The 109,066-nt window shown below is 45.2% G+C and overlaps 6 protein-coding genes across 9 annotated transcripts; 4 read left to right on the top strand and 2 right to left on the bottom strand.

The window, feature by feature from the left end:
• Positions 1-14,389: 14,389 nt before the first annotated feature.
• On the top strand, positions 14,390-16,973 carry smim36 (small integral membrane protein 36). Its single transcript, XM_028970073.1, has 2 exons — positions 14,390-14,898; positions 16,282-16,973. Exon 1 carries the CDS (start codon positions 14,512-14,514, stop codon positions 14,812-14,814), a length of 303 nt encoding a protein of 100 aa, XP_028825906.1. The 5' UTR covers positions 14,390-14,511; the 3' UTR covers positions 14,815-14,898; positions 16,282-16,973.
• Positions 16,974-18,076: 1,103 nt separating this feature from the next.
• hlfb (HLF transcription factor, PAR bZIP family member b) lies at positions 18,077-23,020 on the bottom strand. Of its 2 annotated transcripts, none has more exons than XM_028967174.1 (4): positions 22,775-23,020; positions 22,184-22,513; positions 21,001-21,215; positions 18,077-20,026 (listed from the first exon to the last, which is right to left on the bottom strand). In XM_028967174.1, the coding sequence occupies exons 1-4, from the start codon at positions 22,875-22,877 to the stop codon at positions 19,808-19,810; spliced, it is 867 nt and encodes a 288-aa protein (XP_028823007.1). In that variant the 5' UTR covers positions 22,878-23,020; the 3' UTR covers positions 18,077-19,807. The 2 variants fall into 2 exon arrangements, with proteins under 2 accessions (XP_028823007.1, XP_028823008.1); XM_028967175.1 differs by having other exon boundaries at positions 18,077-20,023; positions 22,775-23,018.
• Positions 23,021-25,957: 2,937 nt separating this feature from the next.
• On the bottom strand, positions 25,958-45,359 carry stxbp4 (syntaxin binding protein 4). 2 transcript variants are annotated; one of them, XM_028970648.1, is made up of 22 exons: positions 45,089-45,359; positions 43,143-43,216; positions 42,922-43,017; positions 42,760-42,829; positions 42,611-42,685; positions 41,560-41,645; positions 41,271-41,400; positions 40,132-40,264; positions 39,392-39,498; positions 38,469-38,694; positions 38,308-38,386; positions 37,015-37,112; positions 36,493-36,589; positions 36,302-36,420; positions 36,099-36,188; positions 35,960-36,025; positions 33,958-34,134; positions 33,055-33,171; positions 32,818-32,867; positions 32,192-32,334; positions 26,823-26,880; positions 25,958-26,140 (listed from the first exon to the last, which is right to left on the bottom strand). In XM_028970648.1, exons 1-22 carry the CDS (start codon positions 45,148-45,150, stop codon positions 26,032-26,034), a joined length of 2,262 nt encoding a protein of 753 aa, XP_028826481.1. In that variant the 5' UTR covers positions 45,151-45,359; the 3' UTR covers positions 25,958-26,031. The 2 variants fall into 2 exon arrangements, with proteins under 2 accessions (XP_028826481.1, XP_028826482.1); XM_028970649.1 differs by lacking the exons at positions 25,958-26,140; positions 26,823-26,880; positions 32,192-32,334; positions 32,818-32,867 and having other exon boundaries at positions 33,152-33,243.
• Positions 45,360-45,866: 507 nt separating this feature from the next.
• On the top strand, positions 45,867-48,644 carry cox11 (cytochrome c oxidase assembly homolog 11 (yeast)). Its single transcript, XM_028970070.1, has 5 exons — positions 45,867-45,942; positions 46,899-47,164; positions 47,551-47,706; positions 47,788-47,913; positions 48,283-48,644. Exons 2-5 carry the CDS (start codon positions 46,910-46,912, stop codon positions 48,463-48,465), a joined length of 720 nt encoding a protein of 239 aa, XP_028825903.1. The 5' UTR covers positions 45,867-45,942; positions 46,899-46,909; the 3' UTR covers positions 48,466-48,644.
• A 661-nt stretch (positions 48,645-49,305) lies between these two features.
• rab40b (RAB40B, member RAS oncogene family) lies at positions 49,306-58,233 on the top strand. The gene is made up of 6 exons (XM_028970718.1): positions 49,306-49,894; positions 54,037-54,097; positions 55,203-55,263; positions 56,593-56,670; positions 56,847-57,069; positions 57,386-58,233. The coding sequence occupies exons 1-6, from the start codon at positions 49,375-49,377 to the stop codon at positions 57,655-57,657; spliced, it is 1,215 nt and encodes a 404-aa protein (XP_028826551.1). The 5' UTR covers positions 49,306-49,374; the 3' UTR covers positions 57,658-58,233.
• An 11,583-nt stretch (positions 58,234-69,816) lies between these two features.
• Positions 69,817-99,914, top strand: grin2cb (glutamate receptor, ionotropic, N-methyl D-aspartate 2Cb). 2 transcript variants are annotated; one of them, XM_028967421.1, is made up of 13 exons: positions 69,817-69,861; positions 76,185-76,617; positions 83,078-83,673; positions 85,908-86,022; positions 90,210-90,421; positions 92,774-92,942; positions 94,406-94,559; positions 94,719-94,844; positions 95,021-95,250; positions 96,968-97,128; positions 97,232-97,419; positions 97,841-98,073; positions 98,544-99,914. In XM_028967421.1, exons 2-13 carry the CDS (start codon positions 76,201-76,203, stop codon positions 99,879-99,881), a joined length of 3,939 nt encoding a protein of 1,312 aa, XP_028823254.1. In that variant the 5' UTR covers positions 69,817-69,861; positions 76,185-76,200; the 3' UTR covers positions 99,882-99,914. The 2 variants fall into 2 exon arrangements, with proteins under 2 accessions (XP_028823254.1, XP_028823245.1); XM_028967412.1 differs by lacking the exon at positions 69,817-69,861 and adding an exon at positions 70,043-70,160.
• The last annotated feature ends 9,152 nt before the right edge of the window (positions 99,915-109,066 follow it).

Below are 109,066 nucleotides of genomic sequence, written 5' to 3'. Positions count from 1 at the left end.
GAGAGAGGGACTTTATTCAGTGTGGAGCTTGGTGGCTTATTTTTCCATTCGGTTTGTGTCCCACACAGCCCAGCACCGTGGCAACTCCGCCCCCCACCCAGGCAAACCCTGGGTTTGGCAGTTGAGGCTGGGAGCTCGGAGCCCCGGCTGAGCCCGGGTGCTGAGTGTTTATCGGGGGTTCCAGGTTATTGTAAAAACCTTCTGCTACCATGCAAACTGTACTTTGGTGACCTCCCCATCCTCACTGATAAACAGAAGGGGGTTCAAGCTGGAGATAGCCCGTCGCCTGTCAAAGTCAGTAAATCGCCTGTAAAATTCTGACAGGATGTTCGCCCTGATGCTGAAGGTCTGTCTGCCCGTGAGGAAAATTCCGCAGGTCACAGCGTTGTAGCCTACTACCAGACAGCAGTTGTAGTTGCTTTCATGACCATGCTGATTGAATAAGCTTATCTTTAACCTGCAGCTCCAATTTAGGCTCAGTGAGAAGTTTAGTGAGATCCATCAGGAAAGCTAAATACAAAAAGTTGTTCTCTAGCAGCGCATATTCAAATTGGAAAGTTTCAGGAACTTTTATTTCAGGCAGAATCCCATCAAACCATTGCTGCAGCACCATCAGTTCTGATGGAAATTAGCTTATAATGGTACAACTGGCTCTTAGTAATAAATTCCATGAAATTGTGGAAAATATCTTCATATAATGGTTTCATAGTTTTATGCATTTATTCCCCTTAGAGGGGAGGACAAGACCCCCAAAAAACAAAAAAGCATAACTCCTATTAGGAGAAAGATATAAATTGCATAGTATCTTTGCTGGGCACATCGCAGTCCTAAGACAGCCAAAAATGCTGAATTTTTTTTACCAAAATATCCAACATCACATTAAATTGTAGTCTGTTGTAAAAAGCTTAAGTGTATTGTTGATGTTGACTGAAATATTACCTGGGGCAGTGGTGGCCTAGCGGTTAAGGAAGCACCCCCCGTAATCAGAAGGTTGCTGGTTCGAATCCCGATCTGCCAAGGTGCCACTGAGGTGCCACTGAGCAAAGCACCGTCCCCACACACTGCTCCCCGGGCGCCTGTCATGGTGCCCACTGCTCACTCAGGGTGATGGGTTAAATGCAGAGGACAAATTTCACTGTGTGCTGTGTGCTGTGCTGCTGTGTATCACATGTGACAATCACTTCACACTTCACTTCACACACTTCTAATCATCATTATGGTAAATAAATTACCAATGCATATGTATTTTTTAACATGCTTTCTTTGCAGAACGCAACTCAGATGACTTAACAAAAAAATAAATCAATAATGATAAACATTTAATTTATTACTAATACAAAAACAAGGGTTAGAACATAAGGAAGCATACACCCCTTATCCAGAGCGACTTACAATCAGTAGTTAAAGGGACAGTTCCCCCCTGGAGACACTCAGGGTAAAGTGTCTTTCTCAGGGACACGATGGTAGTATATATAATATAAAACATTTAGTATATATAAGTATATATAATATAAAACATTTAGACAGTGTAAATGACTCAGAGGGAGAAAGCACACTTGAACAGATGGGTTTTAAAATTGGCATATTATCTAAACCCATAATTCCTCATGGAAGCACCTTCTGGTTTCCAGGAAGGCTTGATTTCCCGCCAGATGACGAAAGTATTGTATGCAGACACGTCAAACAGATGGATAAACAAGAACAGCAAGGGACCAGCGTGAAGTTTGTCTCTGGCCGCTCAAGGTGGCACTTACCTTGTCCAGGTTGTCAACCCCGCCTTGTAGTCAGGGATGATGGCAGTCAGACCCTCTGTGGTGTGTGCTTCTTTGGAATATATGATACCACAGTGGTATCTGGGGTGAAGGCAAACTTGGATGACAGGACTGCCCTGTCGTTTGCAGCTCTGGATTGTTCTTCCGGATTTAATCTGTTGAAATCGTCACAGGTGACTGTGTGACCAGTGAGTCCCTGTGTCATATCCAGGACGACGCACAGCCCCTTTTCCCACCTCTGGAGCTCCTCCTGTTGGCTTTAAAGTGTACACCTGCATGTTGAAGGCATAGCTGGTACGGGAATCACAGGATGAACACATGTGGAGTTCTGTACTTAACAAAAAAAGGTGAAATAAGTGAAAACATGTTTTATATTCTAGTTTCTTTGCTCTGATTACTGCTTTACACACTCTTGTCATTCTCTCGATGAGGTTCAAGAGGTCGTCACCTGAAATGCTTCTCCAACAGTCTTGAAGGAGTTCCCAGAGGTGTTTAACACTTGTTGGTCCAGCTCACCCCAAACCATCTGGATTGGGTTCAGGTCCGGTGACTGTGGAGACCAGGTCTCCACTTTTTCTACCAACGTAAATGGTCATGAAGATAAAGAAAACACGTTGAATGAGAAGGTGCGTCCAGATTTTTGGCCTGTACTGTATATTACGGTACATTTTAAATATATATAATGCAGGAGCTGGACATTGAAATTTGAGTTTAATGTCTTCACATCCTCCAGCTGTGTATGTCCATATTCAGTGTGTAGCGATTCAGTGCAAAATATGAAATAGTGTGCTTCACCAGCATCGTATCAAACATGTTTTCACTGGGCCTGGCAACTACAAACCTGAGTGTTGGCTGCATGTTGGTGGTCTCACAGATGCATTCTACAGTGAAAGGCTAAGGGTGGAGTTTTGAATTGTCGAGGACAGGATGGTACACAAACCAGTGCGAAGCAAAGCCAACAATCACTGATCACTGGTTCTATCAAACCAAAAAGATTTGATAATAGGCAACTGCTAATGAATAATTAAGTTTAATGCATAAGATAAAAAGCATTCATGCAAAATAAATATTACCAGTTTCTGTTCATCTTTCCTGCTGAAAGATGAACTGTTGGAGCAGGTTTTCGCGCTGGAGCAGGTTTTCATCCAGGATGTCTCTGAACATTGCTGCATCTGACTAGTCTACCAGTTCCTGCAGCTGAAAAACATCCCCACAGCACGATGCTGTCACCGCCATGCTTCACTGCAGGGATGGTATTGGTCGGGTGATGAGTGGGGCCGGGTTTCCTCAAAACGTAACGCCTGGCATTCATACCAAAGATGTGCAATTTATGAAAGAGTGACTTCTGTCTGGCCACTCTATCATACAGGCCTGATTGGCTGATTGTTGTCCTTCTAGAAGGTTCTCCTCTGTCCTTAGAGCTATGGTAGAGTGACCACGTCCCTGACTAAGGCCCTTCTTCTTCAATTGCTTCAATTGCTCCGTTTAGATAACCAGCTCTAGGTAGAGTCCTGGTGGGTTTGAACTTCTTCCACTTATGGATGATGGAGGCCACTGTTCACATTGGAACCTTCAAAGCAGCAGAACATTTTATGTAACCTTCCCCAGAGTTGTGGCTCGATACAATCGTTGTCATTGGGGTGTTATGGGTAGAATTCTGAGGAGAAAATTTGATTTAATACACTTTATAATATGGCTGTAAAATAAAAAAATGTGGAAAAAGTGAATATTCCAGATGCACTGTATATTCATCCAAGCTTTGAAATTGGACAGGGACCTAAGTTACTGTCGGAAACATAAAGTATTAGAAAACTAACTTTAGTTATATGACACCAACTTTATGGTGTTATATTTGTGCCTCAAACGTGAGAACAAAATGCAATATTTTGAGCACAGAAAATGATTCATACACATTTTGAATCGATATTGTTGTCACGCAAAGAAGAATTCAATCCAAGCAATCAAAGATTCATTACGAGCACAAAAAGATTACATGGTTTTTACTTTACAAAAAGTGCACATGATCCGTTCATAAAATCCGTTCAAAATAGAATTGTTGTCTGTACAAAGATTAATATTCTATGCTCAGAATACCACGTTTCGTTCTCATCATTGGGTAACAAACATAACGACATAGACTTTTGGATAAAAAAAATTGTAAATAACAAAGAATGAAACAAAGAACTTTTTAAAACCCTTCTTCTGTAGCAGCGAAATTCCACCTCTCCTGTCATGTGGGCACAGAGCCAACGTCTCACGCTCAACTATTTAATCAGTAACAGTTAATATACGATTCTCTGAAAAGTATGAACAGCAATAAACCCATAGAAACAAAGAAAATCAAAAAGCCCTCCACAGGAAAAGACTGTGATCAGTCCGTAATGCCGCCACCAGCCAAGGTTGAGAACAGGGACGCGTCAGCCAATACACCCCCAGAGGTTGAGCCTTCGGGCGTCGCCCCAGGTCTCAGACAGCCAGGCGAACCAGACCCCGTGGTCTCATTCGCTGCAGGGGAAACTGACCACGATCTGCATGACGATCAAGCAGGAGGAACGATAGTGGATCCGCAACAGTCTGGGGTGCCCAGTGTTGATCCTTCATCTGGTAGTCCAGACGTTGAACCCCCGGATGCTGCTGTCCCACCAATAGGAGGAGAGTACGTACCCCTCTCAGATGATGATTATGAGAAGCTCCCGCCTCTACCTGATGATGACATGGAATGAAAAGGAAATTCTCTCAGCATGTAATTGCATCAATCACCATGTCACAGTACCTGATCACAAGATGCCAAATGTTAAAGAACTAAATTAAAGAACTAAATAGTGGTGGTGAATATAAGAGGGCCTCTAATAGGCAAACCACACAGACAGAGAACATGGGCTCCACATTGGCTAGTGAGGTCCATTTGGTCCGAGTCTTTTAAAACATGGTGGGTAAATCAAATTTTTATTGGTTCAAATTAAGGTGGGGCTGATGTGACAAAATTATAATTATATTTTTATCTGGTCAGGTCCAGATACCACAGCACAATATCAGGAGGTCATAAAAATTCTTTATTAAACAAAATAAAATATATAAAATAACTTTATTAAACAATCAAAATGGACTTTCAAAATGAGTCGGCCTCCTTTTCACAGGTAAACTCATAGGTGAGCACACTTCAAATTCAGGACACACGGACATCAACACAATCACAGATCAGCACTTTGCAAACTTACATTTACGTTTTCAGCATTGATTAGACGCCCTTATCCAGAGCGACTTACAGTCAGTAGTTACAGAGACTGTCCCCCTGGAGACACTCAGGGTTAAGTGTCCTGCTCAGGGACACAATGGTAATAAGTGGGATTTGAACCTGGGTCTTCTGGTTCATATGCGTGTGTGTTACCCACTAGGCTATATAGCTTAGGGTAGTAAACCACCCTAAGCTAAATACAAACATTTGCATGTGATCGTAGATAAGCATATATGCAGTTTTTTGTGTGTGTATTGTGTGTGTGTCCGTCCATTAGTCACCAGCACAGCTTTGCTGTTGTGTTTTTTTTTATTAGAAAAGTTCTGTCCTGAGATGTACCACTACCACACACATGCCCAGTTGTTGATTGTATGTGTTTTGGATGAATGTGCAGAATCTGTGAGAATAGAGATGTGTCATGGCCAACACGGGGGTGCGGGGGGGGGTGCTCGAGCTCATGGTCAGGTTCTGTCAGATGATGGGCTCACGAAGGGAGTTTTTCAGCTGTGTAGTCCTAATCAAGGCGAAAACTTGCTACTAAGGCAATTCAAATGAGTTCCGTCAAAGAGCTAGTAAAGGGGGCCATGGAAGGGTTGGCCATCGAAGGGCGAGAAAAGGGGACCAAGGAAGAGGTAGGTCGGCTTTCTTGCATCAGTCGACCATACAAACTCCTACATGCTTTGAAGATTTAGAGCAATTCCAAGATAGTGACCAGATCTTTATAAGGCACGACGATTTGGCGGCGGGGTACACTTCCAGCTGGCTGTCTAAGTGGGCGCTCGTGACTTACTGTGGAGGGACGTATGAGTGGACGCACGTTCGCCCCCTCTGGGCAGGGTGAAGTGCCTCGAAGCAGGCCATTTATCGCATCGTCTCTGGTTTGACAAACCATCTGCAGTGTCATCTTCAGGAAGGGCGGTTTCTCGTGTTGTTGACGGATTTTCTTGTACAGGTAGTAAGCAGCCAATCCGGTAACAGCTGTGGCACCAACACCAATCAGCCCTGTCTGCTTCATTGTTTCTGTGATAAATGATTTTGTGTTATTCAATAGATTTTCTGACATCTTTAAATTAGATTGAAGAACTACAGCAATGCATATAAATTACTTCTCTTTCCCCGTCACAAAAACTTTCTTCAGTATGATGATGAATATTAAAATTCTTGCCTGTTCTTTACTTTACTTTACTTTACTTTACTTTACTTTACTTTATTTTGCAGACGCTTTTATCCAAAGCGACTTACAGGAGGAAGACACCAGCAAATCTCGTTCGATTTCTATAGTTTTTGAGTTTACAAAAATTAAGAGCCCTGATAAGGCCTAACTTGTCAGCAAAGAACATGCTCGGAGATTGTTAAGCGCTAGACGAAAAAAAAAAAAAAAAAAAATAAAATATATATATATATATGCATTGCTGCAGTGTGTGTGCATGTGAGTGTGTAAGTGTTAGATTTGTCTGAAATACTTTTTGAATAAGTGGGTTTTCAGCTGCTTCTTAAAGGTGGTGGTAGTCACGGCTTGTCGAAAGGAGCCGGGCAAGTTGTCCCACCTGCCAGGGACAACGAAGGAGAACAGAGTCGGACCGGAGACCCCGTCAAGAGGGACTTTTCAGTCTCATCTGAGAGAGCGTGCAGGAGTGTATCTAGCTAGTAGTGTATTGATATAGGAGGGTGCAGTTCCATTTACAGCCCTGTAGGCAGCATCAAGGACTTGAACTCAATGCGAGCAGCTACCGGACCCGTGGAGAGAAGTGAGAAGATGCGGCACGTGGGTGTGTTTTGCCTGGTTGAAGATGATTGGCTGGACCATCTGGATTTATGGTGACTGCAGAGTCTCCAGCCAGGAGAGAGTTACAATAGTCGGGTTTCGAGATGACCATTGCCTGTTCAAATCTGTTTCCATGCTAGCTCTCTGGCCAGCCAGAATTTGGTGAAATGTGAGCTTTATTTATACAATTTAAGAACAGAGAGCGTCGTCCAGACCTGCACATGCATCTGCCATGCCGATTCAGCCTTCTTCATTTTCCATACTTCAGAACAGAAAGCACTTTTGGTGTTATTTGTATGAAATTCTGCTGTATTGTGTAATACAAGGACAATAATGATGAACTTTCCCAAAAACAGTACTCTTGGTTAAACATAGCCCAAATTGGCCATGCCCTGGATGAGTCAATATGTTGTGGGCCTGTGTCTATACCCCTCACAAGTGAAGCGATTGTGCTGAGGAATGATGAGCTGAGCAGCATTCGTTGCTATGTGTCCTTATTGTCCAGGTGGGTTCACATAAGTCATCCTGTATGTCAGCAGGAGGACGAAGCTGGAAGAGTTTTTTACGATTGTAGACATGGACATCGTTTTCCAAAAGAAACAAAGAATACAAAAAACCCCACCATTGTGGAACCGGAGAGGCCGCTGCGAGCTTCTGTCGCGCCGCCATCTTACCGGAAGTCAACACTACAGTTCCCAGCAGACTACAAGCCCTTCAACATCAGTGGAAGTCAAGTACCTGGGAGTCCACATCTCAGAAGACCTGATGTGGTCTGAACACATCCAGGCTCAGACCAAAAGGGCAAAACAGCGCCCACCTGAGGCAGCTGGGGAAGTTCAAGGTGTCCCCAGACATCCTAAACACTACACAGGCGTTGTGGAGAGCATTCTGACACAAAACCTGCCATCGTGGTTTGCGAACAGCTTTGTCCAGGGTCTCAAAGCCCTGATCCGTGCGGCAAAATGCTGCTGCAGGTCACCTCTTCCATCTCTGCAGGTTTTTTACATGCAGGACTTGGGCCATCAAAGTTATCAAGGACAAAGCACACCCCAACAACAGCCTTTTCCAGCACATAAAAACTGGCAAAAGACAGAATCATGGCCAGGACTGAGGGACTCAAGGCCATAAGGACGCTGAACCAGGACATGCCACCGCACCTCCCACCTCCCATCCCGACCTTCACTCTGTTACTGTTACTGTTACTGTTACTGTTACTGTTACTGTTACTGTTACTGTTACAATGGTCATCTATGCACAATGCATAGGGTTAGGGTTAAGTGTCTTGCACAGGGACACAATGGAAGTAAGTAGGATTTGAACCTTGGTCTTCTGGTTCATAGGCGAGTGTGTTACCCACTAGGCTACTACCACTTGTGTTATAGCTTGCCTACTTATAAAATGTTTACTAGCCTTCTTCCCCTTTTATTCTATTTTATTTTCTCCTTTATACTATTTTACTTAATTCTATAACTATTACTTAACTATGCACAGTCAAAACAAAGCGGCCCAGTCTTGTGCTGCCCTAACTATGCATGTGACCAATAAAGATTTGGAATCTTTTGAATCTTGAATCTTGTTGCAACATACCATCACAGGCTCCAAGTTTGGGATTTAGAGCACATAAATATGAAAATAAATCTCAGCTGCCTTCTCCCGGGCACAGCATGTAAATGAAAAATAATCCATTAGACTTTATATATACACATGAAATCGCTTGATTGCTGCACATACGTACATTTTCTAAAAGAATTTAACACTGAATACACTTCATTTTATCATATACATAATGTTGAGAGTTTATTAAAATAAGATTCCATTTCCAACATTAATAGTACATTTAAACATTCCTTAAACTGATCCACGAAATGAATGGAAAGCAGTGGCCAAATGGGGGCGCCCTAGTACAGCACACGCCATGAATTATCGAGGGCTACGAGTGGCAAAAATAAATAAATAAATAAATACATTCGAACTGATACATTTATTCAACATGACATTAATTACATAATTGTTACACTACTTATTTCATTTCGGCACATTGTCATTAATTACTTCTGTCTGTCACGATCTGTCACTGTTTCCTTCAGATCAATAGTTTTTAAAATGACCATCAGTATCATCCTTGCTTATAAAAATGTCAAAAAAAAATCCAAATGCGAGGAGCTCCGAGCAAGCTGAATAGATGGCCTCCTGTTTCCACGGGACCGGGACAGGGACGAAAGGGACGTGGTGGGGACACGTTCCCAGTGTGTGTCCTTACAGCTGTGAGCTGTGGGTACAGAGCTTACTGTGACTCTCTCTCTCTTGCTTCACCTTGGTAAAAAAAAACATGTGACATTTGACCTTCGCTTTAAACAGCACGGTGAAAGTCGTTAGAAGAGGATTACATATTTATTGAAAGTCCATTTGAAGCTAAATTAATTCATTATGATAATCAGATGATGTTGATGATGCACAGCTTGAGAAAAGACGAGCAAATGTGAACATGCAAAGAGGTTTAAACCTACTTGAGTGGACATGTAATAAATATGATACATCTGATAATTAAAAGGTTTTGAACCTATGACATAATCTATGACCAGAGGGTTTCATGCGACCTTTCTAGGACTTTCATGGGATGTGAAGTACCCGGTGTTGCTTTTGCCGTCACCCCATTCACAGAACTGAACTCGTTCACAGAAAACAGGAGTTCACCCTTTCGTTACAGATGCTCACTCTTTCATTCTTCATCCCATCATGCAGCACATCTGGTCTCCGAATGATGAGCAGAATTTTGACGTGATCAACATAAAGCTTCATTTTATAATAAAGTGTTTAAATGAATGCAACTGAAATGCTATTATGAGTATACGCAATAAAACATCTTATGAAATATGGCAAAATGCTTTCCTCGTGGGAGTTCTAAGGAGAAGCAATGTCACGTCCATGCGGGCATGACGCGGCGGGTGAACGGAGAGGAGGATGTGGAGTGACGAGGAATGGAGGACGCTTTCACCTAACATCACGGAACAGGGGTTTAATTAGTGAATCACAGGACAGGGGAGACATCCGAGACGAAGACACTGGTGAACACGGAACATAACTTCAAAGACCTGACAGCGGACAGAAACGAACAGGGCAGCTTTATACAATTAACACAGGTGAAAACGATTAGGGAACATTACACAGGACAACAATGAAACTCCGGTCCGGATCCTGATCCTGACCCGGACCGGAGAAACCCCCATTTCGGACCGGATCCTGACAAGCAACAGCATTGCGTGACACTTTTAAACTTCCATTCAGTGTTTATGGGGTTGAAAGTTATCTGACCCTCTCTTGAAGGTTCTCGGTACTGGGATGATGGGTCTAAAAATTACACGCTTAGGAATTACTGGATAAACAGAATAAATGACTGGAAGCAAAGCATCGTGTCGGACGGGGTTGGACTTTTAGGCCACATTATTACTGCAATCTGTCACTAGCGGGATTTTTCTCATTCAAGAACAGATTATAACGACAGCATGCATTATACTTTCACAGCGTCTCCATTTTCTGAACTTGATGTTGGACGATGTGCAAACACTGGATTAAGAGGGACAGTGAGGGATCTAATGATAAATGTCAACCGTCTACAAAAGCGTATGGAATGTGGTTTGATAAAATGACTGCAAGTGTGCCAGCTGACAAAAAAATAATACAAGCAATGAAATTAAAATAAAAAAAAAAAAAACAGAACAACATGAACATGTCCTCCTTCTGCTGTTGTCACGCAGCCGTGCCGTTTCACTCGGTGGGAGGGAGGCGGAACAACAGCCTGTGACCTCATCACCAGCGGCCCATCGCACTCCGGCGGGTAAATCTGGCAACGAGAGCGCCGTGGGCCCGTCGGGGACACGCAGCCTCAGCCATTCGTGGTAGTGTGGAATCATTTGGAATAGATTCTCACATACAGATGCAAATACGCACTTACAGGCAGGCAGATATTTCGAAACACCTGCTGTGCTACTCAAAATGTCAATCAATGTGTTGCAGTGACATGTAACCATATTGGTAGAGCAAGGAGGGTCAAAGCAGACGATTCAGAAAATATGATGCTTATGGATAGGTATGAAAAAGGTTTTGTTTCTATACTTTGTTTCTTTATGATCAATAGCATAATGTTTTCTTAATAGTAAATAGTTTCTTATTAGAAACAAGGTCAGTTCCCACAACTGCAATGATGCTCACAACATCAGTGGTGCTCAGAATTGGGGTGCCACCGCCCCATTTCTGAGCACTTTACTTTACTTTCCTTTACTTAGCAGACGCATTTATCCAAAGCGACTTACAAGAGGAAGACACCAGGAAGAGCTCCAGTCTTGCTTGGTGGAGGATTCGCCGGTGCTCCTTTATCAATATTTGATATGCTGCACTTTAGACTTTTCCAGCACTACAACTGTAGGACTTTTTCTTTTCTTGGACAAATTGACACCAATTGCAGGCTCACTCTACCCTGGAAGGGAGTCCCTTTCTGTATCACTCCTTCCCAAGGTTTCTTCCTTTCTTTTTTTCTCTCTACTAGAGTTCATTTGTGGAGTTTTCGTTATGTCATGATCCGGACCGGCAGGGGTTACTGTATGCGGTTATGGGCTATACAATAAATAAATATCGTTGTCGTTGCAGTTGTATTTCTTTCTGACGGCTTGCAGTGAGGTCAACCAAGTTGAAACTAAATGTCCAAGGCTTTGATTTGGATTATTAGGCCATCTCTCCTGTCAGTTGTCTGCGGATTGACCCAGAACAGGTGCTACCGTCTACCGATTGAGCAGCACAGATGGACACTGTGCCGCGTGAATGACTCTAAATGACTGAATGGTGACACACATTGAACTACTTTTGACTACTTTAAACTAACCTTTACTTTTGTTTTTCTCTCTTTTGTTTCCTAAAAATATTTAATTACAGTGTTATAACTTTTATTAGTAATGAATTTATAAATCCTATTCTTGAAATTATTAACTCGTCGCTTAGCACCGGCCACATACCAAGTTCGTTCAAGGTAGCTGTCATTAGACCCCTGATTAAAAAGCCTGATCTCAGCTTTCAAATTATAGACCGATATCCAACCTTCCGTTTCTATGAAAAATTTTAGTAAAAGTCGTAGCCCAGCAGCTGGGCACGTACCTAGAAAGCAACAACATTCATGAAGACTACCAATCGGGATTTAGACCTCACCATAGCACTGAGACAGCGCTGGTTAAGATGGTTAATGACCTGCTGTTGGCCTCTGATCAGGGACGCATCTCACTGCTTGTCCTGCTTGACCTGACTGCACCGTTTGACACTATTGATCACGCTATTCTCCTTGACAGGTTAGAGACTGTTGTTGGGATTATGGGAATAGACCTTGTATGGTTAAGATCATATCTGACTGATTGGTATCAGTTTGTGGACATCAATGATGATTTGTCTTCACATAGTAAAGTAGAGTTTGGTGTTCCACAAGGTTCTGTCCTAGGTCCGTTGCTATTTTCTTTATACATATAACCTTTAGGTGACATCACTCGCAAACATGGTATTAGCTTTCATTGCTAAGCTGACGACACACAGTTGTATTGATCAGCAATGGCAGATGAGAGGCAGCAGCTGAACAGAATAAAGAATTGTCTGAAGGACATAAGACAAGGACTAGACACAATGAGCATACATCTATACACTTAACAACAGGCACCCACACATTCAAGGCATCAGGAACACACACAGTCAATACAAAAATTCAATGAAATCAATATAAAATGTAACTAATTAATCACACATTCTTAATCATACAACGAGAGCGAGGATGATGTGAGTCATCAGCGAGGAGGAAGACTGCGATGTGGGGGGGAGCTGGTGGAAGAGGGCGACGGGAAGTCGCCAGTCAGCAACTGCGCCGCTGAGACCTTGCATGGAATCCGCCTGCCATAGAGGACGTCTACCACCCTCCATGCCACACACCACCATCTCCAGCAACGCGCCCAGCCCCCGGTGGGAAATACCCACGGTGCCTGGACCCTTCTCAGGAGCAGCAGGTACATGCCAACCCTTCCTAACATGCTGTGGTGTACTTAGCTGCTCTTCCCTCACTCTCAGACGCGGACCATCATGGCCCCACCCACCACACCCAGCACCAGCCAGGATCCTGTGCAGGAAGACTCAGCAGTGGTGGGCGGTAAGAGGGTCGCGACCCAGCAGTGGAGCAGAACCCCAAAATACCCCTTTGTACAGTCAGGGGGGGCTCCTTCTGAGGGGAGGGTGGATGGGGAAGCGACGGAGTCCTCCAGTAGCCTCTATGTGGGACGACATCTGAGAGCCAGCCAGAGGGTCAGAGGACACAGCAGGGCAGGAGTCCTGTGGTTGCCGCAGTCTGCTCCGCCTCTTCCACAGGATGTAGCTCGTGGAGGGGGGGCTCTGTCAGGATTGGGTGCACCTGGGGACGCACCTGGCCCCAATAAAGATTGCGCTTATAAGGCGCTATTGAGCTGCCCATCGGCGGCTGTGACATTCTTTGTGAACCGATTTTCTTTACGTGTGTAGTTTTTCAGTTCTGGCAGTCGCCACACGCCTGCGGGTCTGTTTATGTCGTTTCCTTTTTGCTTTCACTGTTTTCGGCCCTCGTGCCTTTTTTTTTTTGTTTCCCTTTATTGTTAATGAACGTTTCCCAGTATGTCCCGCCTCTGTGCCTCCTTCCCCCGTCAGCTCACGGTCGTCACATCCCATTTACTCTTGCTGAAAAGGATGATGTCGTGCGGCACCAAAATGAATTGTAGGCTCATCACTCAGCGTTGAAGTGAATTGAATTAAGCAAGCACAGAGGCCATTTGTACATTATTCTCAGTGTTGACCAGTCAGGTACATTTATGCAAATTGCCTAGCTGCAAGGGTCCAACTCATAAGCTCCTTTGTTTCTGTTCTTCGTCAGGACATTGTACAAGAACAAGTTTAAAAGGTGAAATGCAAGCAGTGTTTTTGTCATGCACATTCATTTGATGTAGATCTTCTTTTGGGTGAAGTGGGGTTATATAGCATTTCTGGGGATGTTTGGGGAGGGGGGAATGATACAGGCAAGGTCACCAGTGCCCATCAGAGGATAATCTCAGATGGGCCGGGAACAGTTGTACACTGCAGTTGTACATGCACGCTCATGCACATGCATACAGAAATCTGAACATTTCATAAAGTGAGGGGGGAAAGTTAATTCTGAAAACAACTTTGATACTGAGTTTGACTAAAAAAAAAGGGGGGGGGGGAAACCCTGAATGTATATGGGTTTTATTTTACCAACAACAATAACAATTACACTTCTTCATAACTTTTACAAATTTTTACAAAATTGTTGATTAACATAAATCATGAAACAGAAGCTGCTGTTATATCACCATTAATCAAAGATGACATAATTAATATTGAAATTATTACACAACATTTTCATAAATCCCAGAGTAGAGTGACATGTCCCTGACTCAAGCAAAAAAAAAGGGGGAAAAAATCCACCCTGCAATGTGCAGTTGGCAAAATTAAAATGGCAGCTTAAGTTATTAAACTGAGCAGCTTTAATCATTGGCTGCAGGAATTCAAGGTTGGAGGAATAGCGGAGGGGGGTGGATTAAAACGCTGGAGCCACAAAGCCAGAGATCCACTCTGATCTGATGAGGAGAGGGCCCTGCTGTCGCCCTCCGGCCTGCTCGCACATCAGTTCGGACGTGCCCTGGCTGCAGGTCGCGGCATGAGGCGTCGCCATGGGTTTCATGGAGTTCTACCTGGAGATCGACCCGGTCACGCTGAACCTCATCATCCTCATCGCCAGCTACGTGATCTTGCTCGTGGTCTTCCTCATCTCGTGCGTCCTCTACGACTGCCGCGGCAAGGACCCCACCAAGGAGTACGCGCCGGAGCCCCAGGCCCAGCCGCCGCAGTCGCCCATTCGGCTGGTGGTGATGCAGAACTCCCCGGCCTCGTCCCGCTTCGAGCAGAACAACACCACGGCCAACTTCACGCCCCCGACCCCCGACCTGCGAGAGAAGAGAAGCACCCTGGTGTGAGCGGGCCTGGTGCTGCACACTGACTCGCTACCGTTTCCTGGGACAATATTCCTGCGCCACTGACAGGAGGATCAAACTGAACCGGTACGATGCAAATATACAAATGTATCCATAATACAGGTTGACGGATCGAATTTTTGTAGAATTTTTGAAGTGAAACAATGTTTTGACCATTACGTGACACGGTCTAGTCATTTAAAATACTACATAACATGGTTTTATTCTTGGTAATGTAGAATATGACAGAAAGCTAACTAACACAGAGGAGCGTAAAGGCCTACGGCCTTTTTGAGTCTCGTGCTGGTGTAACTAGCAGCTGGTGCTATTGTGTGTATATTCATTCACTCCTCCAAATGCTGTTTAGTATTGTGGCTCTTCGAACACACGTTTGTTGCTTTGATTTCATACGTCTGTTCAAGTATTTGCAATTTTGAGGATTAAATGGTATACGTAACCACACATAACTGGTATGCACTTTTAAAATAGCTGTAATATTTTATGTTGAATAAACAAAGTTCATAAGTGCCCGGCATGTCCAAATTTACATCATCAAAATGTTGTGTCCTATTTGTGGGAAAAGAAAATCACATAAAATACAGGGAATTGAATACTTTCCGGTTTGCATACGAACAAAACCATGCATATTGGAATATTAATAACTTTGAATGTGAGACCAGCGTTGTCCTCACAATAATCACAGGGGAAATTACTGACGTAGTCATGGACATGTGATGACGCAAGGGACAACACTCTTGCAGACAGTCCTCCATGACGCAACTGTTCGAATTCCGCTTCTTATTAGAAGCCAAATGAATACATTTTAGAATACTTATTAGAAGCCAAATGAATACGTTTTGATACGTTTTTCATCGGACCACCTCTAGGACAGCACATGGTGTTTGTTTTGTGGCGTGCGGCACATGGCATTAAACTGATGGGCCAGTACCTCTTTTTGGCTTAATGAATTAGGGATTAGGGATCGTGTTATGTAATGCCTTTTTGAGCCACTCCCGGCATTTTGTCATCAAAATCCACATCAACATTGGCTTCTCTAGGCATTTAGGGGGGTAACTGTGTGGGTTTTAATGCTAAGTCGGGAATGCACCAAGTAGCTCTCAGCACCAAAACAACTGGACAGTGCTATCCTTCAAAAGTGCAAGGACAGTGCTATCCTTCCTTTGTTGAAGAAAAATGAAGTTGAGGGCTATTGTATATGCGCATTTGAAGAGGTAAAGCCAAATATTTAGCAGTTCACCTAGACTAAATACCAAGACCGGAATGTTGAGCAAAGAAATCAATGTCACTGATTGATATAGCAGATATAGCATCATTAAAAAGCTGCCATTCACTTTCATACATTTTGAAAGAAAGTCCAGTAGCACTGTAAATTTCCAACTCAAGTGCTGTGAAGTGAGAATCTAAATAGAATAGAATTTTTTACATTTTGTGTTTGCTTCCCCCCCTCAGGTTTGCATCGATATACAGTCGTGGCAACACACATCAAAGGAACCTTGATGTGACAGCAGAGAAAATGGCTGTATCTGGGCCAAGGACATAATGGTGCCCAACAAGAAGTCAGCAGATCTCCCATGAATATGGATTAAAGTCAAATGGACTAAGCAGAGTTGCATTGTAAATCCACTCAAATGCTTTTATTATTTTTTTTTTCATCGCGTGCTTCCAACAATAGGAATATGAGCACAAAGAGTACATTAAGAGGTTTATTGCGTCGCATTATCATCCCATACATTCCAGTCATGGATGTTACACTGCGTAAGGAGACCACAAAATGAAGCTCAACTCGCGATCCAATCGTCTAACTGAAGTAACGGACGATCAAGATGAAATTTACATGATACTTACTTCTAACATAGTGTAATACCACATGATGTATGACCTGGAGTTTTGGTGTCATGCAACAATAAAGAGAGCAACAGGAATTTTTCCCAATTTCCAAATGTGTTGAGCGGGTGTGAATAGGTCTTCACGATGTACACGAATACACAGATAAAACAAGAAAGAAAGACAATTGTGCATGGGACACATTGACAGAAGCATGTTTAAATCCTCCCGAATGAGGAAGTAGCGTGCGTGATAGCTGTCAATCATTGGGCTCCTCCGCTTGTAGAAACATCAATAAAGATCATCTTTTGTGTGAATTCTTCGGCTTTAGTGGCTAATGCAAATGACTGGTTTAAAATCTGCGTGGTAGGCTTAACAAATCATATTAGCCCAACACAATATGAAACAGAACAATGTAAAGACAACACACTGTACTTCCAAAAGTGGGGAGTGATCGTATCACCGCTGGTGCATCAAGACTTGAATGGCATGGCCTGAGAGAAATGGCCCTTTGCACTTCGATTCATGCATCTGTCAGAGCCAGTCAGCAGAGCCGACCAGGATTAAGCGCAGATCCCAATCTGCTCCCTCTGCATTTACAAATGGCTTTATATAACCCGGCCCCTGGTCCATTTGATAGATGCCGCACAAATCCAGAGCGGTAGATATTTTGCGTCGTCTTCGGTAAGAGCTCGGTTAGGGCCACGCCCGCACACTCAAGCACATAACTGGCAGGTGCATGTGCTGAACGCACAAGAGCAGAAAATGGTGATTAAACCGCAGCGTGAGGAGACATGTTCTTCAGCATGATATGGACTTCTGCAACGTATTTGTCTCCCATATAATGCCACAGATGCACAAAAGATGTCAAAATCTGGTTTTAAAAATCATTTTTAAAACCAGATTTTGACATCTTTTGTGCATCTGTGGCGTGCCAGCATTATGGTTTTCAAGATTTTTGTTCGTAAAATCAGTATAGAAATGTTGAACTTCATCAGAAAATTAACATCTGTAAACAATATATGAAATATAAAATATGCAAAGGCAACGATACCTGGTAAAGCATTGAAGTGTACAAGCACTGCTCAGTGTGTAGCTGTGGGACATCAGATTATTAATAATGAGGTGGTGAGATATTGCTCTCTAGTGGACATGATGTTGCAGTGAAGCACTGTTTCTGGTTTTTGACCATAATCTACCAAAGATTTGCAGAATGAGTTCATTAGAATACTGAACTTTCATTCAAGTTGCAATTAGTGGTCTCAGCCTGACTATGCACTTAAGTTTGAATTTTTATTGAATTGGGCACTTGATATGGTATGTTCATGAAAATTTTTGATATGTGTCTTTGGATGTAATTATATAATTGTGTAATACAGAATTCAGTTTATGAGCATTGCAGATAAAGGCATCACACATATAAGGTTCACCTTTTTATTTTGGTCAAGAGCAATAATATACATGTGTATAGATTTTCAAGGGAAAATATAGATATATATTCCAACCACAGATTACACAGAAACAGCAGAAAATAATAATCTGTTCATTTTCATGCCTTTTTTCAGTGAAAGACTTCGTTACATTCTTTATTTTTCGTTTTGGCAAAACATGGAAAAAAAGGCATTTTATGTGAAAGTACATTTTTGAATGAGCTTTTGCACCGAACACCAGAAACGTTCGTGGACTTTTAAAAACCTGAAAGCTCTGAACCACCTTTCCAGCCACAAGTCCGCAGGTCTTCGCTTCAGCCTTGTGGACTTTAGCTCTTTAGTGACATCATGTGTCTGCAGTGGACAAAGCAAACAGGGCTCCATTCAATCTAAAAATAAAAAAAAAGGTTCCGCTTCTTCTTTTGAAACACATTTTCAAAATTGACAAATTCATATAAAATATATAAGTTTAAAACATGAGCTGGTCAAAACAGCTAGGATATGGATCATATTGACCTCATATTTTGGATCAAGGAGCATGACGGAGAAGTTGGCAGTCTTGGATCAGCATGGGAAGTTACACATAATGCCCAGGAGGTACTACACACTTATAGTTATACACACTTATAGAAGTGCTTGGAAAATACTGTATAGCATTTGCTATATGAAAAACTCTGAATATAACAAACATATCTGTAAAGATTTATACCTTTTGGTCTGTAGTAAAGAGTAATAAAATGATTGGGTTGAATTGGACACCATCACCATGTCACTCACAGTAAATACAGCTTTTACATTCATCTCACTGTCCAACAGGAGCCAAATACAAGTGTTACATAAAAAAAAAGAGAGAGAACTACTAAAAGAGAAGAAAAACCATGCCAGACTATAGAAGTAAATATGATGAAAATAGTATTTGCAATAATTATAATAATTAATACAATGAATCTGGCAAAAAGAGAGAAATGAAATATTGCACCAGTCTGACGTGTACGGCGGAAACTAAATGTCTGATCCCACATACGTCTACGGAACATGATTCGGCTCATGCTAAAGACAACGCTGAGAACACACAGTGTCACGTAGGAGGTAGCCAACAAGGGACGACAAGGGACGTTATTAAAGCATTTTGTGGCTCTGTACATACCAGCTTTTCCTGTAAAATAATCTAGATGCAGTCTATATTCTATAACATCACATCATCTATATAATACACATATATCATGTATTGTAGAGCTACTTCAACTAGTTTGGGGTCATTTATGAAGTTCGTTAAGTCCCAGAACTACAACACACTACAACAATTGCGTTCACGCCGAGGACTGCTTTGAGGGAAAGTTGAATATTTTATCATCAATATTGCAAAATGCCTGGGCTTTTTTGCTCATAGTCACAGAGGATTGATATTCTCACGTATTCACAGGACATGTATGTACAACTTGAAAAAGAAATTTGAAAATAGAAAAAAGGAAATCCTACAGCATTTTTAAAATGAAAATATGTACAAAAGAAATATTGGGGACAAAAAAAAAATTAAAATCCCATGCACAAAAAAAATAATTCTCTGCCTCGTAAAGTGCCAATAATTAAGAGGTTGGCGTATTAGGCGGGTGCAGGGGGGCGGGAGTGGGCATGAACTAACAGGGACGAACATTAGTCCATCAATCCCGTCAACGGGAGACGAGTAAGGTGACAAGATGGGACAAAGCCTCCCATTCCCCTCACAGGGGGCTGTGTTGGCCTTCATATTTGGCTATGATGTTCTTGCAGCGGCCAAGTTCCTTCCTCAGATCTGCCACTTCCTGCCTCAAAGCAGAGTTCTCCTTCTCCAGGAACCCGGCGCGGATGGCGATCTGGTTCTCCTTCAGGCGCCGTGCGTCCCGCGACCTCTTGGCGGCCATGTTGTTCTTCCGGCGTCGGGCCCAGTATTTTTCATCCTGCTCAGGTGGCAAAACGTCACATGAAGGGGAGGGTAAAACAAATTGGACCAAGTTACAATTACAAGAACCAGCAGATAGAGGCCAGTATTGTCCCAACGTTAAATCAAACGTCACGTCTACATTTCTTAGTTAGATTTAGTTAGCTTGGCATCATCAGACCACACATGCACATTATTGGCATGAGCATCATCAATACAGCCCCTGTATTTTTATATTGTGAATTCTTGATGGCTGGTAATCCGTTTGAATGAAATGACAAAAAAAAAAAAAAAAGCACCTTTTATTTTTCACCGTATTCTGACTTTTTGAAATAGTAGTAAACTAGTACTAGTGATGAAAGCAGCAATGGCCAACATGCACTCTGCAACTCTTACTTTGCAGTCCTGAGTCAAAGCTGTTTCAGAGGTTATGGTTGTTACGACATAAAAAGCGTCATTTATTCTGAGTGGGTTTCGGGTTTTTGACTGTGGAAAAAGTGAATTTCCTGGCCTTCTGGCCACTAGCTTTCCTCATGCCCCATTTTTTTTCTGGCGGCAAAATCAGCTTTGGAGCAATTTATTACTCGGAAAAGCCGAGCATGGATCCACTTTTATTTGAACAAATTAAAATGGCAAATCCCTTAATCCCGACCCCAGCAGAAGCGGAGAGATACCAGGAAATGGGAGGGTCACATGCGCCAGCCTGACACTGTGGATGAATGGGCTGGGTTGGCTTTAAGCCTCTTAACCAGATCCTGCGTGCCCTGCCCCGGGCCAGTATGAGGGGTGCAGACAGGGTCGTGAAAATGGCCGGTTCTGGGGAGGGTGGTTCATATCAGCTGCATACATTTGGAAACGACTGGGAGTCGGAAGGAAGAGATTTTCTTTCTTGACCCAGCATCCATAATCTGAGATTATCCAACAAACGCTGAACTTTAAGACAGTGCGTTGCAATGATGTGGCCAACTAAACGTGAGATAACTAGTTCCAAATTACCTTCAGGTCTTCTGGAATGAAAACCTTGCGGGCTTTCTTGATCATGGGTTGGGGCTTGAGCTCCTCCTCGGAGAACTTGCGCTTGCGGGGGTCAAAGACCTCCTGTCCAGGGACGCTGGACAGGGCAAGGTCTGCGGGGTCTGGCTCGTAACCCACTGGAACCTGGATCGTTTCCGGGTCTATCGGACTTGGGGTGTTGCGTGACGACGGTAGACCTGCAAGCCAAAAAAATAAAAATCATAAAATGTTCTATAATCTGCCCAAGGTTATTAATAAAGCAGACGGAGTTGATGGGAGTCTGTAGTAACGTTTGTTATCCACTGGAGGGGGTCAGAGTGAGTAAAGACTGTTATGATGGAATGATATTTATCACCATTTATCACAACTGTCTTTTACACAACTTTGCTTAAGTAAATTAAAGCGAGATGGGTATAAATCTCCATTGCTATTAATTAGTCATTTTTCTTCTAGTTACCAGAGTAACGTAATTGTCGTTCATGAATATTTTTCTATTTTATTGAAGAGAACAGAGTTTGGGTGGTCTTCACGTCACATGGTCACACACAGGCCTAACGAGGGTGTGGCCACCTCACGTTACAGAGCCAGCGGCAGCTGACGTAGCCCGATATGGCCAGGTAGGCAGATCCCACGCCGCCGTCAATGTGACCCTGTCCCTCGCGTGAAACGCCCTCACCAGGTCTCCGCCGCGCGTCGGTCACGTTTCGCTGCATGCTGCGACCGGTAACAGTAAACCACGCCGAGCGGCCCGCTCAGATTACCAGGGTCTGTCTGCATGTTACACACCAAAAGCGTGGGATTCTACAGTGTGTGACCCATTTCGCTGCCCCATTCTTGACTGTGTTACTGAGGGGAGTGAAAAGAACGGTACATGGGACGTCTAGGTCAAGCCAAGCTGGATTTAGACGTTACTTATAAAATCTAACATGACCAACACACGAAGACGGAGAGAAACGTATTAAAATCTCGGGTGACTTCTTCCCGGAGGTTTCTGTGACATTCCTGGGAACGCAGATCTTTCATCTGATCCGGATCCTATCAGTGTAATGCCTCACAGTATTCATTTCGGGAGGACAGCGGCGCACGTGCCTGTCCACACGTCTGACGTGAGGCGCTTCTGCCCTGGGACACGCCCGTTTTCGACAGCGTGTGAAAGGGACAGTACCTGGCCTGCGGGGACTGTGGTGACAACCCTGGGGGACCATGGCAGTGTGGAGAGAGGTGGTGGTCTGGCTGCTGAGGTCCACCACCGAGGGAGGGGCCTGCTGAACGGCTGGCTGCTGCTGCTGATGCTGATGCTGGCTCTGGACGTGTTGCGACGGACTGGAGGCGATGCCGTTTTCGTACAGGAACTCTTCAAGGTCCATGTATTCCAACTGAAAGCTGTCCCCATCGTACGGCAACGTCTTGTCCCACAGCGTGGGACCCAGGAAAGCCGACTGTGGAACATTCCCATCTTCCTCAAGCTTCTTTCCCTTCTCCTCCTTGCCAAAACCTATTAATTCAATATGCACAGCAGGTTAGACACACTGCATTACAATGCATTAAAATAATCATAATCATGTTGCTGCTCTTTCTTGGAAATCCACCCTCCCAAATAAAACACATCTTTATTTACCTCTTTAAAAAATATATTAATTTTAATACATTTAAAAACGTGACTTTTAAAAAAATATATAAAAAGAACAGTGAGCTTTGCAAGGCCTCTGAAATCTCCTAAATGTCCAGCCGGTAGGAAGTTTTATTCATTCTTTACCTTCATGGTGGAACGGCAGTTTCATCGGATTCTCCAGCAGCGACTTCAGGACTCCGTGCGTCGCGCGTTGAAAAGTTGGGTTTACTGCTAGTGGTCTGGACATTTTCCCTCTTGCAGCCCAACAACAAAAGTGAAATTAAATATTTGAGAAGTTTAAAAAAAAGATATATAAAGAAGAAGAAGACGACGAAGCACGTCCGACACCTGCGGGGACACGCAGTAGCGCTGCAAAGAAACGATTATCGGTTCCATGTGTAGAGACTGAGGTGGGTGACGTCAGAGCCGAGGGGGCGGGCCCAGCGGCTGTCTCTATTGCGTGGGCGTGGCTTAAGCAAACAGCGGGCGCGGCGCTGATCCCGGTTCGTCAACAGACGCACGCCCTCTGCTTAAAGCTCAATAAAGGCAATTTTACGATTAAAAAGCACTAATTAAATGTTGAACGAGTTCAGGGGACGGGGGCTAGAACGCACGCCCGGTGCCCACACATGGACGCAGTGACCCGCCTTCGGTGGACCCTAGCCGGGCAAAGGGAACAGTTTGCCGGTTTGTTTAATTCCCGCTGAATTTTTACAACTATTTTTATTAGGGTTCTAAGACAATTCACTACACAGCCTGGAGGAAATGTGGAATATTTCAGGTAATGTCGCATCAAAACGAGTCTGTAAAAAAAACCACACTTTTAATCGTTTAATACGTTTTTTGTCAATGTTGTTATATGATAAATACACCCAATATGAGAACAGAGGTGTGGGCAAAATCATGCCCGCTGTCACGCCGAACGTGGGCGGAGACGCTGGCCGGTCACGTGAAGCCGTCGTGTTGACCCACTTCTGACCAATCGCGGCGAGGGGAGCCGCTCGGCGGCCCCGCCCACTCGGCGTCTGTCACGCACCGCCTCATGTGCTCGCCTCACATGGGCGTGTGCGTCGTCGCTGTCCGCTTGGTTTCGTTGATCTCGGGCTCCGGATGTGAATTGTGCAAAACTCTCAGAATATGAATATATGTGATACTGGGAATCCATCTTATCATTTCTGCCAGTTGCTGAAACCGATGAAGAAACATGGAATCTCAGTGGCATGCATTATTGGCATTATTGGCATTATTGGATGCATAATTCCATAAGGCGTGAAGTTCCAGGTTCAAACCCCAGTTCCTACCATCGTGTCCCTGAGTGTCTCCAGGTGGACTGTCCCTGTCACTGCTGATTGTAAATGCGCCGTGGATGAGGGCGTCTGACAAAAGCCGCGCTGTACAGTGATTTTTCCTGGAAGAGGGGGAGGCTGCACTGCAGGAACAATACAAGGCGCAGGAGGTCCGGCGGGGCTTAAGTTCAGGCAGTTTAACATTAGTGATGATTCAGGAAGCACAAGGCCTCAGTGTCTGTTTAAAGCTGGAACAGTAGTATTCCAGAGGGCAGATTTATATTTAACCAGGCTTGCCAGAAAAGGAGAAAATCAATAACTAATGCCTGAGGCACACACACACATGAACACACACACACACATCCTTGATTAATGAATGTATGTTGCTTCATGCATTACATCTTGTGCAAATAATAATAATGAGCCAAAAGAACTTAAGATTGGCTTTATTGTGACTTATGAGAGCAGAACATTACCTCAAAATCCCTCTTAAAAGTGCAATTTTCTGACATGAAAAATGAAACAATCTCCATAAGGCTAAAAGAAGCACGATCAAAACAATTGATTTCCATAATTGAACAGTGCTGCAACTGTCCTGACCCGAACCCGTAATCAGAAGGTTGCCGGTTTATTTCCCGAACCGCCGAGGTGCCACTGAGGTCCCCTTGACGAAGGTACCGTCCCCACACACTGCTCCTCCGGCCGCCTGTTATGGCTGCCCAGAGGTGATGGTTAAAAACAGAGGACACGTTTCACCGTGTCACCGTGTGCTGTGCTGCAGTGTTTCGCAATGACAATCACTTTCACTTCACTTATCATAATTCTAATTCAGAGCGGTATCAGAAAAGTGGTAAAAAATTGACAATTCTAATAGACAGAAAATATTTCTTTTTATTTGTCACACTTACTTCACACCAAGAGGAACAGTGACATCATTTTCATTATGCAATATGACGCCTTTAATGAATGGCTTTTAATATATTGCCTTTGCCCCAAGGCAGACTTTGGACATTCACCTTATCAAAATCATGTTGAGTTGAAATACTAATGAATACTTATTAGATGGTTTCTTTAATAAACTGTGCATCCCATTCAACCATTTTCCTTTGGGCTTGTTGTCATTTCCACCATATAGCATAAACAGCATTCTAGGTTCTAGGTATGTGGCGCAACTGGGCAATGCATAGCTGAAGAGAAGAGTGGCCTCCACATGGGGGCAATAGAAAGGGGTAAAATCAAGGTAAACATGGCTAAAACCGAGTCAGTTTCATGGTCTATTGTGTATTTTCTGATTATTTTATGCTGCCTTTAAAACTTGCTGGGCTGGGCAATCTAACATTAGATTTGCCGTACAACATCATTTCCACAACAACATTCAATTAAACTTACGCATAATTCTCCAAAAAATGATCTCAGCCACTAGCAAGATGTGTTTCTAGATAGAATGTATACATAACCCACAATAATCAATACTAAGAAGTGATCCTAATATACCCTGGATTTTATGCTTGTGGTACACCGTGCAGGACTGCATATTTCCATATTTGGATCATAAAAATAAATATTGTTTCAGTGACAATGAGGGATCACCGGCAGCGAGTTCACCAGTGACAGTCCCTCCGACTGTCCCGAGTCGCTGGCTTGGCGCTCAGAATGAAAGGCAAATTGTTGGCCTTTCACATTGTCCATCAAAGGTGTGCTTCACAAAGGACGGGTTCATGTGAAATCACTTTACTTCCTTCTCGGACGCACTCGTTTGGCTTTGGAGAAGGAAACCATCTCATTTCTTGACACAGTTTTACCGGTACAGTCAGAGGGGAAAGAGAGAGGTCTAGGGAAGCATTGTTCTCGTAAATACACAGAGCATGAAAAGACACCCAATATGCAATATCAAGAGAGAGAGAGGGGAAAAAGAAAGAAGGAAAGAGGATACACAGCAAGTGCATGAGAAATGTCAAAAGTAATCAAATTCTTATTGACACTCAGATTGTCATCAAACGTAAGTGCAAAGTGCATTTCAAAGACGATGTTAGCAAGTTAATAAGATAATATTTAGCCACAAGATATTTATTCATTTATTTTATGTATTTTATTACATACAGAGGGCAAACTGGTTTAACTCTTGCAGTCGGGTACTGGGCCAACCAGGTCCTCCAGTTCATTCTCGGCAAGACCTAGAGAACAGGTTAAAGGATGGGTCCAGGAAGTCATCTGGGTCACATGGCTGAAAAGAAATTCCCCATTGCATCAACAAGTTCAAATATATATATTTTTATTATCATTTCTTCAGCAAAAACGTATTAATTGTTATTAAAATTTTAACATTTGCATGTATCATCACTATATATCTATATTAGCATATTATATACATATGGAGTATGTTTCACTCAAATATAGAGTTTTAAAAAAAATGTTTTAAGTCATCATCATTTGAGTGTCATGCTAAAACCATAAAATAATACATTTTTCAGTGCAGAGAAATTACGATAGTATAGTAATAGTATGCTAGTATAGTATAGTAGTATAGTAATACTACTATACTAAAATTTGGCATTGGCCCAAATATGAATATAATCGCCTTAAAATGTTTAATATAAAATATCGTAACATGTCGCCATCTATTGGTATTAATTTTATTATGTAGAATGTCAACATAAAACGTTCAGAGTGTTCATAGTCTGATAATAGTACGATAGCATATAGTTATGTTTTAGGAAAAGAAGCAGCAAAGTATAAGACGTTGCCTCTGTTCCTCCAGAGAATATTACATAATGCATGAAAACACAACTATGCATATTCATTACTGATACATGTTTTAAAAACACTACTGAAAAATCCAATAATTGCATAACTGTGAAGATTATGCAGGCCGACAGGCCAACGGCGCCCTGGACAAATGTGCTTACTTGATGTAGTACTTCATGCCATCGGCGGTGTAGGCCTCCTCCCAGCCATAAGGTAAGGCTGTGGAAAAGAGTCGATAGAAGCGATTAGAATCATTGGACACACACTCACACACACAATTTTCACACAAGCATACTTCTAAAAGAAATTCAAGTGCACGTAAGTGCGGAAAAGTGTCAAGGAAACACGACCAAGGGAGGGTTAGGGTGGAAATAAGAAGGCCCATCAGCGTGAAATAAGTCCTGATTCCGTCCTTGGGGAAACTAAGTGAACCCGTGGCTTTCTGCGAAACTAATGAAATGAAAACAGAGGGCAGCTTGGGAGCTTGTAATTGAGCATGCTTCCTCTGGGGCTGTGGACTCCTTAGAGAGCGCGCTCTTTAGCCTCCATTTCCACAGCAGGGAAGTAGCGCACGCACTCAGCCTGCGCAGATCGTGCACCGACCCGGCTCCGAGGCGGTTCCGTTTTAATGCGAGGACACCCAATATCACGGCGAAAGGATTTTTCACACCCAATTAACTCGTTGACGGAGAAGCGGAGGAGGGCGGGTCAGGTTACCCACGTTGACACAGACAGGAAGCGGGGATTTCCAAAGCTTTCTGGCATTCTTGTAAAATTATCTCGCAGCAGATTTAAAAAAAAAAAAAAAAACAAGATCACAGTCTCAGATTGTCCCTATAGAACCCTATTTTTTTTGGTAAATGTGGTTCCCCGAGAGCGGACTGTAGGCAGCGGCTGACCCCCCTCTGACGTCACCGAGGATCACAGGGGCCAGTTAAAGATGCGGGCCTCAGGCCACAGTACAGAGGAGCCCCGTCCGAGACATTCATCACATGACAGGCGCGGCTCAATTGGCCCTTTGTTCAGCGAGGCACTCATTCAGCCGGCCGTTTCTGGGAAAAAGAGAATTAAGTCGCTCCCTCTGACCCCAAATTACGGTGCATGAGACAGGAAGCAAGTGAGCTGGAAAGGGAAGATTCACTTAAAAACCTGAAAAATTCAAAACTATTCAAATCTTATTATTCAAAGCTTGCAATTAGCAATTGTCTTATAAATTAATGCACATAAATGCCCATCTGAAAAAAAGAACCAGTCTTCGCATCACAATAGTTGGGTTTGTGTTATTTGCACTTTAGTTAATAAGCAAATGCTGTATTTTGTTGCATGTTATGGGTGTGTGTGTTCTGCTATTTTAAGGCATTTCAGTGTGCAGTTGTTGTGTTTGCGTGGTCACATAATTTTATTGATTTATTACTTACGTGGGTCTTTACGGGGGTTTTTATTCATAATCTGTATTATAATCTATATATTGCTGTGTGTTATGCTATTTTTCTGTGCATATACCCTGTATGTTCATGAGCATGTTATGCTATTTAAAATGCATTTCAGCATGCAACTGGCTGCACGGTTTATAAATACGATCAATAAATTCAACTGGAGCTACAAATTGATATTTATGTAATTATGTGCATTCATACGATTATACTAACAACACTTAGCTCTTATAGTCTCTGGGGTGAATGACCCTGCAAGTAATGATTGCAAGTTGATCTGGACAAGATCATTCTCTCAATGCAGTGAGATGCATGTGAGTCTGACAAGGGGCAGAGGTGGCTTAGCGGGTAAGGAAGTGGCCCCGTAATCGGAAGGTTGCCGGTTCAAATCCCGAACCTCCAAGGTGCCACTGAGCAAAGCACCGTCCCCACACACTGCTCCCCGGGCGCCTGTCATGGTGATGGGTCAACCAAGGTGATGGTTAAATGTTGAAGACACATTTCGTAGTTGCACCGTGTGCTGTGCTGCAGTGTATCGCAGTGACAACCACTACACTTTCAGAGAATCATTAAAAAAAATGACTTATAAATACCTGCACGCCAGCAATCATTAGCAAAATCTCTGCCCCTCTGCAGCTTATTTAACCAAGACTGGCCGTAGCCTCTTGTGGTTGATCCTGAATCACGATAGGTGGTAACTCCTCACATGGCCGACTCTACAGGTCGTCACGTGGAGAAGCACGCATCCTCGTCCTCAACATTAGAGTTGGGGGACTCGCCAAGAAAAGTCTTCATCATCGCTGCAGGAGGCACCAGCAGCCCAGGGACGTCACGTGCGCCATGGCCTGGGAGATCCTTCATTCAAACATCATTCCATCCCTTCCAAGAGTTTCTTTCCCCTCCTCCTTGTTCATCTGCATTTGTTCTTGATCATACAAAGTCCATATGGCTTTGAGAAGATTTCACTTCTACCTCAGTGCACCTTAAAAAACGGCAGAGACCCCAAACTCTGTCCAAGTAAATCATTGTCCTGCTATTATCCTCCACCAGATAGAATCTTCTCATCAAAAAAAGACTCACTTATTAGACTCACATGCCAGCAATAAAGTCAGCAGAGTTCATTTTGCTTGGAAAATGTTATAACTTTCTCTCGATTAAAGTCCTTCCTATGTTACGAAAGCTGAACCCAGGTTCCAAAACGGTTCCGAAAGTGTGTTTCGCTTTAATCAGCGAAACGATTTCACACCCTCTTGGCCGTGGACGAGTGTCCTCAGGGCACCCGTCCTCCAGGAGGTTTACTCAGATATGCATGAAATGAATTACGGATTAATCACATTTACAGGCCACGTTCACAAAAGCCGATACAAAGTGTGGGATTATGAACAGAGGGAGGAGTTTTTACTTCTTGGAATAGATTTTTCATAATTAATTTGAATATTAGACACGGTAGATATAAATAGTGCGCACGCTTCTGTTAAAAGGGAGCACACGAGTGCCACAGTAAATCATTTAAAAACGTATCCCACCTTTAATGTGACCTATAACCTGTAGAATTAAAGTGCAACACAAGGTGATCTGTTGGGGGCAAAAACGAAAAACTGTACAATAAGCTGGTTGCATAAGTGCACACACCCTTAAACTAAGACTCTCTTGACGCACCTTTTGATTAATTAGCGCAGTCAGTCTTCAATTAACAATCAACCCCAAATTAAGTTCAGCAGTTTCCTCAGTTGCTGCTGCTCCTGACTCCTGTGTTTTTTGACTCTGGACTAAAGATGAGGACATTTGACGAATCGGATTTCTCTGAGTTGCCTTCACGATGGCTCTGCACACGACTGTCATCACCGTAAGCAGCTTCATGAGATGAGCGTGAGATGAGATGATTAACGTGAGTGCAAGAATCAGTTCTCCGCTGTTGGGGGACCATCTCCGGTGGCAGAGCGAAGACAAGAGAGTGAAATGCTGCAGTCACAGCAAACGTTCTACGCTTCGAAAAGCCTCAAATATGAGAGTATTTCAGTTTTTAGTCCTCACTTTTGTTTTGCCAACGAGTAGTCAAAATGCATCATCATGGATAATTTTTTATGTGCAGGAGGACTGTTATGGTTTTATATAATCTTATAAGATTCCGGGAAGGACCACGCGATAGCCCCATAGATCCCTGGTATGAGTTAAGAGTCTGACCCCATCGTGATTCTCATCTCTCAGGTCGATTGCAGAGCGTGTATTTTGATGAGAGGGGGGGGATTAGCGTTATTTAGGCCAAGAGGCTAGTTAGCGCTCATTCATTAAGTTACCTGGGCACTAAATTGGGTCAGGATACATGTAGCATAATCACATAATCTTATTGGGGAAAGGCTTGGGGTACCGAGGGTAGGAATATTGACCAAAAGCACAATTAAACATTACTGACTGTGCAATATGACACACGAGTGTGCAATGATTGTTTAATTATTGCAATCTCCAGCTAGTTATTTTTATGTACCTTCAACGTTTTAAATATATCTTTGTAATTCGCTTTCCCTTCCTATACTCTAATGCTGGAAACTAAATGAATAAACTAAATGAATAAATCTACCTACCTACCAACCTACCAAAAATTCACCTCACTGATGTGAAAAAACATGCGTTTTTTTATTTTATTTTTTTTTGTGTGTGTGTCCTAGCGTCACAATTTTTTATGACTTCTTTTTGAAGACAGACGGCTTCTAAGCATCTTGTATCCAGGCAACGGCTGCACCATTAACACGAGCGAAACTCAAAAGGCTCAGATTATCTCCAAATGCACCTTAGACTGTGTGCCCTCAATGGATTGACCCAATTTTTCCCTTTCACACACACAATACGCGGAGGCAAGGTTAGATTTCCTGATTGGAGAAGCTGATTTTCTGAGAAGGTGAAAAAGGTGGAGATGACACAGATGCAGACCCACGTCTCCAATATCAGAAATGCATGTAAGCGCTGGCGGTGAAGGTAGAATGTTACGTCAGATGTTATTTTCCACTTATGGGCTAGACAACGTCGTACGTTCCGACCTGTTCCAATCAGAGGGTAAAGGTCAAGGTTAGTGGGTCAAAAGTCTGACGTTTCAGTCAGGCATGTGCTCCAAAGCTCACAATCTCACATTTCTGCTTGTCATTATGCAACCAACAAATTATGGTCTCTGTAATTCAGTGTAATTTTTTTTTTTTTTGCATTGAAATCTGTAAATGTCAAATGCACAGGACAACAAGTGAGGTTTTTTCAGTCCCAGTCTTAACGTCCTGCATTGTGTACAAATGATTTTGACCCACAAATGGCTGACAAATGGCTCCATCACAATTTAAAATGTCTCAGGTAGAAGAATTGAAGGTTAGAACAGAACCATCTTGACGGTTTGAAAGGCTCTCGTGATATTTTCTGGAAAGTACGCGGTTGCCTGCGATCATTTTGCTAATCTGTATGCTGCAGATGAGTAGACCGGATCTTAGGACAGGAGCTCTGAATGTAGAAGGGTTTGTACAGTTTATTTCTGATCGTTCATTGTGTTAGATGTCTGTCTGTCTGACCAAAGTTACCGGCCGTTTTTGGGTTGCTGATTGTATTTAAAGTCGTCCTCTTGTGTCTAGTCCTTGCATTGTATGTTTGTAGATGTGCTTGCTTGTTGTCTTGTATATAACAGTCATGTTAAGAGTCAAAATCCACTGTCTATGTGACGTCGTGTGAATGCACCCTGCTTCCTTTCCCTGCCACGCCCATCGCCGCCTGACAAAAGGTCCAGAATCGTCCAAGAATGTTGCAAATCGCACAAAAAATACCCTGGACTCAGGGACACAATGGTAGTAAGTTGGGTTTGAACCTGGAACTTTGTGCTCTTCTGGTTCATAGGCGAATGTGTTACTTGTTACTACCAGCCTTCCATAAAGGCAGTTAAAAGTGTTACGAGCCGTGTTGAGACACTCACTATTGTAGAAGGACAATATGGTTACTGCATGTTTAACCGCGGCATCACACTACGGTATTACCACTAATCCGCTAAGCGGATTGTTAAAGTATTTTCATGATCAGCGCGTGACTGCTATGCTAATTTAGCTTCGTGGACAAATCGAGGCACTTACAGTCCATCTCGAGAACTCCTCTGATGGAGCGAGTGAGCTCTTTAGCCTCCTTGACGATGGACGAGGCTGACCATTGGTGCTTCTTCCCACCTCTGGTCCCAAGTGTCTGAGACATGGCAACAAATTTTGGCTCGCCCGGTGAACTACAAGTTAAAAAAAAAAAAAAAAAAAATGTATTAATATTTAGCAACACATGCATGAGCAGATATAATTCTGTCTCTCTCTCTCTCTCTCTCTGCTTTTATGCCAGGGATGAAGAACAGTGGACAGGAGACTGAAAAGCTTTTAGTGCAGCAGGAATAATTGACATACATGTCGAAGGCAGGGCGTTAAAAGCGGCGTGTAATCTTAACGCGCTCTTCGGCCGAGTTGTTATAGAAGTGCTCTGACCCAAAACCAACAAAAGGTAGCGCGGGTGGGGGGCGTCCACACCTCGCCGTCAGTGCGCAGCACGACTCCTATTAAGACCCTCCATCCATGTGTTCAAACCCGACATGGATGTGGATGGCGTGGGAGGGGGAATTACACAACCAGCACACTTTGGGGTCCTTCGGGGTCGGATTCCTCAAAGAACGTGAATGACGTTAACATGAGAAAAAAAAAACCCCAAAAAAACATTGTTTTACCTGCAATTTCTTTGAGGACTTGGATCTTCAACCAGGAAACTGTGGACCACCTGAGCGCAACAGATCGTACATGTTAACAAGGTGTTTAGCAAAGCATTTTGTAACCAGATTCCAGGTTATCAATAAGCAAATACATACAAATAAGACTTATTTATGGTAAAAAAAACAACTTTTTATTGTTCACAAGCAGGCCATTGTGCTGCAGATCATTACAGGTCACGATGATGCATCACACACCTCCACGAAATCGAGAAGTTTGCCTGTGGACACCTCGAGAACTTTCTTCGACTTCTCCGTCTTCCGAAATTGGCATTCTAGCACGGCAATTCTCTTCCTCAGGCCTTGTGACTCCCCCTGTCAGCCACAAACATGGAGAAACCAGGGGCGTCAGATCCTCAGGACTGCTTTGAAACATTTCGGGTTAATCTGAAGACGGAAGAAATCTTTCTTTCAATGAATTGCAGTCAGAAGTTATGATGCATTATTGTTGCAACAACCATTTTTTTTGGAATGTTGGAAATAAATAAGTGACAAACATCATGTTTGCTGCAGTCTTATAATCTTGTATCGTATGGTCTTCGGTAATGATGTAATCAGCATTACCTACCAAGAATCTATTCTACATGATTTTGTACATCTCATGTTGCCCATTTCAGTGTCTGTACTCTTAAACTGGAACTGAAGAGTAATATTAGAAGTCCATGGTAATTGTTGTCGTCTTATGGGTTCTTGGTGTCTCACGAACCCGGTTACACTTGTGGGGTTCCACTCAACAATTTACCCCAAGGGTGACATTTTTGTGGTAGCATGCTTTTAGGAAATGAAAGTATGCAAATCACATCAGATTTTTTTAAAAACAGAAATCATATTGATTTCCATAAAGAGTAACTCATTAGATGAGAGTTAACGAGACCGTGGAGGGAGGTGCCAGTATGGGACTCATTTTATGCAAATTCCAGAAGTTTGCAAGCTATTTTTTTTTTTAATTAAAAAATATTTTTTAAAAGGTGGCAACGTCACAGAGATCCCGGTAAGCCCTTCGCCGCACATCAGCCCAGTTACTTAATAATACACAGGAAATGGTGACCTACTATGTAAGGAACGCGAGGGAGGCGGAGCTGGGGACTCTGGGTGCTCTACCTTGGCCTGGACGGGCCTCTCGACCAGCTGTGACTTCATGTCGGCTATCTCGGCCTCCAGGAGGCGGATGACCTCCTCGTAGTCCATCTCCATGCCCCTGGCCTGCTTCTGCGCGGCCTCGGCCAGGTGGACCCGGGTGCGCAGGGCTCGGGCCTCCTCTGCCGCGCTTTTGGCCTCCTGCCGGGAGAGTGGTGGTTAAAGTCTCTGGCAAGCAGTCCCACTGTGACAGAGCCGTCGCGGGAGCATGCGTGTGTCAACACATCGGCGCATTGCGCAGTCTTAGAGCCAACAGAGGCTTAGTGAGGGAGTGCACTTGCGTGTTCTTCTCTCATAAATTATTATTACATGTTTTTAAATCTCCCATAGTTACCACCAAACCCAGAACAAACACAGTCTGGAGTCACCAGGAAGCATCAACATTGACGCATCTGTTAACAGGTAATATTTACTGCTAAACCAGATCATGGCATAATAATAAGTACATAATAATAAGTTATTAATAACACTATAATAATAAGTTCTCGACTCTTAACTTTTAACTCTTACATAATGTGCAATGCTGCTTGAGCCATCGCTGCATACTTACATTTATAAATGTATGTCTGTCTCTCTGTGCAGTTTTCTGATTCTGATTTTGATTGTATTAATAAAGTGTACTGAAAAACTGCTTCATGGGTTCTTGTTAAGGAAAACAATTTAACAAAAGAGTTTTAGAATCTTCTCATCATATCTGAAATGTGACTTTATTGCACGAATTCATTATGTCTAATATACATCTTCCAACCCACCGCAGTAAAAGCATGAGTGTTCTTTCGAACATGTCAAAGCGAGCTGGACTGTAACCCGTCGCGCCCTGCAGGGGTCACCACTCGGCCCTCCAGGCGTTTTTTTTTTTCCCCAGCTCGGCCCCGGCCCGGCCTCGGGTGCGTGTGCGACTGGAATAATCGCTGATGCACTCAGCACCTTTCAGGCTGCTTAAAAGCTGCTTCCTCTTAGGCCGTCGAGCTTATCTGCCCGTTACTGTAATGGAAAATATAGCATGGCGAGCGTAGGCGGGGGTGCGCAGAGTGCACGAGAGATGCAGGAAAAAATATTATTATAAGTGAAGTAACTTTTCTCCAGCTTTTTGCATTACTTAATATTTGGACTTTGTCCGAGGTTTGTCTGAGGGTTTTAATCTTACCTGGAATACGTCCCCTGACCAGCTTGCATTATTCCCATACTAATGTTATCCTAAGGCATCTGGCCCTCATCCTCCTGATAGGACCTAACCAATCATCTCGGGAACCCAACTGTAAACCATGAAAAACCATGAATCCATCACACCTGCTTTCCAATGCTTGCTCTGATTGTTTCCTGGTTATATTTCCGACTTTGCGGTGTTGGTGTTCGCACCACTAAAAACAGGACGAGCGCTTGGTCTATGACTCACGTAAAAAGGGCAGATATTTTGATGCGCGGCGCCACGGTTCCACTTTGCCCCAAACACTTATACTCCCACGAGCAGTGGGCGGCACATCCCTTGACTCAATTCCCTTCCTGCGTGGAAATTATAGCGCACAGAAATTCATCCAAGCCGCTCAGGTCTGTAAATGCGATGGAGCTACAAAAAAAACAAGGGTTTTGACTGATTAAGATTAAACATTAAACTTTAATGTGAGTGTAGTTTTTATTTTTACGTGTGCACCCTTGAAGATAGGTACAAATTCTTCATTGAAAATGTATTTAATAAAAATGGGAATTTCATGGCAGAACACGCAAGTACGTTTTCCTGAATCATTGTGCTTCAATGGCGCCCTCTAGAGACCAAAATGGCCAAAGTGCTGCAGAGCAGGAAGCAACTTCTGGAATGTTCTTTCATTATTTGCCCTTAGGCCGCCATTATTATGTCTCCGATGCGTATGGCGGGTGCAAAAAAGTTCTTTACGTTCCAACAGAAACGCGACCACGTGGCCCCGCCCAGGCTTGCAGGACTGAAAATTTCGGCCAGGAGTTTTCTTACCTGCTTCACGCTCACCAGCTCTTCCTGCAGCTGCCCATGAAGGATTTCAGACTCCGCCAGCCTCTCCTGTTCAATAAGAACAACCTAGTTATCTACGCCACATTAGACAAAATGAAATGCGAGTCAGTTAACCTCGTACCTGCAGTTTCTTAATCTCTCTCAAGGCTTTAATGTGCTCTTTTCTAAGTCTCTTCATTTCATCCAGGTCCTCAGAGTCTGACGTGGAGCCCTGGGAACCCCCGTATGAAGGAGAATACATTTATAATTACAGTCTATTTCTAAAAACTACTTCCAGAAAATTGCAATGTCAACGGTGGCGGGATAGAGAGGAGTGTCACGTACCGGCTGATACGAGGAAGCTTCAGACATGAGGTCATCAGACTCGAACCTTGCGACCTCCTTGCCGAAGCCCGACTCGTCGATTTGCAACTTGAGCAGCTCCTTCGTGACCCTCTCGAAATCTGGGCAGAACACGCGGAGTTACGAGTGAAATGGTTGTATCAGCCTCACATTCATATTAAGCGGCGTCTTACCTCCATACACCACTGTCCCACCAGGGTCAGCGCGCAGATGTTCCCTCAGCGTCTGCCTCTGGGTCTCTGTGGGCTTCAATCCAACGACCTCCAGAGCCTGTTGCAAACAATGCAAGGGTCAATGGGAGATTTGCTGCATAAAATGGGCTTGCACACACACACAAAAGAATCCCCACTGTACAGCTGCACAAATCAATATAACTACAATTAATAACATTGGTACAAATCTTTAATAACACTGTAATAATCCAAAATTTCATATAAACTGTGCGAATCAGTGTAACACTGTAACTGACTGCTATTGATTTTCCGTACGTGTGGCTATAGGATCCGGAAGAGCCCAAAACGTGTCAGCCCTCTAGCTGGGAAGGTTTGACTAAAAAGCCCACATAGCCCATTGACTGGTGTTGGTGACGAGAGGAAGCCACATGACCCCAAATCAATCGCCGCTTGTGGGCAAGGCCACCATCCTTTGACCTTGGCCCTCATATGCCATTGGCTGATGTTGTTTGAGGACCTGACCTTCTCCAGGGTTTCCAGTTTGAAGCGGCTGGTTGGGTTGAGGACGTGCTTCTTCTCCGGGTTTAAGCGGTTGTCTGGTTTACTGGCGGGCGAGGCATCTGGAAACAAGAAGAACAGTAGTTCCCCTTTCGATTTTGTAAGTTTGCCCACTTACAAAAGAAATGACGAGCCTCTAATTTCAATGGCAGGTACATTTGAACAGTGACAGACAGGACAATAACCCAAAAAATAATCCAAAGTAATGCATGTCAAAAAAGGTTATGAATGAATTAATTAGCATTTTCATGAATTAAATAAGTATTTGATCCCCTACCAGATTTCAGCAAGATTGTTGGATTTTCTATTTTTGACATTGGGAGCTTCTAAACTCGTTACCAGTATAAAAGACATTGGTCCATAGAAGCAATCAATCTACCCAAATTCCAAAATCTGCACCATGGCCAAGACCGAGGGTGTTAGGGACAAGATTGTGGACCTACACAGGACTGAAATGGGCTAAGAGCAGAGAAGGTGACTAAATTGGTGCGGTTATTCGCAAATGGAAGGACCATAACTGCCAATTTCCCTTGGTCTGAGGCTCACCTAATGCAAGATCTCACCTCATGGAATTTGCAGGAACGGTGAGGAACTAGCCCAGAACTACTCAGGAGGAACTTGTCAATGATCTCAAGGCAGCTTGGACCATAGTCATCAAGAAAACTACTACGGCGTGAAGGTCCCCCAGCTCAAGAAAGCACATCTAAATGATTCAGAGGAGGACTGGGTGAAAGTTTTGTGGTCCGGTGAGTCCAAGAACACCGTCCCCACCGTCAAACCCGGAGGTAGAGACATTACATATTTTTCTGCCAAGGGGACAGGATTACTGCACCGGTGCCATCACGAACCTCCTTCCCTTAGCCAAGGTATTTAAAATGGCTTGTGTGTGTGTGTGTGTGTTTGTTCCAAATGGCATCTTCCTACCCTGCAGTCTACCAGTGTCACTGTTACGGCCACCAGACACTGTCACATCGAGAACACACACAAGATCTGACACACAGGACATTTCTGCCAGACTGTCAAACTCCGTCACATCGAAATACCGTGACCCACATGAAGCCAGGCAGGACCATGTCAGATGAGACCTGCCAAGCCACAATGGCAGAATTGTATCTCACACAATCCCAAAAGGACCGAATCCTCACCAGCACCTAAATAATAAAATCAAATAAAATAAAAACGCTACAAGTGCTTCATGGGTCGGCTGTATTTCAGGCCGTATTCCATCCGTATTCGCGGACTTTGTTCGAACGTTACCGGATTTGGTCACTGTGGTGCAGGCACTCTCAGGGCAAGTCAGGCTCGTTCCTTCGGCTTTCACAGGCATCTCTTGAACCTGCAATGAAGAGGACTCAGTCGGGTTTGTTCTACTTGGAGCTCACGGCAACAAACCTCGCAAAGCAGATCCTGAGCCTTACTCGAGTCTGCTTGACTGAAGGCAACGTCGCATTCGCAGCGCTCGGCGCCGGGGGCGCCTTCGGGATCAGGCTTCCGGGGAGCGGCACCGGTCCCGTCCCGGTGGGTCTGGGCTGGGGGCCGCTTGCGGGGCTCGTGGGAAACAGAGAGATGGGGCTGTGCGACCCGCTGCTGCTCGATCCGGAAGACCGCCGGCGAATGAACGCGATCTCCACCGTGGGGTCCGGCCTGCAGCAGTCGGGAGCAGGTTTATGGCGGCCGCGCGACAAGGCCACGCGTGCATCTAGTCGTCAGTTTCAGCCACCGTGCGGGGACAGAGGTTCTACTGAGGAGCCACTGAGCAACTGCTCCCCGGGCACCTGTCATGGATGCCCACTGCCCACCAATGGGTGACGGTTAAATACAGAGGACACATTTCACCGCGTCACAGTGTGCTGTTCTGCAGTGCATCACAAATGTACAGGGTGGGCCATTTATATGAATAAATCTTAATAAAATGGGAATGGTTGGTGATATTAACGTCCTGTTTGTGGCACATTAGTATATGTGAGGGGGCAAACTTTTCAAGATGGGTGGTGACCATAGTGGCCATTTTGAAGTCGGTCATCTTGGATCCAACTTTTGTTTTTTCAATAGGAAGAGGGTCATGTGACACATCAAATTTATTGGTAATTGGTAATGGTGTGCTTGGTTTTAATGTAACTTTATTCTTTCATGAGTTATTTTCAAGTTTCTGACAACTTATAAAATGTGTTCAATGTCACCAACCATTCCCATTTTGTTAAGGCGTATCCATATAAATGGCCCACCCTGTATAACAATCACCTGAAGAAGATCCATTTAAAAATGGACTGGGAGAAAAAAAATCCTATTTGTAGCAATCAGGATCTAGAAGAGCGTAAAAGACGATGCCGGCGGCACAAACCTGACTTTTGTCCGTGTGATTATAGCTCTCGCCTCCTCATACGTCACACCGATCAGAGACTCCTTATTGATGCACACGAGCTGATCTCCTGCCTTCAGCCTCCCGTCCTGGAGAAGGAACACATCTTTTCAAACTGTTACTCTGATCTGCAGGGGTAGGGCCATGAAAAATGGCCACTGACAAGATAAATGTGTTCAGCAACTTCTACATTTACAGCTTTGGGCGATTTTCAAGAAGATGTGATAAATTTGTATGGCTCATATTTTCCAAAATATAAATATATGAATACAAATAATTTATTAGTAAATTATTATTCATTCATATATTTTTTAATAATTTAAAGGGCTCTGCAGGGATGAATATTTTATCCTTTTAGCATGATTTTAGTGAATTTAGTGATATTATTATCCATTATTCAATAATTAGCACATAAATTGTTTCATTTTTCTCTCACATCATTATGTAAGGAAGGTGATAATACGAATTATTATTAAAATAAGAATTATTCATTCTTATGCACAATGCACTTTGCAGTTCATTTAACTGCTATTGGCCAGTGTTTGTAATATCTTGGTTATATCAGTAATGAGAATAATTTTGGCTCACTGGAATTAAAGTGTATTAAATTGTATTAAACATCAGTTTGACAGACTTGGAGATGGATCCATGACATATAAACATTACAATTATGATTATTTTTGCTGTTAATGTTGTTATTCATTTCAGTGAATGAAATTCACCTTCTGGCAGTCCCCTCCTGGTAATATTTCCTGGATGTACACCATTGGCCCGTCCATTCGGTTTGCCCCGCCCTTGATGATCAGGCCTAATCCCGTTGCCTTGGCAACACAAATCAACTGTATCATGCTGTCACTGGGGATATAAAAAAAAAACACGAATTTAAATAAATAAGTGGTGACGGTGGCAGACAATGGCCAGGTGATTAAATGTGGGTTCCTTTTTTTCTGAATGGTGTTGATCTAATCTGTTGTGGGATTATTTTTTTTCCCCATCCCCGTGCAAACAAACCTTCTGTGACAGTGGATAAATGCGTCACAGAGTCTCTTTTTTTTATCAAAAGATCGTCCATAAAGCAGCTCGCGTTCTGAATTTTATTTGATTTGTATTTTTAAAAAGTCTGATTATAATGGCATGCCCAGACACGTGCAAGCATGTTTCCAGAGGAGATGCTGCAGCTCTGGCAGGTGGTCCAGACAGTCTCGGCCCTGGATGGAGATGATCCAGCACAGGAGTCACCTTGTTGGTGCAGGAAGCCGTGAAATGCGGGGTAGTGTGGTGTTATCCGTGTTACTGCCTCAAATCCCTTTAACCATCATAAAACCGCTGCCCTGAATGCTTCTAAAGTCGTGGCCAGAAGCTTTGAGAATGACACAAATACTGTTTTTCACAAAGTTGGCTGCCTCCGTTTTTATTACAGCAATTTGCATACGCTCCAGGAATTCATGAAGAATGATCATGATGGAGCACTGTGCCATAAGGCCAAAGTGATAACTACGTGGTTCGGGGCACAAAATATCGACATTTTGGGTCCAAACTTCCTGGACCTTAATCAAAGGATTTGGCCCAGAATTTGACTGATAACATGACAGAGCGAATTGCAGAGGTCTTGAAAAAACATGCAAAAATTGTGCATGAACTTGATGTAATTGTCAATAAAAGCCTTAGAAAGTCTTATAAAATGCTTGTAATTAAGCACAAAAGGATCTGATGTGGGTCAGTGGTGGCATAGCGGGTAAGGAAGCGGTACCGTCCCCACACACTGCTCCCCGGGCGCCTGTCATGGCTGCCCACTGCTCACCAAGGGTGACGTTTCGTTTCAGCAAGGTCCGGAGTGACATGAAGAAAGAAAAAGCCTGACCTGAACACCTGAGGGGTGCTGGGGATGGTGCAGGAGGCCGTGTAGGCAACGCCCCCCTCCTTTGAGCTCGGTAGCGGGGGGCTTGTGGATCTGGAGGATGATGAAGATGATGCTGTGTCTGTCAGTTTTCCTGGAGACAGAGAGACACTTATTCAGAATATTCCAGATTTTATTATTGTCCTTATTATCATTTTACATGTATTATTTATGTGATGGATACATGAGCTGAGCTTCAGGTCTTCGATGTTTCTGACCATTTTAATAAAAAAAAATAATAAATGGAACTGACCTGTGGAGACGGAGGTGGGAGAAGAGACGTCCGTTCCACTGTTATTACTGGAGCCGTATTTTCTCATGAGTTCGGTAAATTCTCTCCTGGAGATCAGACACCCACAAACAAAGTCACTATTTTATCCAGTGGAGACGTCCCGATGTACACTTTTTAGGGGACAAGGATTGGTTCTGGGTTGTTTCCATTTTCAAAGGTCCAGACCCAACACATTTGCGACACAAAAAATTTATTTATCAGACCAAACCTGGGCCAAACTTCACTTGATTTCATTTTATTGCATTTTTAAGGACATGTTTTTTCTGTAGATTCTATGGACCAAGATTTGGATTATATTGCAATGAAACGATAACAGTACTGTAATGGCAGTGACATCTGACATCGGTGTGCCCATTAAACGCAACTTCATTAGTCCCTGAGAAGAAGCTTAATGGGGCTTGATTAGATTAGGCAAGAGATGATGGGTAATTCTCATGGCAGAACCTCGAGTCCGAGGGAGCAGCGTTATGCCTGAGAATAGGATTTAAACGCTCGGCCAAATCCCGACTCGGCCCGACGAAGGAAGGGAACAGCTCGCCCGAAGAGATCCGGAGGACTCAGTGAAGAACTTGGACGGATTTGTTAGCTCGCGTTTTAAACTCGCGTCCCGGAAATGTCAACACTCATTCGTCCACGGGCGGAGACACACTTCCCAAAATCGCAAGGGTCAGCAGGGTGTCACGGCGACTTAGGCCAGTCGCTGCTGGACTGACAAGGCAGTTCGGGCCCAAAACACAACGAGTCTCCTGCGGGGTAAAGACTATTATGGTCTTAATGTATTAGGACTATTTTTAGATTTATCAAAAACAATAAAGGGCTGATCAGCGCTCATCCTGTTACAGGATTATGGCTTTTCCAGGATAATAACAACCCTGAATGAACACCGTTTACTATTCCACACTCTCACGTGATTAATATTTTGCTCTATTTTGAATCTGTATTGTAAGGAATTAACATTTGTCCCGGGTAACCCAGATCACGTTTTCACAGCAGTGAAAATGTCCAAAAGTACCTGGTTTCTTCGTCCCGTGCGATCAGAAGGGACATGTGGTTGGACGCAGACGCCATGCGTAGGATTTCCACAGCCCTGGGGACACACCGGGGTAAAAACATGAATCCTGTGGCATGTGGAGGGAACTACAAATAACAAAATCAACCGACCTTTCGTTTGTGACTCCGCCTAAATTGATATTATTGACATCCAGCAGGAGGTCGCCCGTCCGCAATCTCCCTGGGAAAGCAAACGGGGGGGGGGGGTTGGGTAATGATTCTTATTTCAAATTATTCTCTGGTCCTGTAGCTAGTTGTTTTTGTTATGTTCACCATCCAGAGCGGCCACGCCCCCGGGCAACACCCGTTTGATGAAGATCCCGAAATCTTCGCCACTGAGTTCCCTGTAGCCTCCTATGATTTTGACACCTACAGTGGAAGAAGGTAACGAATCTGCTTAGAATCTGATTAAACATGTGCCATGTTGACTTTTTGTCATACTGTGGTAGGTTATGTGCTCGTGACGGAACGTCACACTGTCCCCGAGTCCTTACCGAGTCCATTTTTGCAGTCGGTGAACTCCAACCTCTGCACCGCGCGATTGATCCCATGAGGTCCCATAATTGTCCTAAAAAGCGAAGGTCCCATATTTTACTTTAGTGTGAAATGTGTATCTGTCATACTTGTAGGAAAGTTGTAGGAAAACATTTGGAGCGTCTGCTCTTAATGTGGCCCTCGTGCCACCAAAAACGCCCCTGGATTCCGCTTGACCTCCGAACGACCTGCGTATTCTGTGGCGTCTGGCGTCTGGCTGTCAGCAGCAGATCCTTTAAGTCCGGTAGGTTGCGAGGTGGCGCCTCCGTGGCTCAGTCTTGTCCCCCTAGTGCATGATGGGATTGAGAGCTGGAGGATTTGGGGGGGACATTTCGAACATTCCGGAAGCGTTTTTCCACACTGTGGCAAGGCGCAGGGTGACGTCCGCATGATGTGACAGGAACATCTACCTTCACTCCCTGGTCCAGTTCGGAAGGTGGTGGTCAACTGAGTGTTCAGACACCTTGCAACCAAAACCCGCATGAAGTTCTTCATCAATTTCGACTCTCCATGTGCAACCGGTTTTCCTTCCTTGGACCACTTTTGGTAGGTCCTGACGACTGCAGACCAGGAACATCTCAATTTATCACTCACCAATGTCTTGTGACATGGCGTCCTGGTGATCCATGTTTGTCTATAGTACAATTTTACACGTGCCGCAGTGGAATGCATAGAGAAGCGTAGGAGCGCCGCTGCAACATTTCAGCATGTTTTCAGCCGCTGCAGAGAGTTGCTGAGGCCACAAGTCTGTATCTGGCGAAGCTTCACGTCTGCAGTGGGACTATTTTGAGAGCCACGCCTCGCAGCATATTTATTGACAATGCCTGCAGCAAAAATCCGTGGAGCCAGGTAGGAATTTTGATCTCTGCGTACTTTTAATCCCCACGGTAGACGGATAAAAATAAAATGCTAAAGCTTTTTTTTTTCATTTAACCAGGACGTTGAGCGCAGCTCCACAAAAAAAACGAGCCACTGAGCAAAAGAGTTCTGCATCGGACATCAAGTTCTCTAAAAAATGGCGCACAGAACAGACTTCATTCCAACAGTAATTAACGAAACATCGATCATTTTTCAAACCCAACTTTCTGAGATCAAGCATAAAATGAAAAAAAAAATCAACAACAAAGATTTTTTTTCCCATATATATACACACACACACACACTGTACCCAATCAGATATTTCTATTTACGATTAAATAATGCAGTATTCCACTTAAAACCTTAAAAACTATTTGAATTTAGCTTTTTAGTTAGGATTTAAGGAGTCACACTAAACTGCGTGTCACCCTAAAAGGCTGTGCTAGTGGGGAGGTGACAGCCACTCGCCTACGAACCAGAAGACCACAAAGTCCCAGGCTCGAACTCCACTTTCTACCATCGTGTCCCTGAGCAGGACACTTAACCCTGAGGGTCTGGATAAGGGCGTCTGGTAAATGCCGTAAACGTGCAGAAAACACAGAGCACTTGCACGGTGGGGCATTAAACCTATCGCACCTAATGCCGTCTAATCTGCCTTACCGTCTACATGTCACGTAAGGACACACACCGAACCGGCGCCGACCCGGGCCAGGCACCACGCCGCTTTTTGGACGTTAGGAAATGACCTGACGTGCCCCCGCCTGATAAATCTCGGCCACATCAAGCACAACATACAGATTTTAAAGGGAAGATGCAAAACCATGACGAGCAAGACACCGTGAGCTCCACACAGGTGCCAATTTTTTTTAAAGATTCGGTAGATTATTACACATTTTTAGACTCACGGTGCTCGTTGTGAGCGAAAAAAGGGAAAAGAGTGAGCTGTACACGACCTTTTTTTTTTTTCTGTGAATACATAATCAAGCTGATGAGACTGACACATACATTCATGCAAAGACACAGAGAATAGGAGGAAAATACGACGTACCAGTAGAGTAAAGATAACCCATCAAAGCGCTCTGCCTCCATTGACTGTGGGAGCAGTGACATTGCAGATCATGTGGCAACAAATAAATAAATATAGAAATAATGAGAACAATAATAAAAAAAATAACAAAACAGCTGAAGTATTAAAAAAGCGCCCAGGTCATTGGACTGCTGGATGTGACGGTTCAAATCAGGGCGGTCTCTGCGGCCGAGGGACGGAAATCTGCCCAGACAGCGGCAAACACACTCCTGCCGCTCCTCTTAATCTCCCCTGATACCCGTCGGTCACATGGTGTGGCTCACCTCCTCTCTGGGATCCCGCCGTGAGATCCTGCCGCCCCGTTCAGGCACAGAAGCAGCGCAGCTCCTGCTCAGGTGTTCACCACTGGCACATCTTCTGAAGCGCGTTCTTCTCATGCTTTTGTGCTGTTGTTTTTTTACTGAGCAAATTGAAGTCAGCAGTTTGCATCAGCTGTGATCACACACACGATTTATTTTTTGTACAAAGTGAACATTCGTAGCCATATGTGTCAGTTTGACCTTTGGATATAGAAATGACCTCTAATGGGAATGCAAAAGTCCATCTCTCCAAGTTGGTGACACAAAACGACAACTAGTGGACACTTTCCGAACTGCACAAACATGAAGTAACCTGAAATATGTACACTATTTTAAATTGATATTTTTTAATTGTCTGTCGCCCATTCGTCCCGCTTATCTTGTAACTACTGAAAAAACTGGTGCCGGAACCATTAATCGCGCAGCCGGTTTCCAGGGGGGCTCTTTAACGGTCGGAACCGTGCACCGGTCAATGTAACCGGTTATAGAAATTGAGGTTCCTCGGGCGATTCAAAGGTATTAAAGTGTTTTTGTACGCGGAAAATACCGCTTTATGAAGTATAAAAAGATAATATTGCGTATGTTCAGGTGGTCTGGTGGCGATGTAACACACGCCAGCTCTGTTATGTTGAGTAACATTATCTGTATTTGCGCTGCATTTTTGCTTCATTTTGATCGTTCGGCGCTGTCTGTATTGCTGTTGTGTTGTCCTTGCGCTCCGTGTCAGTGTGGAACGTTGTTTAAACGTGACGTGTAGCACCAGGCGTCGCTATGCGCCGAGTAACATGCACGTAGCTGGTGCTTTCTTATTTACTCCAACTTCAGCCCAAATCCTACCATGTTGCTTAATGCATTTACACGTGTAGAGTAATTACCAGACCAGGGACAGTCCCCCCTGGAGACTCTGCTCAGGGACACGATGGCAGTGAGTGGGGTTCGAACCCGGGACTGGGCAACAAGAAACCATAAGAACAGGACGTTAATAATAGTGCAAAGTAATAAGTAGCTGTGACATGAATCGGATCAAGTGACGTGATAGTAGCCTAGTCGGTAACACACTCGCCTATGAACCAGAAGACCCAGGTTCAAATCCCGCTTACTACCATCGTGTCCCTGAGCAGGACACTTAACCCTGAGTGTCTCCAGGGGGGACTGTCCCTGTAACTACTCTGATTGTAAGATGCTCTGGATAAGTAAATGTAATAAAAGGCGTTATTGTAGGCCGGTTGCACTGGGCTCCTACATGTATTATTATTATTAATTCAAGTTAAATTGACTGATGCTTTAGTATACAGCAGCCAAAATTTTAAGTAAAAGAAAGATTTTTCACTTTTTACGTATGTGTAATATTTGTCAGCTGTAAAGGATGAACAATTTCTTTGATTTTGGTTGGGACAGAGGGACGGATCTATGAATCCCAGGAAAGTTCTTCTGAATTGTACTGAACAGGAGTTTTTTTTTTTTTTTTTAAGGGTCGGTGGCCATGCTACTTCCCCGTCTCCTTCGCGGCTGCTGCTTGAGCAGCAGCCCGGCGGGCGAGTTCGTCTTCAGGAGGTCGCCTCGGTGTCTCCGCGCGCAGGTCCGGGAAGCCAAGACGCACAAACGCAGCCACCGGCAGAGCCAGCAGGATGAGTGGAGGGAGAAGAATAAAACCGTCCTCACGTACATCGCGGCGGCCGGGGTCGGCATGATTGGCATGTCGTACGCTGCGGTGCCGCTCTACAGGTTGTACTGCCAGGTCAGCGTTCGTAGGAAAGGCCGATGCTCCTGCGTTAAAGGTCCCCTTTCATGAATACGAGTTCCCCCCGCCTGTCTACGGTCCTGCGGTGGCTAGAAATGCCGATAGGTCTAAAGAGTGCTTCCGCCGTTCAGATACATTTACGGCATTTACCAGACACCCTTATCCAGAGCGACTTACAGTCAATAGTTACAGGGACAGTCCCCCCTGGAGACACTCAGGGTTAAGTGTCTTGCTCAGGGACACGATGGTAGTAAGTGGGGTTTGAACTTGGGTCTTCATAGGCGAGTGTGTTACCCACTAGGCTACTACCACCCTTACGGATACGGTATTAATGGGCCACTAAGACCGATATGAGGCTAATTTCATTCTTGTGACCCCCCCAGGCATCAGGACTTGGTGGCACAGCGGTGGCGGGACATGATGCGGATCAGGTTGAGACCATGAAGCCGGTCCGAGACAGGGTCATCAAAGTGACCTTCAACGCCGACGTCCACGCCAGTATACAGTGGAACTTCCGTCCTCAGCAGTCAGAGATATATGTAAGCGTTTCGGAACTGCTGTCTTAATTACACGTTTGTTTCTGTCTAGTTCCTTATTGCCTCATCATTGCGGTTGTGCAGGTGGTGCCTGGAGAAACTGCCCTGGCGTTTTACAAGGCTCGGAATCCAACCGACAAGCCGGTAATAGGGATCTCTACGTACAACGTAGTGCCGTTCGAAGCCGGCCAGTACTTCAATAAAATTCAGGTATGCCGCCAATTACTGAGTGCAAATTAAACTCTTCACACCTATCACCATTTTTAACCACTGCAGGAATGTAGACAGGATAGGGGAACTCGTATTATTGTTTACTCATTTCCCAAAGTCACGTTTTCAGAACAGGGGACCTTTAATGGCAAAGGTCTGTAGTTTGTAATTGCGGTTCAGTGCAGTGCCATCAGTCGCCCTCTAGCGGTGACAATAGTACATTACCGGAGTGAAAACAAGCCAGTGACGCCGCACCAAAGCAGTTTTACCTTTATCAAAAGAAATGTCTTATAACTTCGTTAAGGTGTCCATTCCATCTGTTCAAAAGATGTTTCTGGTTCAGCGTTGTCCCTTTTCCCTCCTTTGCAGTGTTTCTGCTTCGAGGAGCAGAGGTTAAATCCTCAGGAGGAGGTGGACATGCCCGTCTTCTTTTACATTGACCCCGAGTTTGATGAAGACCCCAGGATGGCTCGGGTTGACACAATCACGCTGTCCTACACCTTTTTTGAGGCCAAAGAGGGACAAAAATTGCCTCTTCCTGGTTATACCTAAATCTGCTAAAGAATCTTATCTTTCTTTTCTTTTTTAATTTAAGAAAGCATAAAATGTTTTTTTGTAATTATAACATTATCAATAATATCGTATCAATATAGCGCAACACAAGCATTTTCACAACCTCACAAATGTCATCGTTATATGCATCCAGCAATAATAAATGTGTTTCTAATTTTTCTTTTGTAACTTACATTTAAATTTTTTTTGTAACTGTTTAATCGTTCAAATGTTACAGGTGTTAGAAAGTTGAGTCGTGGCAACTGGACTTTCTTTCTTTAAGGTAGAGACGTTTCATTCTGCATCCACAGAACTTTGTCAATCTGAGGGATGACAGAGGTCTATGGATGCAGAATGAAACGTCTCTACCTTAAAGAAAGAAAGTCCAGTTGCCACGACTCAACTTTCAGACAAATTCACCTGGAAGACTGAGAATCTTCACGGACATGTTACAGGTAGCACCAGGAACGCTCTTTCCTTGCAATATGTCTCACCCAACTTCAAGAACCACACTCAGAAAACGTTATTAATCCCAGAGAAATGAGTTTAATGAAGTAACGCTGAAAGGCGCCCAGGGAGCTGCGTGTGGGGACGGTACCTTGGCTGACCGGGATTCGAACCGGCAACCTTCTGACCCCCAGCACACACTTGCCCATGAGGTGTAACCCGGTCGTCAATCTGTGGCAGTAATTACATTAAGGGTAATAAAAGTACCCTTGTGTGCCCGCCAGGGGGCAGAGCTGCCTCGTAATTCACCGCTCGGCGCCGCGGCTTCGGCCGACCGTTGACGCCGAGGTCCGATTACGCAACGCGGCTTACGCAAGAGCCGCCCAACCGGCCCCGTCGCCGGTCGTCGTGAGAGGGACGTTCTCGCCGTTACTGCGGCGGAATGTTGTCGCGCCGCGAACAATGCGGCCCCTGACGTCACCCCCCCGACCCGAAAACAACAACAAACCGGACCACGTTGTCCTCGGCCGGGTGACGTCACGCTGGCTCCAGGCCACGCCCCCACGCCCCGCCCCTGACGGACGGGCCCAGCGGCGAGTGCGGAGCGAGAGCCGCCCTAGCAACCCTGCGCCCGGGCCAATCGCGGCGAGGGCGGCGTCGTCGCCGGAGCTCCGCGGAGCAGGGACCAGCGTGGCTCCGCGCCGCCGGGAAGCTCTCCAGGGCGCGTCATGTCGGCGCACGGCTCCCGACGTCTCCGCGGGCCCGGCCTCCTCCCGGCAGGCGTCGGGCGGCCCGCGTAAGCCGCCCAGGATGGGGCATCGCAGCGACGCGTCCCTGATCATGACGCACCGCGCCAGTCCGGCCAAGGCGTACGACTTCCTGCTCAAATTCCTGCTGGTGGGCGACAGCGACGTGGGGAAGGGCGAGATCCTGGCCAGCCTTCAGGACGGCGCGACCGAGTCTCCCTACGGACACAACATGGGTGAGCCGTCACGCCGTACGCGTAGGCCCGGGGGAACTTTCACCCAACTGGGGCAACAAGTGCCCAGTGTCACGCTGCGTGATATTCCACGACCTTGTCCTTTAATGTGACCGAAACAACGATCGGAGCTGATCGTGCGTCCTCCTGCTGGGTCCCTGCGGTTCACGGCGCATGCGCAGTAGCCATGTCCACCTTCTCACCCCCCCACACGTGTAACGTACAGTATTGAAATATCCCTATTAGAAGGCAGCATTTAGAACACAGTTTTTTGGTTTTACAGGACGTTTTCTGTGTGGTGACGGGCATGGATCTGTAATCATTTTAGGGGGACATGCAAATCCCACCATAAATAAAGGGGTTATTTTACAATTTAAGGCCTATAGCATCAGATAGTGCAGTTTATATCTCATGGTATCTCATTCTTCAACATTTCTTACATACAGCCAGTATGAAGAGAGATTTAGTGGTAAATCCCCCAATGGGATGTTCCATAGTCCACAATACAGAATAAATTAAACAATTTACAGATTGAGATGTGATATTTACTGCAAATCATTAGACTCAGAATTCATAAATGTCTGTGCGATGGCGAATTTATAGATGGCTAAATGGAAGTTCTCTTGCTTGGTGGCAATTTAAGTGACATGTAGGGCCTTGTAGGGACAGACGAAGAAGTGGAAGACAGGAATTGAACTCCCAATGCAGAGTATGATGATGTTGCCTGGAGCATTAAATGTGCTAAAAACATTTTCATAAAAAGTCTTATTAATTAAAGTAATTAACTAATAAAAACTAAAGAAGATTTTTTCTTCGTTCTGACATTAAAGGGTTAAGCGTCTAAACCACACACCTACTTGATGATGTAATGTCATCTTTTGAAGGAACACACTAGTTCTTGTTGTGGTTTGATTTGTCTTGGTTTTAAATGCCTCTATTAATAAAGGTGAGGAATTAGCTCTAATTATTTTGAGATTGGAACAGGAAGGACGTTATGGGGACGTTATTGGGACGTCTGCGCCAAGTGTAAAATCCAGTGCTGTGATGCCTACCGGGGAGGTTATTGCTCTTGTCATAAAACCCCTTACATAATGCAGCAGCGCGGCGTTCCCGGGCACTGAGGGAAATGCTGCCGAGGTGGAATGTTCAGGTTCATTCTGTTCACACATTCATGCTAATAATAGTCTAATAATAACAATCCTCCATATTATCTTCCGGCCTTGGCTGGACACCAGGGCGCAGGAAATATTTTCAGACGTTCTAAAATGTTATCACGTTCCTGGTAATAATTATAAACCATTCTGAGTGTAAACAGTGCATCCATACTTGGGATGTCATCGAGTATTGATTGGCACGCCATTTCGTCATGTTACTTTTGTGGCACAATTTATTGTTGACGGGTTACGAACAACAGCTGCGAAAAAAACGATGCCAGCAGGCGAACCCGTGTGCAAAATGCAGATGTGGGGCGCAGTGAAATTAGTAGCTGCCGGATCCACCAGTCATCCCGGTCGCTGACTTGTTCTCACGGTGACGGCGGTTGGCAGGTTGTAAGATTTAAAAAAAAGTTGCTTAGCGGGAGTGAGATGTGAGGAGTGAGTCTTGGTTTCTGGCGAAATTAATGAATGCACGAAGAATCTGCTGATCCCAAGCCCAGTAACAGCTGGTGAGAATGAAAGGTTTGCTTTATATGAGCCCGTGCATCTGAACATTTTTGCTGTAGGGGGGGAAATGAAATACTGGTAGTGACAAAAATTATCTTTTTTTTTTACATTTTTTTATCAAGTGTTTGAGCGGCCGCCAGTGTTGCCAGATTGGTGGATTTGACGCAATGTATCTTATTTATTTGCCACTTGAATGGAGCGGTGTGTGACAGTTTAATCGGAGCGGTGGATGGAATTGATGCACACCAATTCATTTTTAAAAATGTTAAAAAGACAAAAAAGCCTACCTTATAAAATATAAATAGTCATGAAAAAGAAAGGTGGTCTCGTAATTGAGTCAACCCGATATTTTTCATACTCACTTCCATCACACGAGCCCCCCACAATATAAGGCGCTCAAAAGAGAACCTTTAGAACCATATTCAGTAGAACCGTACTCCTACCTCTCATAACGGAACGTTTTTTCATGTCCTGAGAACACTTCTTTTAATGGTGTTATGTGCCCGGCACCCAGTATGGTTCCATGCTACGTCAGATGACAACATGGCGAAAAAAGAAACGGAAATGTTCTTTTTCCGGTGGAACAGAAATAGTCGGTGCTAAATGAGCCCTTTTCATCGGTTCGGGAATCTCATTGAAGGCCTGGGTCTCATGACTGTGGCCTAATTAGCACCCAAATGTGATTTGTCTGCATGGACAGAGGTGAGAAAAGCCCTTTTTAAGGGGTGTTGCTGCTCCCTGAAACGTGTATGGAAGTCATTATCGGCCTTACGCCGAGCACGTTTTTACCCCGAAGCCACCCGCGAACGTCCAATGTCCCAGTACGGTGTCCTATCCGGTCCGAAACGCACTCACCGCGCCGTAATGGCCGATAATTGCTCCTGCTCAGTGGGACTGAGCAACGTGGACGGGTGTGTGGGTGGGTGGGGTGGGGGTTCTGTCAGAATGAATCAGAGACTTGCCCACGTAAACAGGAGGACAGCGTCCTACAGGCGAACGCTTTAAAAGAACAGAGCATTAGTCATGAAGCCCTGACATAACCGTGGACGTGTGCCCGGCAGAGTGAAAACCGAGGCGACCACAGTAGCGTTCAGTACAGTAATGCTCCTGTGCGGCCAGTCACTCGTGGTACAACGTAACGTATTCCTTGACGCCATGTCGCCCCGAGGAGCTCCGGACAGGTCCCTCTTCGCCCTTGGACGTCCGTGCGCCTCGCCGTACGGGGAATTTGGCAGGGTGGCGTCTGTTCAGCGTCGGCTTTGACTGATTCACGGCCCCTCTGGGCAATTTCCAGACCCCGGACGCATCGGGTGTCTCGTTCCCAGCTCCGGGTGCCATGAACGGTAGACACGCAGCACTGGGCGCAACATAAATATGCAAAGCGAGAGATTTAGACACAATGGGGTCACGCTTCAAGCTCCAATCGGATGGAGTTTCCCTTCATTTTTTTAAGAAACGAAACACATTTTTAAAACATCTGCTGTGACCAGTTCAGACCAGACGTCGACCTGTCCTGCTTGTGTGGGTTTTTTCCTCCCACAGCCCACAGACACGGAGGTTAGGTGGATCTGAAGGCACTACATTGGTCGTGCTGTGCTGCTGAATACGGCCGGGATCGAGTCCAGCTTCTCCCTTTTTTGGAAGAGCCGACGACGGATGGTCGATTCTCATTAGCTACAGTCTTAAAATAAACGCAAAACACACGGGCGTTCGATGCCAGGCCATAAACGCACCACATACTGAGGTCAGATGTGTAAAAACAATGAAGACCATGTGGTGTGGGAGAAGAGAATAGAGTGTGTAGAAAAAACTCTTTCTCCCTCCACACAAAGCACTGTATTCAACCACTCCAATTTGATGTTACCTGGCAGAAAGAGGCATGGCACAATAGAGGTTAAAAATGTACAGGTTCTAATTTATTAACACCGGTAGATAATTATTGTAGTTACATGTGAATATTGAATGTAAAAAGGTACCAAGGTTGCAGAGAAAATAAACATGGGAAGAAAGAGTAAAGAGGGAGAAGAGAAAGAGAGGGGGAGATGAAGTCTCAGAAGCCTTCCGGCTTCCGAGGGAAACCCCCCTGAGCAAGATAGCTCAGAGGTCTCCTTTTTCCACATGTGAGCAGACTTTTATACCCCTGGCCTACAGGAAGTTGTCACTGGCCTACAGGAAGTTGTCACTGACCAATCAGAACCTGTTGTTTCTGATGTCACGCCCCCGGTGCCTCCCATTTGGGGAAGACAAAGAGGGTGGGCGGTCCTGACGGCTGATACTTCACACGTTGACGTCGGACAAAAGGCATGTAAAAACCGGGGTGTCGAATCTTCACCCACAACCGTCGACACAGGAACGTCACACCTCCCCCTGCAGACATCTGCAAAAAAGCAGGCTCCCGTGATGTCCATTCTTACAGATGGAACAGATAATCTGTCCCAAGATTCACTTGAGATTCACTCGTCCGATCTGCTCTGTTCACAGGAATCGATTACAAAACAACCACCATTTTACTGGATGGACGCAGAGTGAAGCTACAGCTCTGGTAAGATCTTGAACTTGTGTGACGGTGTACGTGACACATACAAATCTGAATTTGATTTGAATTTCAATGGGTTCCAGTAACTTCAAAGCAAAACTAGTGGGGCACATGAATACTTGAATCCCCTGTGATATGCAAATTAGCCAAAGGAACCACTAGAAGTGCACCAAGAACAGGACCTTTTTGGTAGAGGAAATAATGACCAAACTATCTGCTGCTCCATAGAACAGAAAAAAAAAGAGATTTTATTATTAACCATATCGTGTTTAGAGGCGTCTCATAAGGAAGTACCAGTAGATGGGGCCGTCTGGTTTTGAATATGCAAATAAGGGGCGTGTCTCAATTATGGATCTTTCGAACACTGCAACCTGTGCACATCGTTAAATCAGACTGTCCAGTCTGTAGATAATTACAATGTTCATTCATCATGAACCAATTGTCATCATGAATGAAATTGTCCCATGAACACTTTGCAAAAAGGCGCACGAAACAATACAAGTCTAAGAGCCATGTTCTGAAAAGAAATCCATGCAATGAATGATGGGATAGAATACATTTATCAGTCAAACTACTCGTAATACAATACCTATAGATTTGATATCGCCCCCTTGTGGTCTCCCAAAGCTATTATTCCTGGCAGCATTAAATGGAAGACTGAATGATAACAGCATGTGCTTATTCACCAAGTACCAGGCAAGCAGAGATGCTACAAAGAATGTGTTCTTTCAGACACATAGGTCCTTTTGTGCGTCCTCTCTTTGTGTACGAGGTGGAACATCTTTAACATCAATTCAAGCAATTCAAGCTCTGTGATTTTTCTTTCCCCATTTAAAATTCAATTCTGAAACGTTTTTTGAAAGGCACACTCAGCCAAATAAATTATGAATTATTCATTCGGACGCAACAGGTGAGGCACTTCGCTGGACAGGTTGTTGTGTTCAGTCCAGCCAGAACACGATAAGCCCATAGCAGAGCCCGGTCAGACCCCGCCGGTCGCTACTGACTTCAGAGCAGCCCCATCATCACCCGCAAAACTGCATAGCATGCAGCATAGCATTCAATGTGTGTCTACTGAAACAAGTCACATGTCTGTCGTTTTTTTTTTCAGGGACACCTCAGGACAAGGACGATTCTGCACCATTTTCCGCTCCTACTCCCGAGGCGCACAGGTATGTTCCTAACTGCAGCTTAATCATGAAGTAGATCGTGCCTCACTTTATTATGACTGAAGAACCTACACGAGGATGGGTGTCTTAACTGAAACTGAGCCCGCAGGTAGGTTCTAGAGTGCCTTTATACAGTAGATTACGATTGGAACCAATTGCAGTCTTACACAAGCAAATCTGTTATGAATCAAAAAGCATCATTGTTCGTGCCATGGAGTTAGGACTTTCAAATAAAACCAGCAACTATGCACATTTTTTGGTGTTATAAAACCCAAACAAATTAAGAACTTTTAATAATGTTATCATTTTTTAATATTTCATCATCCTGTCAATGTGTTTTGCATGCAAAAGTCCATGGAGTTAGGACTTTCAAATAAAACCAGCAACTATGCACATTTTTTGGTGTTATAAAACCCATCAAATTAAGAACTTTTAATAATGTTATCATTTTTTAATATTTCATCATTCTGTCAATGTGTTATGCATGCAAAGCTGTGTTGCCAGATGTGTGATTGTTTCTGCTCAAAATCGTGTAAAAAGCCACCAAAACCACAAACAAATATTATCAGCTACTTCACATACTTCATTGTGTTCTTAAAATGCCTACAGGCAATATTTTGCCACGAAACTGGACACACACTGAGTCTTTTCGTTTGTGCAAGTAAAGGAAATTGATCCCAGCATCTGCATCAATGCACGCGTACCAAGGACCATGTGGTCCTCTTTTTTTTCCCCAGTTTTCTTCCCGGCGTGCTGTAGTATATGCAGGTTTCACACCGTTCCTGACACCCCACCAGTGGCAGGTTCACCTCAGTAATACGCGGAGGAGCATCCATGCTCAAGCCAGTCCCTTCACACTCCATGTGCCTCAACACCGCCAGACCCCGATAAGCAGCGAAATATAAAGATGTGTGAAAAACACACCTGCATTCAGCTTCGGGTGGAAATGTACAAAATAAAACAAAGATCCAGAAACGAGAGATATGAAGAGACGCCTGCTTTAGTACAGCCTTCGCAGGAATTTGTGATTGATAAGAAGCCGCATTACTGCACTCAGCCTAATGAACCGGGTGGCACTATATGCTGGGGTGTGGGATTTTTTGTTTTTATTATTCCGTCGTTGGTCTCATGTACAGAGTTCATGACGGACTTGTGCTCATGTGATTTATTCCCAGATTAAATATTATTGTGACATCCTATACAAGGAAAGGAGTTAACATGGTTGACCTTCTGCTTTCTCCGCAGTGGAGACGGGGTCAGGGGTCGTGGCTGCTTTATGTACACAGCTCCAGTATTTCTTTCAGTGACAGACATTTCCGTGTTTCCTTGCAGGGCGTGATCCTCGTTTATGACATCACAAATCGCTGGTCCTTCGATGGCATCGACAGATGGATTAAAGAGATCAACGAGGTAAAATCAGTTTTTTTTTATGTGTATAATCAGAAATTACGTTTCAGAGGTCTTTAAGGAACAAAATAGACAAAAAAGACTTTATTGCTATCAGTGTCCCCCTCTCTAGAAATGTGGTTTCTTCACTGGCCCTCCACTCACCTGTAACTCAGTGTGACCGTTTGGCGTTTACCCAGCATGCCCCAGGTGTCCCCAAGATCCTGGTCGGGAACCGCCTGCACCTGGCCTACAAGCGGCAGGTGACCACCGAGCACGCCCAAGTCTACGCCGAGCGCCTGGGGGTGACGTTCTTCGAGGTCAGCCCGCTGTGCGACTTCAACATCACCGAGTCGTTCACGGAGCTGGCGCGCATCGTGCTGATGCGCCACGGCATGGAGCGTCTCTGGAGGCCCAGCAAAGGTATTTTATGGCTCATTATTACTCGTTTCATTTATTAAACAACACCTACGACTGTAGATAATGGAAGGTTCAAAGTAAAAAAATACTTTCAATCGCGGTATTAGAAGTAAAATTAGGCATCGTTTTTACCAGAACATCTGCCAAATGTAAAAATTCTGGGCTGCTGGCTAATTCTCACTTCTGTCACATTGAGATTCTCTTATAAAACATTTGTCATTCAACACTTTTATTTGCAAAAAATGAGACCTCAAAGAGGAAAAAAGTGCAAGTGTGGGGTGGCGTCTTTATTCTGGTGCTCTGTTTCGTTCTCGCGCAGTGCTGAGTCTGCAGGACCTGTGCTGTCGTTCCATCGTGTCCTGCACCCCCGTTCACCTGGTGGACAAGCTTCCTCTCCCCGTTGCCTTAAAGAGCCACCTCAAGTCCTTCTCCATGGCCAACGGCCTGAACGCCAGGATGATGCACGGCCGCTCCTACTCGGTCACGACCAGCGCCGCCAAGCAGCGGAGCAGGCCGAAGAAGAGCAAACTCATCCACCCGCCCCTCAGCCCGTCCCAGAGCTGCGCCAGGACCACCTGTAAGATCTCGTAGCCCCCGGACCTCTTGTCCCACAATGCACCAGCTTCCCGGGGCGAGATGTGGATGAACGCGCTCCGTTCGGCCGAGGCGGTTCTCGTGACTGGGACGGGGACCGGTGCAAGGACCCGGAAATCTTCTCTGAGCCGCTCTGTGTCCGTATACGTTGTATTTATGTGTACATAATGCATAGTTGTAATGTAAATGTATGGATGCTGGATGCCTCCTCCCAGCGGCACTCTTACGTCAGAATCGTAACTGAAATAGTTTTTTCGACAGGTCGGTTTTGTGGCACTTTCTTTCTTTTTGGACACCTTGGAATAACTCAGTTCCTCTTACGTCTTTAGTGAAAAAGAAATTTCTTTTCCTAGGAACAAGCGAGGAATTCAGTATTGGCATTCACTTTGTGAAGCGTGTTTTAATACGTCTCTTGTTTGATACGATGTTGTACTTATTTACTTGCACAGTGATTAATAGTGTCATGTTTTATAATGGAAAGACACCAAAGAGTCGGACGCTCGTGAAGCTGTGTATCTAACACGGAATTTTGGTAACGATGAACTTGGCAAATAAACCTTACAAACAAATGAATCATGCGTCTTGCCATATAAAATGGCATAATTCATAATTCCTGCACAAATGCATTAACAAAAATGATTTACAGAGTTTTAGCAAAAGTCTTCAGGTTTTAAATATGATATGAGATATCATATATTCATTTTATTGACAAAGTATTGAAAATAATGACGGTTCAAACAGCTATAGACTGAAATTCCTGTTCTGATTTAGAAATCGTTAAAGCCAGGATAAGTTAATTAAATATCGAGTGTGTGATTGTTTAAGAAAGTGACCACTAGAGGGCAGCTTTGTCTTCGTTTTATTTTTTATTTTTATTTCGTGCCTTGTTATCAGCACCAGCACCAGCACCAGCTTGTGTCAGTATGAGGTGACAGAGACCGCCGCGTGACTCCTGTCACCCCCGTATGGACGTGGCTCAGGTGCTTCCTGGCGACGCCACGACTGAGAACCCGATTCCCAGCGGACGCATCCTGGCCGTCCAATTACACAGAACTTGCCGTTCACTGCTGTCCTCCGTGAGGGACACGATTCTGAGATCTTTAAATCAAGCTCTGTGTATTCAGTGTCACAAGGACATCCTGGGCTCTCTAATGGTGTCACCGTTTTGCAGGAGGGGCATAATTTAAAAAAAAAAATGGTAACACTTTATGGGAGGTAAAACAAAAGTCCATAATCAGGAGACAAAAATCGTCCTTCTGTCCTGCACGTTTTTATTCATGTGAAGTTGAACTGCACATCCAGCTGTAATGTGACTTAAAAAAAGACAAGTTGAAGTTAATTTTGGCTATCACCATCAGCCAGGGCAAAGGTCAAAAGCAGACATCCAGCCTGGATGATGTGACCTCTGTGAACATAAACAGCCATGAGGTCAAAAAAAGACAACAGGACAGGGTCACATGGGCAGGGCCTGATGCACAGGAACTGGACAGGGACCAGACCACTCTGGTCACGGCCATCTGTAGAACAAATAACTGGCATGAATGAACAGTGCTGGCATGTCCTGATGGTTTTTAAGGTGTTCTAAGAGTAAATAAGGACAAGAACCTGTAATCGGAAGGTTGCCGGTTCGAGTCACGGCTGCCCACGGCTCACCAAGGGTGACGGTTAAATACAGAGGACGCGTTTCACAGTGTCACAGTGTGCCGTGTTTCACAACGACAATCACTGGGAGAAAAATGTGGATCTCAGTGGTCCATAATCTTCGCATAATCTCTAATATCCACTGGCGGAAGGTCTGAAACACAATAAAATGAGCAGACAGACCTCACCCGTAATCCAATGGACCTTTGCCTGTTTGCCCCCGCGGCTGGGCGCGGTCACATGCTGGCTAAGCATGTTTTCCCAGGCCCATGCCTTTGAGGGCGCCGAGATTGCGCCAAAAGCATCTCACCTTGGGGTGGGAACCATTAGGCTTTGCCTGAAAATCATGTGTATGGGACGACTGTGACATTTTGGTTCCTGTTAGTAATATTAGTAACTTTATTATTCCAAAATATGTGTAATATTATTATATTAATGTAACAGGAAGGTCAAGAGTTTCATGTAGGCGTAATGTCACTAATGAACTGAAGGCGGCAACGTTTCCTCATATTCGTAAAGAACCGCAACTACAAACCCGAATTGTTGAAACTCCGGTGTTTTCTGGGGCGTTTTTTATTTTTTTATTTTATTCGAATATTTAGACGTGAGGAATTAATAGCCCTCTGGTTCAATCAAGGCTCCCCCCCTCTTATTGTCAATCAGCTAATTAACATTTTATATTCATAACGAGCCGCACTGACAGTGCAATTTGTCACTGAACATTTCTATTACTCACACACACACACACTCATACAGTCATTAAATATCGTCCTACAGTTGAGGGGTGTTAATGTGAGTTAAAGGCTCTTCCTGTGATTTGCGTAAAAAGAGATGGTGGCTTTATTATTATTATTATTATTATTATTATTATTATTATTGGTATTATTATCCAAGGGAAATCCGCGTCTGTGAGGATGAGATGGAAGACTTATTGGCAAGACGTCTTCCTTGACAGGAGACTGATAAGGCCAGAATTGCCTCTTTTCAGAAGTGCCCTGTCAGCCCCCTACCCTCATATATGGCCTTGCCAACAGCAGACAAATGGCAGACCTGCCGAGGGGACCGTGACATAGAGCCGTGTCACCCAGGTGAGTTGTCAGCTGATCCGGGGTCAGACTGCCAAGGACAAGGATTTCTGACCATGGGGACCACAACGCATGGAGCTTCACCTACGGAAAATAATATTAAATATACCGGTGTGTTCAAGTAAGTCCTGCATAAACTGAAGGACATTTCAGTGTTTGTCAGGTGTAGGTTTCACACCAAGAGGACAACAGTTTTTATTTTATATTAATGGGTGCTAGTAGCCTAGCGGGTAACACACTCATCTGTGAACCAGAAGACCCAGGTTCAAACCCCACTTACTACCATCGTGTCCCTGAGCAGGACACTTAACCCTGAGTGTCTCCGGGGGGGGGCTGTCCCTGTAACTACTGATTGTAAGTTGCTCTGGAGAAGGACGTCTGATAAATGCTCTAAATGTAAATGTAAGATGGTGGCAGTGGTGGTCTAGTGTTGGCCTAAGGAAGCGGACCGGTTAACAAAAGATTCTGGGTTCAAATCCCGAACTGCCAAGGTGCCAGTGACCTATAATTCAAAAGCAACACGTTTCCTCCACAAGGGAACGCCGTACCCACGGTAAAGCACGGTCTTGGCAGTATCAGGTTTTGGGGGCTTTCTTCTCATGGAACTGGGGCTTTAGTCAAAGCCAGTAGCTTTTGGCCCAAAACCTTCAGGCGTCTGCTAGAAAGCCGAAGATGAAGAGGAACTTCACCTGTCAGCGGGACAACAACCCCAAGCGGGCATCCGACTCAACACAAGAAGAGGCTTCAGCAGAAGAGCCCGGACCTAAATCCAACATGGCGTCTGTGGGGTGACCCGAAGAGACCTGCGTGCAATCGGAATCATTTGGGACGTCTTCTCAACGAAGAGTGTGCAAATATTGGCAAGTCAAGGTTTGCCATGCTGATGCAACAGACTTCTTGGGTTTTCCCCCAACATCCTACTTTGGTTTTCGATTAAATAACAGCTACAGGTTTAAGGTCACAATAAAAGTGGGAAAAGTTTGTCTGGAATATTAACAACTTTTTTATATCCACTCTGAGATTAATCACAAATTTGTCGACCAATTAAGATTAAAACAATAGTGAGTTTAAATTCAAAATAGTTTCATGATCTAATTAAACGGGGGGAAAATCAGTTCAGTTTTAGAAGAAAAGCCACAAAATGTCCTTTCCACAACACTGCTGCCAAATGAACAATTTCTTTTTTTGTTTTTTTATAATCACATTCACTTTCAAAATCTATTGTTATTAAGCAATGTGGAGTTTATGAATAGGAATGGCCACGCTGTCACCAGCTGCACCCAGTAGCAGCTTGGTGTTAAGTGAAAAGGGCGGCAGGTTGTTACTAGCGGGACGTGGCCTTTTGGTGCTCGTCCCGGCGTTCCTCAAATTTGAACCGGGACCCCTCCATCTCCCACAGGCGTGGACCCCGCCACCCAGGACAGGCAGGAATCCATCCAAAGTGGCCTCGACATCAGTCGCCGCCTTGATCCAGCAAGGTGACACGTTCTGCACCCATTTTTTATCCGCGGGTCATCGCGCCGCAACTCTCTGACGGTCCCTTCGCTCTCTCGGAGTCGCGCCCTGCAGGGGAGGGAGGAGTGAACGAGCTGCAGACGGCCAGACAGGACGTCCCTGCAGGTGTGTCTGGGCATATGGAGTCTGCATTCATCAGGCTTGCAGGAAACCATCTGGCCTGCAAAGCGCCGCGCAGGAGGGCCCGCTTCCTCGTGAATGTTCATTATGCGCGTCCACTTGTCAGGTCGTCCTTTGTCCTGACTTTTTATTTACTTATTTTTTTATATTACATTCGTGTCAGTGGTCACTGCGCTCTAAATATGTAAATATATGGATCCGTATCAATCACGGCAAATTAGGACCCTCACATCGAGCTCTTCGATGCAGATTCATTTTCCGAGGCCGGCCGTATTTCATATCTGACACTTCTTAATGCCACTCAAGGGACGGGGTGCGAAATTGCATGTCGCTTCCAGGAATCCTTCAGTGCACTTCCCTTGGAGGACTTTTTATCCTTTGTGTCTGTGTGTTGCACGACCTTTTAATTTCTCCATAACCCCATAGGCTCAGAGGTTTGCTGAGCACACGGCGGCTCTAAGCTGTTGCATCGCTGCTTTACGTTGCAAAAGAAAGGATTAGCGAAATGACATTCACTCCATCTGGGTTGGGGGTTTGGGACACTTGGTGGTTCGTGTACTTCAACACGACTGAGTCAGATAAAACACAGTCTCAGAAAGCAGTCAATCAATCCATCAGACGTTAGTTATAAAGCGCTATTTACGCAACAATGCAATGCAAAATCATAAAAAAAGATTTCAAAGAATGATGCAGGTAATGTACAAATAAATCAACTGGTCATGCAAACTGGGGAATTAATATTGTTATTAATGTAACAAGGGGAATAGCATATATAGAATTTCTAATAACGATAACAACTGTAGATGACTAGATGAAGAAGTCCAGTCTTCCAGATCTACTCTGCGGCCATTGAGTCCATCCTGTGCTCCTCCATCACAGTCTGGTATGAAGCAGCCACCAGACAGGACAGGAACAGACGGCAGAAAAGATCACTGCTGTCACCCTGCCCTCCATCCAGGACCTGTTCCTCTCAAGGACCAGGAAACGGGCAGGGAAGATCATCACAGACGATACAGGACCAGCCGACAGAAGAACCGTTTCTTTCTGCTCGCCGTCACCCCCTAAACAACTGAACTGTCACACTGCTACACACCTACAGCATGGCAACTGCACCAGTGTAAAGTGACGAAAACGGAACGAGACGCAACGTAAATGCTGGTCATGTGACAATAACTATAACAAAATGTGTCATGTAATGTAGTTACTAATAACAACGAGACTAAATATGGTCTACAAAATAAAATCTCTACTAAAATGCCATTTCATTTCTGTGGATGAAAAAGTTATTTCCATTTGTTTAATCTTGACATTATTACGATTTCAGAGTGCTTGTGGTGGGTTATAGATATATGGTGGTGGGTTTGCAGAAAAAGACGTGGGAATGTGGCCAGTTGAATGGATGTCGGCTATTCTTGAGTCTATAAGGTAACACTAACTTTTAATCGACTGACATTAGTATGGAAGTGACTAAGACTAATAAAAACTAAAATGACAGCTTGACTCAAAAAACTACTAAAACTAAGACAGGCCTTTTTTATTTTCTGTATATAAGACATTCGACTATATTTTATATTGTTTTTGTTCTACTCCGTCGACCGGAAATAAAATTCTTTCTATGCGTTCCCTCGCAAACTTGGCCAGTAACCGCGATTCTGATTCGGATTCGGATGACTCTACTGCATGTGAACCTGCCGCATGTTGCACTGGCTGTGTGACAGATGGTGTAACTCTGGTGCAATTTTTTCCCACAGCACTGTGCAGTCTTGAGGTTTAGAAGCCACCACATGCTATTAGGGTCTGTGTGTGACCCTAATAGCCTGTAGATGCAATATGAGCCATGTGACTGAGCTCACATGGCTTTTTAATTATTCTGGACCTCGTCATTTTCACAATGTTCACATCAGTGACTTGAAACTCAAAGCAGCATGGTGGAATTATACAATGCCGTTCATTGCATCTCTTCCCCTTAATTAGGAGCCGTAGCCTAGTGGATATTAAATTGAGTGGTGAGAACCAGACGGTTAATTTAATTTCGGGTACAAACGAAACCTGCCCAGAGTCGACTGGCTGACTCACTTGCCGCTCAATATAGTTACCCCCTTGGCAGGTGCCACCTCAACCAGATTACTGGTGCTACTCTATATCAGATGTACGCAGATGACTGAAGTTGCAAGTGCTGGATCTCCAGACCATTCAGAAAGAGAAAAAAAAATGCTGCTACGCTCCATCTGTAGTCTGTTCTACAGCATTAGTTTGTGAAATAAAGATTCAATATAATCTCTGTCATTGGAATTATATATATATATATATATAATTCCTTTTTTTTTTTTTTTAAACATTAGATCATGTTTTGTTCATGCATTATTGCAACCAGCCAGTAGATGGCTCTCTCTTAGACTGTTCTTCAAGTGAAAGTGTTTTTGTTGTCATGACACACTGCAGCACAGCACACGGTGACACGGTGAAATGTGTCCTCTGCATTGAACCCGTCACCCTTAGTGAGCAGTAGGCGCCCGGGGAGTAGGTGCGTGGGGCCGCGGTTTTCGGTTCATTTACTCCGTGGCGCATTTTCTTGTGTCACTGTAGGTCTGTTCAAAAGCGTACGGCGGAGCTATCAGCCTGCACTTGTGTGATTTACTTTAGTTAGGACCGAAAAATATTTGCTGTAAGTTAAAAATGCGCCTATAAACAATCACTGCCCCTATAAAATTCTTTGTATACGTTCCATTCATTTTTGAGCATGCGCACAAGAACCTGCACAAAGGCCGCCGAATCCGTACGTAGTCAGCGGCAAGTATATTTCTGCTTTTATACGCCGCGCTGGCACTGGGTGGCTTTTAATGAGCTCCGCTTGTATTTCGCTGTCATTATAAATCGCTGGCCATTTCTGGACCGACCTCAAAGCGAATTGCGAGGGCGGACTGAACGGTCCGGTGCTTTACCGACTGTCGTTGCACCTCGAGTGGGGACGATACCTTGACAGTTTGGGATTTGAGCCCGCAATCTTTCAGTTAAGAGTGCGCTTCCTTACCCGCTAGGGCCTCCAATCGCTGCCCCACATGTCAATTACAATTTTATTTTATTTTATTATTACTTCTGGTGTGTGTGTGTGTGTCTGTGCACTTTTAATATCAAAGTTTGAATTCCATTCGCCTCTGCTGCTTTACGTATTCAGTACACAACAGCTGGGTCATCGTTTGTGTACATGCCGGCAGTGTCATTATAAGGTGCATAAGAATGACAAAAGTTTCCAATCATTTGGCGTCACAAAAGTAATGCACAAGCAAACAAACTTGCAGACAGAAACACAACTGTGTTGTATTCAGGATGCTGGTCGTGACCTTCTACGTGTTTGTTCTTGAGCTTAAACACACTTCCGTCAAAATTGCTTTAGCAAGTAACCCAGATTTGCGCTGGTCAAAACCCAGACATGTCCCTCGGCAAATTCTCTGCAGAGTTCGGCAGCTGAGTTGACCCTCACACTCTTTCAGATTTTATGTGTGTGTGTGTGTGTGTGTGTGTGTGTGTGTCTCGTGCCTGGCTATTAATAGCCAGCAGCTAGGAAGTAGCTCTTCAGAAATGTCACACTGGATACACGAAAGACAAACAAATTTCGGAATATTTTTCAGCAACACGCGAAGGCAGGCAGCTCATCGACCACCTGACCAGGCCAAGTCTTCCCCGCATTCAGCAGAAGAAACATCTGAGCACGGTCCTTCTTCAAAAGGTCTTCGTGTGACAGGAGAAATGCAGGTGTCAGGATCCGGATCCGGGGTCCGGACCGGAGTTTCGTGTTGGGCCTGTGTTGTTGTGCTTCCTGGTTGTTTTCACCTCTGTCTGCCTCTATATGCTGCCTTTTTTGTTCCTGTTCGCCGTCGGGTCGTTGTTTGGTGATGTTTCCCCTGTCCAGTCCTGCTTCCTCACCACATCAAGCCACCGTGACAACAATGACATCGCAAGAACACCTCGTGGGGGATTTTTGCGTCACTGTACACTTGCACTCGTTGATTAACTGCAGCACATTCACTAGAACCTTCCATTTCTTTCAGCTCTCGGAGCTCGAAGGTCAAGGTCACTGTTGTCTGGGGAGCCTGAAAGCGTTCTAAAACTATTTCCTGAAAAACAACACCTTGCATACTGCAACACATCATATGTGTATATCATTCATTTCCAATATAATTGCATGAGATATTACCCCTCTTTTGGAGTCAAGACCTGCACAATCATTTAATTGCATTCGCCCCTCTATTTTTATAAAATGATCGTCTATTCTTCGAGCTCTCAGATCTGCACGTGCACCATTGTTCCTGATCACCTGGCTGATACTGAAATAGCGCCGCTATATTTTTAGAGCTGGACTTAAAAGATGTAGGGGGGAATAAAGTGACGATTCCGACGTTCGCCTTTGAGGCCACGCCGATTCAAGTGGGACCAAGGCCCTTCAAACGCTGCCTATGTCAGATACTGGTCCTGAAATAGAAATGATTGGGAGGGGTGGATAAAACCATAAAATGAGGACATCTGAGCAATGCTGATTGAAAACAGAAGTATTCTTGAAACACACGCCAGCAAAAAACAATTCTTAAAGTCTTGCATCGTAATGCACGGTGGACAAACTGCATTGTTCGCAGATAGATTATTTCTCATAAACGTGTAAATATAAGTCTGAACATGATTGTTCTTATAAACGTCAAGACCTCTCTCACGTCTCACGACTGGACTACTGCAACTCCTTTCTAGCTGGTCTACCTCTATGACCCATCCAACCTCTACAACTAATACAAAATGCAGCAGCACGACTGATCTTCAACCTTCCCAAGTTCTACACACCGCCCCTCTTCTACGTTCCCTCCACTGGCTCCCAGTAGCTGCACCATCAGGTTCAAAATACTGATGCTGGCCTACAAAGCCAAACATGGAGTAGCACCATCCTACCTCACAGCCCTTATTACACCTCGCACTGCACCTCGTATACTCTGAGCCTCCAGTACTGCTCGCCTGGTCCCTCCATCTCTGAAGGTAAAAGGAAGACGCTCATCTAGACTCTTCTCCGTCTTGGCCCCTCGGTGGTGGAATGAACTTCCAGCTCAGTCACTGAGCACCTTCACACGGCAGCTCAAGACCTTCCTCTTTAGAGAAGATTTAGATGAACTTGTAACCTTCTTCTGTATAGAAACTAGAACAGAGTGAATAAAAAGATTGTATTCATAGTTGGGGGTCCTGGTGAACCAGAATTGATCTCTTCATCGATGGTAACATGGAAGCACGTTGTAAGTCGCTCTGGATAAGGGCGACTGCCAAATGCCGTAAATCTAAATAAACGCTATTTTCCAGGACTGAAGGAACGAGACGTGGGTCTCACAACCCTGGAAGTGATTCCGACTCGGCCCCTGATGGGGGTGCTCCGTTGGGTGCTCACGCTTCTTATTCTTTTACAACAATTTTGTAAAAAATTTACTCTGGCCAAAGACTCTGGAGGCTAATGCCCGTTTCCAAAGCGGAAATACGCACAGAACTTCGAATAGTCCTGGACCTGCGTATTTACCCGACTGTACAGACGTGGTGGGAGGCGCGGCCCTGCCTCAGGCAATAAACAAATGCTCATGCGCTTCCTTAAAAATGTCGTGTGATACGACATTATTGCCACACACCCAGGCTTGATAGGGGTGTGATGGGCTGGACCAGGGGCAGGACAGCAGATCCCCAGGAGCGTGATTTGATTTCACTCCTCAAAGTCCTGACCAAGTCCGCGATGTTTGTCAGAGCGAGCCGCGACCCCGCAGGGGAACGGAGAATGAGGTCACACTACACCAGAAATGTAATGTTGCAGGGGTCAGAATTATCGAGGCCACAGAAATGGACACAGAGTGATACCACCCACATTAACTATCAGCCACATGCTGATAACTCCAGAAGCAAAACCCCAATCATGAGCATAATCGTAATTTATTAACTAATGCATTAACTAATCAGATTCATTGACATGTCACTGAACCACAAATATATTGCTTTTGCGTATATGAAGGTTTAGCTTTTTTAATTAAATGATGACCTTTTCCCATGATATTCATGTTTTTTGAGGAGCATTTTTTCACGTTTTATTATCGTTATACAGCAGTTGTGTTAGTCCACTCAGGACAAGTTATTTAGGGAGCCTGGTCACAGTGAAACTCTGGCCACAAAAATTCCACAACTCCCCCATACTTAAAATCAAGATACAGGGGGATCAAGTTGCAGGGTCCCTGGTGACTCTGAGGGACATTCAAGGTCAAGGGTCAGCAAGGTACAAGACCCACGGATAAGGCATACAAGTAACAGCCTTTTGATGCCCTGATCCATAGAAGCAAGGACTCCAGTAGACCTTTGAAGATGACGATGCTCCTTGTTGTGTTCCTCAACCCATTCATGAATGCAGGAGCCAAGATCTTCCAACAGAACATTGTCACACTGTTTTTGCCAACTTTCCTTCTTCATCCTGGAATCGTGTTCTTCCGTTGCCCCATGGTCCAGTTTGGATGCTCATATGGTCATTGTAGGAACATTTGGTGGTGGATATGGGTCAGTATGGGTCTTACCGGATTTTCAACATGCACGAACAGTTGGGTGAGATGGGTTGAATGTACAGAACATCCAAGCAACCATGATTCAAAGGTTACGAAGCAAATTTTCTTGAGGTACTTTTTTTTACGATAAAATGCCATAAATGTCAGGATTTTTTGTTGTGTAAAAAGTCCACTAGCTTGATCAGGCGTATTGGAAGCCCATGACATCACGAATGTTTAATCCCCTCAAAACACCAGACAACTCTAAAAACCATCGCCCGCTGAGTGATGGTTAAATGCAGAGGACACATTTCGTTGTGTCACCAAGTGTTGTGCTGCAGTGTTTCACCATGACAATCACTTCACTGTCACTTCTCTTTTGGCAGGTCCTGACCATTGCAGACCAAGAACATCCCTTCAAGATGAGTGGTCGTAACGTTGAAGGAGATGAGAGGGAGGAATGGTTGCACAGGAGCGAGCCGGAGCGAGCGAATGAGAGGAGGAGGAGGGGTGGGGAGGGGATAATTCCGTACCACATCACGACCGGGTCCCACAAGCCGGAGCGAGAGGCTGGACCGCACATCTCTCTGCCTTCTCACGCGGTCCCGCCGGGGTCCAGCGGAGGGATTTTACTTTTTTTTTTTTTTTTTGTCCTCCTGTGGACTTTGTGGACCTCTGGAGGTTTCCTGGAAGTTGCCGGAGCTTTCCAGCCAACACTTAACTACGAGCTGAACACACCAGTCACCAACTCACCTGAAAGATGCCCCAGGCACGCAAGCCGTGAGGACCACACACACACACACACACACACACACACACACTTCACATCTCCCTCACACTTTCCACCAGCAGATCTCACAAACAGTCATCCTCCAGCTGCTGCTCACAGGGCCGCTGTCAGGAGCGCGGGAGTTTGTGAATAAGCTTCTATTTCCATCCCGGGCTCCTCTGTTTTTCTTTTTCTTTTTTTTCTGGAGAAGAAGGAGAAGGGGAGGAACGTCCACCCCAACTTCACGCCGGCGGCGTGCACCGGCTCGACCCCTCCCCAGGGGTGGAGAGAGAGTCTGCCACCACCTCGGCTGGGGGCCGTTTCTGGCACTCGAGGTGGGCTCTGAGCCGAGATCAGGGCCAAGTGGACGTGTGAGGAGAAGAGGAGGAGGAGGAGGAGGAGACGGAGGGAAGGTGGGGTGAGAGCGGGAGAGCGAGAGCGAGGGAGAGTGAAGAGGAAGCGCAGACTCCGGCTGACAGGAGAGGATGGACCTTTGGAAGTTGGACTCGTCTTCATGCCGCCGGAGCAGGTAAGCCGCCGCCCCCCCCCCCCCCCCCCTCCTTCCTGACCCCCACCCGCCCAGCCCTAATGAGTCGGGCGCGCCGTCTCACCGACGCAGACACCGCCGGGACACCGTCCAGGGAGGCGTAGTTAACAGGTTACCAAAACACACCTGTCTCCGAGCCGGAGCTTCGCAAACCTGCTAACCAGACCTGGAAATGTGTCGACGGCGACACACACACACACACACAAACACACACTTACTTACACCCAAGGTCAAAGGAGAGAAGCTGGATTTATACTGGCCGTAAATTCTCATGATGTTGGGTAATGACTTCATTCTCTCCTTCAATGAGGTCTGTGTGTGTGTGTGTGTGTGTGTGTGTGTGTGTGTGTGTGTGTGTGTGTGTGTAATTGCTTCATTTTGTTTGTCTTGATAGTGGAACTTTCTCTTTGCACATATTCCTGTGTTCGTGTACATTTGATTAATTGCATTTTGTTAATAATATTGACCAAATTATTCGTTCTTGCGCATTACTGCATGTTGCATGTTTGTTTGTATATATTGTTCATTCATTGGGTCCATTCACAGTCCATTTGTGTGTATTTGTGCATCTGACTAAATCCTATGCATTTGTGTGTAAATTTACTTCGTATATAATAAGATTCATTTTGGTGTGTGTACTTGTGTTTATATATATGGCATATATGTGTGTACAGTGTGCATTGGAGCACTAATTAATGTGCATTTTTTTCATACAGCATGCATATGCTTATATGGCGGGAAGTTGTGCATATCAGGCTATATATTGTGTGTTTGTATAGTGTGCTTTTGTGATTGCAAAGTGAATCTGAGTACCCAGCATGCACTTGCTTATGTGTAGTTCCCCGTATAGCGTGCAGTGGGAGTGTAGAGGACATCCAGAGAACTAGTCAGACTTGGTTAATTGATAATCAGTAACCGGCCAGCGCCGCGCGATGCGTCACCATTATCAGACGGCCGCGTCTGCTCCTGCCGCGGCGTGATGAATGGACGCGGCGTCCCCAGCACTCGCTCGGAAGCCGCTGCTGTTCACTCCGCCTGGGCAGCAACATAATTAGGTCCGTGTCGGAGCGCGCCGTGAGGTGGACCCCCGCGTCCTCTTGTCGCTCTCGGCCACAGCCGGAAAATCTCAAGATGTCCACATGCGGCCCATAACATTTTTAATGAAGAGAGCAGCCATTCCCCGTAATGAAGGTATAATTAATATATACGTGGCAGGACAATGTCTGGCGTCCCCGCTTGTTCGGCATAAAGCGTCTCGGCATCGGCCATTTACTCAGGACAGGACAGGACAGGTCATCGCTCACGATCACTTTGCCTTCATGTGATGGGTGAAAAGTGGGTGCTTTTAACCAGGAGCTTCCTGCCGGTTCCTGTGACGGAGGTTCCAGTTTTACGGCCATTTTCACTGCTCGGATTAGCGAGCAAGGCGTCCAGGAGCTTGGTCAACGTGCTGATCACTTGTGTGTGTGTGTGTGTGTGTGTGTGATCACTCATTTAACGTGCAAGCTAGTGACATCTGGCCCTTCGTTTTCATAGCTTAAAAAGGGTCTTAATCATCATCCCCCAGTTTGTACATGTAATTCCAGCGCTAATACATCTTCCGTCATAAATAATATCTTTTATTAACAACAAGCGAATGTCTGTGGCAACACTCACGGTTAATGCACCACATGCAAACGATGGAAATATAATGTAACGTAAACGTATTGTAAAAATCCTCACGTACTCAAGATTGATATCAGAAGGATAAATGAAATATTATTGCTATTATTACCGCATGGTGCGCATCTCAGGTGCATTACGGCCATCTGTGGACGGGATAAAGCGTATGTTGTCCTGCTCCGCACGAGTTTGATGGGTACAGATGTTGCCTTCCAGGTGTCTCTGCATTATTCCAGAAGTGTATTTTTATACTTTATTAAGCACATGGAACCATTTGGAAGTTGCTGCTCAAATTCTGTAACTTTCGGGCCTTTTCGTGGCCCAGGTACAGATGATCGACCCTTTTCTTTTTGCTTTAACAAACCTTTGGGATTTATGAAGTTATTACGTTTTTATTCAGACCATCAAAATGATCAGATCTGGAGACAACTCTATAGACCTGCCTCGCCACGTCTATAGAGGCGCCGACAAATGAGTACGACATCCGTTTCAATCTGCTCGCATGATTAAATCAGGGGTTCCCATCCCGACGAACAGCTTCCAGCTCTTCACTAATCAGGATCAGGAAAATGTTCATAATTTATCCGGAATAAAACCCCTCTCACTACCACCGTGTCCCTGAGCACTTAACCCTGAGTGTCTCCAGGGGATGGGGACTGTCCCTGTCACTACTATAAGGGAGTTTGATAAGTCATAAATGTTCTTTGCAAATTTTCCTCTTTTGTTGCATCTGGATGAGAGTTTGTGTGTTCCAGGTGAGTCGGGGAAACATTTTATCTCCCTCTCTTGTCTTATCTGCCCTGTTGGGTTCTGCTGTGTTCTACCTGACTCGGGAGTGGGCGTGGCCTCCTCAAGTCTCAGTGTAATTCCGAAAAATGTCATTTTTTTCCAAAAGCCTTTTGCAAAAGAAATGGAAGTCAATCCAATATGGAAACCAACAAAATTCCATATTATTATTGATGTGTGTGTGTGTGTGTGTGTGTGTGTGTATATACACACACCAGGGTCAGGGGTGCGATTTCCTTCTTGGCGCTTGAGGGGTAATTTACATAGATTCGGTGAACGCCGGCCTGGCTTGTCAATATTAACATTATTAAAAGCGGCAGAGTGACGGCACGGCAACTTCCCCGACACTTTCTAATTTTGGAAACAGATGCTTCCCACAGCTGTTGGTCTGCACCGACACTTTTATTATTAGTGATCTATTTCACTTTTTTTTTTCTCCTCTCTTTAACGCCCAGACTGCTTTGGTGGAAGAAGAAGCGCCGTTGATAGAAGTCCATATTGTTCATTAGAGCTTTTAAATGGAAGCGAACCAACGTGGTTTAATTCCATCTTGAATGCGCTAAAATGTTTTGTACCCCATGAGGGGCCGGGTACATCAGACCATCAAAGTTCTCCATTACGGCCAAGTAGCGGATCAAACATTCACAGGCCTGCAGCTGTAAACGCAGATGTTTCGACATCTTAAAAGTCTTTTAAGCGATTGTGCGTATTCATGAGCTACTTTGTCTGAGGAGCCGAGGGGCTGGGGGGGTGCGGCGGCCAATTGCGCGTCCACGTTTGAAGAGCAAGGCTGGATCAGAGGAGCTGTGAACGCCACACATGAGAAGATCCGCACATCAACAAGACATCTGACAGGACAGAGAAAAGGAAGGGCCTGGAGGTTTGGGGCTGGAAGGGGGGGGGGGGGGGGGGGGGGGGTGAATAAATTAGGGAGCCCCTCCTGCCATCAAAGCAGAGCTGCAGGTGTCCCTCTGCGTCTGAAGGCCGCTCGTCCAGCGCCACTAGAGGGCGCCGAGCGCTGTTCAACTCTGCTGCCTGGGATCTGCAATTACAGCGAGCAATAACGCGCGTATTTATCACTCTGATATCCACAGGCAATGATGGGTCGGTGTGCACGATTTGCTTGACCCAGTTTGGACTGGAGCAGCCCCGTTTCTTTCCACGCGAGGACGCAAAACGTGATTGCGATTCTCATGTCCCGAAGCAAGAAATCTTATCAGGTTTATAAAGAGAAAAGCTACAGGCAGGGAGAATAATTACCTGCTTTTAACGTCTCAAGAGGCAATTTTCTATCTTCTTCTTTTCTTTCAACACCCAAAGCGCAGAATCAGAAAAGGGAACGTTAACACACAAACTCAACACAACCAATATATAACACAACCTTCATATTTCTTTAGAATCCACTCTGTCTGTCTGTCTGCAAAGCTTCATTTCTGCCTTCTTTTGGGTACAAAGGTATAAAAAAGTTTATTCAGGACTACAGCATAAAAGTGGTAGGGGCAGCATTTCCACAAAGCGAAGTGATTTTCACATGTGATACACAGCAGCAGCACAGCACACGGTGAAATTTGTCCTCTGTATTTAACCCATCACCCTGAGTGTGCAGTGTGTGGGGACGGTGCTTTGCTCAGAGACACAGATGGCAGATCGGGATTCGAACCGGCAACCTTCTGATTACGGGGCCACTTCCTTAACCGCTAGGCCACCACTGCCCTTGTCCTTTGTGTTAGAAAGATGAAAGGTATTCGTTCGACATGAAAAAATGCAAAAGATAAATCCAATCCAGGTTTTTCTAAATCCAGCACTCATTGAATAAAGCCCCACTCTCACTCTCAAATATGAAGGAAATATAAATGCATAAGCACTGGCCACTCGACACGTTTCCACTTGGTTGTGTTGAGTTTGTGTTCCCTTTTTTCACGTTTCTAATGCAACATAAGAGTACAAAATCACATTTTCATTCCAGGCATTTATTCATTATGATCAGGAGATGGTTTATGGTCGTATAATGTACCTTATGAAGCTCATGAACATTTTACAGTCTGGAAGTAAGGTTGTAATGTTATGATAAGAGGGTGCAACCGGCGTCTGCTCAAGGTTTGAATCTTACTGTATGTTGCATTTAGGTTTGCCTTCAATGAATTATTGTATCATCATATAAGGGGCATCGTAATCATGCACAGACATTTATGTTGTAGCTGTAATGTAATCTCTAAACTAGGAATGAAGTGCAATTGTTGTACTTCCTGTTCTGCATCATAATACATGTTGCATTAACATTTTTACAGCGTTAACCAGACTCCCTTATCCAGAGCGCCTTACAGTCAGTAGTTACAGTGACAGTCCCCCCCCTGGAGACACTCAGGGTTAAGTGTCCTGCTCAGGGACATGATGGTAGTAAGTGGGGTTTGAACCTGGGACTTTGTGGTCTTCTTAAATACTGTACCCAATACCCTTTACACCACAAGAAATAAATGATAAATAAACGTAAATAAATACATGTCGTGCACAGACAACATATTTGATTGAATGTAAATGAAGTACGTTGAATTAATCTCGAACCTTGTCCAGAACGGCATAATTGCTGGCAAGAGCCTGATCCGGTCTGGTGACCTTTGACCTCCAGCCACATGGCTCCTGCACAGGTCCCGGCCAGGTGTCATCTCGTGTCAAGAGCCGAGACGTGCCATCTGGGACGTGCCACGCCCTTGCCACGGCTTATTAATACACGGGGAGCACGGTGTGGCAGCAATTGTGAAAGTGAACTTACGTCACGAGGGCAGATGTACCATCGTGGCAGAGGGCATGGGTCACGGAGACACCCCCCGCCTCTAAAAATAAACCCCCGGGCTTTACCGCGGGATTACAAAACATTACATTGTGTCACCGTGCAGAAACAATAGCAGCTGGCATCGGTGACATTTGACTCCATTATGACTGCAAAATCTCTCTGTTTTTTTTAAAGAGGATAAAACAGGAAATTAGAAATGGGTTAAAATAAGTGCCATGCTGTGTTTCTTATTTTTTATTTCCCTATTGTTAAATTTCCCATGTTATATCCTACATGAATTCATATGTACTCTATGAAATGATTTTAATTCTGTATGGCATGCTGAGACGCAGCGGTTCACAGATGACATATTTCTGCATTTACTTTCCAGGCATGTGACAGACACTCTTATCCAGAGTGAATTACACAAGTGCTTTAAAATGTCCAATATTGAAATCCCTCATTTGGTTCACTAGGACCCAAGTAAAGAGCTCTTTTCCTGAAAAGGGACTACTGTATACCTACTTATAGTACTTCAAGTAGAAATAATTACAAGGTTATTATAAATTCAAATTGATGCGGGTAGCTACTTACACACCTTAAATATGGTCATTTTTAGTACCATGGTTCATGAAAGATTGTTGTAAGTTGTTTTTAAAGTATTTATTGTTTACTATGGAATCTCTATGCTGTAAATGTGAACGCTGGCTCAACAATTCATATAATTTGTCACGCCTATTATTTTAGCGTTGACGTAATGTAAAAAAACTAAAATGTATTTCAAACGAGTCTAACACTAACACACACACACACTCACAAAAAATATATATATATATATATATATATATATATATATATATATATATATATATATCTTAACAATTCCCCTGCATGTTCTATTCATGACAAGTTAGGCCTTATCAGAGCTATTAGTTTTTTGACACACAATCTATGGAAACCAAATGAGAATTGCAGGTGTTTGTAAGTAAAGTAAAGTAAAGTAAAACCAGGTTACAGCAGGTTTTTCATTGTAGCCTGGATATAAAGTAAGGCTATTTTCAGCATTCTTCTCTGTTTCTCTATGAAGGCTGTAGGAGGCTGACATGGCCCTTCCTGCAGGGTGGTCACCTTCATCCCTCTGGCTCCTCCTGACTGTCCTGCTGCTCGCTGGGATGGGGAGTCTGGGCCGCCCCTTCTTCGGGCCTCCGGCCGTCAACGTGGCTGTGGTGTTCAGCGGGACGGCCTACCAAGGCGAGATCAAGGGCCGGCTGAGTCGCGAGAACTTCCTGGACCTGCCGCTGGAGGTGAATCCGGTGACGGTGCTGGTGAACGACACCAACCCACGGCAGCTTCTGACCCGCATCTGCCAGACCATGGCCTCGGAGAGTCTCCACGGCGTGGTGTTCGAGGACGACGTCGATTCGGAGGCTGTGGCGCAGATCCTGGACTTCATCTCCTCGCAGACGGCCATGCCCATCGTGGGCATCAACGGGGGCTCGGCTGTAGTCATCCCCCACAAGGTCTGTTTCTACAGCTTCTGTATAATGAACACATTAATGCAAATTAACACTTGAGAAAACTAAAGATAGCACAAAAGATTTTGGTTTTTATATCGGCCTTGTTGGTCCCCTAATTCTAGATCTGAGGTCTCTTGGTGCAGAATTACAGCCACTTTGATCCAGTCCCACAGTGAGATTTCCCAAAAAGCGTCATTTCACCGTCTGTAGCTTTAAATGCTAATGAGGAGGAGGGAGGCGGGGCGAGGAAGAGAGCGGCCTATAGAAGTTGAGGGGGCATTCGCGGAAATGACGTCATCAACACCATCCACCAACCACAATGTTTGGTACAGACAGGAAGTCGTGTCGTTTTCCAGAAAAACTAAAATGAGCCCGCTGGTTCTTCAGAGTCTCGCGTGACGGAACTAAAAAATACGTTTGTGCTCATTTTTACATCCAAACACCAAGCAACTGCAATGCTTCACACGTTTGGAAGCCATGACGGTCGGTGGAGATAATGTTTTAGCGGCGGGGCGGGAAATTCTCTGGGCGGAAAAAGCTTGAGAAATAGCCAGTTATACAAGTTTAATGCAATGTCATTCATAAGGATAAAACATTAAAATGCAGACAGTTTTTATTGGATAGAACCATGTGACTATGAAATAACTTTTTAACCACCGTTTCCCAAATACGTTTAACATTATGATATTGTACTTCAGATCGTTTCATTTAATTTTTTACTTATTTAAATATCAGAAGAAACATACCACATTAAAAAAGTGAACTTTAAAAATGAATTAATTTTTTTTTTTTAAGTCATTAATCTGTCACACCTAATATTTTAACATTGCTGTAATGTGAACCAAACAAACCAGCTGTCAGCAGCATTAAGGTAAAGTGAAAAAAAAATTACTCATAAACACAAATTATTTACTCATAAGTACAAGCTTAGTTTAAGAGAGCAAACTAATATTTTTTTTACTACTGTAATGAGAAAACACCAGCTACGGTTTACTTTTGTCGGTGCATCCAAGTGAAGACTTGATAAACTTAATATTAAACCTATTAACTTAATATTATTTTAGCACTGACGTAATGTAAATAAGCTCTAACCTGTTTATATAGTTTAGCCAGAGTTCACTTTCTACAGTGCAGTCATAACTGCATATTTGTACATGTTTCTGTGTTTTAGTCTCAAATATCATGAACTTGCTGCACACTTCTTACTTTTTATCTACTGAGCAATAAGGGACAACAGATTTTGCATAATGTACTGGATACATGGGACTTAAAGTAACTAATTACATGTACTTTGTTACTGTCCACCCCTGCCAGCTATATTAATAAATGATAGCTACAAAGAGCAATAATTAAAAAGGGAGCCTGTGTAATGCCACAAATGTTGGTACAGGCAGGATAATCTATGAGAAATGCATAAAATCTCCTAACCGATAGTTTCACAGTCTGGCGGTGCAATAAGTGTTTTTTTTTAAGCATCCTTATGCAGTATTCCTAAATTTCCAACATTTTCCATACATCGCGCACCTCTGTGTTTTTAACTCGGATCATCAGACGTGGGCCTGGAACGGTGGATTCCTTCTCTAATCAGCTTAGCCGCTCGACACAAAGGATAACGACTGGAATCCCAAAAACTTTAAGCTGCTCAAAATGCCTCAATTTTTATTCATCTCGCTTCAGTCGTCTGAAAATATTATCATATCTGAAAGCGCTTCTGTATTTTCGCTTTGCTCGTGGCACAACAGATGGGGCAGAGTGGCACCCTCCGACTAATAAAGTGAACTTGTTGGGGAGTTTCACTCTCTCGGCCCTGCTTCTACCACTGTGTCCCCGTTTTGCTTCAGGGGAGCCTGACCTGCAGTTATTGGGTGGGTAATTAATTATGAAATATACAAAATATGCAAGAATGCAACGTCTGGGAGGGTTCCGAGCGCGAAGTTCCGAACCAAGGACGCTGTCACAGAGCAGTTACCCAACGCTCAAGGGCAAATGTGAGAGTCAAGTTGCTGTGCAGCCGTCGAGTCGGGCAGCTATTATGATTAATGTCACGCCACCTGAGGGTTTGCCGTATTATTTTACTGCAGCTTGTCTTACCGACTACCCCAAATTCATGATCCCATAATTCAGTGGCTGGAAACGTAGACCTGGAATACGTAAACCAGGAATGTTCATAAGGCGTTCGTAACACGTTTATAATGCACCGTGCCCATCGCTGCGTTTCCATGAAAACTAAAAAAACCTCAAATCATGTCATTTCATATTTTCTATTAATAATTTCAGTTTGCAAAATATGTGCAATTTTAGGGTTAATGGATGGGAGGGCTGGGGTGGGGGTGGTTGGGAATCTGAAATAATTATATCATTTCTAAGACATTACTTGGAGGCGGTAGGTCGTTACTTCAAGAAAGTTATTGCTTTCTTGGCTGACTTTTCCCTTCATAAAGGCACAGATGCGCTTTAGTAAAAGTGTACTTTTCCAGCTGGTAATTTCAGGCTGGGAACATCTTTGTCGTTCATGACTGTATTCTGGAGCATACGTCCATGTACAGGCATTTTCAAGTGGTACTTGCTGGTAAAAAGGGCTTTCGTGAATGCAGCCATGCATCTGAGACGCCGATGTAAGACTGCTCACGTATGAGCTTTACGGCTCATTTATTTCTGTCAAGAACACTCTTAAATAATAACTTTCACGTACGACTGGGTGATCTGAAATCTGCAGGTCTTGCATCTTGACAACTTGACTGCATGTTTTTGTTAAGTGATGAACAGATTTATGAATAAGTTCCATATGTGAGAAAAATCGAAGGCCATTCAGTCCCGTGTTGTACCGTAGAGGTCGTATAAATCAATATCCGTGATGAAGGAATGTGTGTTTTAACAAATGGACGCTCCCTGAGACCTTTTTTTGGTCTCACAAACAAGCGTCCAAAAGCAGCCGAACACGGTGAAAGAAAAAAAAAATTGCAATAATGACCCCTTAATGGCAGCGAGGCTTCAGAACGAAAGGAAGAGATTGCTGTTAGCCAAAAATGATGAGCAATGACATCCTCGGGAATGGCTGCACCCTCCGGGCCGAACATTATCATTGCACACGCACGGCTCGGGGACACCGCTAATAACTTTATTAGTCATTGTCTTCCCTGTAGGTCAGCGAATGCGACTCTCTCCCCCCGTCGTTCGTGCAACGAGCGTGCGCACGACACAACCGAGCACACCAAACAGCTCAATAAAGGTCTCTGTGGGGTTATGATATCAAAAAGACGTCGAGATGCTTCGTTTCCACCTTTTGTAATTTGCTTTGGATAAACGACAGAATGCGTTATGGTATTTCAAGATAAAGAAATGAAAATTTTGCATTAAGTGTGTGTCAGATCCTGAAAAAAAGAGCAGTTGGCAAATAATTTGATCAATGATTAAAATCAAAGGGTCGTGCAGATGGAAGTGGTATTTGCATAAAAAGATCTTGTGGACCTTCTGGAGTGGGATGTGGAGCTGACCCGCATCCACAGACCGTACTTACGAAATGATGCCCACCCATCTAACATACACTAATGTGGAGAACGTACACAATTGCTTTGGATTGCGTAACACGCTGCAGATTATGGCGAATCCTACAGCTGGTCAGGAACAATTTTCCATTCGGTTACTTTTCTCCGTGGCATTTGATTGATTGCATTAAGCTGGAGGCCTATAGGATCAGACAAATTATCTCATGTACAGCGGGACAACGGCACAGAGAGATTACGTCTTAACGTTAAATGGGATTTATGTGGATTAAAGTACGCCTAATGTTCTGCCAAATGGATGGGCGGTGCAGACTAATTAAGCAATTGCGCATGACAGGGGTCGCTATACAATGTAACTGCGCGGCAACGTCCCGTAGCTGCGCCATTCAACAAGAACGACGTAATGGTGGGTTACACACTTGCCTATGAACCAGAGGACTACAGAGTCACAGGTTCAAATCCCACTTACTACCATTGTGTCCCTAAATTGCTCCTGGGGGGGCTGTCCCTGTAACTACTGATTGTAAGTCTGATAAATGCCATAAATGTAAAATGTACATCTGAGAGCTGATCTTTAAAGGCGTCGCTCCCCGGATTCCTCTCAGCCAATCAGAAGAGCTAGCACTGAAGTGAAGTGAAGTGAAGTGAAGTGATTGTCACATGTGATACACAGCAGCACAGCACACGGTGCACACAGTGAAATTTGTCCTCTGCATTTAACCCATCACCCTGAGTGAGCAGTGGGCAGCCATGACAGGCGCCCGGGGAGCAGTGTGTTGGGACGGTGCTTTGCTCAGTGGCACCTCAGTGGCACCTTGGCGGATCGGGATTCGAACCGGCAACCTTCTGATTACGGGGGCGCTTCCTTAACCGCTAGGCCACCACTGCCCCACCAGCATGTGAATAACTGTGTAAAATATTGTGTACACATGAAGTCATGCTGCTTTAGTCTTTATGCACTCATTATGTTACTAATTACGGATACTGTCACCCCGGGGCGATGCAGGTTGAAGTGATTTGATCAGGGACAAGGGCAGTTTTAATGCAGTTTTATGGTATTTTTTATGGTATGGTAGTTTAATGGACACATTGGTAGGACTTTGGGGTCTTCTGGTTCACAGACGAGTGTCTATTACATTAGGTATTCGGTGTCATATAAGGAAGCACCACTGTGGTTGTGTGTGTTTGCAGTCTGGTCATACTCTATATATATATTTAGATCCGCCAAGGTGCCACTGAATAAAGCACCGTCCCCACACACTGCTCCCCAGGCACCTGTCATGGCTGCTCACCAAGGGTGATGGGTTAAATGCAGAGGACAAATTTCATTGTGTGCACTGTGTGCTGTGCTGCTGTGTATCACATGTGACAATCACTTCACTTTAAAAATTAATCCTATGCAATTATATTTAGAGACATGCGACAGAGTCAGAACCAACATCGCTTTAGCTAGGTTTGTTCCTTTCTGAATCATTTATCCCGATTTAATGGTAATCGTAAGACAGAACAGCCCAGATTTAGAAGCAGGGGCCCTGTGACCTGTGAGTGCTGGCCACTCGGCCGCAGAGTTTCGCTTCCCTTGTCTGGAGGAAAACCTGCAGTGAGGGCTTGACTGGAGGAACTCCCCGAGCACCTGACAACTCCCCTCTCCACGGCTTAGCCTACTTTAGTGAATCTGCAGAAGTTACTTTGAAGGACGGCCGGTCACTCGGCAAGAAAAATAAGACTTGTGGGAGCTGGCGGAGGTCACTTCAGGCGCCGTCCCCGCCCATTTCTCTGGTGCCAAGCCTTAATTGGCTGCGTCTTATCCCTGCAGAGCTGGAGATGGTGACTAAACTTTATTCCCCAGCAGCAGTAAATAGTGTCTGTGGTGTCTGGAGGTTTCAGGGATGTTCTTGAACCTGCTGAAATAATCTGTTCGGCTCTCTTCCATGCCTGAAAAAAAACCTGAAGTGAGGACATGTCTTTATCAATAGAGCACCCAAAAGGTATTTGACTGGGATGAGTAAAGCTATAATATGGTTGAGCAGCAAAGTCGCAAGTCAACATGCCGATAATTGGAAACAATGCCGATTAGATCAATACTACAGCTGTATATTTGATTCAAGGTTGATTGTGCTTAAGGGTATAAAGTGTTCTGTAGACGGAAGAAAAACATGGATGCACCTGGTGGCGCTTTTTCGACGATGCATTAGTAAAACGTATTTGTCCACTCAAAATAGCATAAATGATGACATTGTTAGAAGGACTGAATGATTTATTGACCAAAATCGCCATTTTAAATGCGATCATTTTTGAAACTCCAGACTCTGGCAAGTTAAAGCCACGGCCACTTTAACACAAGCAACGACACTCGCTCTCAACTTGTGGTAGATCATATTTCCATGCACGGTTATGTTACATGGTAATACTAAATACTAAATACTAAATACTACTAAAAAGTTGCAAATTAAAGTACAATCACAATATCTGTCAAAAAAATCTGTTCAGTTTACCTTAAAAACTTTCAGCCCTTATTGTTAGTATTATAGGGTTATTCTTAGAACATATAGTTTTAGGCTTTTTAACACTGAAACATGTTCTCATTTCAGAATCAGTCCCCCTGGAGACACTCAGGGTGACGTGTCTGGCTCAGGGACACAATGGTAGTAGTTGGGGTTTGAACCTAGGTTCTGACACCCTGGAGCATTGTGCCTTTAGCTTCCGCCTGCTCTGATAATCAGAACCTTTAATGATAAGGAAGCACCACTAGATGGCGTCTGCATGGTTATGAAATTGTGGAAAAACGTTGCCGTTGTCCCTACCAAAACGCTGGCAGTATGTTACTCTTTACGACACTCGTTAACAGGCGTTTCATTATTATGACATAAAATCATATTTTTCATCCTTTATCTTAAGTTGAAGTGTAAATGTTCGATAAAAGTATAAATAAAGCTGATGTTTTTTTTTTCCACTGCAAGGCCGAAGGTTCAACGTTCCTACAAATGGGTGCATCCATTGAACAGCAGATCAACGGGATGTTTAAAGTCATGGAGGAATACAACTGGGGCAACTTTGTGGTAATCACCAGCCTCCACCCTGGCTACGAGACCTTTGTGGACTACATCCGCTTCTTCACAGACACAAGCTACTTCCTGTGGGAGCTGCAGGACGTCTTGAGCTTGGAGATGTCCGAGGGCGCCAACGACATACGAACTCGGAGGCTCCTGCAGCAGGTGGACGCCCAAGTCCTGCTGGCGTACTGCTCGCACGACGAGGCCGAGTATTTATTCAGGATGGCGGGCGAGGTGGGGCTGTTGGGGCCGGGGTACATTTGGGTGATCCCCAGCCTGGCCGTTGGGAACACGGAGACTGAGCCGCCCGCCAGCTTCCCCATCGGCCTCATCAGCATCATCACAGATCACTGGAGGAAAAGTCTGCGGCAGAGGGTCCGGGAAGGGGTGGCTGTTGTAGTTAATGGGGTTCAGGGATTCCATAGGACCAGGGGCTTCATCCCAGAGGGACACACTGACTGCAACATCCCTGTGAAATCTCCCAACAGCTACACCGTCTTCAGGTGAGTCCACGGCTTTGCATTATTACCATTTTACCTTTTACCTCTTTACCAATGTGATATTCTGGGAGTTATGCATTAAAAGCATAAGAAGCTTCCAGATTGTAGATGGAACTGCTTCATATCACTTTCCATGCAAAACGATTTTAAAGTCAAGTTCCTTCTTTTTTTGAAGGATATTTAAAGACCGCAATAGGTGAAGTGCCGTACAATAAATTAATATCTGACATATCTGACATATCAGACGAATACAGTTAATAGCCAGTGAATTAAAATGAGCTTCCAATTGTGTTTTAAAGGTGTCTATTGTTGGCGAGTTGCTGATGTGCAGGGGCAGTTTCTTCCACAGTCTCGAAGCAGCAACTGCAAAAGCCCGGTCACCATTACGTTTTAATCTGGACCTTTGTTGTAGTGGGAACGCGCAGAGTCAAACGTTAAAATGCATTGTAAAAGGTACAGACACCAGTATGTGTGAGATGTGATCCCCTCCGTACGCGAGCCAGTTAAAAGTGGAGACCAGCACCAACCGTGCACACACGTGCAGGCTGTTAGAATAGTCCAAACGAGATGCAACGAAGGCGTGGCTGACCTTTTCAAAGCCCCCTAGAGCCAAGAACTGGCTTCACCTTTGCGAGTTTTGAAGGAGTTTGATGAAGCTTGTTTTGACCGCATCGTTTATCTGTTTCATACGATTCAAATTGCTGCTCAGATTGCTTAATTAAGACCAATCACAGCATATCAGAACGTGTTAGATCTGCTCGCCGCGGCTCGTGCTGAAACGCAGGTTCCTGAAGTCTTTCTCTTTCTGCTGTTGTTCCAATCACAATGATTTGCCAATTAGCTCGCGGCCCTCTGGCGGGAAGCGGATTTAATTGGTGGGAGCAGTTGGCAGGTGCATCGCCGCCACGGTGGCATTGTTGCTCCCCAACTCGCAGCGTCTGTCTACCGTGGCCATAAAACGTGGCGAGGGGACGGCGATAAGAGAGCCGAGTGGAAGGGTGGCTTAATTTAATTGCCGCCACTCTCGCTCCATTAATGTTTCATAGAGCTGCCTTAAATTTAGCTCTGCCGTGACCTCCAGTATCACAGCGCTCCTCTTAGCAACTGACCCTTTAATTTAAAAAAATGTCCCGCTGCAATTGTTGTGTGAAGCTATTTTCACGTCATTAACACCGAATCACATTATATGGCAGAAGGTGGCATCGATACGGTAAATCATCATTAATAATGTATTAATGTGTTACATTAATAATGAGGACTTCATGAACCAGCAGTTTATAGATCTGTGCCGACGTTTGGCCGTTGCCCTTAATCCCGAAGCAACTTCCCCTTGGCGTGCAGACAAATCAAGTCTCGCCGCCTGTCCATCATCCCACCTGCTAATGAGATTCCCCCGATTCTGCCGGATAAATCGGCTTTTTGCACGGGAGCCGTCACCGTCATTAAAGCAGACCCGGTTCCTTCGCCGAGCTCTCCTAGTGAGAGCTTTGGTAATGTTGTGATGTTGGTTTTTTTAAGGCATCAAGTTGCCTTTGTGCTTTTGACAAATAACAGATTCCTCTGGTCAGCCGGTACAGCAAAATTAACAACAGATTTAAAAAAAAATAGTTGGAAATAATTTTTTATTATATTTTTATACATTTTATATCGGCAGATCTCCAAAACAGGGCCCTACTTGATTATTGGTGTCCAACGCTCTTCTGCCATAATTGGCTGAAAGTTGAAGTTGAAGTTGAGCTTAATTGGTATTTCAGCTATATTCATGCTGCATTCACGGTACATAGTGAAGCGAAATAACGTTTCTCTGGAACTTGGTGCTACATGTAACATTTCAACGATTAAACAAAGTTACATACTGACATAAAGTGCACACACACACACACACACACACACACACACACACATATATATATATATAAAATGTAGAGTATGGCACAAAGAGTACATACTATATATATATATATATATATATAGAGAGAGAGAGAGAGAGAGAGAGAGAGAGTATGTATAGAGTACGTACTCTTTGTGCTATACTCTACAGTTTAGAGTATGGCATGTATAGTATAGTTTGGTTTACATACTCTATATATATATTTAGTATGTCAATTCTGCCCATTTGGCACGTACCTGTAAGATGAGTCTCGCTGCAAAAGGCCGATAAACAGTTGCATCCAATAAGTGATGGGTTCAATCTTCCTGTAAGTTAATGCTCTGTATGCTCCTGTATTCCTGATCAGACACATGCTGAACGTGACATGGGACCAGAGGGATCTGTCCTTCAACAGCCATGGCTACCTGACCAACCCATCCATGGTCGTTATTGCACTGGATCGGGAGAGGCAGTGGGATAAGGTACGTGTGGTTCTAGGACTTTCTGCCGTTCCATCTCGGACATCTCCCCGGGAAGAGCCCAGGTTCCAGTGCCCTGCTCAGAGCGTGGTTGGAATCGGAAACTTTGTGGTAAGCTGGTTCATCTGGTGATCTGCGGTCATCTGCTTATGTCCACTATAGGTTACTATAGTACTATAGGTGATGCAGGTATACTTGTTAGTGAGTCTAAGGGTGCTTTCACACCTCAACCTCAACACTCTGAGACCCACAAAAAGAGGTGGGCTTGAAAGAGGTGGTCGAATCATCGACTCTGGTGCATTCCGCCTGGTGAGAAAGCGTACCGAAACCAAAACTCGGACCAAAACGAACGTACAAAGCTGCGAAAGCACCCTAAGATCAGGTCCTGACCAAACCAACCAATCTAACAAAGATTTACACTCTTGTCTCCTTTAGACTCAATTCATTCCGTCTGCTCCCCATGGCCTCCTCCAGTTGTTGTAAACGTTCTCTGCCGCATCTCGGGCTCAGCGCGGCTGTCAGGCGGATCGTGCTGCGCGGTTAATTCATCAGCGGGATGAATCGCCGCTGTGCTCTTTTCAGCTCTGACAGCTGAGCGCTACCCTTCTCCACGCCGTCTGGAGAAACTCCTGCCGCCGTCCCAGAGCTCCTCCCGTCATGGTAGCTGCAGTGCATCAGGAGAAGGGGACACTCACACCAACAAATGTGATGGAGTCAAAGTGAGGAAGACAGGCCCAGATTGTCTGAGATAACGGAAATAAAGATTTTGTGGGGAAGGATTCTTCCGTTTCTTGTTTCCTCCCTAATCAAACTACAGTGATTTTTCCATGAAAGTATTTCTATAACCATCTCTTCATCACTCTTTGCCCCTGTCGACCGTTTAAGAATTGCCGTAAAAAACCATCACGGGACAGCCAATCCTAAATCTAAATGTAAAAAAGTAGATCGTTCCTGAACCATGATCCCCAGGACCGGATATTGGATCTCTCCCTGACTGCCTCAAGTTATGTTCACCTATATATTTATGTATATCAGCCCCCCCCTGTTGTCCCCAGTCCTCATCTGTTCAACAGTAATGAGCTCTTAGAAGATCCAAGTTACATGCTTTGGCCTCCATCTTAATCTAGCCCCTCCTAACATTAACCTGTGAATTCCACGTGCTTGTACTATTTGTAATCCAACGTTTGATTATTCATTCATTTTTTGGGGCATTGGTGGCCTAGCGGTTAAGGAAGTGGTCCCGTAATCAGAAGGTTGCCGGTTCAAATCCCGAACCGCCAAGGTGCCACTGAGGTGCCACTGAGAAAAGCGCCGTCCCCACACACTGCCCCCCGGGCGCCTGTCATGGTGCCCACTGTTCACCAAGGTTGATGGGTTAAATGCAGAGGACAAATTTCACTGTGTGCACCGTGTGCTGTGCTGCTGTGTATCACAAGTGTCAATCACTTCACTTTACTTAACTTTAAAAATTCAAATGGCAAAATCAAATGGCATTGATAATATATCGAAACTATCATGTTATTCAGATAGTTTCTGAGCTTTCAGTTTATTTGTTCTGTTTTTTTGTTTTTTGGGGCAGGGTGCATGGAGTAAATCCCTCGCGCTGAGGCTTATCATGCTCTCAATTCATCACAACTAATGCAATAAGCAAACAGGGATTAGCGGCAGGGAGGCTGTGGACAATGTTAACAACCTTTACACACGTGGCTATATGTGTAACTGAGGATGGAGATGCGCAGGGAGGCTGCAGTCCGCACAATCCGCACACAAATCCGCACACAAATCCGCACATAGTTTCTGTTTTGGGGCAGCGGTGGCCTAGTGGTTAAGGAAGTGGCCCCGTAATCAGAAGGTTGCCAGTTCGAATCCTGATCTGCCAAGGTGCCACTGAGGTGCCACTGAGCAAAGTACCGTCCCCACACACTGCTCCCCGGGCGCCTGGCATGGGTTAAATGCAGAGGACAAATTTAACTGTGTGCAACGTGTGCTGTGCTGCTGTGTATCACATGTGACAATCACTTCACTTCACAAAGTCCTCGAGTCAAGCCAGTGGCCATTTCAGATCTGCCACACCAGCTTGGTTATTTCCGTGAATAGAAGCAGAAGTAGCTGTGGACCCATTCCATTTTATTCTATAACCCAATAAAGACGAATATGTTATAGTTTCACAAACCTGGGCTGTACTTTCTTGGTGCTGTGTTAGATGTAGCGTGTGATGCGTGTTAACTAACGTGATGTTCACAAGTTCACCAATCAAAATGCTTGAATTTTAGTGGTGATTTTGGGAGTGGGCGTGGCCACGTATGTTAGTGTAGAGAATGGAGGGAAACTGAGATGAAAGGGAGGTGATGGATGCTGCGATACACCTGGGTGTGTCATGTATTGACAGGAGGGGTTTAAATCATCCACAAGGTGAGAGCTGTCAATCATGCCTACAGGCTCCTCCCCTTTTTAAATTAGTAAAATTCATCTCCTGGGTGTCAGAAATAATTACACACCAACAAAAAAAACTGGGTGGGTTGGTTCTTCTTTCTCTCGATTCTGTTCAACCATGATCTGGAAATTGAGGTTTAAAGTATAGATGAAAATGTGGATACAAGCAGCATTTACTGATAAAAAATGGTAGCAATGATAACCACATGCCCAAAGGTTGGCTACGAAGACCTCATAGCACAGGTTTTTACATCTCGCACCGCATGCACATGGTTTCCCACCATCATGAATCCCAAAAAGTGAAGAACACTCAGTTCAGCAGCAGTTTTTATTCTTGTAGCTTTTGAATGAATCAGAGCTGAAAGCAAGCGGTCTAGGAGGTGGAGAACTTGTGGGAAATCTCCAGTGGAGCATCGATCCCGGGAAAAGCTTCCTGAAAAGTAGCGTTTGGAGGGAATCTCCAGGGGCTTTAGAGCTTAAATGGTGCTGGAAGCTGAGAGCGGAGGGGATAACGGGGCTTTGTCTCCCCTGCCTTCATCGTCCTCCGTCTCCTTTAGTGTCTCATCAGTGTTTGCCTATGTGTCACTCCTCTGGGTCGAATTGCGCCTGTCTGGAAAGTTCTGCAAGGCGCTGCGAGAGTTCCTTTATCTCCGGGCTGTATCGATGCCTCCCAGTTCACTTCACTCAGGCTTCTGTAGTTCTGTTGCAGCAGGAGAGGCTTACATTCAGTCAAAAAGAAGTACTGACACTGAACCGTGCTGAAGTGTTAAAAGCAGCAGCACAGCACACGGTGCACACAGTGAAATTTGTCCTCTGCATTTAACCCATCACCCTGAGTGAGCAGTGGGCACCATGACAGGCGCCCGGGGAGCAGTGTGTGGGGACGGTGCTTTGCTCAGTGGCACCTCAGTGACACCTTGGCGGATCGGGATTCGAACCGGCAACCTTCTGATTACCGGGCCTCTTCCTTAACCGCTAGGCCACCACTGCCCCATCAACTGCTAGGGATATTCCGTAATGCATGAAAACAATTCCCAGTGTTACACCGAATGTTCTGTCCGTAGTTATCACGTTGGCGAGCTGACGGCGGAAGGAAGTGCAGAGACGAGATATAACGAAAACAATGATTTATTAACAAACACAAATAAATGCGGCTCGATGGCCGAAAACGGTGGAAACAAGGCGAAAACTCAAACTCGCCCGCAGGCGTGTGCCGATTGCCAGAACTCACACACAATCAAAACAGTTGCCAGGTCAAGTTCACGAACCAAGTAAACGAAAATGTCAGAGTCACCAAAGGGCGGAAACCCGGTGCCTCTTATCCTCCTGTCTGGATTGGCCACAGGTGATGTCTCCACCTGACGCCAATCCTGACTAATGCAAAGTACTGTTGCATCTACAGATGAAAAAAACGTCGTTCATTTTCATGATTTAATATAAAGGTGAACTTTCACAGCATTTTTACCTCATTTTTACCAGCTGCCATTATCCAATGCGACTTCCCATCAGCAGTTACAGGGACAGTTCATGTCCAGTATGCTATCATTTGTTTTGGTGTTTTAAATGGTGTTTTTTCCATTTTGCTGATAGTAAATATAAACATTCTGTATCCTCAAATTATGCATTTGAAAGGTTGAAGGTTCGAATTAAATTAGCAAAAACAAACATTAAAAATCCAGATGACCCACTGTCCTCGGTGCTGGAATTGATCACATTATATTAATTTGTAATGACAACTTCGCCCGTACTGTCCCCAGGTCGGCACGTACGAGAGGGGCATTCTGCAGATGCGCTACCCGGTGTGGCCCCGTTACGGCAGCTTCCTGGAGCCTGTGACCGACAACCGGCACCTGACCGTGGCCACCCTGGAGGAGCGACCCTTTGTCATCGTGGAGAGTGTGGACCCGGCCACCGGCACGTGCGTCCGCAACACCGTACCCTGCCGCCGCCAGGCCAACCGGACTGAGAGGTGCTTTTCTGGAGTTCGCACTGCATTACAGTCGTTGGATTGATGCCTGAAACTAGACGCTGGGTTACTAATCAACACTGGCCAACCATGAAACATTAATTATCCCGGCAAAGGAATCCTTTCTGAGCATTTCTGTCCCCGCTCCGTCCCCTGAGATGGTGGTATTACATATCACTAGCCCTGGATCGTTCGCTAAGCCGAGAGAATGGCGCGTGTTGTCAAGTGGTATGGGGGGATTTAACTTCAACAACGTCTATCGTCGGACACCTCCCAATGACCACTCATTAGCCGGCGAGAAGCTCTTAGAAATGATTAATTATACATATGGACCTCGATCGTATGGCAGGTGTTTGGTGTAATTAAAACCTCTCTTGTTCATTAAATTCAAGCAGGGAGGGAAAATAGGACTCCTCACCAGTAATTGGTCCTGGAGCAACATTCCGGGTTTATCCCAGGATTATTTCATTAGATAATAAAAACTTTATTCAACACAAACACTGACGCCCCATCCACATGGGAACACTTTTTATTTACAAACGGGTGTTGGGTTTCTAAAAAAACCTGCGTCCACACGGGAGCGTTATCTGAAATGTTGTCCTCCACGCGGAGACGCAGAGAGCAAGGACACACTCTTTTAACCCCCCTCCGCACCTGTAGGTGGCGCTGTAACTGCCCGCTCTCCCTGTTTGGCGACTAGGTCTCCTCCGCGGTGAGATAAACACGTCGTTGCACCGTAGAGGGGAGCTGCCGCTCTGGGTCCCCGATACGCTGTTTCCATGTGGACGCGCATTTGCCCTTTTAGAGAAAAATGTTCTTGTGTGGACAAGGCCTAAGGATGTGGCTGGTTTATAATAAACACTTAATGATGGACTCTGAAGGACAAATTTTGTGCATTATTATTATTATTTATTTTATTATATAAAAGTCCCAGTTAATTGCTTTTTCAGTAAACAGCCACTATTTGACACTTGACTAGTTTGTTTTATAGTCTGCAGATTGCTGCCAGACATTAAGCCCTGAGAGGCCATGCGTTACAAGTATTTTATCACACTTATAATGCAAAGATGTCATCAATTACTATTATTACATAATTAAATTTACAACAGGTTACAGTTGTCTAGTTGGATAAGCAATATAAAGCAACAGCTTAGAGCATCAATATAGTTTATTAACAATAGTAGATTTTAAATGCATTTCCCTGCAGATCCGGCCTTTTGGAACCCGGTTCCTCCTGCATCTGGCGGTGGCTCGCACTCCCACTGCACACAGCCATTACAGCCCAAAAACATGCAAATAATGCCGATAATGGGCTAATCACCACAACAGGAATGGCTAATTAGCGATCTATAATGGTAATCTCATGGCTACATCTGCCAACAGATGCCAATATGTGATATAACCGTTTCTGATACTCAGAGGATGAACTTTTAATGATGTTTTTATGAACAAAAAAAAATCTTATTCCATGCTTTGTACCTCCGTCTTTGTACGAATCCAGTAAGAATCTGCAAATGTGGTGTCTCAGGTCCATTTTATGTAACACTATACCTTGCATTAGGCAGCTGTAATGATGAACCGTTAATGATGAAAATGAGGTACGTGTCGTAATGAAGTCATTTAAATGAAAAAAGGTATCTGGCCTTGGCCCCGAACCTCTCTTCCCCCGCACTCCTCGCTGTGCCGGATTAAAGTCCCCGGTGCCAGTTCGCAGGCCACTTAACCCGTGCAGGTGCCGAGCCGGGGGACGCTGGGACGGATACGCTCGTTTACGTAACTTCTGGTTTACGGGACGCCGCTTCGCCCCCGAACGGTTCATCTGTTTCCCTCTGGCTGCTGCTACTCGGGTCCCGTCCCACGTCTCATTAGGCAGAAGGTCTGAGGGAGGTTAGAGGAGACGCGTCATGATGGCCTTCCGCGATTCCTTTACTTCATTTTGCGGTTCCTTTCCAATCCCAGAGCTCTCGGGGTCTAAATGGGAACGATTAAGAGCCGACGACCTTTCAAGCGGTTCTGTTTGGCTCGCCACTTGCATTTATCGCCCTCATACTAAAATGAGTTTGAACGCTCAAATTACAAAGAGTCCATTGCTGGCATTCCTGATGAGAAAGCGTGCCATTTATTACATGAGATTAATATAAATAGAGCCTTCGCAGCGTAGCAACTTCTCTCTGCGTCAGGCGGATCGATGGTAACGCATAGATTCCGATCAGAGGGGAACGTTGGAGGGAATGCGGCTCCAATCAACATTAATCTACGCCGCCTGCTCGTTTGAATCCATTTGCACCGGTCGTCAGCTGCCGTATGTCTCCATTAGCCCCAGTGGGTCACTTATACCCCATAATGTCTCTACAGCATCACCGGTCACACCGAGCCATACACCAAACTGTGCTGCAAAGGGTTCTGCATCGACATCCTGAAGAAGCTCTCGCGGACCATCAAGTTCTCCTACGACCTTTACCTGGTGACCAACGGGAAGCACGGCAAGATGGTCAAGGGTGTCTGGAATGGGATGATTGGCGAGGTACAGGCGGGTTTATTCGTTATGTCCATTTAAATAATTAAACATTAACACAGTTGCGTATTTGTTTATTAATAGAAATTGTGGAATTGTACAGGACGAGCACTGAACTTCGAATTTCATATTAGTATTGAACAGTCCTGTAGCACATATTACAGCAATAACATCACAGCGTAATTTAAGTACTGTGTACACATATTATGTACAATGCACCACACTTACATAATGCAAGCAAAAAATCCACTGCTTTTGCAATTATATAATGTGAATCAATAGAACTGACAGGTGCTGATGCTATGAAAAGATGCTATGACATAAAAAAAAAAAAAAACGTTTTTCATACTTTTTGCCATGTGTTTCATAAAATGTTTGTCATTTTTGTACTTTCATTTGCCATAAATGTGACTCCTGGCGAGTCACAGCACACAGCAAGGGCCACAGGTCCTTTTGCAAGTTTCCCACTGTGACCCCAGTCGCCCTGAACACCGTTATAACACAAGACACCCCTCCCTCAGCAAAGAACATGCAGCTGTTCTCACCAACATGAATCCTGGCGAATACGACATTCAGAAGTCGTCGTCAAGTGTCGTTAGCGGCGCTGGAGGGCCGAATGGCTCGTAAAGCCACTTCATCCCGCCGGCTCCCGCGGCGCGTGGCGTCGCCGCTTGATCTTGTGGTTAAGTGGCGTGTGTGGATTTTTTGGGGGGCGCAGCTGCACGCGGCTCCATCAGCCTCGTCACCTGCGTGTCCCTCCTCGCAGGGTGTAAACAGAGCGGCCCGGGTCCCCCGAGAGAGGAGTCGGTGCAGCACGGGCACTTGATCCATCGCTCGGCGCCGCCGGGTGCGGGAATGCAGGAGCAAATTGGCCACGTTTAGGCCATGCGTCCCTCTTTAAAAGCTCCATTAACTTGACAGGCCGACGCCGTTCCTCCCCGTCCTGTATGAAGGAATAAAGATCAGTTGTCTTCTCCAGCTGTGGGAGAAGAGCAGGCGCAGTTCAGTGCAACTGAGGACCACCGATTATGATTTACATCATTTCTGTTCTCATAAACCATTCGGTGAAGCTTTTGTAGAGCGTTTTGCTGACACTAGGGCCCAAGCCATGGCAACAAACCTCTACAAATGACGTTCTGCATTCATCTATTCATGTTACATGACCGGACAGTTTTTTCCCAAAATTTTTACATTTTAAAAATAGCATTTCAAGCACATTTTTGACACCAACTGCTTCTGCATGTTCACTTTTAAGTCATTTGGTTTTTTGTTTGATAGCTTAATGGCCTGGTGGGTAACACACTTGCTTATGGACCAGACGACCCAGGTTCAAATCCCACTTACTACCATCGCGTTCCTGAGAAAGACACTTAACCCTGAGTGTCTCCAGGGGGGGACTGTCACTGTAACTACTGATTGTAATGTCGCTTACTCCCATATGGTTCTCACCCCTGGACAATTCCCCTGCCAAGGTGTTTTACAAGAGAGCAGACATGGCCATCGGCTCGCTCACCATCAACGAAGAGCGGTCGGAAATCATCGACTTCTCCGTGCCCTTCGTCGAAACGGGGATTAGTGTGATGGTCGCCCGAAGCAATGGCACGGTGTCTCCTTCGGCATTTCTTGGTGAGGGACCTTTTTTGGATCTTTAACGTTGCACGTATGGTCCAAGACTCGCATGAGCGGCAAACAAGTCCTCCAAAAAATGATTCAAAAGTGTAATAAAATACTATATTTCTTCCGTTTTGAATGAAATGAAAACCTTTTAATTTAACACCCTTTCAGAGCCCTACAGTCCGGCCGTGTGGGTCATGATGTTTGTGATGTGCCTGACTGTGGTGGCAATCACCGTCTTTGTCTTCGAATACTTCAGTCCAGTCGGGTACAACCAAAGCCTTGTCAGCGCCAAAGGTCGGTGACATTTACTCATATTTATTCCAAATGAAATCCTTTTTAATTCAACACCCTTTCAGAGCCTTACAGTCTGGCCATGATGTTGTAAATTTCCCACTTGCGGTACTAATAAAGGATCGTCTCATCTTAACTTAGCTTAATATTTGAGAAATGTCTCTTCTGCTCCCTGGCAGCCCCCGGTGGCCCCACTTTCACCATCGGGAAGTCGGTTTGGCTCCTCTGGGGCATCGTCTTCAATAACTCAGTGCCCATCGAGAATCCAAAGGGCACCACCAGCAAGATCATGGTGCTGGTGTGGGCCTTCTTCGCTGTCATTTTCCTGGCCAGCTACACCGCCAACCTGGCAGCGTTCATGATCCAGGAGCAGTACATCGACACGGTCTCTGGGCTCAGCGACAAGAAGGTGAGGACAGAAGACACGGTTGCAGGCCAAGACCTCCACCTTCCGTAGCTGAAAGAGCCATTAAAATTCAACAGATGTCGGTGTGCAGATCGACTAACTCTACAACTTTCCCAACAGATCGGTCTTTAATGGATTTTTCCCCGTTTGCGGGAAATCTCCCATTGCTGCCCCAGGGCTCGTTTAAGGGCCACTTCATGCGATTCGCCTTCATTGTGATTCAATGACATAAACTGTACAAATGACACGACGGGGGGGATAAATTCATGCAAACCTCGGGGGAGCAGAAACAACAAATTCATCACATCGCCGATACCGACCAGAGCGGGTTCCGGCAGCCATTATAACAGAATTGCCGTCAGTGATGCATTGCGGTGATAATGCATACATACGCCCCCGGAAACCGATTCCCACGAGTCCTGGCCAACAAAGCCCGTGGCGATTAATCGGGGGTCTGTAAAAAGCCAGTGACTGGGCCTGGAAACTGAATTACGTTTCTCGCCCCTTTTCGACTGTATTATCCGGGTCCTTATGACAGCGGTTTCTCCAGCGGACAGCTGTGACTTGGCTCCAGCGGAGCGGTCGGGTTACTTCATCTTCACACTGAAGCCGTTTTTCCAGAGAGTGAAGCGTGTGGCTCATTTAAAGCTCCATTCCTTCTAATTGAATCATAGTAACAGAAGCTGTCGCTGAAAAAGAATTGTGTTTATTTCATTTTTTATGAACACGTTTCAGTATAGATAGTTGGTAGTAGCATAGGGTGCTAGTAGCCTAGTGGGTAACACACTCGCCTATGAACCAGAAGACCCAGGTTCAAACCCCACTTACTACCATTGTGTCCCTGAGCAAGACACTTAACCCTAAATTGCTCCAGGGGGGGACTGTCCCTGTAACTACTGGCTGTAAGTCGCTCAGGATAAGGGCCTCTGATAAATGCCGTAAAATGTAAATGTAATAGTTTTACATTTGATTAAAAAAAAACTTTATTTCTCCATTTTTAAATTTCAAAAAATGTCACAAGCACCTTTTTGCCTGCTTCTTCTGTGCATTCAGTGTTGAGTCATTTGGTCTAAAACTATTTAGAAGAGCTGGATATCTCAGTTTTGGTCAGAATATCACTTACGCCCATACGCTTCTCGCCCCAGACAATATACCGGCCTTCAGAAGCCTCGATCATCGCGATTGTAAAACAGATCAGGATCCAACAGTCTCGGCCATGGTGCAGAGTGTGGAATCTGGGTAGATTGATCTGCAGACGGTGTCTTTTATACAGGAAACGAGTAGAGAAGCTCCCAATGTCAGCTCCTTCCCTGTATAAAATACAACTGGGAGCCAGAAATGTTGCTTATTGGCAGGAGATCAAATACTTATTTCATTCATGAAAATCGAATTAAATTTATAACTCTTTATTAAATAGGGTTTTTAGGGTTTTAATAGTTTTTTTTTGTTATTGTTCTGTCTTGTTCTGTCTCTCACTGTTCAAATTAACTATTGAAACTGATAATTTCTTTGTTAGTGGGCAAACTTATAATGAAATAATAACTTTGAAAAGTTTTATACATTACACATGTAAATGAGCTGTAAGTGTGCTAATTCTACCTAACTGATCAGCAGCTGCTTAAAAATAATATTAATGTTTCACCAATTTACCAAAAATGGTGGTCATAGGTCAGTGGTAGAACCTTTGTGAACACCAGCCCTGGTGTCTTCTGCTCTACAGTTCCAGAAACCCCAGGAGCACTATCCACCTTTCCGCTTTGGGACGGTCCCAAACGGGAGCACGGAGAGGAACATCCGCAGTAACTACCCAGACATGCACACCCACATGATGAAGTACAACCAGAAGGGCGTGGAGGATGCTCTGAACAGCTTGAAAACAGGGTGCGCTTGCACAACGTTTGCTCAGCTTTCCCCAACGTTTGTTGTCTATTATGTAACGTGGTGCATGAGAGACTCATGTTCCACGTGAATGTCTCTGGTCTAGGAAGCTGGACGCCTTCATCTATGATGCTGCTGTGCTGAATTACATGGCCGGCAAAGATGAAGGCTGCAAGCTGGTGACCATTGGCAGTGGGAAGGTGTTTGCCACCACCGGCTATGGCATCGCTCTACAAAAGGACTCCCGATGGAAGCGTCCCATAGACCTGGCTCTTCTCCAGTTCCTGGGAGATGGTAAATTAGCATCCAACACCTTCCACCTCAGCAGGACACACACACAGATCAGATCCCATGCCACCAATGCCCATGGGTTGCAGTCATCTGTCCCTGACTATGGTTTATTTTTTTAAAGTGTTTGGTCATCTCTATCGCTTGGCAATTCCTAGAAATACTTGCAAATCCTCCAAAGTGCAGTTTACAGAAGCTAGAAAGTAGGGTTTATGTTCTGACATTATCAGATTTTATCGTCCATCTGTCACTTCTCATGTCCAGCATTATACGCATGAATGGCAGACTCCAGTGCATTTGCATATTGTGAGTGACATCATATTGCCTTGCATTTAAATTTCCTAATTTCTGTCATGCAAGACAAACGCACTGCATTACTGCTTTCAGCATAAGGACGCCCCTCTCTGTTCTGCACCCCCATCTCCAGGAGACACCCAGAGACTGGAGACGGTGTGGCTGTCCGGAATCTGCCAGAACGAGAAGAACGAGGTCATGAGCTCCAAGCTGGACATTGACAATATGGCGGGCGTCTTCTACATGCTGCTAGTGGCCATGGGTCTCAGCCTGCTGGTCTTCGCCTGGGAGCACCTGCTCTACTGGAAGCTCCGGCACTCTGTGCACAAGTCGGACCGCTTGGACTTCCTCCTCGCCATCAGCAGGGTAAACCGAGCCTGAAATCCTGGCTGCCGTTTCCTTTTAGACTCCCAATTACAATGCCGGACTGCAAGAGTTCACAAAGACAAAAAGATTCTTGTGCATAGCAAACAATTGCTTGCAGTAAATATAGAAAAATGCACAGAAATAAAATAATTAGAGTAAATAAAAAAAAAAAAAATTCACTCATGAGCATTAATTGGACTGCCTAGATTAAAAAAAAAAGCAAACTAATATTTTATTTTACCTACTGGAATGGTTTCCTTTTTCCAGCGTTGATATAATCTAGTAATTAATCATCACAATGGCCTGATGAATAATTTTCTACTGATGCTTCATTGTAGACATGTGAATGTGAATAATCAGGCCATCCTGGACAGAATGATTTGCACTTTGCGAGGTTGGACTTCTCCATATGGAGGATATGCCTTGAAGGTGTACCCCCTAAAGATGGATTTTGATTGTCACATTCTCAGGGTATCTACAGCTGCTTCAAAGGCGTGGAAGATCCCGGGAGGCCCGGTAGCATGCCGAATCCTGACCTCACCACCAACTATGCCCAAGCCAACATGCTCAAGATGCTGCAGACCGCCAAAGACATCGTCTCCTCGGCCAAGGTGGAGAACTCGTTGGACAATGCCACCAAGACCATTGAAAACTGGGGCCGAAAAGGCGGAAGCCTCCCTGCCCGAATACCGCAGGTAACCACAACGGAAGTGTCCCCCGGCCACTTCTCCTACGTCACAAACATCACCGAGAATCACACGCCTCATCTGCAGCGCTCTTTGACGCCCCCCTTCACCCTACACTACGGTGACACTGCGGCCCAGGCACCGCTGGCCAATCACCGAGCGGTGACCCGGCCAACCCCGCTCCGCTACACCCTGCCGGCGAGAAGCGGCGGCCTTTACAACTGCATGCTGCCGGTGTCGAGCCTCAGCGCCCCTCACATCCCCGCGCCGTGCAGGGACCTCCAAGTTCCGGACATCTACGCGGAGCACCAGGAGCCTCGCAAGGATGCGCCGGATGGGCCGAGGCGGAAAAAGAGGTCGCAGCTGGGCTACCCGGGCGAGGCCGTGGAGCCGAGGAAGCATCCGGATCCACCCGTGTGTCTCACAGATCTGAGGCCGAACCATTTCGGCGACAACCACGTCATCGCGCCGCCCATGAGCGGCCATTATCTAAAAGGCGATGGCAGCTGTAACTCCTGCATTAAGAGGTATGTGGAGCCAGTGTTGCATGACATGCCCCTGATAGGCAAGCGGAAGCTTCACCGCAGGCCCTCGTTCTTGAGGGCCACCTGGGGCGCTGAAAGAATCCGTCAGCCCACTGACAGGCTCCCCATCGCGGTGCCCGATCTGTTCCCCTGCGTCGAGCTTTACGGCCGAGTCAGGCACGACCTGTACTACCCGACCCCGGAGGATCAGCTTCCCCTGCGCCTGGACCGGAGCTGTGCCCGCAAAGGTCAGAAGCTGCGCCACTCGCAGTCCACCCGGCTGCCCTCGTACAGGGAGGCCCTGCTGCAGAACCCTCCCGTCAGGAGGGCGTCCAGCCTGGTGCACAGACCCTACTCCACCCACTTAGACCCCTACCCAGACCTACCAGCGTACCAGGGCCCGCTGCCGTACGGCCCCACCGAACTCTGCAACATCTTCCCCTGCCTGGGCCCGCAGACGGACGCGCTTTACGGCGCCTGCCGGGGCCCTGGGCTGCCGCGGGACGAGCGGCTGGCGGGCAGGGCCGTGCCCGGGGCGGCCAGCCCCGGCGTACCGATGCCGTGGGGCAGGATCTCCAGTCTGGAGTCTGAGGTTTGAGCCTCGCTTCCGTGTGCCATATAGAGATTGTCAGTTGCCGCAACTGCGACACGTCTTCTGCCTTTATTATCGAAGCAAAAAAAAACGCGGGGGAAGCGGACGTCTTGGACGTTGTCTTTCAGTGCAATAAGTGCGGGATCCCCCAGGACCTTTTATAAAAAGACAGTGTCACGAGTAGATCAGTAGTAACTAATATCATATCACATTGGGTGTTTATTCCACGACATGTGCCGAGCTTCCTCTCACAAAATCATAGTTTTTTCATGTCAGCGCTGGTGTGAAGGAGGCCTTTTCAATGGAATGTACAATACGTAAAAGAAAACGTTATTTATCCTGCTCTGTTATTTTGTGAGTGTAAATGTGGTATTCCTTCGTGTAGCCCAGTACGGAAACCACTTTTTATAACCTCCTCGAATGTAACGTCCACGTTTTTACACGAAGGCCCTCCCCAGTTCACCGGTCCCGCCTTTTATGGGAATTTGAGCGGCGTGGATCTAAAGGTACGCTGTTACCAGCTACTGTCGGTATGTACAGTGTCACACCAAAGTTGTTGAAGAAGCTGGTGGTTTGATGTTTCAGTCATTTTGTGGAAGCAAAGGGTTTTTTTTTTTTTATGAAAGTTTTAAATGGGTGGGTCACCCATTGGAGTGTGTTGTAACCAGGGTCGGGAGTGACGGATCCGTGTTCAACATTTTACACGTGATTAGAATACTTTCAGAATACATGTGTGACGATTCATGAGCCTTGACGTCACATTTACCGAATTAATCGTGAAAGGGACGTTTCTATCCAACCCTGGTCATTACATTTAGAAGGATATTGGCGGAAAACACATTGTGTTAATTATCAGGTCTTATTTAAGCACCTCAGTCACGTTAGATTGATTGAAATGTCAGTCGGACAGACATTATGTCCTCTTTGCGTGGCACCAGTCTCCTAATATATACAAATAGTAATAATAATATATATATATATAAACATATATCCATTTATATATATTTAAACTTTTTTTCTATCACAGCTGCCGTTCTTTAGCGTTTTGTGAGTTAATGTGACATTGTATGTGAACGAGACGTACTGATTTGGCAGTTTAGGGACAATTATTGTGTCATTACTGTTGAAATCACCTTTGGTGACCCACCACTTTAACACAAGACTAGTTCACGTATAGTGCTGAGCTAGTGATGGTGTTGTATTGAGACATTATAAGTATTCATCGTTCAATAGCATTTTATCCGTTTTGAAGCACAACAAAAAAATTTTACTCAACATATTGAAATAAACCTTCGAAAGGATGACGAGTCTCCGCACAGGAATATTTTTACACTGAAGCCAGGTGCCGCTCTCGACAAAGCGCGAATATCACAAATAAATGCATATAAATGAACCGTATTTCATGGCTGTGTTGTGTCGTAAATACACCCATGGTGCCTTTTTCTGCCTCTGTTTCTGGCCGCCATGGACGCGGTCTCTCTGCCTGGGTTGTTATCTCGCATCGCAAGGTGACCTGCGCCGGGGTAATTATTCCCGAAGACTTCGTCATCTCCTCGATTAGGAGCCTCTTTTCAGACAGAAAGAGAAAAGCGTTTGAGAATCCGTAGATGCGTAGATTTTAATTCATCTTTGCCGCTGCGTTCTTACTGGTGACAGCACAGTGGCACAATAGCGATGATTTAATCTGCCCAATTCATGTACTGCGGAATAATTGCACATTTCTATCACTTTTCCTCGCCGTGGCTGCAGCGGCGTGCGGCGCACGTTTCAGAAATGCCTTCATAGAGAGACCATCGGCCGCACATTCGCCAGCTCGCCTGTTGTGCCTGTTGGTTCGCCGTGTTGAAGGATTTTGTACATTGATGAATGATTCAATATGTGCATATGAAAACGTCGCGGGGAGCTGGCGGCCGGCTTGCCGCCAAAATAAGTAGCAATACATCAAACGCCACAGGTAGCCGCAGAGAAAAATGGTTCACGTTTAAAAGTCAAAGGGGTGCTTGTGTTGTCCAATACTTTCACACCCAGGCTGCACCCCCAAAAAACAGGGTCCGGCACGTTAGCGTTCTACAAAGATATCAATTTATCTCAATTTATTCACAGTATTGAGATTGGACAGAGATGGACGGAATAAAGGGACGCTTTGACATTGCACCGTGTTACAGTGTCCTTTGCATGTGACTAATACATGCAACAGCCACAGCGACAACAGATCCATACATGACATAAACATCGAAATGTCATGTGAGTTATTAATCGCCGTGACCTTTGGAGACACGGCGTCTCCGGAGCAAACACCTGCTTCTACTGCCTGCGCTAAAATACCGTCGTCCTTAAACGCAGTTCCACCGGTGACTTATGGCCCTTCAAAGCGAAAGTGAAGTGATTGTGAAACCCTGCAGCGTAGCGACGTTTAACCCATCAAACTTAGTGAGAAGTTGGTCGCCATGACAGGCACCCGGGGACGGTACCTTGATCAAGGGGACCCAAGCAGCACCTTGGCAGTTCGGGCATTCATAAACCCCAACCTTCCGGTTAGGGGTCCGCTAGGCCGCCACTGCACCACCACTTCTTGCCGTGCGGTTGCCAGGTTGGGCCGTCACCTGTGCATGACACACCTGAAAATGAGCTTGCATATGGTTATGAAGTTATGCAGTTATGACAGCCATATGCATGTATCGAATGGGTCAAAACTCCTGTCCAGACGTTGTTCACGTTGGTAGCAGGAATTTTTGCATACCTGCGGTGTTCATTAAACCAAGTGTGTTGCATTAAACACTTTAACACTTAAAAAACTGTTTTCTAGTGTTTTTTTTTTTTTTTTCATGTAAAATTAGAAATGACTAAACTTTTGAACGCAATTGTACTTAGTACTTATCTTGTCTAGATCGTTTGGGCTGATTAGATTATATTAAAGTAAGAACATCATTCTTTTTCCCATCCCTAAATTACTAAAATGAAGTCTGCAGGGGGGTTATATGCATATTTTATCGGGCTCGGTCACAAATCTAATTGCGCGATAAGTTATTGAGTTTTGCTCTCAACTCTCTGGGCCGGTCCTCGCCACGTCTAAGAGGCAATTTTATCTACAGACGGTAAGATTTTAATTAACTCAGCAACTCTGCGTCTGCACTTTCATATTAGCGCTCATGGTGCGGGACCGAGAACAACTCGCTGCAATGTTTGGTAGTTTGATATGGATCTTCTTCTGAGCTTATCAAAACCAAGCCGCACCATTTGAGGAAACAAACTGCACACTTTAGAGTAAAACGTCTCAACTTTCTATTGACTATGATAATAGAGCACGCAGTGATTCGACTGTTGAAAAGACGCTCATATATCATGCATATGTTCCATGGATGGATTCTGCAGTATCCGGATAGACTGGACACATTTTGGTCTCGTTCTGCTGGTTTTAATTTGACACGTTCGTAGATGTGCGGGCCTTTTTGTAAAGCTGTGTGGAGACCCGGATCTGTACGAACATAACAGTTGAATCTCGTGAGCAAATAATTAGATTGCGGCGGAAAGACCTTTGCCATGCTTCCTTCGATTTTTTGCATAAATTTTCAATTTCACTTTTCTACCAGCTCATGCAAATCAGATCAAAGCGAAATATCACCCTCCGGAGTGTCAGGGGTCATTAGACAAAGCCCTCCATGACAGCACTACTGGCTATCAAGTGGTTAACTATTGAAAGCCGTCCACACGTCTGGTCATTTGAGTGACAGTTCTAAGAAAGCGAGGGTGTGTTTCTGTCATGCAAGTCTCTAATGCTGAAGGCTAAGCCCTCATGGGGTAATGAGGGAGGCTGTGATCCACGGGAATGGCGATCGTCAGTGTAGGTGCCAATCAGGCGGGACGCCTCTGGGGACAATTTCGCGCTTCCTTTTGCGACGTTGCCGAGGGGTAGGGATAGATGGAAAACCGTGCGCTTATTTAAAACTAGCAGGCTTTGCAGTGATGCATTTGACCCTGTTACACACACACACAGAGAGACTCAACTGTCACCATTAATCACCCCTCCATTAACCCTCAAATTGTCCACTTCTGAAATCTGCAACTTCATGTCTGTTGGAAACATGTTATCTTTATATACTGAAACATGGTATTAACGTGGTATATTTACATACTGTATCTAATTCTAATGTGAAGTGACTGCATGAACATGACTGGTAAAATGAATAAGATCTGTACCACGTGACCAGCGCACAAAAAGGCATTATATTCAGACGTCTTATTGTAATTGACCAGCCAGAGGACTCAACACAACGGGCCTGATATAAGTCCCACCTTTCCGTCCTCCCAAGGTGACAGGCCCAGCGGTCTGTCTTGGCAAGTCATATGGCAGCAAATATCAGCCCCCAGGTTGCGGTGCCACGGGCCCCCGGTAGGAGTGCGGCGACACTTTAGCAGGTTGCCAGCGAGCGTTTGGACTCGAATGACTTTCTAATTAAGAAGGACGAGTCTCGGTGATCACGCTGGGTTCTAAATATCAGATATCCAACATGGCCGAAGTCAAATGAAATCGTATTGCATTCTCTTTACGTGAATGCTGCAATGTACCACCGTATGTAAGGTGCATGTCTCCTTTTCATGCCCATATGCACCATTTGCTGATTAACGACCATGCATTGAAAAAGGCACACACACACACACATAACCAATACAACCTTAATAAAACCATGTCCATTGTCCAAATCTACTGAGGGAACCCTTATCTTGATGCCAAGCGTACTTGACGTTGTACACGGGCTTTAGCTACGAAGAGGTGGACGGTATGTTGGCACGTCAGCTAACATTTTCAGCCAAATCTATTCACAGCATATTATGCGAGTAATAGTTTTTTCTGTCTATCGCAAAACAAAGTACAGGTGACACGCGTGATGAAGTCGCGTAGCCCTGTCCTGACGGAGCTGCTAACCAGAGAGACGAGTGCAATTTGTCTCCTCAGATGAGCGTTCGTCTAAAAATGGGCCAGCGGTAGCCTAGCGGTTAAGGAAGCGGCCCCGTAATCAGAAAGTTGCCGGTTCGAATCCCGAGGTGCCACTGAGGTGCCACTGAGAACCTGTCATGGCTGCCCAGGGCTCATTCAGGGTGATGGGTTAAATGCAGAGGACAAGTTTCACTGTGTGCACTGTGTGCTGTGCTGACAATGACTTCACTTTAAAAATGGACTTGCTCTGCTTGTTGCACCCCGCCGTTTAGAAGCAACGAAGGGTTCGCGTTAAGGCGTGCCACTTTTCTCGGCGAAGGAATGCAGACTGTAGTCAGGCGCTGGCGTGGCCGCCCCTTGCTGCCGCCATCCGTTTTAATTACCGCCGGCACGTCCTTGTGTTTTTACCGGACGCATGTGTGGCGTCCATTCATCTCTCCCGTGCGATTACCGCGTGATCTCTGGCGAAGGAAAAGCGGGACCATGGGGATGCGTTCAGGGCCAGCATGACTCACGACGCCGGAGCAATCGTTGTTGGTGATTTATTTCGAGTAAAAGCCGGGTGCACGGTTACCCCAGTTATTCTGCAGTGCAAATTGGAGTTGGGTAATTGCATTCAGTTCATAATTGTGTGCGTAAATACGCTCGGATCATATTTCACCATTAAACATTTAAAGCGTTAGCGTGGAGCATCTCGCGCATTTTTAATTTCCATCTAATTGAATCTTCGGTGCGCCAGAGCTCGGCTATAATATTTATATTTAGTTTTTCAAGGAGAGTGAAATGCGAGCGCGGAACACAACTCAAACGCCCCAGTATGGATGGCGCAGACCCCGCTTCCTCCAAGCGTTTAGTTCCAGTCGTGCTCCACATACTCGACCCATTTCATCTCCGTCTACGAACCTCAGGGGCCGAAATGGCGCTTCATCCAGATTAAACAAACGGCCGCTGGGAGCTATTTTATTCCACGTTGGCCTTAAGGTGAGGTGAGGCGTCTGGCCGTCGGTATATCATGATGGATTTTGGGTGGGGAAGTAGAATTATTACTTCGTCTTTAATCAAGTTCGAAGAAGTCGCGGACGCTGCTGATTCCGTACACCCACCGCGAGAACCTCGTCCTCAGGGTTTCCTCGGGCAGCTCCGTTTAATAGTGCCGAGGTCCTTTTCCTCCGTCCCGAAACGTGCGAAGAACTGTTACCCCGCCCTCCTTGGGCCGCTGGACGAACGTCGCTTTAATGGCCGCCACTTTCTCTGCATCCTTCGCCCTGGAGTTCGGACGAAGTTGGAAAAACTGCCGTCGGCACGGTTATTAGCGTTTCACTTAAACAGGCTGCTGGCAGTTGCTGTCCTCTGTGACCTCCTGCCTGGACCGGGAGGTCACTGGCCGCAAAGGGAGATACGCATCCTACCTAGACGGCTCGGAATGGCCAGAGAAAAAGCTATCTAATCCCGTTCTTGGCCGAGGCAATTTTCGGCCTAAGCATCAGTCTGGCAGGAGCGAATGGGTCTTAACCTAAACAGTCTATTACACCCCGAGTATTAGATTCGGCGAGGGTCCCCGGACCCTGGATTCGCCCGTACTTTATCACCGTAATGAGAACTCTGCTGGGAGGCGCCGGGCGGCGGCCGGTGGACTCAATCACAGGTGAAACGATGGAAGTGAGATGTGGTTTCTGCTTTTAGGCAGAGGTCAAGGTGCTGGGAATGAATGCAAATGGCCTGCGGAGGAATCTGCCATTTGTCTTGTCCTTTATAGGAGGGCGTAGAGTGTGATTTATCATGCTTTTCCATATTTCCATATTTTCCCATTTTATTTGCTTGCGGGTGTTGTACTGGTCAACTAATGAGAAAAATATAGATTTTTATAAGACTTTTTAAAAGTGCAGAGGAAGTAAATGGAGGAATTTTTTTTTGGTAACAAACTCTGGAATTGGGGTGCCACGCTATTGTCTGGAAAGGATTCTGTGCCAGAGGAAGAGCCACCACGACGGACACAGTCTATCAGCGGCCTCTGAAACCGCGGCGAGAGACTCGTTGCGGCGAGGGGCACGTTTCACGAATCTGCTGCGGCTCCGGCGGCCATCCCGACCCGAGTCGAGGAGAAACGTGCCACATGGGGACTAATTTGAGGCGAAACCATCAACCGCCGATCAGTTTTCAAATTTGACACAAAAGACGTTCCAGAGTGACCCAGGGGACATCGGTGGAGATGGTTGGGAGGCTGATGACGGGGGCATGCAGTACCTGAACGCCATCAGGAGGTCTGTAAAAGCGAGCTGGACAACCCCCAAGCACCAGACGGCGCCGGTAATGAAGGAGATTACGATGACCGACAGCATCACAGTGGTTTGCAAGAGTAAACCAGGCACGGGGGACAACTAGAGAAAATGTGGGATTTAACGCCAGCCGCGTTGCTGACGTGGGACGCGGGCCGTATGTGGGGACGGAGGTGAAATTTGGTCTTTATTTAGTCCAAACGGTTATTCAGGTCTGGCAGCTTTATTAATGCTGGGATGGATGCTGGATAGAGACAGAAATCTTTCTCCCTTGATTATTAATAGAATAATACTAGATTATGGTGGAGGAAAAGAAAGATAAATCTTCAACTCTCCAGCCCGACCTATAAATGCTTTTCAGATGTTGGACAATCTGGGCCGTGAATCCCATTACTGGTAATATAACATATTTGAATTATTTACAAAAAAGACAATGAATGAATGAATGTACAAATTTCAACCAAAAAAATGTATTTTAAATTTTAATTTTAAAATTGTATAAATTGATAAATGACATCATAATTAACGTTGGTTCCGGAGCTGTGGTTTAGCTGTATTTATTTTAAAGGCGTCTGCAGGTATCGAGCTCTTTTATCGGGACTATGAATATAAAACGTTTGTTAAAAATTCAATTTACCGCTGAAACACATACGTAGATTCAACCATACAAAACACCTAAAATCGTAAAATAGTTTTATTTTAAAGCCAAATCTTCACGGTTATATACCTTGGCAGGCTGTCTTTGATATAACAAAAGCCCTGATTAATGTGGCATCAGTTGAGGGGCAACGCAGAAGTCCCATCTTTTACGTGATGTTGCTCAAAGTCCATTGATCAGTGCATGTGACATCGCCGCGGGGACGAGGCGCAGGACATCAGTCAGTCAAGGGTACAGAAAGCCAAGACAACAGGGGAGCGCGGCTGTCATATGTAGGACGGGGAAAATCGATGCGTCCCCCCCTACTCTCAACCGCCACGGGCGGGCCGCAGTCGTGCTTAAGACGTCCCCCATCGGCGGACAGAAAGCGAAACGTCGCGTAGAGATGATTACACTCCCGCATACGTCCACCCGCGTGTCAGCGTGAACCAATTCAGGCCAAAATCGATGTTCAATTACGCCCGGGCGCCAACCTTTCTTATCCGCCTGCGATCGATTCCGCCGAGGGTCACCCTTTAAATGGCAACCCTTAAACGTATAACCCCGGCAATAAGAAAAACCCTCATATTTATCCACTCTAACTACGAGCTCCGGGGAGCTCGCTTGGTATTCCACGGGCGATTCACAGCCCTCCTCGGCCTCCCTCCCTCTCTCGCGCCCCTCCTTCATTTGCCCCGTCACGGCACGTCATGAAAACAGGTGACCATGTCCAGCCGGGAGGAGACGTTCCAGGCCCGTCACCCTCAGGCCGTCCTTCGGCTTCTGGAGACTCCCTGGGAATCTTCTGGGAGCGCACGTGACGGTGAAAGTGAGTGTCCCTCGAATCCCGACCACTGCATCAAAATGAGATTCGTGACTTTTTTTTTTTTTTTTATCGTTGACCTTTGACCTCAGTACCGCAACTTGACAGACCTCCCCGGACAACGGAAGTCGTGAAGCGATAACGGCGACGGCGAGAGATTAATCCGGCACGTTTGCGGATGCGCCGCGGCTCTGAAGCCTGAAACAAAAACCGTGCGAGCGTACGAAAACGCGCCGGCGCTTTCTATCAGGCCGACAAATCAAATGGTGGCGCCTCTTAAAAAATGAGTGCCCCCGGCGGAGGCGGTGGTCGCGGCCGTGCTGGCGAATCGCAGTGAACACATTAACGCCCAGAATGGTCTACGCGAGGTGCGAGGCGCTCGTTCGAGGCCAAACATGACCCCTGACCCTCCTTCCACTTCGCCCGTTACGCAGCCGCTACAGTTAACGCCCTTTTGTTGAAGACAGCGTTTGAAAAGGAAAATGCGACTTAAACACCACTTAAAAAATACGTGGTTAA

This window comes from Denticeps clupeoides, chromosome 2 (genome assembly GCF_900700375.1).
Source record: "Denticeps clupeoides chromosome 2, fDenClu1.1, whole genome shotgun sequence".
Taxonomy (NCBI): domain Eukaryota; kingdom Metazoa; phylum Chordata; class Actinopteri; order Clupeiformes; family Denticipitidae; genus Denticeps; species Denticeps clupeoides.
The sequence above is the reverse complement of the archived record's forward strand: the minus strand, read 5'-3'. Positions and strand labels throughout refer to the sequence as shown.

Bases quoted from the DNA above. Each gene is read 5' to 3' on its own strand.
- smim36 (XM_028970073.1), top strand. From the start codon at position 14,512: ATGGGTTTCATGGAGTTCTACCTGGAGATCGACCCGGTCACGCTGAAC.
- hlfb (XM_028967174.1), bottom strand. From the start codon at position 22,877: ATGTCCAGACCACTAGCAGTAAACCCAACTTTTCAACGCGCGACGCAC. The intron at 22,514-22,774 runs GTAAAGAATGAA...TTGAATTAATAG, and splicing joins ACTGCCGTTCCACCATGAAG to GTTTTGGCAAGGAGGAGAAG. The intron at 20,027-21,000 runs GTAATTTGGAAC...TTGCCACCTGAG, and splicing joins TCATTCCAGAAGACCTGAAG to CAGGATGAAAAATACTGGGC.
- stxbp4 (XM_028970648.1), bottom strand. From the start codon at position 45,150: ATGTCACTGCTCCCACAGTCAATGGAGGCAGAGCGCTTTGATGGGTTA. The intron at 43,018-43,142 runs GTAAGGACTCGG...CTTCCACTGTAG, and splicing joins CGACTGCAAAAATGGACTCG to GTGTCAAAATCATAGGAGGC. The intron at 41,401-41,559 runs GTCAGTTCCATT...CTCTGTCTCCAG, and splicing joins TCCCACCTCCGTCTCCACAG to GAAAACTGACAGACACAGCA.
- cox11 (XM_028970070.1), top strand. From the start codon at position 46,910: ATGCTACTTCCCCGTCTCCTTCGCGGCTGCTGCTTGAGCAGCAGCCCG. The intron at 47,165-47,550 runs GTCAGCGTTCGT...TGACCCCCCCAG, and splicing joins TCTACAGGTTGTACTGCCAG to GCATCAGGACTTGGTGGCAC. The intron at 47,707-47,787 runs GTAAGCGTTTCG...GCGGTTGTGCAG, and splicing joins CTCAGCAGTCAGAGATATAT to GTGGTGCCTGGAGAAACTGC.
- rab40b (XM_028970718.1), top strand. From the start codon at position 49,375: ATGCGGCCCCTGACGTCACCCCCCCGACCCGAAAACAACAACAAACCG. The intron at 56,671-56,846 runs GTAAAATCAGTT...GCGTTTACCCAG, and splicing joins GGATTAAAGAGATCAACGAG to CATGCCCCAGGTGTCCCCAA. The intron at 57,070-57,385 runs GTATTTTATGGC...GTTCTCGCGCAG, and splicing joins TCTCTGGAGGCCCAGCAAAG to TGCTGAGTCTGCAGGACCTG.
- grin2cb (XM_028967421.1), top strand. From the start codon at position 76,201: ATGGCCCTTCCTGCAGGGTGGTCACCTTCATCCCTCTGGCTCCTCCTG. The intron at 86,023-90,209 runs GTACGTGTGGTT...TACTGTCCCCAG, and splicing joins GGGAGAGGCAGTGGGATAAG to GTCGGCACGTACGAGAGGGG. The intron at 94,845-95,020 runs GTCGGTGACATT...GCTCCCTGGCAG, and splicing joins AAGCCTTGTCAGCGCCAAAG to CCCCCGGTGGCCCCACTTTC.